The sequence below is a fragment of the Thalassophryne amazonica genome, chromosome 18 (genome assembly GCF_902500255.1).
Source record: "Thalassophryne amazonica chromosome 18, fThaAma1.1, whole genome shotgun sequence".
NCBI lineage: Eukaryota > Metazoa > Chordata > Actinopteri > Batrachoidiformes > Batrachoididae > Thalassophryne > Thalassophryne amazonica.
The window spans coordinates 54,496,086-54,640,264 of NC_047120.1; the positions used below are offsets into that span (position 1 = coordinate 54,496,086).

At 42.4% G+C, this 144,179-nt stretch overlaps 1 protein-coding gene across 1 annotated transcript; it reads left to right on the top strand.

Moving 5' to 3' along the window:
- The first annotated feature begins 12,234 nt into the window (after nt 1–12,234).
- ntn2 (netrin 2) lies at nt 12,235–111,304 on the top strand. The gene is made up of 7 exons (XM_034194336.1): nt 12,235–12,502; nt 30,636–31,834; nt 65,032–65,220; nt 82,019–82,168; nt 97,469–97,522; nt 108,580–108,654; nt 108,737–111,304. Exons 2-7 carry the CDS (start codon nt 30,781–30,783, stop codon nt 109,102–109,104), a joined length of 1,890 nt encoding a protein of 629 aa, XP_034050227.1. The 5' UTR covers nt 12,235–12,502; nt 30,636–30,780; the 3' UTR covers nt 109,105–111,304.
- The last annotated feature ends 32,875 nt before the right edge of the window (nt 111,305–144,179 follow it).

Sequence of the window (144,179 nt, forward strand, 5' to 3'; positions counted from 1 at the left end):
AAATTCTAAATATTCACTAAAGCAGCCCTGAGACGTTCTGGCAATTTGTTTAAGACACAATTCCAACAACACACCACCAATATTCTAATATCCAAACACAAGCCTGCCAACACAAATAGGGGAGACCAGGACAGATGATACACAGGACCAGTTGTATCATGTCATGTGATCACTGCAGCAAACAACCACGGAACCCCTGATCCCATTCACACTGCTTTCTGACACAGATTTGAAAGGAAATAAAAATAATATGACATTGTTTTTGTTTTATTTTTGCTAGCATTAGCAATCATAGACTTTTTTTTCACACACAGCTTATACAGAGTGTGCAATTCTGTCCCACCTGTGCTTTCTGTGTATATTATTTATATATCCTAGCATAAATACCCGTTGGTTAGAATACATAATGCAAAAGATAAAATAAATAAATAAATACAGTGACCATATTATTAGTCAGAGAATGAATTGTTTGGAAAAAGACTGCAAATATTGGCCATGGGCACTGTCTTTTTTTTTTTTTGCGGGAAAACAAGCAAGTTGAAGAAATGAAAACATCTTACATCAAAATACACATAACATTGAATTCAGTGATGTATTTTAATTATGTATTTATTGTGCAATACTTAATATGCAACAAAGTCCACTTATTTTAACACATTAGGAACATGGCCACTTTAAATGATAGCTCTTTTATTGAGTATTTTACTGCAAATGTTTTTAATAATATGGCTTGATGTGTGGCTAATTCTCTGAATGGATCATCTAATATTTGTGTGCACAGGTATTAGCACTGAGTGAAATTATCATGTGATGTCATTTTGGATGCTAATGGTGTTAGCATCTGTAGCAGCTTGATGAGTGAGGAACTAAGCGGGCCATCATTTTTAATGCCCACACCAAAGCAAAACTGTTGTGAAAACCACTGCTCAGGCACCATAAGATATAATTAACACAAAAACTGAGGTTAGCCTGTTAGCTGAGCTTATCTATAAGATGCGAATGGGGTTAGCATTTGTAGCAGCTATCTGTAGCTTGAGGATATTCGGTCCAGTTAATCCATGATTACTGAGGCTATAAATGGGTCATAATGTTTTTATGGCTACACCAAAGCAAAACTGTTATGAAAATAACCGCTCAGCCCCCCAAAATATGATTTAATAAATACCAGAACCAAGGTTAATCTGCTAGCTAAGCTTGCCAGTGTTCTAGCTTTGTTTGTGCTGTCTAGGTCATATACGGTGTCACCTACACTATACCTCTTTGCCCATATATAGGTTGGCCTCTCAACCATGTGCCACGTGTTTATCCATATATGAGTGTCCACAGCCATATATGAGCTGTGGACTGTTTTCAACAAGTCGTAACTTCTTTCTTTTATGCTTCGCTCACACAATTCCTCACAATTACCTGGAAAATAATTACAGCTTTCCATGTGATCAGATTTCCAGTGCTTTTTTTGCTGTGGCAATTTTAGTGAATCGCAGAAGTGGGAAGCTAATGAGGCTATTATGATGGCATTTTTTCCTTAGCAACTTTTTTTTTTGGTAGAACAATGGAGCCATTTTGTGGCTAAATGTGTGGGCTCTGAAGTTATAAAGAAAAAAAAAATATCAACGGTTACATACAAGCAACATGTGACAACTGTTCCCAACCTCCCCTACCACAGAAATGTATCTGAATATTTAAGCTCTACCAAGCTGACATATTAATTCGGTGGCCTGAGGGCTCAAAATCAGTCTCTGCAAACTTTTTCTCCCTTTAACTCCTTGCGGGTTCTCAGTACTGGTCCAGGATCAGTTTGAACCTTCAAATCACAGTGACTGTGGCCAGATGGAGTCATGATCAGTGGTCCACCTGTAACGTTTCTGCTTTGATTGATAAATTCTGTCAAATTAGATCAACGCTGCCATCTAGTGGTGTCATGAAGCTATCAGAGGATGTGTGACGTCCCTGTCAAAGTGATGTTTCCTTTGACTGTCGTTTGTTTTGCATCGATTAGCTGATGGTGAACCTGAAAATATTTAATTCTTCTCACTCGTACTGAAATTGTGTAACTCTACAGTGTGTGTCGTTTTTGGGAAACATCCTCTTCAAAACAGCTCCAAACTCACAAACACGTGCGTTTAAACTAAGTTTTATTCCTGCAGACGGCACATGCTGTGTCGCCGTGATTGGATCAAAGGGGCTGCAAACCACCACAAATCTGAAATTTGCATTTAATTGATTGCAGAATTGGAAGTATCTGGCCCCAATGTGCTCGACTCCAATCTCCAATGGAATTCCAGCGAATTGGGGTCGCGCCTGAAAGCTTTGGGTGGTACTGCTGTTGCTGTAATCGTCAAGAGGGAGCCAAATTCTGCCGCTCATGAACATCAAGGGCCCAATGAGAACCAGAACGTGAGCTTTCATGAGAGTGTTTCAGCTTTCTCCTTCTCGCTCCGTCATCAGAACACACATAGAGTTCAAATGGGAACTCCCAGGAGCTTCCAGCTGGCAGCACTTTGAGATAATGATGCTGGATTCCACACAAATGAAGGGTCTAAATACCACCAGAGATGTACCTGAGTGTGTGACATGCGTGTATGGGTACCGTTTCCTGTCGTCAAACTAGACGGTGACTGGTTTCGAATTCAAGCAGCAAACTTTAAAATAATCAGGACAACAATGGCCACTGTTGGAGTCTGGACACTGAGTTGAGGTCTAGAGGTGTCTTTGTCTAAAGAGCTTGAGAGGAGCCCACGAGGATGTGGGAATGATGGATGGATCACCTTTTTTTTCCACTTTGAGGTGCGGTGGGGCAGCTCAGGCGTGAGCGAGTGACTGTGTGACAGGATGTGTACAATAAGGACCCGAGAGGAGTCTGTGGAAAGACGGCAAAGAGACGGGGTTCCGCCGAGAAACAGGCTGCGCTGAGAGACGCTGTTTATTGTTCTTGCACTCTGAAGTGCCCTCGACCCCCTTTTATCCCCCCAAACCCCAACACTCACTCATCCTCGCTGGGCCACCTGCCAACAGTGACTGATTCTTAGTCGGTGGGTTTCCATGGCACCCCGAGTTTGGCACACTTAAAGTGATACTTCCACTGGTGAACTGAAGGACATTAGTGGTAGCCTTTGAAGTGGTGGGTGAAAGGTCTGAGAAGCAGCGCTGTGATCAAAGGGTCATAGGTTTGATTCTCTGACAAGACAGGAAAATGTGGTTGAAAAAAGACAGCACTTGTTCCACTCTCCACATCCACCACACCGTGGAACCGCCTTGGGTCCATGATGGCAACCAAACGGACACACAACCCATCTGTCCCCACATCTCAAAAGTCTGTCTGATGAAGCCAGATGAAGCATGGGCATTCTACTGGCCTATTCAAGCCACTGGGACACCTCTGTCCATGTCATGACTCCATAATGTGGAGACACCTGAATGTCTTAACACTTTCGCCACACACGCCCACACACTTCTGTCCAAGCTCAGGAAGCCACTAAAAGCCGAGCTCTTGGTCTTGATCGGGATAATCACAAATCAAAAATCTAATCAAAACAAATCAATTTTATTTATATAGCGCCAAATCACAACAAACAGTTGCCCCAAGGCGCTTTATATTGTAAGGCAAAAGCCATACAATAACTACAGAAAAACCCCAACGGTCAAAACGACCCCCTGTGAGCAAGCACTTGGTGACAGCGGGAAGGAAAACTCCAGCAGAACCAGGCCCAGGGAGGGGCAGTCTTCTGCTGGGACTGGTTGGGGCTGAGGGGAGAGAATCAGGAAAAAGACATGCTGTGGAAGAGAGCAGAGATCAATCACTAATGATTAAATGCAGAGTGGTGCATACAGAGCAAAAAGAGAAAGAAACACTCAGTGCATCATGGGAACCCCCCAGCAGTCTAAGTCTATAGCAGCATAACTAAGGGATGGTTCAGGGTCACCTGATCCAGCCCTAACTATAAGCTTTTTCAAAAAGGAAAGTTTTAAGCCTAATCTTAAAAGTAGAGAGGGTGTCTGTCTCCCTGATCTGAATTGGGAGCTGGTTCCACAGGAGAGGAGCGTGAAAGCTGAAGGCTCTGCCTCCCATTCTACTCTTACAAACCCTAGGAACTACAAGTAAGCCTGCAGTCTGAGAGCGAAGCGCTCTATTGGGGTGATATGATACTAAGAGGTCCCTAAGATAAGATGAGACCTGCTTATTCAAAACCTTATAAGTAAGAAGAAGAATTTTAAATTCTATTCTGGAATTAACAGGGAGCCAATGAAGAGAAGCCAATATGGGTGAAATATGCTTTCTCCTTCTAGTCTCCGTCAGTACTCTAGCTGCAGCATTTTGAATTAACTGAAGGCTTTTCAGGGAACTTTTAGGACAACCTGATAATAATGAATTACAATAGTCCAGCCTAGAGGAAATAAATGCATGAATTAGTTTTTCAGCATCACTCTGAGACAACACCTTTCTAATTTTAGAGATATGGCGCAAATGCAAAAAAGCAGTCCTACATATTTGCTTAATATGCACATTGAAGGACACATCCTGATCAAAAATGACTCCAAGATTTCTCATAGTATTACTGGAGGTCAGGGTAATGCCATCCAGAGTAAGGATCTGGTTAGACACCATGTTTCTAAGATTTGTGGGGCCAAGTACAATAACTTCAGTTTTATCTGAATTTAAAAGTAGGAGATTAGAGGTAATCCATGTCTTTATGTCTGAAAGACATTCCTGCAGTTTAACTAATTGGTGTGTGTCCTCTGGCTTCATGGATAGATAAAGCTGGGTATCATCTGCGTAACAATGAAAATTTAAGCAATGCTTTCTAATAATACTGCTTAAGGGAAGCATGTATAAAGTGAATAAAATCGGTCCTAGCACAGAACCTTGTGGAGCTCCATAATTAACCTTAGTCCGTGAAGAAGACTCCCCATTTACATGAACAAATTGTAATCTATTAGATAAATATGATTCAAACCACTGCAGCACAGTGCCTTTAATATCTATGGCATGCTTTAATCTCTGTAATAAAATTTTATGGTCAACAGTATCAAAAGTCCAAACAAATCCAGACACTACGATTATTCCTCACTTCTTCTTCTCAACTTCTGCAATCATGGCATCCATAAATTCTGCAAAGATCACAGCATCGAAAATGAAGTCAACATCAGGATAATAATCGGCACCCAAGCCGCTGATTCCCAAAAATCCTACCCAACACCCAGCACATGCAAGCACTGAAGACTATAAGAGGCATATCGCTTGTACTGTGAGCGAGCGTCCGCTAAGACATTTTGGCGATGTGGAACATTTCTCTGGGTGATTTATGATCCTCACCTGACTTAAGAACTTAATGAAAATGTATGCATTTAAAAAAAGAAGTGTCCTACCTTTCAATGTTCAAGAAAAACAATTTTATTTTTTCCCCCTAAATCTGCCACATGATTCGGATCCAATATGTATTTTAATGGCTTTATCCTTGGTCTGTGCTCCATCCTTCCACAACCTCCTTGGCTGAGGTAATGATGGTGATGGTTATCGCTCCGAATCAGTGAACAGGAACACAATCATTTGGAGAGTAGCTGGAAAAAACAAACACACAAACAGACAGATGATTGCAGGCTTTTACTTTGCATTCAAGTAAAGTCTAAATGAAATATTTATCTACTGGTACTGTACATCTCTACTCCAGTCACCTGACCCATTCCATTTTATTTTATTTATTTAACAGTGAATATAGTTTTGTCTATTTGACTCTTTTACTTCTTTAGAAGTCTTTTTCTTTTCTTTTTTACTATTTATGCAATGACACCAGATCAAATAAATTTGGCAATAAATTTGATTAAGTGGACTTCATTTATATAGCGCTTTTCCATCTGCATCAGACACTCAAAGCACTTTACAATAATGCCTCACATTCACCCCAATGTAAGGGTGCTGCCATACAAGGCGTTCACTACACACTGGGAGCAACTAGGGGATTAAGGACCTTGGCCAAGGGGCCCTTAGTGATTTAGTCAGGCTGGGATTTGAACCGAGGATCTTCTGGTCTCAAGCCCAACGCTTTAACCACTAGACCATCACCTCCCCTCGATTCTGATTCTATTGTAGGACATTATATTCAGATATTTTAGTCTACAGTGAGATGATCAGTGGGCCAAAGGGGCACTGATAATACACACTTCTCGATTAAAAGCAGAATTGAACCTACTGAACCTAGTGCTGTATTCAGTTTTAGTGATTGCTTTATTTGCCAGAAATATATATATATTTTTTATTATTTTATGAAAGAATGAAAAACAGTAAATGGGGCAACGGTACCACGATTTCCGAAAATCCATCAAACACACAAAACAGCTCCAAAATAATGCAAGCATCCTATTTTCTTAGTAAAACACCATCTGAAGAAATACAAAGTCAAGTGTTTCCTATTTTTAATATGTAAGTGCTGTACGTCATTAAGCAGTGCGGGACCTGGTTAGTACTTGGATGGGAGACCTCTTTGGAACACCAGTGGCCGTGTGTGTTTCTCCAGGTAAAACTGGAGTTGCGTCAGGAAGGGCATCCGGCGTAAAACTTGTGCCAAATACCAATGCAGATCTGGCTGTATCCGCTGTGGCGACCCCGAACAAAAAACGGGAGCAGCCAAATGGACAACAACAACAAGTGCTGTACATCACTGTATTTCACTACGGCACCAATTTGAGTCCTGGTTGTCTACCACCCTGGCAGACAGGCGGTCTGTCACAGACCTTTTTTTTTTTCTAGAACAGGACTGGCCACTTCAGATGAGCGGCAGAATGTCTTGAAAACAATTACTATGTTGAGTATGTGTGAGGTGAACTCCTGGATATCTACAACGATAAGCAACAGGTTTGCCGTCGTGACCCACAGCAGTCTGTATTCAATGTTCTTGAAATGGAGCAATATCTCCAATTGGTGGACATTTATCATTAATGCTGGTCCAATAGAATTTCACCAAGACCTGTAGTCTCATATGCCAATGACTGCATCGATATGTGTGCTGACTATGCTGGAACCTTTAAATTCAACAAACTCTCTCTGCTGAATGCGTCGACAGAGTGTCTTGTTGGGAAATCGGAGGCTGGTTCAGACTTGTTCTCTGGGATATCTCTGACCTCAGTGATTGATCTGGCAACATTACTGACTTGCTGTTGCTGTGTGTTTCTCTGGCATTCTGATCCATCACCTAAATGTTATCTGTTCAGTAATCCCACCATTATCAACAATGATTTTGATGTACTTGTTTAATAGCAACATTTTTGTCATGTTGTGTTGTACTCTTTGTTTTGTCTTGTTAGAATGACTGTGCTGCAGGTACCTCAGTGAGATAAGGAGGTGGGCTACAATATTTAGACTTGGGTTTGATGCCCAGCCACATTACATGTCTTTGTTCTTGGACAAGACACTTCAAATGCATTGCACCAGTCAGACTGCCATTCCAATGGGCACCAATGGACCTCAGGAGTTCTTGTTAGAATGGCCATAGCAGGTGGTCTCCCCACTGAGTCTGGTCTGCTTGACGTTTCTTCCTATAATCAAAAATAAATAAATATATGAGGGAGTTTTTCCTTACCACTGTTGTCAGTGTGCTTGTTCATGAAGTTGGAAAGACCTTAGCGCTATGAGGTTACATATGTTCTGATTTGGTGCTGTCGACTCCAGTTGTCACCTATAGGTCACTGGTTTAGAGTCCAAGTCTTACAACCATACAGTAAGTCTGGAAGCACCAGCACCCCAAAGACTTGAGCTTTCATTCTCCTAAAGGTATCAGCATCACCAAACGCTTCTGTCTGGCAACTTCATGACTCCATAAGATCTTCCCTGGTGTCTCTCGCCCTTGAAGTCCCAGAAATATAAGCATTACTGCCGAGATAAGTGAATCCCTCACCAAGTTCAAGACTTTCACCACATACAGGTGGTGACAGAGCCACTCAGATGCCTCACTCACTCAGCTTCAACCAGGGCAACCATTAATCCTGCAAAGGTCACAGTATCATCCTTGAAATTAAGGTCAGTAAATTTCCTGGACTTGGACTTTTGATCCCCATCTCTAACCCATTGTTTAACTGGACTGATCTTAAAGGCCCCTTCACACATAGTGCAAAGTTTGGTCAAATACAGCAAAACAGCGCGAAACAGTTTGAATTAGTGCACCATGAAACATCGCGCCGATGGACAGGCGGGCACGATTCTGGTGCAAGGGTTCGTGCACACGACGGTGTCTTTCCAGTAGGAACACAGTGTGAGGTGAACCACATCATGCCGCTGATGTGGAATAAATCAAAAATAAAAACCAGTTGGTACCTGTGGAACCACATCGCGCGGCTGATGTGGAATAAATAAAAAAATGCCATTTGGTACCTGTGGAACCACATCGCGCGGCTGATGTGGAATAAATAAAAAATAAATGCCAGCTGGTACCTGTGGAACCACATCGTGCCGCTGATGTGGAATAAATAAAAAATAAATGCCAGCAGGTACCTGTGGAACCACATTGTGCCACTGATGTGGAATAAATAAAGAACAAAAAACATACCACCCACAGGATTCATACCTGCACTTTACTGATTGCCAGCCCGAAACTTCACCACTGAGCTACCGTCACTGGCCTATAAACGGTGCAGGGAAAATGTCTGAAATCAACAAAGAGATGGATGTATTAAAAAAAAAAACATACACCATAAAAAACACAGCATTTTATATTGAATCCCTCTTATCAAGCGGACAATACAAATATGATCCGTCTGTTCCTCTGTAGATGACCCATGGTCACAGACATACTGTCATGAAATGACATTAATGAGAAGCAGTGTGCTCTTCTCATGTCACATCTGCTCACGCATGTCCAGCCGGCCCGCGCTCGTGTCCTGCCCAACATGCATGTCTTGTGGACGGCACGCCAGAACTGACACCGCATCATATGGAACAGAGCTCACGTGGGTGATGTGAAAGTCAGATCACCTGCTGCGTGTTCTGATCTGATGGTCCGTTTCAGCCTGGTGGCAGCCTGTCAGTGGGCTGCAATGATATATGTTTTTATTTATGTCCACGTGATGACAGCAAACAGACACACGCACATCACAGTGGGCAGTTGTTAGTCCATGTCTGTCCAAATAAAGTACGTGTTGTGCAACTGGGATGTCCAGAATGACAGATCTCCATGGCCGCTTCTGTGGGCAATCACACCACCTGTCAGTTCAGCGCACAGACCAAAGCCACACTCGTGGGGAACTTAGACAAATTTCACTGCCAGCACGACAGTGATTGTCTGCAGTCTGTTGTCGTGCCAAGAGTGTGAATGGCCACACATTTCCTAAGTGCCAAACGAGCGGTGTTAGATGTTCATGCGTGTCACCTGGAATTTAGCCGACACCTGCCACGAGAGAGATCAATGGGTTCGCACAGCGCACACTCTGTCTTTCAGCCGCTGGTGTGCAAAAATACTGTAGTTGTAGCAACAGGTGTACGAGGCGTTCGAGGCAGGGATGATTTTACATGTTTTGCACACGATTCCTGCTTCATGCTCGTGTGCACTTCGACCAAACTTTGCACTATGTGTGAGGGGGCCCTAAAACTAGTCACAGCTCTCGCTTTGACAACAGAGAGAGCGAGCCTGTTCCAGTGGTCTACCACTCGCCACGTGACGGATCTGGCATCATTGTTTACTAAATTTCTTCCAGTTTTTTGCATTCTTTGGTCTTTCTGGAGGAAACCATCAGCTCTGATGTGGCCTTCTTTGTTCACCATCATGTGCAGTTCTACCAAATCTCTGTTGTACAGAGAGTGTACAGGCTCAGTTCTTCCAGCCGCGTTCATAAAGTTGATCTCTGAGTTGTTTTACCATCTTTAGTTGCACATCTTTGTACCTTTTCCATGAGGGTGACAGTTTTCATCAGACACGTTTATTTACAAATAATTTCTTACTTTCTTCAAACACTGACATTTGCAGTCAAAAACAAGTTGCTTATAATAAGCGGATCTGGCAACACTGAACAAACCGTGAACTGAAGAAAGTTTTAATCGAGGACGGTGAAATCTACACTCCTCTCGCAAGAGGGCGCCCTTCGCCCACCAACCGTCAGGTGTTGGGGGTTTCCCTCCGGACAAGGGGAAGCATCTTTCCTTGGCGTCCAACAGTGGGGCTGCCAAAAAATGAAGCGAGGAAAAAGCTGCAGGCTGACATTTTCCGCAGGGTGTCCGCCGCAGGGAACCGAGCGCTGAACAAAAAATCCACCAGGCTGATCCAAGTGAGTCCAAAGGACCGACGAGGGTCTGGATCCCATCTGACAGCGAGTGAGTGTGCCGCCTGTTCAGGATTTGTCTGTAATCTGCCTCCTACTTGGAACGGAGATAATCTGCACAGATTAGTGGCTGCTCCTTTCCGTTCACAGAAATGCGTCAAAATGTGCAAAGTTTTTTTTTTCTTCCTGTGATAAAGTTTTGCAGTAACATCATGAAATTCCACAAGAAAGTGAATGAAGGCGAAAAAAAGCATTACAGAAGAAATATTAAAATATTACTGAAAATAAAGTAAAACGAGGTTTACTGATTTTAATTTTATTTTTTAATTATTTGATGTGCGTATTTTGCGCAGTTGTTCTCAGAATAAACTCGTTGACGAGGAGTGAAAAGAGAAACAAGACTTCTTTGGAAACCTTTCCCCTTTTAACCAACTAATTACTCTAATTTATCATTTAAATTTATACCTAGTTTTTAACATTTTTTCCTGTTTTAAGGCTGATTGAAATCAACTCATTTTTGCTCCTTATAGTGGAGCTGGCACGAGGTTTCCCTCTGGGTTTAAACTAATTAATTTGAAGTCTGTGTAATTTTTTTCCTGCCTCTTTTTGCATGCCTCGGCCTGATAATTAGAGGCGTGCGCGCACACGCACGGAGTCAAAACCGATCACTTTAAAAGTTTACATTACCAGGCGCTCTGGGGAGATGTTTAAAGGGATCGTGTGGTGGATTAGCGCACAGAGGTGCGGTTGTAGCTCCCGGTGTGGTACGGTGCCGTGCCGTGCCGTGCTGGGTTCATTCTCCACCCCAGGTTTGGTGCAGCACGCGTGAGGAATGTTGATCAGATTTCAGCACAGCCTGGAGTTGTTCTGGATTTAAGCGGCTGTGATGTTCGGATAATTACGCGTCGGTATGCACCTGCAATAATACGTGCGTACAAACAGATTGCGGCTTTGCAGGTTTTTATATGCAAATTTATACGTTTTAATATGCACATCAAAAAGTGGCCATATCCATATCTGATGAGTGACGCAGCGTGTTCTCATTATCTCGCATGAGTCGGCATGTGGAAATAATTGACGAAACACATCACAAACGGGTAAAAACGTCTTAAAAGTAACATTGCACTGGTATAAAAGGTATCCATCATGACTAAACTCATTTTGACTGTTTTAACTCTGTAAGTAAGCCTGTCTTTTTGTACTCCCGTGCGCTTTTACGCACAGTCTTCCCATGGACCTGCTTGGTTTCTGGCACATTCATTAGTGTTCTGGTGCAAAAATATATGTGTGAAAGAGAGAGACGTACGTCTCACCGACTGTATCTGCGCACATCACACGCACGGCAGCAAAAAAAAAAACAAAACAAAAAAACCCGGCGGCATTTCATTTATTTTTCATTAAAAAACAAATAAATAATGAACAACAATTGAAAACAGCAAATATTTTGGCCGCCTCGCCGCGCCCGTTGTCTAATTACTCCAGCATGTGTCGTGCTATTAGGATTAATACATTCTAACATTCTGCATCTGCCTCTTGTTTCTGCGTGGCCCGGAGCCCCGCTAAGGCCGTCTCCGTTTCAACAGGTTCAACGCTGTGTCTCATTACGACCTCCATATGGCCGCCTGTGAACTCAGCGAGCCACGGGGCATTTAGAACCGGCTGCGCGTAAAGCGGCGGAGGTATGTGCCGTAAAAGTTAGACCACAGGAAAAAATGTCTTCGCAAGTTTACGCGTTATTTTGGCTCTTTTACGCACCAAGTTAAAGGTTAAAGAAAGAGAGCAGGTTCTCTCTCTCTCTCTCTCTCTCTCTCTCTCTCTCTCTCTCTCTCTCTCTCTCTCTCTCTGTGTGTGTGTGTGTGTGTGTGTGTGTGTGTGTGTGTGTGTGTGTGTGTGTGTGTGTGTGTGTGTGTGTGTGTGTGTGTGTGTGTGTGTGTGTTGGGAAAATGTGGGTTTAACTGTAATGGGGAGTAGCCTACTCGGCGCTGGATGGATGTCCTATAGTGGGGTTTCACTTGCTCTCTGCAGCGGACACGGATGGGATGCAGTGCTCTCTCCCTCTATCTTTATCTCCCGCCTCTCTCTCTTTATGTCCTTCGTGTTATCGTCTTCTTCTATCTGGGGGCCAGTGTGAGGCCATTTTACGTTTTGGAAGGAAGTTTTCCGAAGGAGAGCACCCAAAGGCTAATTTATGTGGAACACACTCTCTCATGGGACTCCTTTTAAAAATTAAAGGCAGCGACACTCGCCTTTTGTCATTGGGGTAAGTTGAATTGTGTTTATGCCACATCCAGCGTGTTTTTTTTTCCATTTTACGCACGGCTTCTGTTCTTTTAAAAAGTAGTGAATGCCTTACAACACTTACTCTGACGCATTGTCTAGTATTACCTGACATTTATATTACACGAACGCAATGACAGTCATCACATGCGTTATTGAAGGAGATCACGTGACTGTCAGTTGGCATTTTGGCCGCAGAATCCCCGTTACGCGCTGCTTGATCTGACGCGGCGGACAGGTGTTAGCCTCCTCGGTGTACAACTGGCAACAAAAGCGCGATAAAAAAGTGAAAATTTAAAGCGGCAGGATATCCAGACCCAAAGCTTTCATTGCGCGCTGGACTCAGAGCCAAGCGCTTGTGCCAAAACAAGCAGCGGCAGCGCGCTACGCGGGTCCAGTCTTCCCTGGCAGTGTCAGCTCGCGCCAAGTCTTCCAATGCGTTTGTCACTTCTAATATTTTGCCTCGAAGCTGCCACGTGGATTCTGAACGACATTCGTGCACGCAAATTAGGATATTTTGTCTGAGCCGAAAGCTAAAGTTTTCATAACCGAAGGCGAGGATTCTGAGTTCTCCGAGAGGATTAAAGCGATCACGAGCTTCGTGGTGGAGAAGGTGTGACAGGAAACAATAGGTGATCTCAAAGAGAGCTCCGCCCTCTTTAAAATTGCCTGCGATCAAGCAGCAACAAGCCTGCGCACTCCCACGCGCACTGCTTACGCGTATGCGATGCGCTTTATTTCGCGCGCCCCTGTTGCACTCAGAAACAGTGTCAGACAATTGGCCTACTTCTCACTCTCAGAATGCAAAAAGCCAAAAGCTTTACGACTAATATTTGAGCTACAAAACGTCGTGAGCCATCAGCTGCTTGTTTTTACAAATTAATCATCATTATTTAATTGAATCACACCCTGACTCCATCAGTAACTCAGCCAGAGGAGGAACAGCCACGAAGGCACATGATCCAAAGCAACACCGTGCACGTTTAATCCCCGTGTGCGTGCGTGCGTGTGTGAGAGTGAGTGCAGGACATGGATGGAGAAAGTGTTTCCTTCTGCTTTGACGTGCAGGATTCCTCTGGGCTCTTGGCTTCATCCACCTGAGCGAGTAAAAGTCAACACGTCCAACATATTTTTCTTGTAAAGTTTCAACACTGACAGGGGAAAGAAATACCAGATCTGTCTGTCACGCCATTCTTTTCTGTTTTCTGGGTCCTTTCTTTTTCAAAAATGCATCTTTTTATCGGTTTGTCACAAAAATAAAGGTTGATGTCACTAATGCTGTGAAATCTGAGATTGATCAGCTGTTATGTTGTAGCTGTTTGTCAGCATTTTGATGACTTTTTACAACTAGAGGGGAACTCAGAGTAGACATTCCTCTGCCAAGGCCCAACAAGCCTGGAGTCTTGCATTTTTAATTAGAATTATTGCATGTTTGAACACCATTTCTTACAGCATTTTATGGGGTCCCCCCCCCCCATACACACACATTTCAATAGCTTTTCCCCACATTCTCTGTCCAGTCCAATTTAATAGCAACCCCAGTTCCCATCGCACCCATGAGCTACTGTCTGCACTCAACTGAGACATTCCACACTGCTTGCATATGTATTGTATTGGCCCAAATCTAATGGATGATTAATCAACCATTCAGTTAATCGCCAACTATTTCCACAATCAGTTAATTGTTTTGAGTATTTTTTTAAGTCCAAATTCTCCAATTTCAGCTTGCACTTGGGTCCAGTATGAAAGATGATTCTCTGTTTTTATTAAAAAAAAATTTTTTTCTGCAGGTATTGCTTTGCTGTTATTTGAGATATTGGTAATTCTGTTTGTGTTATACTAGATGTAAATCCACAAATTATATAGCTACTTAAAAATCTGTGTTTGCAGATTTTGGTGCAAACATTTTGGAAGGCAAAACCAGTGGATTTGAGTGTTTGAGTGTTACTGGTCACTGGTCACTCGATATGGGTTTTTGATGGCTGGTGCTGAGGGTGATTTTTGGAGAAGAGGAAGGCCGACAGCTGATATCTAATGCTGATTTGTTTGTTTAATGCACGTGATACAAGAAAACAATTGCATTCTTCTTTGAGGTCGTGTTACATCGAGCATTGGGATGTTTCTTGGTATTTCACAACACAAGCTCCCATGGTTTTAAGGCAACCATTTACCTGCAGACTGACAGAATGGGGAGTCCTAGCATTGTTTCAGAGAAGCCACACCCACAGGGTTTTTTTTTACAAACTCAACTGCAGGTGGCTAAAAAAAAGGCCTTCTGAGCACTGATATCAGCCAAGATGATTACATAAACCTGTATTTACTTGGCCTGATTAATGAACCGAATAACTTGTCTATCACTTATCACTATCCACCTGACGTGAGCGGAGGTGAACAGTGTGATTCCATGTGGAACTCCAAATGATGTCCTTCTCTTTCTGGATTAGCTTTATCACATACATACAGCTATTTATATTGAAGCGCGGAGATGGATGCAGTGTGATGATGTCCAACCTGTCAAACTCACACATTCCTGTTTTAGAGGTGGGACTGAAGTCAAAATGCTGTCGTATTCACTCGCATGTCTGCCTGTTTTCACTTTGAGGAAGAAACGGTGTGTCTGGGCGCCCGGTTAAAATTACCGTCGTTTATCATTGCAGCACTCGATGCCCCTTACTGACAGGAGAGGAAAGATGAGTGAGGATCTACATGCTTCCAGCACTCTGTTGTTGCTGCACATACTTTAATTCAGATCAACTGTTGCATGTGTGCACGGGGCTCGCTCGTGTGTATCAGGCTGCTTATCGCATTTGGATTCACTCAGCAAACGTCTGACGAACAGCAAACCAGGCTCCAAGCTGTCAGTTATGACTTGACAGGCAGTTTCCACAAAAGGAAACCATATTTTTTCCATTGGTGAGAGATTGTTTACCCGTTGATGACACGACTGGGTGCATGTGTGGCCTTGCTGATATTCTCGCAACCATATTTGCAAGCTGCGGTGCTCAGACCTACGCTCCCTGTTCAGGCATGTAAGTTGGAACACGGCAGGCATTGACTTGCTCTTAAATTCACTAGATTTTGACTTTCGAACATCACGACAGAGTTCCTTCAGTGCAAACGCAAAGATCGTGCGTTAAGTGAGAGGTGATGCTTGTAAAAGCAGTCGGAGCCACGTCATGAGTACATCAGGATCTTCATTAGGATGCAGACTTCAATTCAGCAAGGGGCGATCACTGGTGGAAGTGACAGTGTTGTTGTGAAGATTTTGTTGGATTGACTCTGTGAGTTATGACAGCAGACTCTGAGCAGTGAGAGCCGAACTGTGAAGAATTAGAGGAATTCCCCCAGAGTCGAGATGATTTTGGCGCTGGTGTCCGGGCGAGAGAGGAGGATTTTTGTAATTGAAGGTTAAGGAGATAGATGGTTGCACTAATGAATTCTAGAGATAAGCCTAGGCATGTACCTTCTAAAATACAGTGAATGAATCGATGGATGAGCCCATCGCTTTCAGAGTATTAACACAGTAACTCAGAAACAATCAATTGTATTGTCTTGTGACTCGTCACCAAATAATGGGGATAAACGCTTTCAAATCTGGCAAATTATAATGCACCAAATCAAGCCAAAAAACATCTTTGTTTTGGCTATGTCAATGATTCCCAAAGTGTGGGTCGCAGCCCTCTGCAGGAGCCATGAAAAATCATCAGGAAATGTTTGATTTTCAGTTTTGTAAGAAAGTTAAAAATTAACTAAATATTTGATTTGTTTTTAAAATGTAATTTTAAGTAATAAAACAAAGACATGGCATTTAAATTACATGTCACTGTTAGATAATATCTGTGCTAATAGTTTATTTTCTGTTAGCTATCAAGTATTTGTATTATTTGGAAGTTCTGAGAAATAGTTTATTTTCTGTTAGCTATCAAGTATTTGTATTATTTGGAAGTTCTGAGAAATATAGGTTAAGTTTCACTTCCATCATATGTCTAAGTTTCAGACACAGGGAGATCTCCCCCTGTTGGTGAGAACCAGTAACATTAGAAATGTGAGACTAAACCACACCCATGTTAACACCCACATTGTATAAAAGTGTTGTACAAGTTACTTCGTGTGCCTTCACAAGCTGGACACCGTCTGAGGGACACAGGCCTGGTTTGTAACGTGACCTTTAATAAACTCAAAATGAGAAATATAGTTGTTTGGTTTTTGGAAAGGGGCAGAATCTTGCATAAAAGAGCTGGGGGAAATAACATTGCCTTCACTTATCTGACCTAGTTCAGTGTAATATATATTTATGGAGATACTCTATCTTAGTGTTGTGATTAAACATATGCTGGATGATGGATTAGGAGCAGGTGTGGTTATCAGTGCGACAGACTGTTTTCACAGAGAAATGTACAACTGCAAGTAAACCATGTCTTTCTGACTGGTCAACAACAACTTCTAAAATTCAAATAATACAGTCATGAGTCCACACTAATGTTTTGGCTTTGATATTCTTATTCTTGATGTCATGTTTGTTTTCACTGAGCTTCCAGGGCAAGATTTTTTGAAAATTAATTTAAAGAAACCTACTGAAACACAATAAATAAATAAATATGTAAATGTTCACAGCACTGTACACATGAAAAGTTTTAAATATTAAAAACTGAAGTTTTTATTTATTTTTCTGGCTTTGAAGTTGCCCCCCCCAAAAAAAATCAAGATCGGAATTTGTCCAGCCTCGTATGTTCAAGTACTAAACACACTGAAAAAAGAAAACCTAAAGAAATTGCACCCATTGGTAATGGTCAAATGAATTAAGTTTGTCAAAACTAAGTTAGTTAAGGTTAACAGGCGAGGTCACCTAAATTCAGATAATTGATTATTGTAGAAATGCTAATTAGTGCTAACGGTTTTTAATATACAAGTTAAATGATACTACAACTTCGCTCAGTAGAAATGCTTGAGCACAGAGTGCTTGGATGGTCCGTTATTACAGTTAACCACAGACCAAGCCATATTATTTCAGATATTTGTAATAAAATGCTCAGCAGTGACAAACACTGTGAAGTCCACAGGGAGGCCACACATATGAGCTGTCACTCTAAGCAACCACACCCCTAATTATTGCTAATAGTATGGCTTAAAATAGCTCAAACACATGAGCCATATAATAATTTACCCCCACACAGTTGTCAGAAATAGGGAAACTCACTATAGAGACTGAAACTGTTGTTTGTTGTTGTTTTGAATAGTGTAAACATGTTTGTTTTTACTGTAAAACTGGATAGAGTAACACGGGGTTCTATGGGGAGTGACTTGCTTTAGGTCCAGCCTCAAGTGGCCATTCCAGGAACTGTAAGCTTTGGTACTTCCGCTTTGACTTAATTTTTCAGCACTGGAGGTTGTTGCTTGGTTTTTATGTGTTATCAAGTAGAAGACAAAGCAGACACGTATGTCCACACTCCTCAGGGAAGCTTCTGACCCCTGACCAGTCAAAGGACACCAAGTGTACTGCAACCCTGCCTTTCTGAGCGAGACTGAGAGGAGATCAGGATGAGGAGGAAAGGGTGGCGTCTGATGAGTCACGAGCTTTGGCATCTTTTGTAGTGTGCGAACAAGGACGCGCATCTACAAGCAAACACGTGTTTATCAGTCAACAGCGTGTGAGAGCGGCGTGTACCCAACCGTGTGAGAATTCCAAGCACTTAATAAAATGATTTGTGGTTTTTCTTTCCCCTCTGTGAGTTCAAAGCAGGTCCTTGGCTCTTGGCTGTGGGGTAGAGGTTGGTCTTGTGCAATGGGGAAAAAAAAACTGCTTTCCTGTGAGGGGGGCTTTTTGGGAAAACCGCGGCTTTGCCTACCGCAGCCAACCTTCAAAGAGCTTGGAGGAGTACTCACCTCTCCTCTCCTTAAATCCTTCCATCCCTCTAAACAAGATACTTCCTCTCACATCCACGAACACACCTCACCTGCCTCTCCCAGGGCATTGCCGGCCAATACTGCGGTCAGGTTTATGTTCAGGTCCGTGGCAAGCATCCATTCAAGGACCTCTCAGTCCACCTGGATACACTCACGGGTCTCTTAATTTAACAGTGATCATGACTGACTGCAGCTGGTAGTTTCTCAGCACCAACATAAAAGGGTTTGTTTGACAGCGGTCAATGGTTTGACCAACACACAGGAAAGTCCAAGGACCTCAGTGCCAATATGACAAAGAGGTTCATGGATATAAACAAATCAGGAGTTGGTCTTGTTATTGTTTGTTGATCCTCAATTGGGATTCTTTATACAGTGCAGAGCATTTGAAAAATACTGGAGTCTCCTAAGTGCCTTTTGACAAAAACAATAATAAATTTACTGTTTTATTACCGCCATCAAATATGGCCATCATGTATTGCGAAGACTTTGCGTCTGTCTGTCTGTGCTCAGCATAACTCCAGTCCTATTACTGCCAGAATCTTCAAATTCACAGGGAACATTCTTGGGTCACAGACCTTGGACAAGTTTAAAGATGGCTAACCTTGACCTATTTTAAGAGGCATTTTAGGAGGTTAAAATGTTAAATTTTAGAGGTTAAAATCTTGGAAAAATCCCTATCTTTAATATTGAATGAATTTGAACTAAATCATAACTCTCAAAAAAGCTCAATTTTCTTTCATATTTGAGTGTTATGTAGGATGGTAGACTATATCAACTGACAAACTTTGATCCAGATCTGATCCAGATTGTGGATTTTGTGGACATTTGAATTTATTGTTGAAAACCCCATTTAATGTACTTTTTACATTATATCTTAATCAAACATATCCCAATCACTCTCATATTTGAAAGTGAGGTGCAGACTGGCACTCACTATTACCTGACAAAGTGTGATCCAGATCTGATCCAGATTGTGGATTTTGTGGACATTTGAATCTAATATTGAAAATCCTATTTAATGTACATTTTACATTATATCTTACTCAAACATGCCCCAATCACACTCATATTTGAAAGTGAGGTGCAGACTGGCACTCACTATCACCTGACAAAGTCTGATCGAGATCTGATCTAGATTGTGGATTTTGTGGACATTTGAATTTAATATTGAAAAGCCATTTTAATATACATTTTACATTATATCTTAATCAAACATGCCCCAATCACTGTCATATTTGAAAGTGAGGTGCAGACTGGCACTCACTGTCACCTGACAAAGTTTGATCCAGATCTGATCCAGATTGTGGATTTTGTGGACATTTGAATTTAATATTGAATATTTAATATTATAAAGCCCATTTGTGTACATATGTCAATCAAAAGCGCTCCAGTCACTCTCATTTTTCTGTTATGGCTTTACCCACACCACCAAAATTGGATGGAGGTTACAATTTTATGCCAGTTTGTCTGTCTTCCAAGGACCGAGGGAAGAAGCATTACCATAACAACAATCAACTAATGTGTATATTAATTTGGTTAACCAGTAAACAAATTTGATCTTTTTCTTTCTCCAAATGGACAATTAATAATATTCAAAGTAATTCTTAGAGTGTTAGAAAATTTTGTTTGAGTTTAACTAAACAGAATTAGTGAAAATGACAGGAAAAAGTACATATTTCGACAAATTGTTTTCTATTTTATTCCTCCATGTATGCAGTTTTTTGTGAGTGGTGTGTTCTGCAACACAAAATGTGATTTTTGAAAATAAGACATCTGCTGATCTAACAAAAAAAAAGTCTTGACGATGATGAGACTTAATTTTCTCACAAATTAACCCTGTTTAACCCCGAGTCTCATGAGTCACTGTTGCCTCGATCATTCTGCCAGCTTATGTACTTTCCCCTCCCATTGAAAAGCTGCTTCCACCTCCCGTTTTCTCAGCAAACACGCTGATCTCACAGAACGCTCGACAACCAGAAAAAATACACCGCAACTTGTCTTATCAGCGTTTTTCCTCCTGCTGCTGGATAGTTCACGGTGGTATCTTAGGATCACATCCAGTTGGGATCTATGAGAACTATCTCACCTTATATTCCACCTTGTGCTGTCCGTGCCCCTGTTTTCGGTTCTGGATTGTGTTCTGTTAGGTTAAAGAGCCGCCGTTCGACTCGGGGTTCAGCTGATTGGGTTGGGTCACTGAAGCTGCTGCATTCCTCCGCTGGGTGTTCTTTCTTTCTCTGTGCTGAGTCTTTATGTCATACACAGACATCATCAACACTCCAACAAATACTTCACAATCTTTCAGCCCAACCCACCATGTGAATCAAAACCCACTTTAGAATTTTGTCTCAGCTCTAATCCCTGTCGTTGGTGGAAAAAAAAACAATTTGTTGTGTCAAGATGAGACTTTATGGGTCAGGACCTCCAACACACTGGTCTCTTGTGAGTCAGACTGCATCCTTTGAAAATGAAAGGATCCACTAGGCTCTCTGTTGGTCTGGTTCAGGTGACCCTTGCATGCCCTTGTCTCACTACAACTTGGGAACTTGTGATGATTGTTAGCCAATTGTTATGTTTGTTGAATAACAGAACTGTGTTTTTTCGTGCCATCCTCAGCAAATATATGTATATATATTGTTATTGTTATTAATTTCAATTTTTCAATTTATTTTCATTTATATAGCGCCAAATCACAATAAAGTTGCCTCAAAGGTGTTTCACACATGTAAGGTTTAACCTTACCAACCTCTAGAGCAAGAACACATACGACAATGGTAAGGGGAAAAACTCCCTCTGATGATATTGAGGAATAAACCTCAAGCAGACCAGACTCAAAGGGGTGACCCATTGCTTGGGCCATGCTATCAACACAATTTCCAATATGAATATACAGGAAATTTGGGGAAATTCTGTGAGTGGGAGTCCATGCTGGTGCACATATTATGTATTTTGCCATATCAATAAATCAATCAATCAACGGGAGTCAAACATACATAGAAAGTGTTGGACAAACTTAAAAAAATACAGTGGTCCCCAAACTTTTTCTGCCACCCTGATTCGCCCAAAACCGACACACACGTACGTGTTTTTTTGCTTCCAGTCTCCACTGGAATTTATTTTAAACATTGCAATTTATACAAAGCTACACCTTCTTATTGAACAAATAAAAATAAAAATAAATAAAGTGACAAATCACATGACATTGGAAGTTTAAAAAGTGATGTGTACTGTGTATCTGAATTAAAAAAAAAAAAGTATTTCTGACAAACATGTCCATGTTCTACTAGCAGTGTTTGAGCGTGGTCATGGTCAATTCAGTTTCAATTTATTTAGTTTATATAGTGCTAAATCACAACAAAGCTGCCTCAAGGTGTTTCACACAAGTAAGGTTTAACCTTACTAACCCCTAGAGCAAGAAAACAGGTGACAGTGGTAAGGAAAAACTCCCTTTGATGATTTGAGGAAGAAACCTCAAGCAGACCAGACTCAAAGGGGTGACCCTCTGCTTGGGCCATGCTACCAACACAATTTACAATATGAATTTACAGGAAATTTTGGGAAATTCTGGGAGTCCATGCTGGTGCACATATTGTGTATTTTGCCACATCAGTCAATCAATGAATCAATCAGCGGGAGTCAAACATACATAGAAAGTGTTGGACCTACTTAAAAAATACAGTGGTCCCCAAACTTTTTCTGCCACCCCGATTTGCCCAACACCGACACACACGTACATGTTTTTCTTTGCTTCCCATCTCCACTGAAATTTATTTTAAACATTGCAATTTATACAAAGCTACACCTTCTTAATGAATAAAACAAAATAATAAAGTGACAAATCACAGTGGCAGTGAAATTATTAAAAGTGATGTGCATTGTGTATCTGAATGAAAAAAAAAGTATTTCTGACAAACGTGTCTATGTTTTACTAGTAGTGTTCGAGTGTGGTCATGGTCCATTAAAATTCAGTTTCAATTTATATAGTTTATATCACACCAAATCACAACAAAGCTGCCTCAAGGCGCTTCACACAAGTAAGGTTTAACCTTACCAACCCCAAAAGAAAGCACACAGGCGACAGTGGTAAGGAAAAACTCCCTCTGGTGATACTGAGGAAGAAACTTCAAGCAGACCAGACTCAGAGAGGTGACATACAATGTGGGTCATCCACAAAGTGTCAGCAGTCGACATGCTGCTTTGTGCACCACGAGCAAACTATATTTGTTGACACCTCACTGGATAAAGCAAACAAGCCTTTAAATTGGACATAGTTATCAGGTTTCTGTTTTGTGATTTGCATGGAGTGGCCACTTTTCTCTTTTAATGCATCACACAAAAATCCTCTGAGCAGACATCAGTAGGTTTTAAAAATTTTGTCAGTGGCCCCCTCCCACCCCCACACCCCCTACTGACGATGTCAACTGTGAGAGCTGACCCCGTCCTTCCCTTAGCCCTCCAAGCCTGTCTCCCCTAGACCATCTCCTCCTCCTCCTCAATCCCTGATGAACACCAGTGAGAAGCGTAGCTCTACACCAACACACTTGGCAACATCATGAGACCTGTCATTCACGTTGGATCATCTGGACACGTATTTTACCTATAGGTGCATGCTATTAGAACAGAATCGAACCACGTGCATTCACAGTTTGGAGCCCACTATTTTTTTCAGCGTACAAATAATGCATCTTTCTGTAATGATAATGAGGATCATGATCGCCCTGTTGTTGGTCCATTAAGAAGTTCTAAGCAGCCACCAGGGATTACTGTAGGCTGGAGGGAAGCGGGGCACCACTTTCTGTCGTTCAACTGAGGCCACTCAGAAGACCTCCATTCACTGTGACCCCGAGTGGGGCCGCCACGCCGGCTCTTTAGAACAGTGTGAAAGCCTCCCACTCGGGATACAAAGTGGCTCAGCTGCCCCTCCGCTGTATTCGTCACCTCCCCCAGCGCCTGTCCTCTGCTCCCAATCCAAATAAAGCCTCTCAGCAACTCCTGTTTTCCTAATCTGTGAACTCTGACCGAGGTGCCCATGCTTGAAAGAGAGACAACTCAACATGGGATGATCTCCCGGTGACAGGGAGAAGCTGAAAAAACGTTCCCTGGAATGTCTCAGCTGGAAGTGCCAGACCACCCCTTCACTCTCCTGTTCCCGTATTTCTTTCACTTACTTCCTATTCCACACCCACATCTTTTTAATCTCGATTTTCCTTTTTGCTGTGCATCAGATACCTTCTCTAATTGGACCGTTGCCAGTTGATTGTTCGCCACTTAGTCCATTTCAATCACCCAAATGTACGATATCGTCTTTGTCAGCAGAACGCCGTATGCAAGGTGCTGGTGCCGTCGTGGTTTTCTCATTATTATTTTACACATACTGTAGGGCTTGTCTCACATTGCTACAAGTACCTTTAATCCTGAGAAGAATGCTGCAGTCATGAATTGGTAACGTGGCATGCATTTGTCGCTGTAATCCACACAGTCACAGGCTTAGAAATGGTTTAGTTGTCACATGAACAATTTGTGTTTTAGTGAATGGAATGTGTCTTGGAAAGTCTTTAAAGGTGTGATGTGTTGATTCCATAGAATGGATATATATATATATATATATATATATATATATATATATATATATATACTAGACCACCTGAATCCAATGAAAGACTCATTAGCAGACTTTTAATGAGCCTTTCATTGGATTCAGGTGTGTTGGAGCAGGGAGACAACTAAGAGTGTCAGGAGGGTGGCTCTCAAGGACTGAACTTGGCCACCCCTGTACTAGACAAACCCTCTGTGACAAACCCTCACTCATAGGTTTTCTATAGACTAGGTTTGAATATCAAATGGGGCGGAACTTTCGCCACCTTGGTGGTGCCTGACTCCGCGTAACTCCCAGCTAACCCATAAATGGGCAGGGTTGGGTAGGATTACTTTGAAATGTAATCCAAAAGTAATCAGATTACAAGTAATCCAAATGTATGTACATACACTCAACAAAAATATAAACGCAACACTTTTGGTTTTGCTCCCATTTTGTATGAGATTAGTGCACAGGTGTGCCTTAGACTGCCCATAATAAAAGGCCACTCTGAAAGGTGTAGTTTTATCACACATCACAATGCCACAGATGTCGCAAGATTTGAGGGAGTGTGCAATTGGCATGCTGACAGCAGGAATGTCAACCAGAGCTGTTGCTCGTGTATTGAATGTTCATTTCTCTACCATAAGCCGTCTCCAAAGGCATTTCAGAGAATTTGGCAGTACATCCAACCAGCCTCACAACTGCAGATCACGTGTAACCACACCAGCCCAGGACCTCCACATCCAGCATGTTCACCTCCAAGATCGTCTGAGACCAGCCACTCGGACAGCTGCTGAAACAATCGGTTTGCATAACCAAAGAATTTCTGCACAAACTGTCAGAAACCGTCTCAGGGAAGCTCATCTGCATGCTCGTCGTCCTCATCGGGGTCTCGACCTGACTCCAGTTCGTCGTTGTAACCGACTTGAGTGGGCAAATGCTCACATTCGCTGGCGTTTGGCACGTTGGAGAGGTGTTCTCTTCACGGATGAATCCCGGTTCACACTGTCCAGGGCAGATGGCAGACAGCGTGTGTGGCGTCGTGTGGGTGAGCGGTTTTCTGATGTCAATGTTGTGGATCGAGTGGCCCATGGTGGCGGTGGGGTTATGGTATGGGCAGGCGTCTGTTATGGACGAAGAACACAGGTGCATTTTATTGATGGCATTTTGAATGCACAGAGATACCGTGATGAGATCCTGAGGCCCATTGTTGTGCCATACATCCAAGAACATCACCTCATGTTGCAGCAGGATAATGCACGGCCCCATGTTGTAAGGATCTGTACACAATTCTTGGAAGCTGAAAATGTCCCAGTTCTTGCATGGCCGGCATACTCACCGGACATGTCACCCATTGAGCATGTTTGGGATGCTCTGGACCGGCGTATACGACAGCGTGTACCAGTTCCTGCCAATATCCAGCAACTTCGCACAGCCATTGAAAAGGAGTGGACCAACATTCCACAGGCCACAATTGACAACCTGATCAACTCTATGCGAAGGAGATGTGTTGCACTGCATGAGGCAAATGGTGGTCACACCAGATACTGACTGGTATTGTGGGCAGTCTAAGGCACACCTGTGCACTAATCATGGTGTCTAATCAGCATCTTGATATGGCACACCTGTGAGGTGGGATGGATTATCTCAGCAAAGGAGAAGTGCTCACTATCACAGATTTAGACTGGTTTGTGAACAATATTTGAGGGAAATGGTGATATTGTGTATGTGGAAAAAGTTTTAGATCTTTGAGTTCATCTCATACAAAATGGGAGCAAAACCAAAAGTGTTGCGTTTATATTTTTGTTGAGTGTAGTAGTCATGATTGAGGAAACTAGCTGTAGAAACGAAAAACCTTGTACAGTTTAACATGGGTGTCTATGGAGATTGACTTCCTTTTTGGCCATTTCATGAACTGCAAGATTTGGCACTTCCACATTGACTTCATGTTCGAGCGTGGGAGGTTGGCCCTTGGTTGATTCCAACATACAGTAAGCTGAAGCTGATGTCACTCAACACATTGACTGACATGTCTTTTGTTACACAGTATGAGTAAAGCTATTTAGTCATCCAACAAAAATGGGCTGTTGTTTATTTAAGTGTGGCAGATCATGTTTAGTTTCAAAGTTCTGACCTTTTTCATACCCCAGAGTATAGATTTAAGCTTGCAGGGGGATACTGGGGAGTGCAGTTATTTCCCAGTAGAATACAGTCAGAGACTATTGGCAAATTTTGGAGGGGGGATAGCATTGGTGTTCCAGTCATAAAACCAGTGTCATCCCTTTCCAAATGCAGCCACATGCCCTATTGGATCAATTATAATATTATATATATTATATATATTAATGTTTTACATTGTATATCCTCAGTAGTGGGCATGGTTCAGCTAATCAGCTAATTAGCAAAGCTAAGTTTTTCATTAATGGATTCTCTTTTCTGCTAACTTTGAAACTCACAGAATTAACAAAGTTTAGTCCCGCTAAGTTTAAGTTGGCTACGATTTTTAAAAATAAAGTTAGCTAATGTTCAGCTAAATGGTTTAGCAGTTTATTGTTATCGCCGCTAACTTTTGCACTGATGGTTTAGCAGTTACGAAAGCTAACTTTTTAACTCTTGTCTTTCAAATAAGAACCAACTTCAGAGTTTGCCTTCGTGGTAGAAAGAGACATGAGCCTACAGCTGTTGTTTCTTCGCCTTGTTACTGAAAGACAATATCTGCCCCCACTAAGGGGAAGTTGTGGCTTGTTAAACATTCTAGCAGTGTTGAAAGCAGAGACTTTCTAGCTAAAACAGATTTTTAGCAAATCAAAGGTCAGCCAGCTACACCACTGTGCTAACATCCCGGCAAAGCCTCGAGATCCAGGAGGATTTAGTGGAACTGGTTCACATTTTGACGTTTTATAGTGGCATAAAATAAGTATTACATTTTTAATAAAGGCCAGATTTTCATCAGAGTTTAGCTGTATCCAAGAGGACTGTCTGAGAAGACTGTTTAGCAACTCGTAGCATCCACTTGAGTAGGTGTACAGTGTGGGATTAAGCACCCATGTCACTGTTCTGTTTAAGATACACGTTCAGTTGCCAGACGCGCCTGACAGCACCAGACCCTGGAACAATCTCCCAGCAGGCCCAACAGCACTTGGTCCGGACCATATTTAGTCATCTAAACTTTGGACACAGATGAATACAGTCCACCACCTTATTCTGTCTATCCTTTCTTTCTCTCTCACTCTCATTTTTATGGCCTTTTCTTCAATTGCCTCCCTCCATCTTTGTCACTCCCTCTTTTTCTTCTACTGCTTCCATCTACCTCTCTTTGCTTAATCACCCTCTCATTTTTGCTTTATCACTCTGTTTCTTCCAAGATTAATATGTATATGTTGCGGACATGATGAGTGAAGCTCTTCAGCATCTTACCATGTCATTTAGGGCCTTCAGACGTTTTTTGAGTAAATGCTTTGGTGGAGCATGAGCATGGCTAAAACCTTTCAGGCCCGTCGGCCTTGTGATAGAATCACTACGATGACTGGTCCAAGATGGCGGCCGCATTTCTTGCGCCTCAGCAACCATTGCGGCATCTATTCCTCTTATGTCTGTGTTCATCTACCATCGGTTTGTGGCTTTTTCCCCACTGGGGAGATTTTTTTGTGCCATTTCCGGTTTGTGCCTTTGTCTACCATAGAGCGAGCCTCATGCTTAGCATTACTTAGGTTCACATCCCTATCAAATCTAAAGTTTGAGCATTTTTCTCTCTAGCTTCTATTTGCCATGTGCCTTTTCTGTCTCTGGGTTTCCACACTCTCTGTTTTTCTTATTAAACATGCTGATGAAGCTCATCCCGGATGCTAATGAGTTGCTAATTCTATCAGTTGTCTCCCCGCTCCCTCCCCAGTGATTGTTTTGCCCGCCAGCTACACCACAGTCAGCCTTTGATGGAGTGCCTTGGCTGATGAACCCATGTCTCCGTGTCCACTTTGACCTCATCGTCCTCAGACATTTGCCATTGATCAATGTCCTCATCTGTCCCCGGCAACTTCCACTGTGACCCATACATGTGTGAGGATACTCACGGAAAAGGAAATTTCAGCAATGTGAACCTAGTCTGACTTGCACGGCATTGTTCAGTTTATACATTGTCATTTTGATAAGCCACTAATTTTGTAATGTATTTGAGTTTGGCATCATAACCAATGTGCCAGATATTGACTACTTGTCATAACCCTGAGCATTGCATACCAGTGGGGAAAGGTAGCGATGTAGGCATTTGAGGCACAGGTTAATGGGTTAATGGTGAGAGAAAAGTGTCTCTTTGGAGGGTCTGGTTGTACTTGTGATACTGACAGGAGGTTGACTGTATGAGCGCGTCATCATACTGCATCTCACATGCAACCATCACACAATGCTTGAGTGTATGTTGCCTCTGTTAATGAAGGTATACATAATACTCCCTGATAGTGCTTGATAACAACACTGCAGTTGCCCATAAAATCCATGAATGGAGCTGCAAATGTGTATTGGCACTTGTCTACAAGTCAAGTACTTTCATGTCTATCCACTGGCATCATACCTACTCCCTTGTCACTTAGGTGTGGTGCACTGATGCCAAGAGGTGTGATGATTTAAGCTTAGCCTTTACCATAGCCATCACTCTAAAGTTACCTAACCGATCCTTGACAATAAGCCCCACCTAAACCTTACCCTCCCTTCAACCTAGCAAAAACTGTTCAACTTTTAGACCTCAGCACCTGATTAAGACCCAATCAAAGCTGCACCAGCTGTGGTACAACCCCAACACAATCAAATATTCCTTGTCTGAGTGCATCCTTTTATCTACAAGAAGGGCATCTTACCCCCATTGAAGGGGTATCTTACCCTCCTTTGAAGGGGCATCTTACCCCATTGAAGGGGCATCTTACTCTCCATTGAAGGGGCATCTTACCCCCCATTAAAGGGGCATCTTACCCCCCATTGAAGCGGTATCTTACCCTCCTTTGAAAGGGCATCTTACCCTCCTTTGAAGGGGCATCTTACCCCCCAATGAAGGCGTATCTTACCCTCCACTGAAGGGGCATCTTACCCCCCATTGAAGGGATAACTTACCTTACCCTCCATTGAAGGGGCATCTTACCCCTCATTGTACTTTCTCCAAGAAGGAAAAATAAGAACAAAGAGTGATACAAGCTTTGAAGCCCATTATTGCGTATCCACGAATTATGTAGCGTGAGGTGGATGAGACTCTACCACTCTACCAGATAGTCTGACACAGGATACTTTTGTGTTTCATGGAGGCTGTATCAGAACTGAGCATTAAGGACATTTATTTCCCTTCCACTTGTACCTCCACTCCCTCATTGTTTTATTGCTGTGTATAATTCTCGTCACACACTTTGCCTTTAACACCCAGTCTGGTTGTGTGGATAGGCCAAATGGCCGGGGTAAGCACTTGAGCACTGTAGAGTGGCCCTATTTATCAGGCATTTGGGCTCTTTTTTTTTCTTCTTTATTGAGAGTTGGTAGCTTAGGCCGCCACACACCAGAAAAGAAGGAAACTTTTGTTTATCAGACTCTCTTTAAATCCCGTGTCTGCCTTCCCAGCTTGAACAAAGTGGATAGAGAGCTGGTCTTTTGCTTGAGAAGGACGAAGCAGGATGCTGTAGTAGGTGCAAGAAGAGGGCAAGTGAGCGTAGGAGGATGTGGGTGTGATTCATTGTAATTTTTTAAAAAGGGTTGCGATGCCTTCTTTACCCCTCCGCTCTCCGTCCTGAAACAGGGCTCCTTTAGATTTGGCACCAAGGGAAGTGAAAAGGGATTAGGCAGCTAAAAGCCCTCAGACCATATGCATCTCTTTTGTCTCTTTCTTTGGCCCTCAGCTTTCTCTCTTTCTGCACCTTCAATATTCTTTTTGGGACCAAGAGGCCCCTTTTTCAGCTGTATGAATGATGTCCAGGTACCTATCTTGACCCAGAGATTTCAAAAGGGGCTTGAATAGAGTCTCGTCGCCTCTGCTTCTGCTAATGCTGACTATAATCCTCAAATCGCTATCATGTTTGGTGAATTTTCCAGTTCGCTGACTGAACATAATTTCTGCCTACTCTGGGGTCAGCGTTGCGACTTGATATTGTAGAGTCACAATGGTTGCTTTCCTGTCAAATCCCTGCAAATTCCTTGTATATAAAACAGTTTCCTTTTTATTAAGAGACTGGAACACTCACTTTTGGTCAGGGTCACATACGGTCCACCGCTTCGCGACGTCACTGCAGATTATAAAGTGACTTCTGCCATACTGCTGAAGCATGTCCAAGATGGTTCGGCCCGTTTTGACCTGAATGGATGTATTGAATGAGAGGCTAGCATTGAAATTCAGGAAGCAGTCACTTGCAGCCACTAATGTCTCTCTTTAAATGGTCACATCCTTTCTCATGGGCCCCCTTTCTAACTGATTTATGTCTTGACCGGCTTTTAGTTAATGAAAACATCCATTAAAATTGCACCAGCTCGTTTACTGTTCTCTAACAGGGTGTTTATTTTTAAAAAGGATTTTTTTAACGAAGTAAAATGTAATATATCCTTTTTTGGCCAAAATGTGTCTATGTTCATGACCTTGATCTTTTTTATTCCTGTCTCTCTGTTACAGGAAAAACACCTGTAAGCCAGAAGAAAAGGGTCACTGAGCTCAGAGTCTTTTTCCACTGATACCCATATTGAGACATTGTACCCACACCTACAGGCATACACACATACTCCCATTAACGAACCTAGAGACTGGCCCTCGGAGCAGAATGAGGGAATCCTGGAGGTGCCTGCTGGGCCTGTGCCTCCTGGCATGCTCAGCTTCCATTCACAGTGCCACCAATCCCTTTGCTGGGCAGCAGACTCCTCTAGACCCTTGTTACGATGACACAGGAGCTGCCCGCCGCTGTATACCCGAGTTTATCAATGCTGCCTTTGGCAAGGAAGTGGCAGTGTCCAGCGTCTGTGGTCGACCACCATCCCGTTCCTGCAGTGTGGTGGAGAGAGGTGAAGACCGGCCTTCTGTGCGCACGTGCCAAATCTGCGATGCCGCTGACCCTCGGCGCACCCACCCTGCTTCCTACCTCACCGACCTCAACTCGGCCCACAATCTGACCTGCTGGCAGTCAGAGAATCTGAACACCTCTCCGTACAATGTGACTCTCACCCTTTCACTGGGTAAGAAGTTTGAGATCACCTATGTCAGTTTACAGTTCTGTTCACCTCGACCGGAATCGCTGGCGATATACAAGAGCATGGACTATGGGAAGACCTGGACGCCCTACCAGTTTTACTCCTCACAGTGCCGGCGTATGTACAATCGCCCCAACAAAGCAGCCATAAACAAGCAAAACGAGCAGGAGGCCCTGTGCACAGATGGTCACAATGACCTCTACCCCCTTTCCGGAGGGCTCATTGCTTTCAGCACCCTGGATGGACGGCCATCAGGAAAAGATTTTGACAACAGTCCTGTCCTCCAGGACTGGGTGACTGTCACTGACATTCGTGTGGTTTTTAGCCGGCCACAGCTACCCAGGGAACTGGGACTAGGGACACCTGGAAGCAACAGTGGGGGTAGAGATGATGACCCCATGGCAGTGACATCAACACTGCCAACTTATTTCTACGCAGTAGGAGACTTCCAGGTGGGAGGGAGGTGTAAGTGTAATGGACATGCCTCACGCTGTCTGAAAGATAAAGAAGGTAAACTGGTATGCGACTGCAAACACAACACAGAAGGACCCGAGTGTGACCGCTGCAAACCCTTTCACTATGATCGACCATGGCAGAGGGCCAACGCTCGTGAAGCCAATGAGTGTCTGCGTAAGTGTTTCCTTTTATCTATCAGTTTTTATGTGCTTTAAGCTTGTTTCTGTTGATGTACTGTAATGCATAAATAGCAATTCAAGTAATTTTATTTATATAGCACCAGCTCACAACCACACTGCCTCAGTGTGCTTAACATGAGTAAAGTCGAACCTTTCCAATCCTCTTGAGCAAGCACACAGGTGACAGCGGTAAGGAAAAGCTCCCTCTGGTGATAATGAGGAAGAAACCTAAAGCAGACCATGCTCAGAGGGGTGAACTGCTGCTTACGTCATTGTAACAGGTACAAGGTTTTTACACAATTTACAAGAATTTCTTTAGAAACAGAAAACAGAAAAAAAAACAGAAGAACAACAGCAGAGTCTTAAATTGAAATTAAAAAGCAGGGTCTTTAGTCTCTGTGCCTCCAGGTCGTGAATAGGTAGGTCTCAAATAGGTAGGCCTTCCTGAGGTCAGTCCGATGCCCTAGGGCACAGGGCCAGCATCCATTAAAGTGCTTCCTAGTGCCTCAGACAGAGAGAAAAACAGCAGAATCAGTCGTCTGGAAATAACTGCACCAAAGGCATTAATTCATCAGCAGTAAATCAACAGGGAAGAAAGATTCCTAAGGTGGTTGCCGGCAGCTAGCCCTGTCCTTCACTAGCCTACCCAGAATTTAGATGTAGTGAAATCTGTTCCGCTGCTAATAATATGAATTTAAAGGAGAGGAAACATAATTCTATGCTACACTGGTATGCTAGTCATACAAGAGGGAGAATAGATGCGACTTTAGTTTGCACTCAAATATCCAGCCCAGTGTCACGTTTTTTTTTCGTGCTGCCGTCACGAAATGAGTCAAATTTTCGTGATTTTTTTGAAAATAGTAAATAAATGGACTGCATTTGTATAGTGCTTTTCCATCTGCATCCAACACTCAAAGCATTTTACAAATAATGCCTCACATTCATCCCGATGTCACTGTGCTGCCATACAAGGCGCTCACTACACACCAGGAGCAATAATAAGATAATAAGACAATAAGACAATAATAAGACCTTGCCCGGGCCCTTAGTGATTTTCCAGTCAGGCTGGGATTTGAATTGAGGATCTTCTGGTCTCAAGTCCAATGCCTTAACCACTAGACCATCACCTCCATCATTGTTTTTTTGCTGTGTATAATTCTTACCTCACTATTACTAACCCTACTCCCACCCCCAACCCTGACCTTAACCACCCCCCCACCCCCCACCCCGCTTCACTTTTAATTTTGTGCAGCCATCACGGAATGAATTAGAATTAATTTGTGCTGCCGTGACGAAAATGAGGCGCTTTTCAGACACAATATCACAAACCAACAGATTAATGTATATTTCATGCTGCTGAATCACAACTTGCTGTGAGACCAGGTTGGAATATCCGGCCCACTTACTGTCAAGACATCTAAAACAAAAATGAACAGATTTCAGTAAAAATGGTTGGAAAACAGCTCTTGGAACAAGGAAGAGTTGTTTGGATACAAGGCAGATGCAGTACTTGTGTGGGCCGCTGAAGAGGAGGTACTGCTGGCCCACCACCACCAGATGGCGCCCTGCTTGAAGTGCGGGCTTCAAGCACGAGAGGGCATCATAGCAACCGGGAGTGACAGCTGTTACTCATCATCAGCACCAGCTGTCACTCATCCACATCACCACCACCATAATGGCTGGACTGCAATTCCACCTCCCCGCCGAGAAATCAGCAACCTTGGAGGTAATTTCTCTGCTGAATTTAAACTGACTAATAGTCTGAACTTCTTTGCAGCCGTTTTCCTGTGGGTGTTGCCTTATCTGTGGGATTGGCATTTGGTGTGATCAGCGACGGCTTCGCTTCACACCCCAACCAGATAAGTGGTTAGACAGGAGCTGCACGAGTGTGTGATTGGAGGTGGAGGTGCTCCCTCCTTACAGAACACAGACTGTGGGATTGCCGAGTGTGCGTACTCACACTCACCTGTGCTGTTTCTGTTCAACGTTCCAAGCGTTGGTTAATGACGTCTTGCAGGACTTCCTGCATTGGTTTGTCTTCGTATATCTAGACGATATACTCATCTTTTCTCCGGATCCTGAGACCCATCTAGCATGTACGTCAGGTCCTACAGCAGTTGTTGGAGAACCGGCTGTTTGTGAAGGGCGAGAAGTGCGAGTTCCACCGCACTTCTTTGTCCTTCCTGGGGTTCATAATCTCCTCCAACTCCGTCGCCCCTGATCCGGCCAAGGTTGCGGCGGTGAGAGATTGGCCCCAACCAACAAACCGTAGGAAACTGCAACAGTTCATCGGTTTTGCAAATTTCTATCGGAGGTTCATCAAGGACTACAGTCAGGTAGTTAGCCCCCTGACAGCCCTGACCTCCACAAAAGTCCCCTTCACCTGGTCGGATCAGTGCGAAGCCGCGTTTAGGGAGTTGAAACGCCGGTTCTCGACTGCACCAGTTCTGGTGCAGCCCGATCCCAATCGCCAGTTTGTAGTTGAAGTGGACACCTCTGACTCAGGGATAGGAGCCGTGCTATCCCAGAGCGGGGAGTCCGACAAGGTTCTCCATCCATGTGCCTACTTTTCCCGCAGGTTGACCCCGACCGAAAGGAACTATGACGTCGGCAACAGGGAACTTCTTGCGGTGAAGGAGGCTCTTGAGGAGTGGAGACACCTGTTGGAGGGAGCATCGGAACCTGGAGTACATTCGGACCGCCAAGCGTCTGAACCCCAGGCAAGCCCGCTGGTCACTGTTCTTCGGGCGTTTTGACTTTCGGATCACCTACCGCCCCAGGACGAAAAACCAACGATCTGACGCCCTGCCCCGGGTGCATGAAGAGGAGGTCAAGACCAAGCTGTCAGACCCGACGGAAACCATCATCCCCGAGTCCACTGTCGTGGCCACCCTCACCTGGGACGTGGAGAAGACCGTCCGGGAGGCCCTGACACGGAGCCCGGACCCGGGGACAGGTCCGAAGGACAAATTGTACGTCCCACCAGAGGCCAGGGCTGCAGTCCTAGACTTCTGTCACGGTTCCAAGCTCTCCTGTCATCCAGGAGTGCGAAGGACCGTGGCAGTGGTCCGGCAGCGCTTGTGGTGGGCGTCTATGGAAGCCGACGTCCGGGAGTATGTCCATGCCTGCACCACCTGTGCCAGGGGCAAAGCCGACCACCACAAGGCCCAAGGCCTCCTCCAGCCTCTGCCCGTGCCTCATCGCCCCTGGTCTCACATCGGCCTGGACTTTGTCACGGGCCTCCCGCCGTCCCAGGGCATGACTACCATCCTCACGATAGTGGACCGGTTCTCCAAGGCGGCCCACTTCGTGGTCCTCACGAAGCTCCCGACGGCCCAGGAGACTGCAGACCTCCTGGTCCACCATGTCGTGCGTCTGCATGGGATTCCATCGGACATTGTCTCGGATCGTGGTCCTCAGTTTTCCTCCCAGGTCTGGAGGAGCTTCTGCAGGGAACTGGGGTCCACCATAAGTCTCTCGTCCGGGTACCATCCACAGACGAACGGGCAGGCAGAGCGGACGAATCAGGAACTGGAGCAGGCCCTCCGCTGCGTGACCTCCGCGCACCCGGCGGCCTGGAGTGACCATCTGGCCTGGATCGAGTACGCTCATAATAGCCAAGTATCGTCTGCTACCGGCCTCTCCCCGTTTGAGGTGTGTTTGGGGTACCAGCCCCCATTGTTCCCGCTAGTGGAGGGAGAGGTCGGGGTGCCCTCGGTCCAGGCCCATCTGAGGAGGTGCCGTCGGGTGTGGCGTACCACCCGCTCTGCCCTGCTCAAAGCCCGGACGAGGGCCAAGAACCATGCAGACCGCCGGCGTGCCCCAGCCCCTACGTATCAGCCTGGGCAGGAGGTTTGGCTTTCCACGAAAGACATTCCCCTGCAAGTGGAATCCCCGAAGTTAAAGGACAGATACATTGGACCTTTCACCATACTCAAAATCCTCAGTCCAGCCGCAGCTTCACTGCGGATACATCCGGTTTTCCATGTGTCACGTATCAAGCCTCACCACGTTTCACCCCTCTGTACCCCCGGACCGGCGCCGCCTCCTGCCCGGATCATCGACGGGGAGCCGGCTTGGACCGTGCGCCGGCTCCTGGACGTCTGTCGGAAGGTCCGGGGGTTCCAGTATTTGGTGGACTGGGAGGGGTATGGACCCGAAGAACGCTCCTGGGTGAAGAGGAGCTTCATCCTGGACCTGGCCCTCCTGGCCGACTTCTACCGGCGGCACCCGGACAAGCCTGGTTAGACAGGAGCTGCACGAGTGTGTGATTGGAGGTGGAGGTGCTCCCTCCTTACAGAACACAGACTGTGGGATTACCGAGTGTGCGTACTCACACTCACCTGTGCTGTTTCTGTTCTCTGCCAGCAATACCAGGTCTGACAGCTGGAGACTGTGACCACCTGGGGACCCAGGACTTGGCGGCTCCGGTGTTCTTCAGATCTGTTGGCGGTGAGGGCCGTGTGGGATCTGGCTCGGTTCTGGACGGGCGTCTCCTATCCTCAAGCCTGCCCACACGTCACCCAACGTGTAATTGACTATAGTCCCAAACTGATTGTTGTCTGTATTCCGTTGTGCACAATTTACAACATTAAATTGTTACTGTTTGGCTTATCCATTGCCCGTTCTTTTATGCCCCCTGTTGTGGGTCCGTGTTCCTACACTTTCACAACAGTGCTATTTTTTTTCATTGATTCAAGTCCAACCTTGCCCCATTCTCCAAGTACTGGTACATCTGGAGCTGCTTCAGGAAGGGCATCTGGCATTAAAGTTGTGCCAAACCAACATCTAGGTCTGCTGTGGTGATTCCAAGGAAAATGGGAGTAACCAAAACAAAAACAATGAAATATTTACAAAAAGTCTCATATTTGATTTTTGCAAGAATAGAAATGTTTGGACATTTCAAATGAGATTTTCTGCTGGCTCACAACTCAAGAAAAAAAATGCACTAAACACTAGATTTAAAAAAAAAATCAAAGTTGTATTGTGTCTAAACTTTTGCATTGCATGAGATATCTAATTTAACATGATCTCTGCAAAATTTAAGATTGCTTTATAAATTTATAAGAAACTGATTTTGTTTTACAAAATGGCCAATTTCACTATTACAAACATTAACGAAAAGTATTCAGAGTCCACAGGTGCAGTGTTGCCAAAGTTACTTTGAAAGTTACCTTATTAGTTACATTTTACAGTTACTTTATACATAGTAATGTAACTTGGTTACTCTTAAGATTGATAACTCAAAAAAGTAACTATTAGTTACTTTGATGATTACTCAATCTTAAGAGTAAGTAGAGTAAGACCAAGTTAGATTGACTTTTTTAGTTACATTACTCATTAGTTACAAGTTGTTGGCAACTGCTAATAAAGTAACTTAAAGCTGCTAATGAAGTAACTGTATAAAGTAACTAAAAAAGTAACTTTTCAGAGTAACTGTGGCAACACTGATCTCGAAGACATCACAGCTTCTCGATTCTTCCTCTTGGTGAGATTTCAGTTTCCAGGAGAAATGTAGAGCAGTCAGTGGGATAAGAAGTTTGGCAACCAATATTTAAACATTTCAATCCCCAGCCACGGTGCCTGTCTGTGTCCTTCAACAAGTCCAGCCAGCTGTTGTTCTTGTGTGGGGAAGTAACCTGCATCCCTTGATTGTCCTGTCCAAGTGGGGGAAGAAAGACTGTTCCTACCGCAGGAACTCATAGGGCATTTTAGGGAGTCCAACACCATTGCTTGTGTCTCTACTGCAGGGACCGCCCCTGAAACACAAATTTCGGGGCCTTTTTTTCAAGGGAGAGATAAGTCCCTGCTCCAGGGTAGGTACTTATGAGTGGCCCTGAAACACTATTGGGGTCGGAGTTCAATGCCAATATGCTGTTAACTCACGCAGAAGTAGAGGACATTCCACAGAGCCATTAGCAATGTATAATTTTCCAAATAGGCAATCGCAATAAAGAGAAAAGCACCACCTATCTTGGGTCCCTCCATCATATTTGGAGGTGTGCTCAGAATTTATAGTGTAGCTAAAACTATATATATTTGAGACATCGGGGAAGTAGGTTTGAATGGTGGAAACAGATCTCTAGACCAGGTGTATCCAGCTCTAGTCCTTTAGGGCTGGTGTCCTGCAACTTCTAGATGTGTCCCTGGTCTAACACACCTGAATGAAATAGCTGAATGACCTCCTCAGTATGCAGTCAAGTTCTCCAGAGTGCTGCTAATGACCTCATTAATTGACTCAGGTGTGTTGAAGCAGAGGCACATCTCAACGTTGCAGGACTGCCCTTGAGGACTGGACATGGAGACCCCTGCTTTAGACCCTCATCCAGTAAGCGAAGTGCACATCTCGGGTTGCGCAGTGTATTATGGGTATGCTAAATTTTTCGCCTACCAATCCACATTCAAAGATGGAGGAACGCAGTGAGGAGTGCTATGATTTGGACCATGTCAGCTGCTGGAAAGTTGACGATTTAAAGCGTTTTTGTAAGCTCCGCGGATTGCCTGTTACAATCAGGACTGCGTACGGCAGTAGAGAGAAACGGAAAGAAGAGCTGGCTCCCCTCGAGTGTGCTACATTGGTATAGAAACTACAGTTGGTGCCGACAAAGGAGGAAGAGAGAGCTGCTGTCGAAAATGACCAGTCCTTGTTGATAGTTGGAGACAAACAAATTTCTGACGCCTTGAAGGCAACTGACGGGTGGTTAGATGAAGTCCAGGGTCTGAAACTGTGGATATTATGGAATATTTGCTAAGCAGGGATGAGAAATCGCGACTCCACTGGCTTTGAAATAACTACAGGGAAGGTGGATCTCACATGTAACCTCTTTGGTGTCATGTTTGTTTTGATAAGATGACAGACATACAATAATATGTACATGCATGCAGTTTGTTTATAGAACATGTCAATATTACAATATTACGCGCCACGTCATTCATGGCGTGATATTACAGTCATAAGCCGATGCACGAAAACGACGCCAACAACTACATTATTATTCGCAGGTTCAGGATATTGACAAAATAAATGTGTGCAAGAAACTTACAATTTTAGTCCGTCTTTTATGTCCGTCTGGATCTTTCTTTTCTGTGGGGAAATTGTATAGAATGAATAGAGGTTTGCAACCACATTTCTTCTTCTTTCCGTCTTTGGGTGGACTCGTCGGAGCCTTGCAATCGTGTGTTTTCAGCCACCTTTCAAGCCTATAAATTCCGTTCGAGCATTTGAAAACAGCACAGTGCACACCTGTCATTATTGTATGCATCGCTTAAGCCTTAAAGCCTTTGAAACAATCCCTGTAAGTCTTAACTTTCACAGTCTGCTAACGCTACCGTATACGAAATTCAATGGTAGCCGTGTGTGTTTGGTGATTGGAACCAGCACCACCAAAATACGGCGGAGGAACCTTTTGGGCATAGCTTCACTCGGGCATGCAACACTCTGTTCTTGTGTTCTTGGTCACACTGTGTTCACAGTAAATAAACCAAATTAAACACTACAGTTGTGGAGGCATGCAAACCCTGAGAGTCAGTGACCTCTGCTGATCAGCCTCAAACTGTCAGAGGCTAATTAACAGGGTTGCCAGAACATACCGGATTAATTTGTGTTTGTCCAGGTGAGGCAGCATTGAGCTGGCAGCCCCACCCTTACGGTTTGCTTCCCATCAGCCTTCTTTTCTTGACTGCTCATTTCCAGGAAACTGCTGCTACTGCTCTCAACATAATCATGTTTTCTGGACTCGTCTATGAAAAAGTCTTTTTAAAAAGGAAGTCTAAACAGCGGATGACAAAAGCTCGAGTCAATGGCAAGCGGCTCCAGCAAAGTCATCCAAGAATGCTATTTGGCAGCGTTTGCTTTTGACCTCAAGACGTGCTCGGAAAAAAGTCATTTTGACACACTCTGGAGGTTTGCCAACTAAAATTACAGCTATTTTTGTAACTATAACAGATTACCTTTATGCAAGATTTGGGTTGTTCTCAAAGAGTAGGAGCAGAGCTCTTGGCTGTGATATTTAGCCCACATGTTCATTACATGGCTGTGCAAACATTTTAAAAACAAGCCCCGTTAGTCATGTTTTCAGCAGAAATGTGGCCTCTAATAGCTGGAAGTTTCTTTTGTGGTAATTCTCTAAACAGATGTAGGTGCCACCTCATTCAGGTCAGTTTTGCTTGTCTCAAAAAAATAATTGTTAATGTTGGAAAATAAAACCATATTACACATTACTGTCCTCTTTTTAACCTTTTCCCATAATGAAATAAAATTGCAGGCAAGGAGAGAAAAAACACAGGAGTAGAACTTTGAAAAACAGTGTATATTTTTCTAACATGTTGTAATTGCTCAGTGAGTAGGCCTGAGATCACATTTAGTAGTGAACAGTGCCAGATCTGTTTAAGGGGGGACAGAGACTGACAGAGCCAAAGGAGGAACACACACTAGCCAACAAATTTGCTCAATCTCAACTCTGAACTCCTTCATGCAAAGATGACCTTTTCCTGTTTTCTCAGCTCTCCTTGACACTCCTCATGCCAAGCTCAGAGATACAGACGTGCAATCACCTAGACCTCGTCTGCAATATCCTGCTAATCCCCCCGTGTTCCAGCTCATTTCCGAAATGTTACACCCGCTTCCCATAGGTCTCTTCTCAGTGGGATTGCTATATCATTTTTATCCATGATTCCTGGACTAAAGATCTCTCCACACTGGCCAACCCAGATGACTTAATCATGGGGTTGTTACAAGGCAGTTAAATCCAATTGCATGTTGCATGCTATACCTGATCACATATCCGGACACACCAAACCAGCTCCAAAAGCCTCTTTACAGCTTATTCCAGTAGAATCGCTTCCAAAATAGCCTCAAAGTAGCAGGAGAGTCTTTAAAAGGTCTCTCCGGTGTATGTTAAAGGCTAATCTTTAAATGCCCCCACCCCTTTATTGATTCCTTCAGCTTGCTTTTCCTTGGGGATGACGTACAAAAACCAAGACGGACCTTGCTGTGAGCCCTGAGGCACGTCACCGTCTGTAAAGGTGTAAGAATTTAGACAGCGAAGTGTGCAAGAGTGGCATGTTAACAGAGAGGAGGCATCCCGTAGGTGTCATCAGACACTTCCACTAGGCAGACGGGGGTTGGGTAATGACCTGAGTGGACTGGGTCATGATCCTTTGTGGGATGATGACAAGGTTAAGCTGACAGGGAGATGATTTGTGCATAATTAGGAATTCAGAGTGGTATTTCAGACCTTGCCTCAAAGCCTTGTCATTTCCACTAAAATAAAACCCTGATTTTGATTATTTATATAATACTGGGTTCTAAGGTTTTTAAGCTGATAACTCTCGCTTTCCACCCGTTAGCAGTGACATGAACACTGTCCCCTACAGACGTGTTTTTTTGCGGGCCTTTTTAAATGTTTGACATGTGTTGCACAAAGATTACACTCTGGGCTCTTGGCAAAGTCATACTGTCTCCAAACGTAAACCATGCTCGCACCCGCCCATCTGCTGTCTCCGTCACAATGAATCCTGCCTGAAGACATCGGTTTACAAATCTCCGCTCTGGTAGTCTGAGAGAAAACAGCCTCGTAAAGGAGCCCGTCTGTTTGTATTGAGGGAGACATGGTGGAAAAAACTGATTTATCAGCCCACACTTCAAGCCACAGGGTAGAATAAGGAAACAGACGGATAAGGGCTATATGGTTACTGGTAGTTACGGCCTTTTGGCTTTTTTTGCTGGTGCGGCCGATGCCATAATGTAAATAACCTATGTTGACTTAAAACGTGAGACGGTATACCATGCGTTAATAGAGGCTGCCAAACTCTTCGTGTAAGATGAAGAGGGCTCTTGTAGAGTCAGCAACAGTGTGACATCCAGAGTAGATGATAATTTATGGTGGTGTAGCAGCTCTCTCTCTCTTGACTGCTTCGCCAACCATCTCGGCTGTTGTTTGGCCGTTCTAATCTCGGGCCTTTCCACTTTGTCATTTGGCCTACAGGAGTATTGCTCCAAAGTGCTATGAGCCTTGGGCCAGACACCATCCATCGCAAATGGACCCATCAGGCCAGATCCGTTCTCAGTGTCGCAGCAGGCGTGAAATACACAGGTCATGTCAAAACTGTTTTTGCAGTGGGCCGATTTGTTAGAAATGCAGGTGAACTGCAGTCGACGGCAAATGCTGGTGTTCCTGCTCTGGCACGGCGTTTGGCTGTGGCACTGAATAATTTGAACAGTAAATTACAGAACATATGTGACCCAATAGGGAGTAAGTGATACAGCATTCTACCTTGGAAAAAGGAGTCGTGTTTGCTTTTAAATTAAATCAGTTATTTGACTCCGGAAATTCCTACAAATCAGTTACTACGTTAAAAAATGTTATTAGATCATGTCTGCCACACTAATGAAGCTTTAGAGCAAGAGGATGGTGAAACACCACAAAAGATTATTTTTTCTTTTCTAGGGGAGAAACTTGCGGTTTTTGGTCAGCTCAATCCCCCCCCCATCGCTCCCCCCCCCAACTATTTTGCAGAATTAGGGTGACACTGACAGATGGGTTTCCTCGGAGTGTGATCCAGCAGAGGTGTACATGTGTGTCGGAGGACGAGTTCAGCCAGGAATACATACTGAGTAACCAAGCTTGGAATGAGGCTTCAGATCTGTACCGTACTACGGAAACTCTGCCGACCACAGAAGCTGAACTCTCTCTCCGTTTCACTGCTTTTCCCCTCTCTGACATGTGGCAGATGCTTATTTGATGCTGATTAGAATTTCAAAATAGCTCTTTCACGGCATTTTCCACCTCCTCTCCACATCTCCCAGCAAGGGCAAGCAGAGGTCAGGCCTACCTTCAAGTCGGAGACCAGATTTGTTCAGGCATTTTTTGTTAGGTCCAGTGATTGAGAAATGACCTCATCCTTAGACACAAAACTAAGGGTCCATTTTGGAGGTTGGACCATTTGGGTAACAGTAGCAGCCCCACATTTGAACCTTGACCAGATTCTTTCATGATCTTTGTTTTTATCAGTAGAGCAGTCAGTCTATCGAAATACATACAATTGATTCATTATAGAACAGTGACAACACTAGAGGTTTGTTTTTGGTTTGGGAGGTGGGGGTATGAATTCTGTTGTTCAACAAAATAATTTGCCATCAATGGCCAAATATGCATTTTAATATAAATTTCAACAGAATACTACATGTGCACATTTTGACCAGTCTAAGGCACATCTGTGCAGTAATCATGCTGTTTGATCAGCATCTTGATATACCACAGCAGCCAGGAGGCTAGATTATCTTGGCAAAACTTTAGTGCTCTCTAACACAGATTTGAACAAATTTGTGAGAAAACGTTTTAAAAAAAATAAGTCCTTTGTGTGCACAGAAGAATTAATATAGCTTTTGCTTCAACTCTTAGAAAAATTAGAAATTGGAAAATAAAGTATATATGTGTCCAACCCAGTCTCACGGATTGTCGTGATTCAGCAGCGCATAATATACATTAATCTATTGGTTCGTCATATTGTCACGAAAAGTGCAAAATTTTCATCATGGGAGCACAAATTCATTCTAATTCATTCCATGGTTAGTAATAGAGTAAAAAAACAACCCCGTCACAAAAATCTGAATCATTTCGTGACAGGAGGACGAAAAAAAAAAAAACGTGAGACTGGGCTGATGTGTCTTAGGTTACGCTCAACAAGCAGTGGTGGCCTTGGTGGCCATCAGACCTAGTCTTAGAAAATTAAAAAGAAAAAAACAAACAAACCTCATGATAAGATGATAACAGTGTTCTATGCAACAAGCCCAGATGTACATACGAGGTCTGTCCAAAAAGTATCGGACCTTTTTATTTTTTGCAAATCCATATGGATTTGAATCACGTGTGATTGCATCAGCCAAGCTTGAACCTTCGTGCGCACGCGTGAGTTTTTTCACACCTGTCGGTTGCGTCATTCACCTGTGAGCAGGCTTTGTGTGAGCAGTGGTCCACCCCTCTCGTCGGATTTTTATTGCGAATAAATGTCTGAATGATTTGGAGAATTGTTGCATCAATTTTTTCCAGAAACTGAGAGAGATCTCCAGCTGGACACCATTCGGAAAATTCAGATGGCTTTCAGGGACGATTTTATGGGGATTACACAGATTAAGGAGTGCTCCAGCCGGTTTAAAGACCGCCCACAGCTGCTGAGAGCGCGCTGCGCTCCGAGCGCCGATCGACAGGCTCAAACCCCGCTGAAACAACCAGATCATTTCCAACGTGAAGGCTTTGTTGATCCGGGATGTCGTCTGACTTTCACAAAAAGGCAGAAGGCGTGGATATCAGCACTTTTTCGGCACATTCTACTGTTACAGGAGTTTTTTTTCATGGAAAGAGAAGCGGAGGATTGCCCCACCGTGCCGCTCATGGCGCGGGACAAAACCACCTCCGTGTTGGTCTCACAGGACGGCTTTCAGACGGCTTCCGGTTGCTTTTCAGTCGTGTGAATATCCGAGAAATTGAGCATGAGCTGGACATGCCCCAACATGTCCTGTGAGGCTTCATCACGGTGTTGCTTTGCGCCATGCCGCTCCGTCCTGACGCGCGGAATTCCTCCGCACGTCTGTCTCAATGTGCCAAAAAAGTGCTGATGTCCACATCTTCCGCAATTCCTGTGCTAGTCAGATGACATACCGGATCAAGACAGCGTCCAGTTTAGAAATGAACGGCACATTCCACTGTTACATGAGTTTTTGTCATGGAAAGAGGAGCGGAGGATTTCCGCGTGTCGCGGCGGAGCCGCATGGCACAAAGCAATGTCGTGATGAAGCCTCACAGGACATGTTGGGGCATGTCCAGCTCATGCTCAATTTCTCGGATATTCACATGACTGAAAAGCAACCGGAAGCCATCTGAAAGCCGTCCTGTGAGACCAACACGGAGATGGTTTTGTCCCGCGCCATGAGCGGCACGGTGGGGCAATCCTCCGCTTCTCTTTCCATGAAAAAAACTCCTGTAACAGTAGAATGTGCCAAAAAAGTGCTGATGTCCATGCCTTCTGCCTTTTTGTGAAAGTCAGACGACGTCCCGGATCAACAAAGACTTCACGTTGGAAATGATCTGGTTGTTTCAACGGGGTTTGAGCCTGTCGATCGGCGCTCGGAGCGCGGCGCTCTCAGCAGCTGTGGGCGGTCTTTAAACCGTCTGGAACACTCCTTAATCTATGTAATCCCCATAAAATCGTCCCTGAAAGCCATCTGAATTTTCCGAATGGTGTCCACCTGGAGGTCTCTCACAGTTTCTGGAAAAAAATTGATGCAGCAAAGCTCCAAATCATTCAGACATTTATTCGCAATAAAAATCCGACGAGGGGGGTGGACCGCTGCTCACACAAAGCCTGCTCACCGGTCGAATGACGCAACCGACAGGCGTGAAAAAACTCACGCATGCGCATGAAGGTTCAAGCTTGGCTGATGCAATCACACGTGATTCAAATCCATATGGTTTTTGAAAAAATAAAAAGGTCCGTTACTTTTTGGACAGACCTCGTAGTAGATGGCAGACAGCCTACATGTAGCTTCAGCCACACCTGCTCCTAATTTCCATCATCCCCTAGTCAATCAGCAGATGGCAGACACGTCTATGGGATATTACATAAGCCAAGCAAAGTTATTTTTTGGATTGATGTGGTACATCAACATTAAACCATGTCAAATCAGTTTATTTTGATTATGCACCCTTTTAACCTGGTGAGTTACATGGTGTTAACAAACTGCAGGTGATGCACTTCGCCATTCACTCACTGCATCTTACAGGGTACATGCCGAGGCAAAGGCTAGGACAAAAATGATATGTAAGGAGCATGAATTAAAGCAATATGATCTGCAAATCCCCACGTATCATTTACATGACTAGTAAAAGTGTTCAGCTAGATGTATGCTGTACAGTTGGACTGAACATTTCAACAGGTGTAGAAAGCAGAGCTAACTCAGTGGCGGGAGTAAGGTTGGGCTATAAACCCCTGAGTCTGCTATGGTCAAAGACAACCCAACAAAAATGGTCGGAATCACCGTTTTCAAAGTGTGGGAGAGTGAGCCCCTCTCAGAGAACAAATGAATAGCTGCCCCCCTTCCCCCCACACACACAACACACATACACACAATTTTAACATCTTTGTGTGTTTCTTTTTATTCTTTTACACATTAAACACATTTTAAATATATTTGTGTTTTTAAGGAACTGTCTATGCATTTACACATTTTACAGCCTTTGTAAACATTTATACATATTTTTAAAGAACTTTCTATTCTTTCACACATTTTACACCCTTTGAAAAGGGTGTCATATTTTAAACATCTTTTTTTTAACACTTAAGCATCTCTGTGTGTTTTTAAACGTCTTTGACATAACAAACACATTTTAATATAAATAATATTAATTAAACGTTTATACATATTTAGTCTCTCATCTAGCCTCACCTCTTGTTTAGTGTGAGCAATGAGTCTGGGTCTTTGATGCGCACAGGCGGCTGATGCCGGTGACACCCACTGAACGGTACCCCTAAAAATCCCCCCCAATGACGCAGTTCACGGATTAACATGTCGTTTCTGCTTCAAACTGCACTCCAGTCATCATCTATCTCAGCGACAGATATCTGAAGCTTTTGCACAACAATCATTGCCACATAAATTCGGCATTATTTCACCATAAAAGGCGGCAGAAGCGATCAGAGCGCTGAATGAGCTGCTTCCTGATGCGTTCACTGCGCATCGGACATTTCAACGTGTCACAGAATTTTACCTCGTTTCTGCCTAAAACTGACTTTAGAATGATTTAAAAGGTTTTACCTTTATCATCTGATTGTTAATAATCCCATTAGTCCATTAGATTGCTGTGGGTGAAGAGACTCCATCTCATATGTGCTGCTGTGGTCCAAAATGACGCATGCGCAGATGCAAAAGGTGGACCGATTTTTAGGGGCAGATCATTCGGTCTGATACACCTGGATGCATTGTGGAGAGGAGCAAATGAAGATCGTCCTCTACTTTCTTCTTTGTTTGGTTGCCCCAAACTCTGTTTTCTCGCTGGTAGATTTACACACTAAAAATTTATCCATTTTGCTCCTGGCATGTTAGCTAACAATATTTTTTTTTTGTTGGTTAACACTGTTTACAATTATTTTTTGCACTTCCCCCCGAAGAACTCTGGCACCCCCCACGAGGAGCACGTCTCACAGTTTGAAAACCACTGGTCTAAAAACATTTAAACACGGTAAATTTCAATACTGCCACCTGTCCCTACAGAGCAACATAATATGAAATTCAGTGCAATGCCAAATATGGACTGGCGTGGATGAAAAAAGTCATTGATATTCCATCATGTATGTGCCATATTCCAACGTTCCCTAATTGACTTAAAGACTCTCCCGTCCTCGCCCCTCCCTCCTCAGCCGCCTGTCGCTGGAGGCTAACGGTGACCCAACACTTCAATTAGTTATAGCGTGACACACAAATGACTATGTGTGCACGTATGTTTAGGGAAAGGTGGGGTTGGGGGCAGCGAGAGAAAGTGGATTTGAAAAACAAACCCGTGCTTTCCAATAATTACACGGCTACAGAATGTTGTATCAACAGTTCCGTGAAACGAAGCTTCAGCAGTGAGCGGGGTGAAAGTCTGAGTTTACGGCAAACCAAGGCGACAAGCATGAGGTGTCACTTATTTTCTGTTTGTTCAGGTCTGTTCATATGTATTTGGACATCTATCACAGCACATTAGAGCTGAAAGTAAATAATGAACATGAACTCGTTACACAGAATGGAGCTTTAATTTGGGGTAATTTCATCCAAATCAGGTTTTCATGGACATACGCGCGTTATTATTCATACATTATTGCATTGACAGATCATCACATGGGAGGTGTTGACTTGATTTCAAGTATGACATATCACTTGGAGTTGAGGTAAATTATTCAGTAAGAAATAACAAAGCTTGAAGAATACCAGTGAGGGAACAACCAAGACACCTACAACTACTCTGAAAGCATTAAATGCTTCAGTGGCTGTGACTGGAGACTCTGCACATGCAGGATTTTTTTTTTTTTGCTGTTACTTCACCAGTCCCAGGTTTATGGTAAATTGGCTCAGAAAAAGCAGGCTAAAAGGAAAATATTAAATCAAAGGTAGAGTTTGCCAGACAGCGCGTGCAAAACTGTCGCCAAGATTTCGTAAGTCTGTATATCCACTCTCTAATCGCAGCAAATTAAATTTAAAAGTCCTCTAAAGTTGTCATGGGTGGCTTGGCAGCTTTCAGTTTCAATTTATTTAGTTTATATAGCACCAAATCACAACAAAGCTGCCTCAAGGCGCTTCACACAAGTAAGTAACCCCTAGAGCGAGCACACAGGCGACAGTGGTAAGGAAAAACTCCCTCTGATGATTTGAGGAAGAAACCTCGAGCAGACCAGACTCAGAGGGGGTGACCCTCTGCTTAGGCCGTTCTAACAGTAACAAGGTTTTTGCAAAGTTTTACAGAGCTGAAGAAACACAAAACAGGAAATCAATACTTTCCAGTTAAGTTTAGTTTGTGCATGTCAGTTAAGCTTTGACATTCATTCTTGGAAGATTTAGCATACTGTATGAGCCACACTCTTCTCACTGATTGATTTTAAGGCTTGAAATAATCTTTGAACTTTTCTCTGCTGTCATCAATGACAAAATGAGTGTGTTACACACACTTGGCTGAGAAACAGTTCAGCAGCCAATTGTCCAGAAGGGGACGACGTATAGAAAGGACTCAAATTATATTACCATTTTCCTGATTTATAGCTATAATTACCCTCAAATTGATTGACATTCTGAAGTACAAACTCAAAATTCATTATGTGCTTCCAACTCTGGTATGTTGTGAGAAAACAATGTCAATGTCCAAATGCATATATAGAAGTATAACTGTAGATTCATGGGAGCCCCAAGAAGTTGCCAGCCAATGCACTGCTACTGTGAGCACTGTGCAGAGCTGCGGCAGAAACATGGAGTTTTTCCCAGTGAGAATTGGTGTACATCAGGGATGTGTTCTAGATGCTACACTGTTCAGTTCTTGCATGGGCTGGGTGTCAGGTAGGGTTGTGAAAACCAGCACCTTTGGTACCTTTGAAGGTTTACTGACCATGAATTTGCAGACAGTCCTATGATCTTTGCAGGATGTATGGATCACCAAATTGTCACACTTGAGAAGCTGTGCGAGGAATCAGGGTTCTGTGGTGTGAAGGATGTGCTAAAGCATAGCACCAGTGCATGCTCCCAGATCTGACCTTTGCATGTTTTGAAGGACATGAAAGACCAGTGACTACCTTATTCTGACTGTAAAAACATATTTTAGTAGATGTGATTGGTTTACGCTGACAGTATTGGAGTTTTGAGCCCCAGCCAGCCCATAAAAGGTTTAATTTGTCCAACATGGAATTGATGCTTGTCTCATTCAAGCTGTTAAGATTCTCTGGTAAGCAAAGAATATGTGTAAAACAATGTGAAAGACCATTAAAGCGTCAGATATCGGCAGTAATATTAGATGGGTTAAAATGCTGGATCAGGGGAAATAACTGAGGCATCACCTTCCTTGCCTTTCCACATATGTAGAAGCCACATGTACTCTAATAGTGCGATGTGGTGATTCATGCTGTTGCCAAAGCAAACTGTTGGAGCTGTAGCATGCCCACCCTGCCTGCCAGGCTGACAGCCTTTCCAGGTTCCCTTCAGTGCTTTCCCACAGATGGTTGCAATCAGCTCCCAAGGTGCCCATCACTGTGGGCAGTTGCTTCCTTTCTGTCTTGTGAAAGGTGATGATTACGAATACAAGGTGGAAATTGTTTCCTTGTTTTGTTTAATAAATGAACAGTGATGGCCACCAAATCTAGGCTTTGGAAGTGAAATAAACTGACAAACAGGCTCATTTAAAGATACATGCAACATCAACCAAACCTGCTCCTAATTTCAATCATACATGTGATAATAAGATTATTTCCTGTAACAAGCTCAGACATGTTCAGCAGTCCAACTAGATGTAACTTCTATGACCCCTATTGCAAATTCCCATCATCCATTGAAAATGCAACAACCATCCAGCAGGTGGCAGTGTTCATCATATAACAGACACTCACTTCTTACTTTGACCGGTTGGTCATCGGGGTACAAGGAAGTCAGAGATGTTTTTCTTAGACAGGTGAATGAAGTTGGTAACAGACTTGTCATTCCGAAACTCTCAGTTCGTCAATTCGTAGCTTCTTCTAGTGGCTATTGGATCTGGATGCACTTGGGTAGCCCTGTAAAATGGTCTTGGAGAGTGTGTTGCTTCAGAGCACATGATCAAATCAGCAGGATTTCCTCCATTTGACTATTAGTCAGGTTCACATTGTTAAGGTACTAGCTTTCATTAAAATTGTAAGATTTGCAAAAGTATACATTTTGGAAAAATGGCAGCAATAGCCAATCAGGAAATGGACGATTCCATTTTCTTGGAAGCCACCATGGTGGCCATCTTGCATTTATACTAATCTCCACAAAATTATAATAAAATTACTTAACAAATATACTATGAGGTGTACAGGCGTTCATATTGTCCTGCTAATGATCTTATCACTCAATAACAAACTGTTGTGTTTTTTGTTGTTCTTTGGATGATATCTGTAGCAGCTGGGGGAAGCTGGTGGTCTCCTTGAGGGGGGCTCCACTCCCGTATACAGTGCATCTGGAAAGTATTCACAGCTCTTCACTTTTTCCACATTTTATGTTTCAGCCTTATTCTAAAATGGATTAAAGACATTTTTTCTTTAAAAATTCCACACACAATACCCCATAATGACAATTTGAAAGAGTTTTTTTTTAGCTTTTTGCAAATTTATTTAAAAAAAAACCCTAAGAAATAACGCATACGTAAGTATTCACAGCCTTTGCCAATGAAGCTCAAAACTTTCTACTGATCATTCTAATTGGAGTCCACCTGGGGTAAATTCAGTTGATTGGACATGATTTGGAAAGGCACATACCTGTCTACATACATCAAGGTCCAATTGTTGACACTGCATGTCAGAGCACAAACCAAGCATGAAGTCAAAGGAATTGTCTGTAGACCTCCAAGACAGGATTGTCTGGAGGCATAAATCTGGGGAAGGGTACAGAAACATGTCTGCTGCTTTGAAAGTCCCAGGGAGCACAGTTGCCTCTATCATCCATAAATGGAAGAAGTTCAGATCCACCTGGGCTCTTCCTAGAGCTGGCCACCCATCTAAAACTGAGCGATTGGGGAAGAAGGGCCTTAGTGAGGGAAGTGACCAAGAAAACGATGGTCACTCTATCAGAGCTCTAGCATTCCTCTGTGGAGAGGGGAGAACCTTCCAGAAGGAAAACCATCTCTGCAACAATCCACCAATCATGCCTGTAGGGTAGAGTGGTCAGACGGAAGCCACTCCTTAGTAAAAGGAACACGGCAGCCTACCTGGTGTTTGGCAAAAAGCACCTGAAGGACTCTCAGACCATGAGAAACAAAATTCTCTGGTCTAATGAGACAAATATTGAATTCTTTGGTGTGAATACCAGGCGTCATGTTTGGAGGAAACCAGGCACCATCCCTACAGTGAAGCATGGTGGTGGCAGCATAATGCTGTGGGGATGTTTTTCAGCAGCAGGAACTAGTCAGGATTGAGGGAAAGATGAATGCAGTAATGGGCAGATACATCCTGGATGAAAACCTGCTCCAGAGAGCTATTGACCTCACACTGGGGCAACGGTTCATCTTTCAGCATGACAATGACCCTAAACACACAGCCAAGATATCAAAGGACTGGCTTCAGGACAACTCTGTGAATGTCCTTGAGTGGCCCAGCCAGAGCCCAGACCTGAATCCGATTGAACATCTCTAGAGAGATCTGAAAATGACTGTGCACCGACGCTCCCCATCCAACCTGATGGAGCTTGAGAGATGCTGCCAAGAGGAATGGGCAAAACTGCCCAAAGATAAGTGCACCAAGCTTGTGGCATCCTATTCAAGAAGACTTTAGGCTGTAATTGCTGCCAAAGGTGCAACAACAAAGTATTGAGCAAATGGTGTGAATACTTACCTTCATGTGTTTCCTTAGTTGTTGTTTTTTTTTTTTATAAATTTACAAAAGTTTCAAAAAAAAACTTTTTATGTTGTCATTATGGGGTGTTGGGAGTATAATTTTGAGGGAAAAATTATTTACTCCATTTTGGAATAAGGCTGTAACATAAATGTGCAAAAAGTAAAGCGCTGTGAATACTTTCCAAACGCACTGCAGATATTGATAAACTCACTCTAAAATTATGAGTGGGTAATTCTGAATACTATATTTAATTTCTGCTAATGAACACCCTAAATCTGACATTCTGTAGCTTTAAAACTATGCAATACGTAATCTGTTTATCCACTTTATTTGCCCTTTTAATTTGGTGAGTTACAAGATGATAGTATTTATTGTTTTTGTTACCACATTAGTACTCTGGAGCTTTTGAATTCATTCACTCTCAGGAAATAAATTAAAAAAAGGTGCACATGCATTAATACATCTGAACAAATTACTAAAACATTGCCACAATATCCATTTCTACTCTCCAGTTTCACACGAAGTCGTGCTGATTAACTCCCTGGAATCTTTTCTTCGCTATGCAAATTTTTTGACAGAAGCAAAATTAGCCTCTTGAGCTTGTCACCGGTTTTGTTGTGTTTTGGTAACAGTTGGCCTCTTTTTTATGCTTTTGTAGGCCTGCCTGATGTTTTGCTTGAGTAAATGAGTGTTTTTTGGCCTTCACTTTGCTGTTGGTGGCAGCAATTTTCTGAAGCCATTAACAGAAAAAATACACGTCTGTCTGCTAGCATTGAGGGCACAGCTATCGCTAGCTTTGCTCAACAAGAGATACGAGCCCTTCAGGACTGAGCGCTTGTTACTTAAATAAACAACATAGACAGTGTTACTCAAGAACAGACTTTTACCAAATCTGATGAAAATGTCGGGTCCAATGTTGAAGATAAACTTTATATTTTAGGAAAAAGAGGTAAGGTTTTTGTGTTCTTTTTTTTTTACTTTGCATGATGGGACATGGTGCCAGATATGACCCCCCATCCAAATGCTGACCAAAGGTGTAATTAAATATGGGAAAGGTGTTGCATAAACAAAGGCTGATTGATGAACACTGGTACCTGCAGAATTAGAAGATTTCCACTGTTTAAAATACGACCGGCCACTTTATTAGGTACACCTATTCAATTGCTTGTGAACACAAATAACTAATCAGCCAATCACACGGCAGCGACTCAATGCATTTGGGCATCTAGACGTGGTGAAGACGACTTGCTGAAGACTTTGAACATGGCATGGTTGTTGGTGCCAGTCGGGGTGGTCTCAGTACTTCAGAAACTGCTGATCTCCTGGGATTTTCTTGCACAGCCATCTCTAGGGTTTACAAAGACTGGTCCAAAAAGAGAAGATATCCATTGAGTGGCAGTTGTATGGATGAAAATACCTTGTTGATGTCAGAGGTCGGAGGAGAATGGGCAGACTGGTTTAATCCGCCCTTTTCAGATTTCAAATCCAGCAAAACCTCGGAGAGGTCACTGCTCTGTGAGATCTCATTAACATTGAGAACTGCATTGAGACGCTCTGATCACGCTGCACTTTAACTGCTTCACACGGACAACAGCATTAACATCGCAACATAAAACTATTTTTATATTGTGCCTAAAACTCTCATGAATATATTCTCTAGGTTTATAGATGTTGTTATTGCATTTGTTTTATGTAAACGTGAGAATCACAGGCTGTCTCTCCGTTATTTTCAGTGGGAGCTGCTGTGAGCTCTGCTCGCTTCCTGATCATGTCGTTCTGGGGGAAAGTGAAGTTTGCTCTTTAACGTCTTGATTATTGTTCTTTACAACACTGTTTGTCCTCTTTGTTCCACACTAATATATATGAAATTCGGTTTGCGTTTATTAAATTCCACACAGATTAAACGTAGCAGACACAAATTATTTGTTATAATTGTTTTAGCAGGTTTTCAGGGTATCATGCAGCAGTCTCTTATTAACATGATGAAAAGCATAAAATACATTTTTGTAGTATAATATTCAATTACAATTGTCATCATGTGGATTATCTATGTTGTTTTGACTGCAGCGACTCTCTGGTGCGCAAGGGATTATGGGATACATGAAAACCCTGGATGGGCGACTGCATGTGAATATGGACCATCTCCAAGGAATTTTTCCAACACCTTGTAAATCTATGCCACAAAGAATTAAGGAAGTTCTGAAGAGGAAAAGACGGTCCAAATAGAGGGCTGCATTGGGATTGGGTCCCGCGAGACCCAACACAAATGTTGTGGGAGCGGCCAGTCAGAACTTTGCTGCGGGTGGGAGCGGGCGGCTAAAAATAGACACTGTGAGAATAGAAGCGACAAGATGACTCAGTCAACAAAGGAGAATAGTGTAAAGTATGTGTGTCCACACGCTACTTTCATCTTAAATAATTTAACAGGAGCAGTGAACATTCCAGGAGTGAACAGAGAGAGACATAAACACAGCACAGAGAGTCTGTCTCTCTGTGTCACAGCGCAGTGAATTACTGCATGCCCTTAGATATGCTGTAACTGCACTGTTACATGAAACAAACAGTCTTTCAACTTAAAACAACCAAATAGTAACACTATTTCTGATCAGTGTGTCAAAAGACATACAGGCCAGGGATTCATCAAAACAAACAATCCTATGAATTTCTTTATTAATAGCCTAAATGACATGTTTTCTCCCATGGGATGGGAGAATACACAAAATCAATGCATCTCTATTATTGCACTCAGCGTTTTGTAGGTGCAGGCAGGACTGGACACACCCATTGCAGGAGCAGGGCGGGACTGTAACACGTGTTGCACATGCGGGTGTGAATGGTCAGAATTTTAGCAGGAGCAGATGAAGAATATAGTTCTCCGCAGGGCCCTAGATCCAAACTGGTATGAGCTAGGTGTACCTAATAAAGTGCCCGTGAGTGCATAAATTGCGCATTAAAAGCAATCAGTGTTTAACTTCCCAGATTGCTGAAGTATGCAGGAAAAAGCCCATATTTTTTTTTTTTAATTTTCCAGTGAAGGTTTGCCTTCAACATGCGACCAAATCCAGCATGCAAAGGCCCCCAACACCACCTGAATCTAGATCCGCCACTGTTAACGATAATTAAAATGAAACAAAGTGAAAGCTCCATATTTTATTTGAAATAAGAAAATAATGCAATGCATCTTTGGTGTCTTCACTGTTTTCATTATTTTACTTTTCAAACTTAATATTTTATTGTTCAACTCATCAAATGATCCCTTTTAAACTGGATTAAGATTAAGATTATAAGATAAACTTCATTGATCTCACAGAGGACAAATTCACGTTACGTCAGCTCTTAAAAACAGAAGATGGGTACAAGTAGAGGAAAATGTTCATCAAACAGCGGATCAATAATCACCTGCATTCATGGTCAGAATTGATGGGCAAACACAAAATATTTGATTTGTTTCTGTATATCTGCCACATTGGAGAATTTACACGGTGTGTTCCAGCTGTCACTTTCTATTTAGAAACCAGTCCAGACATTACATGCGTCCTCTGGAGGGAACCTCATGGTTGTGTGTGAGAAGAGTCATGGCAAAAGTACTTTTTTCAAACTTAAATGATGATTTGACTTGCAAACCAGTGGCCTCTGGGTCCTTCTGCCTCTGTGCAGACCCCCTGAGACAGAGAGAGAGTGAACAAAGCTGTGGACTAAACTCTCCACTGACCCTCCAACCTGGTAACCCTCCAAATTAATCTCATTAAATCTCCCCCCTGGTCAGAGAGAAAAAGAATGGAAAAGGTGGAAGAGATGGATGAGAAATCAGTTTTGGGGCTGGGGCTGTGATGGGGGGATCCACTGGCCGTATGTGGGACTAGATGGGATCTCCTGAAAGTAAGAGGGAGGGTGAGAGCGCAGTGAAGGGGACTCTGAGCTTAAAAGGACTCCCAAGAGCCTGCTCTTAAGCCCACGGCGTGAGGCTAACCGCAGAAACCAGTGGAGGCAGAGGAGCGCTGAGACGTGATGTCAATGCCAGAAATGAAAGATGCATGTGGGCAACAGAAAGGGCAAGTCACTATGATACAAGGGGGTAGAACTTCTAGAACGGCTGGAGCTGCAGGTTCCTTAAAGCCGTTACCTGGGAGTTCTTAAATGTGTGTCTACCTTTACCAAGTCACCTGTTTAATACTTATTCCTACTTGGCTTTTCTGTGTGTGCACATGTGTGTGTGTGTTCTTTGTTACTTGATCCTTGTTGTTTTATGTGTGGTTACTACTCACGCTGTACCCTGCTTTGGCTCTAATGAGGAGCTAATTAACTGGGTTTTCCCCTTATGCCCTGAGCAGGTGGCCAGAGCAGCCAGGCAGAGCTCGGTCCAAACACACACACACATACACACACACGATGGCCAGAAGCCCATATAGCATAGTCTGTTTAGCCAGGCTGAGAGCACTCAAGGGGGTGTTACAGCAGGTCTGTGTGGCGGCTTGGGCCAAGAGGGGAAAGGTGGGAGAGCACTCCTCCAGTTTTCAAGGATCACTTTTAGCCATGGGATTATGGTTTTGCACAGGCATCCAAAATCAATTGGCTGTGCTTACCAGCTTGGCTTTGATGGACCTGAAGGAAAAGTGAGGTTGTTATCCGTGACATATGGAACAGCGATCTCGTTCACTAACTCAATTGCACAATGCTTGTTGAGCACATTCTCTGCATGTCAGCATTGTACAGACGGAGAAAAGTCAGATTTTCTGCAAGCAGATATCATCTTGAATGCTTAATTTGTATTTGGAGCCAATATTTGTTAAGAGATGTCACTCACTGCAGTCGTAGGCTGAGGGCATTTTCACGCTTAAAAGACAAGAAGAAGGTCTGAATCAAGGTTCATGTTTGTGTGCATTTGGTCTGATTAGTTTGGTTTGGTTGGAGTGGTACTAAAGAAATGCAGTCAACCACAAGCTGACGAGGTGAAATAAGTGATTTTATTTTACCAAAAGAGAAGAATCAGAGTCTAAAAGTTAGGGATCTGTCCAAACAGTCCAAAGTATCAGGCATGAGGCTGGGCACAGCCGGTGTCCCAGACTGAACAGTCCCCCTAAAAATTTGTCCCCCATATTGACGCGGTTCACAGATTAACACCTCGTTTCTGCTTCAAACTGCACACCAGTCATCATATGTTTCAGTGACAGATATCTGAAGCCTTTGTACAACAATCATTTCCACATAAATTCAGCATTATTTCATCATAAAAGGCGGTGGAAGCAATCAGCGCACCACGGCTAGATGAGCTGCTAGCTGATGTGTTCACGGCACGTCGGACATTTCAAAGCGTCACGGAATTTCGCTTAAAATGGCCTTGTTTCTGCTTAAAACTCACTTTAGAATGATATAAGAGGTTTTACCTTTATCATCTGATGGTTAATAATCCCATTAATCCATTTGATTGCTTTGGGTGAAAGAGACTCCATCTCAGACGTGCTGCTGTGGTCCGAAACGATGCATGCGCAGATGCAAAAGGTGGGGCAGACCGTTCGGTCTGTGACACCTGCACAGGAGGTGTATCAAAGAACTAGCGATGAGTGGTTGAATGAGCCGGACTTTTAAACTGCACTGGAGTAGATGTTTGATTGCATGTGCGAGTGGCACACAGGTCAGCCACTCCCAGCCTAAGACTACATACGGTACTATACAGTACTTCTGTATGAACACAAACAGAAAAAAATTCCGTTTCAATGGAGAAAAATAAACAGCGAATTCCTTTTGTTAGAATGCCCTATTACTGATATCACTATTACAGTATATTAACCTTTACTGCCTGCCACAGCAACAAGCAAAAACCAAGTCATTTTATCTTTAATGAGGAGAAAAGACGGGCAGCAGAGCAGACAGTCACCCAGTTTTAATCAGGTAAATTAATTTAATTATTGTATGTTTCTTTTCTTTTTGTCTACTGGTTAATGATTAACTATAACCTGCTGCGCTGCTGGTAACTGGTCTGAAAGTTCAGTCTATCCAAAAATGTTTTCACACTGTAAACAAACCAAACCATGGCTCAGGTTTCAGACCTGCTATTTTTCTTATGACCAAACTGAAAAGTCTGAAGGTCTGGACCAAACAAGGTATGTCTGAAAGCACCCCAAGACAACAGGCAGGACTCCCAAAGAGTGGGAGAGGGGATCAGAGGTTCTGATTTCTTACCAGCAAATTCTGGTATTCATCAGGGATGTGTTCTGGTTCCTACACTGTTTAGTGTTGCATGCACTTGATATTGAGTAGGGCTGTGGAGTCCACCAGCATTAGGTGCCTTTGTGAATGAGGAAAGGTTTACTGACCTTGACTTTGTGAGATGCTGTGATTTTTAGTTATTTATTTTTGCTGAATCAAAGGATTCCCTGATTGTAGCACTTGAGAAGCTAAGTGAGGAGTCAAAGAGTCTGGGATTACGATTGTCCTGGATCAAAAATAAAATCCAGGGGACTTCCTGAACTCAGGCCTCAGATATGTATCTGTTTGTGGTGACAATGTCCATCTTGTTCAGAGGTTTTGTTATCTCAGCAGTGCTATTTCAGATAGGTTCACAATCATACAGTGACAGGAAGCACCAGGACTCTGAAGACTTGGATCTTTTCTTCCTGCAAAGATAATGGCATCACCAAACATCTCTGTCCAGCAACTTTCATCAAAACGGAGTGACCGGGCAAGAACGAGACTCACGCGGCAAGCCCCCAAGACACCCTTGGCAACTCTAAAGGAGTTACAGGTGTCTGTGGCTGTGATTGGAAAAACTGCACATTAGTGGAGCAGATAAGTTTGATTTTTGGCCAGAATTGTTCACTTGGTGATACAAGCATCAGATTTGGCTCCGATCAGAGGCCTCCAGTTGGATTTAATATTAACAGCGTTAACATTAGTGCTAACAGCGTTAGCACTTTTAGCAGCTGTCGGTAGCTTCACCCGTTAGCTCCACTAAATGCATGATTACTGGATTACTCATAACTTTTAATGCCCACAACAAAATAAACTGTTAGAAGAACCACTGCGCAAAAATATGATTTATTTGATTACCCGAAGATGGACATTCTTGCTTCTTCTTCTTTCAAGTTTATTGCTGAATTGCAACCCAACGCGGTGTATTACTGCCACCTATTGCAGCGGAGGTGTTTGTGAACCAAGACTTTGTTCAAAAAGTGATGCATTTTTCATCCAAAAAATATGTTTGTGAACAGATTTGCTCGTAAAGAGAGCCGTTCGAAAACCGAGGTTCCACTGTATGTGAAATTTCAGTTCAAGTTTGCCAGAAGCCACATGGGAGATTCCCACCAGATCCCACCACACAATAATGACATTATTCTCCGTTACACAAAGCGTGGCTGCCATTAAAGCCTTTTCCAGCCATCCTTTTTACATATGCTAAATCATTTAATGGCTAAAAAGTGGAACTTTCTAATAGTTCTCCACGCTTTAACGGATCCCCTCTTACCCCAAGACTTTGTTGGCTGATCTTATTGCAAAGCAGTAAATCGAGATGCCGTAAGAGGGCCGCTAGTACTTTAGCTTGGGGGGGAGAGAAAATGTGATCTGCTGCTTTCATGTCCCGCTACAAGGTGTTAATGGACACAAGTGCTCACAGCTGTGTGCACGTTTGAGACGCTTGATCGTAATCACAGACCGCAAGCTCATTCTCTTCCAGCCCATTCAGCCACTCACATGTGGCCTGGTGTGTTTTTTTTGTCACGCTCCTCAGACAAAAAAAAAGGTCTTGCATGCCCAAGAATGACTGTTTGTTTGGTGCAAGTTTGTATCGTCGCTAATTAAAACAAAGACAAACTGCAGATAAATGGCTTTAAACTCACTCCCTGAAGCCTCATTCACTTTCTCTCCTGCCATGTGTATCTCCTTTGAACCGTTCTCAAGGGTCAAAGGTCAGACTAAGTGCTGGAGTCGACAGTCCATGAGAGCACCATAAAGAATAATTATACAAAATGTAGCTGCTTTAATTGGAGATTTCTACACATTACAATGTTTCATTAACTGCAGAATTCCATACAAATTGTGCCGTGGAATGGCCAGAAGGAATTGGGAAACAGTCTGGGAATGTGCTCCCCCTTTTTTCCAGGGTCTGCAATGAGGGAAAACTGGGCCTCTTTTGCAACTTGGTGCCAGGCCCTTTTTTTTTTAATGTAAAAACGCTTGATACCGTTGTGCTCTCGTTACTCGACGTTCACCCTGAAGTGAGCCAGCGGGCTGTTTAAATTTTTAGCAGTTACCAAACCTTGATATCTGATATCGTGCAGCCGACTTAACTTCATCCAGCTGAAGGAATGACCTTGGTTGCAGGAGGCAAATGATAAAGTGATCATGATAAAATGATGCATAACTGTGTTGCACATTCCATTTTAGGTATCAGACACTTTGTAAGTAAGTCCCTTCGGCTGCTCCCTTGTTTGCACTCGGGGTCGCCACAGCAAATCCAAGGTGGATCTGCATGTTGAATAGGGACATGTTTTACACCGGATGCCCTTCCTGATGCAACTCCACATTACATGGAGAAATGTGGCAGGGGTTGGATTTGAACCCGTAACCTTCTGCACTGAAACCAAGCGCATTAACCACTTGGCCACCACCGCTATATATCAGATATGTTTGCCATTGTATTTTTTACAATAATAATATCATTGCACAGAGAAACTTATTTCTTTTTGCTATATATGACAATAAACACTATGAATCTTGAATCTTGAATTTCAGAAAACAGAAAAGTTCAGTGAGCAGCGGCTTTTTGCCATTTAACCCTTTATGACTTGTGGATGGCTTTGACCAAAATCCATCTATGACACCAACCCAAACGCAGATGGAGTAATTTACTTTGTTCCAATTTACAGAAAACCGTTTAAACATTCAGCAACATGAGTTGAAGTTTAGACATTCTCAGGTTCAACATTGATTTAAAAAGAGTAAAATGATAAAATACTTAAATTAATCACCTTAAATTATTAAATTACAACAGAATTTTTTATTCTTTTTATGTGTTTACTAGCGTGTTGCTTGTGGGGATCCACGGGCTATAGATTGAGTACTGTTTATAAAATAGGTTGCTGACATTTTTCAAAGGTGGTGATAAATTGTGCAAAGTTTCTATAATGAGTTGGAATGGGGTGTGAGTCCAGAATGTTGTTAGAACCTTAGACTTTAGACCTCAACAGTTTTTAGAAGAAGAACTCAACCCTTTTATTTCCTGTTGTGTAATTTTTTTTATATTAATTTACTGGCTTAATGTATTTGTAAATTGTATAGTTCTTGTTATCATATACACACTGTTATTATTGTTATTATTATTATTATTTTGTCATTTGATTTTTAAATGGGCCACAATGGAAATAAGTGTTTTTTTCACTTTCTTGTGCAGCCATGTATTTTTAATCTATTTACAATTATATTATGAACTTACTAAATACAATTACTCACTCACACTTTACATATATAGATGATTTACCACCCCCTGCTGGACTGGTGTGTGAGTCCAGAAATTTTTGGTTATCAGCGTCCATTGTTTAGTGTTGTTAGCTAATATCTGCAGTTTCTCCAAAAATATGAGTCTTATCAGCGTTCCGTTCTGACGGTGTTCATCTTTGACCCAAAATACATAAGCATACTAAACGGCACATGGCAGCTTTCCACAGTTTGTCCATGATCAAAGTTGCACACACCCACCCACAGCTTTTTGTCTTTTCTGCATTCTGCCACAAGCAGGTGCTTTTATTTTTACACACCCACAAACAGAGATGGTAGCGGAAGACATCAAACGAGGTAGTTTTCACTCATGGTGACGGTAACATGACACTTTACTAAACTGACTAAACCAACTGAACTACAGAAACACAATGTATCAATAACACTAACAACACTGTTAAACTATCATGAACCACAATAACAACATTGAAAGCCCCAAACCGCGAACTCCCATGGTGTATTGCAACACAACGTCCATTGTTCATTGTTGTTAGCTAATATCGCTAATTTCTCCAAAAAATAATAGCCCTATCAACTTTCCGTTTTCACAGCGCTCATCTTTGACCCAAAATACATAAGCATACCAAACGGCAAAAGTCAGTTCTCCCCAGTTTCTCTGTGATCGAAGCCAGACACACACATGCACGCACGCATACACACACACACACACACACGCACACAGGGGCCACTTGGCTAATATGATACAGATTTTTTTTTTCTGCATGTGACAGATTGTTCAAAATGTTTATCTCAGGAACACATCAAACCAGCTCCGATGATTATTTTTTGTGATGTTGCAAAATTCTTCATCTTGAACTATAGAAAGAATTTGAATTATTGAACAAACTAAATGAATTAATTAATTAATTGTCCCTGCTTTGGCACATGTTAGGGATGGGTGGTTCTGTGCCTTTTTTTTTTTTTTTTGCATAAATACCACAAAACTCAAATCACTTCCTCAATCATCTTAAAATGCTTACTCCAATGAAGTGTCATGGGGGGCTGGAGCCTATCCCAGCAGTCCCAGTGTGTGAGGCACCCGTCAAATTAAAACAACCACATATTGTAAATATATAAAATAAGCCTTGTTTGTCATCAGCTCTTACTTTTTTGGTTTTTGTTTTCATTCTGGACAGCTGTTTGTCTCACCACGTGTCCTGTTTAGTGCCGTCCATTTGTGATTGTTCAAAGGTGTATGGTTATGCTCTCTTTTTTCATTTTAAGGGGTATTTTCACCATCTCTGAAAATTTTGAAGTATCGCTTTAAGACAATCAGCACACCATTCTTGATTCTGATTCTTACTGTTTCCATTTCCTTCCAAAATGGCAACAAAACAGTTTCAATAAAAATATATTCATACTTTTAAACAGTAACTGAACATTCACAAATAGTATTTAGTTACTCAGCCTCTGTGGTTATGATGTGGATAAACTTTGAATTGTGCAGCTTTTATCTGTTGTATCGCCAGTTTTACCGTTTCATGGTGGAGTGCAACAGAGAAGGATTTTCATCAAAGACGACATGAAATTTCCACTACATACAAGAGACTCGATACTCTATTTGATCTGTTTTCTTGTGTGGAAAAACAGTTTGCTCTGCTACTATGGGTGTCTTGGTGGCTTCCCTCACCCGCTTGTATCACCATCCTTCTTTAATAGATTTGAGATGTTTATATTCTTAATGATTGGTATAAATAAAGTCCAAAGCATGTCCAAAGCAAATGTGCATGTTTCCTTCCCCTGACATGTCTGAACAAAACTGGCTGAAAACAGATGATTTGTATTTAAACACAACGATGGAGGCACAATACAAGTGGCTGTAATTTTGAAATATTTAAAAAAGATATTTTTGTTGAACCCCTTGACCTAAACCTGAAAATCTACAAGTACATCTGGACTGTTTCATTCCATCTCCACTGTTTTGGTGTACAGAAAAAAAAAGATAAAATTGTAAAACTGCCCAAATACTTTTGGATCTGGTGGAATATCAGATTTTTTTTTCTGATTTACACACATAAGTTCATTAGTCGGTCTGTCTTTACTTACCCTTGTGTCTTATTCTAAATCCAAACATTCCCTGCCAGTGAAATCGGTTTTCTTAAACACACTCCCAGAAGATTTGACATAATGAATATCACCTTGTGTTGTGATTTCCTAATAATCTCCTTTGCTGTAAATGTTGACAATTTTTGGCCAAACAGCTCAGGCATTATTTACGTTCTCTTTTTTGAAATTTTACAGTCAAAAACTTTTGAAGTGTTACTCTGCTCGGCGGCGGGCGCCTTTGAAGCGATGGCCAAAGTCTAGGGGTCTCGCAGCTGATTCTGATTTCATCAGAGGAAGGTTTGGCTCCAAGACTCCCCAAACTCCAAAAGCCGACATGTGGAGGCTGAGCACGGAATTAATCATCAATAAATGTAGGAGATGTTTAATGGCGTAATCAATAATCAGACTGAAGGGGATCATCATCTCATGTGGTGCATATATCCCGACTCGCCTCATTTAGAAGACAGCGAGCTTTAAGTCTGCTCCTTTAGCTGAGCTGGTCCTGCCTTTATAATAGATCTTTACTCATCAGTGATTCATGAAATAATGTCTCTCTTTCTCTCTCCATGGTGATTAATAAGAAACGAGCCGAAAGAAGCCGAATTCATTAATTATGAAATGAAGAAAATGAGCCCTGCAAATATTGTATGTGAGTGATGAGCTGTGGACTGGCAGCCGAGCACGAAGCCGCGGACTAAATTATGAACCACTCGCCAATACACAACCTGACAGTGAAAAAAATAAATAAAAATGAAATCTCACAGGGGCGGATCTAGCATCAAGTGAAGGTGGGCTGGGGGTGAAGTAGCAAAACCCAGTCTCCCAATTGGATGTTTTGTTTTTTGTTTTGTTTTTTGTTGTTTTTATTTCCTGCTAACATGGCAACAGAACTGATGCTTGTGGCAGATTCTACTTATATTGTTGGAAAATTTACAGTGCAACAGCAAACTTCACGAAAAAAAAGTTGATAGCTTCTTCTCCACAGTAATCAGACTGCCAATCCAGAACATCAGAATGCAAATTTGCTTTTATTTACAGTATTTTAGTTTTTCTTTTCTTTTCTACTGCCTTTTAATTGTGTTTTTATGACCTATATTTGGTCATGGGCCCATATTTATTTATTCTAGTATTTAATATTATTTATCATTTATATGCTGCACTAAATGTTTTATTCTGCCCGGGGTATGCGAAACATTTCATTTTTAAGATGTGCATAAAAATGACAAAGAAAATCTGAATCTGATCTGCATACTAAGGCAATCTGGAAAGCTAAATATTGACTGTCTAGTAATCGATTTTAACATATAATCTTATTTTAAACACTGGAAATCTTCTCATTCTGCATGCAGCAATGTTAATCAGTCAGCCTTTGGTTATGTAAGATCTTTCCCATATTTTATCACACCCTCCGACAGCAGCTGGGGGGGGGCATGACCCTCAACCCCCCCTCCCCCACCACCACCACCCACACACTAGATCCGCCAGTGGTTCATACACCATGTGAACACTGCACACCTCCTTCTTGCCTCCAGGTTGAATTAAAGAGAATCACTTGTCCTTTCTTCCTTTTTACAGCGTGCAACTGCAACCTCCACGCCCGCCGTTGCCGCTTCAACATGGAACTATACAAACTGTCTGGCAGGAAGAGCGGAGGAGTGTGCATGAACTGTCGCCACAACACTGCCGGCCGCCATTGCCACTACTGCAAAGAGGGTTTCTACAGAGACATGGCGAGACCCATCACTCACCGCCGGGCCTGCAAAGGTAACAAGCTGGAAGCTTTCTGATTTTTGCCTCCGTGTGGTAACCCTGAGTTGAAACTTCTTGAAGGGAGCAGGTGTGTTCCAGATCTCAGATCCATTTTTCCTTGTGTTTTGTTGATGATGTGTGATACTTTCCTTGTAATTTCTCAGAGTGTCAACTGCAGCCTTGAAAAATGACTTTAGTATTGGGATTGGGCCTTAGTCTATCAAAGTGAAACTTTGTAATCAAGGTCAGCTCATTGAGACCTCAGACAAGTTCAGTGTTGGGCACATTTCAAGTCTAATTGTGGGCACCAGGGGGCAGAGTCTGTGAAGGCGTGTGTACAAGTTATCTTGGGAAAAAGACTTTGTGTATTAAAGTGAAACATGTTACATAAGTCACCTCATGAAGACCTCATAAAAGTTTGATGCTGGTGTGTTTCAGTTGTAATTGCAGCCACCAGGGGGCAGAGTCTTTGAAGCCTTGTGTATGCGATATCTTGAAAAAGACTTAGTGTATCAAAGTGAAACTTGTTACACAAGTTCACCTCATGAAGGCTTTGGACCACTTCAACACTGGCTGTGTTTGGATTGTAAATGTGACCACCAGGGGTTTTAATGTCTGAAACTTAATGCACAAGATTTTCTGCATTAAGGGGCATTATGGGGAGGTGATGGTCTAGTGGTTAAAGCTTTGGGTTTGAGACCAGAGGATCCTCGGTTCAAATCCCAGCCTGACCGGAAAATCACTAAGGGCCCTAGTTGCTCCCCGTGTGTAGTGAGTACCTTGTAATGCGGGTTGAATGTGAGGCATTATTGTAAAGCTCTTTGAGCGTCTGATGCAGATGGAAAAGCGCTTTATAAATGCAGTCCATTTACCATTAAGGTGAAATTTTGTACACACCTCACAAAAACGTCAGACAAGACTGATTCTAATTGTGACCAATAGGTGGCAAAGTCTCTGAAGCCTTGCTTTTGTGACAATGTGCTTTGTGGCTCATGATTAAAACCTGCTAATGTAGAATATACCTTGCTAGACCTTGCACAAATTCATTTGGGCTGGATGATGCACATTTGACTAAAAATACATAAATGTCTTTTGAGTTGTGGCCCGATAGAAGAAAATCAGGTGCTTTGTCTACACCTGATCCCATCAGAACTCAGAAGTGAAGCACAGGTCCTGATTGGTATTTGGCTGGGAGACCAGTGTGTGTTTCTGTGTAAAACTGGAGTTTTGTCAGGAAGGGCACTCTGCACACATCTGTGTCAAATCCCAGTACAGATCTGTGCTGGATCTACTGGCAACAATGTTATAAGAAATCAGGTTGCATTTAATCACATTGTTAAAAAACACTGTATCACTGAGTGACTCATGTCTTTATGTTGTCATGTACAGGAGAGCACCTGTACCCATTGTTGTTGGTTTATATTGTTAATTTGATAAAATTAGATTTTTCTTTAATCATTCTAATGTGTTTTTGATTAACTGATCTGCTGCTAATTGGTTCCATGTGTACTTAATCAATCCATTGCTCATTGATAAGGTTTGTCTGTTGCTCACACACATAGGTTACCCAGAATTCATTGCTCCTTTTGCAGTGAGGAAAGTCAAAACACAGAGCTTTTTCACCTTTGCACCTTAAAAAAGTGTTGATTTTAACAAAAGAAATATTCATATTTTAGACTTTAGTTTGACTTTTTTTGTTCTCTGTGTGAGTTCTTCTCTACAACTTTGATTTATCTTGAAAATGAAGTTTGAAACTTAATAATTGATTAGTTTCTTTCATGAAATAAAAGCAAAATATCACCAGTTTTGGTAAAATATGAATGTTTAGATTATTTCAAATTAATTTTTAAAGGAAAAAACATTACATTCCTGATGAAATTTTAGGCAACCTTTTGGATTGTATGACTTTTTTCTTCTTTTCCTGGAAAATATTTCCTGAATGCAAAGTTAGACATCAATCAATTACACCACAGCTAAAGACATTTAATTTATAGTAAAACTGATGTGAAAAATAAAATAACGTACTGTTAAATTATTGAATATTAAAGTTGCACTGAAAGAACATTTAGTGCATCTCCAACTTTGGTGACATTCCAAAATAAATTTTTACGCTGCACTTGTATTTGCACTAATTTGACCGGATGCCTGAAAGTGGGTGGGATTTAGCAACCATAGGGACATAGTAGTTTTGACTCTGAAATTTTTGACAATTTTCATGAACTAAAATGTTTAAAATGTTTCAAACTGCCCTACTTGACAGGATTTTCTTTCTTGCTCATATATAATCATAAATCAGAACATTTTTTGAGAAAATATATGAATATGACATGATTGAAAACATGCACAGAAGTAAAATAAAATACAGTTGTATGCAAAAGTTTGGGCACCCCTGATGATTTCCATGATTTTACTTTATAAATCATTGGTTGTCTGGATCAGAAATTTCAGTTAAATATATTATATTGCAGACGAACACACTATTTGAGAAGTGAAATGAAGTTTCTAGTATTTACAGACAGTGTGCAATAATTATTTAAACAAAATTGGGCAGGTGCATAAATTTGGGAACTTTATTGATTTGAATACATTTAGCACTAATTACTGGAACACAAAATTGGTTTGGTAAGCTCATTGACCCTTGACCTCCTTACACAGGTGAATCCAATCATGAGAAAGGGTATTTAAAATGGCCATTTGCAAAGGTTTCCCATCTTTGCATCTCTTCTAATGAGTGGAAACATGGGAGCCTCTAAACAACTCTCAAATGACTTGAAAACAAAGACTGTTCAACATCATGGTTTAGAGCAGGGGTGGCCAAGTTCGGTCCTCAAGAGCCACATTCCTGACACTCTTAGTTGTCTCCCTGCTCCAACACACCTGAATCCAATGAAAGACTCGTTAGCAGACTTTTAATGAGCCTTTCATTGGATTCAGGTGTGTTGGAGCAGGGAGACAACTAAGAGTGTCAGGAATGTGGCTCTCGAGGACCGAACTTGGCCACCCCTGGTTTAGAGGAAGGATACAAAAAGCTATCTCAGTGATTACAGCTGTCAGTTTCCACTGTGAGGAACATAGTGAGGAAATGGAAGACCGCAGGCACAGTACTAGTTAAGACCTGAAGTGGCAGGCCAAGAAAAATCTCAGATAAGCTGAAGCGAAAGATGGTGAGAACAGTCATAGTCAACCCACAGACCTGCTCCAAAGACCTACAACATGATCTTGCTGCAGATAGTGTCTCTGTACATCGTTCAACTATACAGCGCACTTTGCACAAGGAGATGCTGCATGATGCTGTAATGCAGAGGAAGCCTTTTCTGCATACACCCCACAAACAGAGTCACTTGAGGTATGCTAAAGCACATTTGGACAAGCCAGTTTCATTTTGGAATAAGGTGTTGTGGACTGATGAAACTAAAATTGAGCTATCTGGACATAACAAGGGGCAGAAAAAGAACACAGCATTCCAAGAAAAACACTTGCTACCTACAGTAAAATTTGGGGGTGGTTCCTTCATGCTGCATGGCTGTGTGGCCAGTGCACGTACTGGAATCTTGTTAAAGTTAAGGGTCACATGGATTCCAGTCAATATCAGCAGATTCTTGAGAACATTGTCCAAGAATTATTGACAAGTTGAAGTTGTGCCGGAGCTGGATCTTTCAACAAGACAACGACCCTAAACACTGCTCAAAATCTACTAAGGCATTCATGCAGAGGAACAAATACAATGTTCTGGAATGGCCATCTCAGTCCCCAGACCTGAATATTATTGAATATCTGTGGTGTGATTTTAAGTGGGCTGTCCATACTCGGAAACCAACAGCCAAGATGTTAAGAAGAATGGTCCAAAATACCTTCAACCAGAATCCAGACTCTCACTGGAAGCTATAGGAAGCATTTAGAAGCTGTTATTTCTGCAAAAGGAGGATAAGATAAGATAAAGTTTACTGATCTCACAGAGGAGAAATTCACGTTACATCAGCTCTTAAGTTCTTCTGTTCATCGAACAGCGTGTGCAAGGATAAGCAATAATAATACTTGTAACAGTACAAGACATAAGAAATGAAGTAGAAATAGAATATATATATGTATATATATATATATATATATATATATATATATACACACACACACACACTGGTGGGCACACTTCCAATAATCCGATAACAGATAATTATTGAAGATAATGTTTTCATTATCGGATTATCTTTTTAGATAACTTTAAAAACCATTATCGAACTAATTATCTTCCGATTCTCGTCCGATAACTTTTAGACCAATAACGTAGTAAACCAAGCTGAACAACAGCAAACATTTTTAAAATTTAAAGTCAGTTGAGACCTACCTGTTGAAAGTTTCGTAAGAGATGTATAGTTCAACCCTCTGCAAACAGAAGCGAGCTAGTCTTAGGAGAAACCACTCTACTCTCTGCAGGCAAAGAAAAACTGGTCACCAAAAAAAAAAAAGTCATTTCCTTTAAGACCATACTGATACGCTGGCAATATCACCCTAACCCTAACCCAAATTTTGGACATTTAAAATTACTGTCATGCCTGAAGTTTTATAAAGTGAAAACATCAGATATATGTTTTAGTTTTAAAGTAATGTGCTAATTTTTAAGGTTTTGTGAGTACATGCTGTGCCCAGCAGTGCATTATGGGTAATCTCAGTACGTTCATGGCAGGACAAATGCATTTCAGACACTCTGTTCAGGCTCCACGGACAGCAGCATTAAACTCTAGTGCCTAAAACTCTCGTGAATATATTCTCTGGGTTTATAGACGTTATTGTATTTGCGTTTGTTAAATTCCATGCATCTTAAATGTAGCAGACACGGATTATCTGGAATTTTGTTTTGGCAAGTTTTCAAGGCCTCTACTGCCATCTACTGGCCAGTAGTGTTCATGGCAGTATTCGCCCTAAGTACTAAGCATCTGGGCACCAGTAGATGGCAGTGTTCTATTTATTTGGACCAAGGTTATATCAGATGGTTGTCAAATCAACCTTTTGGCTTTGCAAATGGCTTTTTGTTTTTTGTTTTTTTTGTTTGTTTTTTATAAATTAAGTTTAAAAACAAAACAACAACAACAGCAAAAAACATTACAAGGCAGCTCTGTGGTATTTGCACAGGCACAGTGCGAGCGGTTGGATGCTTGTAGCTCTTCAGGAGCAGGATACACTCACGACGGCCGACCAGAATAATATCAAACAGGTTTGATTTTCATTCGACCATAGGATCGGCGATCACGAGGTGGTCGTCAGATGTTGAACGCAGCTTGTTACTCCATGTGCACTACACGATGCAGGATGTGCGATTAACCTGAAACTGGGTCCAAAGATTTCTCACACAAATGAAAATTCATCTGAAAAAGGGCCAAAACACGCACAGTGTAAAGCTAACCTTTGGGTGATTCTTTAACTACGGGCACTATTTGTTGTGGCTGGCGTGCCTGGCTGGCTTTTGTGTCTTTTGTTTCTGTCTTTTGGTTTTCCTTCCATTTGGGACTGAGTGACTGTGTAGCTGAGTTTATCAGGACCTCACCCTGATCACCTGAGGCTGATCACCTGCGGCTCGACAGGACTCACAGCTGTGGTGCATCTACATGGATTGGAACATGGTGGCATTTAAGACTGGAGTACACAGTGTGTATTTGCCAGAGACTCGACCTTGTGACCAGACGGGTGAGATCGTCGTCTCAAGAGCCATCTCATCATCAGTGGATGCAGAGAACGTCCAGGTTTGATGCATGGTCTGTGAAAGAGGAGGGGGTGAGGTCTCACGCTCGTCAGCACACTTCCTGAGGTACGTTAGATTTTGTGACTAACATTTATACAGTCAGTAAATGTGGTGTCCCTCACACCTTATTGTATTGAGCTGTTATGTTGGTCGTTTTAATTAGCTTCCACTGCAGTGAGTTTGTGAACAGGGTGTTCCATGCCTGCAGGGTGGGAAGCTGATTAGTAATTAAGCCAGGAAGTGTTTGCTGTTTGTACACCTTTGAGCGTTCTCTCTGTGTGTTGAGTGTGGACTCACAAGATGATTTCTTCATTCACAGACTCGGTTTGTCGCGGCCACCTGGGGGGTGTCGGCGGGGTCCTTGGGTCCGAACTGGTTCTGGCTCCGGACCGTTAGCGCTGCTGGGAGCGCACCGCAATCCACCACACCAGACCGCGCACTTTTATATTTATCACATCACTGTTATGTTTATTAAACTCTGTTATCCTTTGTACCGTGCTCTGCTTATTTTATATTGGGTCCTTCAAACGCTGGTCGGTTCTCCGGGCTGCGTCCGACACATAACACTATTGGCCTTGTAAATGTAATTTCCACCACACCATTGCCTTACAATATAAAGCACCTTGGGGCAACTGTTTGTTGTGATTTGGCGCTATATACATGTGCTCTGATGTCACTGTTTATCTCCATAGAAACTACCCAAACAATCTTTCATACAAACTGTTTAAAGGGACATTACAGTGTTGTGGTGGAAATTACGGCAATAGTGTGGGACAACTGCATTTTGTTTAAAAAAAATCACAACAGTTGTATGACATTGAATGCCCAATTATGTTTTGATTATTTTACTGATATTTTATTCAGAAACATTTTAAAACATTAGAAAAAAACATTTCTTTACTATTCATTTTTATCATTGAAGATCAAAAGTCTGGGTGTGGGACAAGCACAAAACGGCAATATTTGCATATAATGATGCTGAAAAAAGGTGAAAAAGTCAGCATAGACTACTAGAACAAATTTCTTAACACACTTTCATTGTAAAGATAACTATAAAAGTGTGAAATTTCCCCTTTTTTCTGTTTTTCATTCAATATCATCAAAGGACATAATAAGTGCCCGTAGTCTAAGAATCACCCATTTATGTGTCAACACAATATTGAGTGCACATTTTACAACATCATAAAACGTGCACACGGTGCACATTCTCCACATGCAAAACATTTTGCAATGACACTTCCAGGGCTCCATAAAAATGCCTGTTTTTACAAATAAAAAATGGAATATTTACAAAAGCACATTTATCTGTAAACACCAACACACGACACACATCACATTAGCGTGTTGGTTTACATAATGAATGACTGAACCAATCAGTGTTTAGCAGAGGCACTTTTACCCAGAATCCTTTGCGATCTGTCCGTGTTTGTTACAAAACCTCAGAATTAGTGCATTATTCAACATTTAAAGATATATGTTATATTTTAATTTTGTACAAATGACAGAATTGACATTAATGGAGTTATTCTATCAGTATTCACACAAAACCATAAGTCAGGATGCCTTTATTTTTCAAGACCTCCGCCTGACCGGAGCATTGTGATTAGTAGAGAGCTGGCTTAGTGATTGTTCTCAGGGTGTAGCTTCCACAAGGGGGCAGTATGTTCAAACATAGAAGTGCTGACTCAGTGTTTCTGTCTTTTGTCGCTTTTTATGCTTCCAAAAGCAATCATGGTGTTTAAACTCAAATTCAGCTTGTTAGTAGTTGCAAATGTACCAGAGACAATACTGGAATTTATCGGTTATCTGTAACTTCCGATACATTTTTGGGTGGTTCATCGGTTTATCTTTATCAAAGATAACTTTTCAGTTATCTGATTATCTGTTATCGAAGTTAATTTTTTGGTTATCTGTGCCCACCACTGTATACTGCTGCATGTCTGACTCGCAAAAGTGTAGTTGAGAGAAATTAATTGATATGATGCCTGAAGCTTTTTTTGGTTGCTTCACTGAAAGTTTCAGTGAACCACATAGTACACAGTGAGACCAGATGATCCAGGCACTTCTCATGGGAAAATGTGTGTTCCCCTTTATTGTTAATATTCGTCAGGCTGATATTATGCTGGAAGCACTTGTCATTTTGATGGACTTCATGCAACAATATTTGTTTGCTGTATTGTTGCTCAGCAAAATACTGAAATGATGAGCAGAGGCACGTTTCTTTTTTTTTTTTTCTGTGCATCCTAATGAATGCAGAATTTGGAACCTCAGCTCTGGCGAGAGCTGGCAACGCCATTAGCCATGAAGATCTTATGAATGAAATTTCATGGCAGCAATCTCCTGCTGGCTTCAACTTAGTTTTCCTTATACATCTGACCCGAACTGTAACTTTACACCAAGAGGTCTGAAATGGCATGACATTCTTCCACGGCTGCCCGTGTTAGTTGCGGCTGAGATGTTGAACTGTTCATCATGCTATAGCAAAATCTCCAATGTGTGTTGGCAATATGCCTGAAAACGTAAGTGAGTTGACCTTTTACTGCATTGAAACTCTGATTGTGACAGAAGACAAGTTGTAAACTGCATGCAATTCACAGCGCTTCACTTTTTCCACATTTTGTTACGTTGCACCCTTATTCCAAAATGGATCAAATTAAATTTTTTTTTCAAAATTCTACACACAATACCCCATAATGACAATGTAATTTTTTTACATTTTTGGAAACTTTATATATATACGAGGTCTGTTAGAAAAGTATCGGACCTTTTTATTTTTTGCAAAAACCTGATGGATTTGAATCACGTGTGCTTGCATGAGCAAACCTTGAACCTTCGTGCGCATGCATAAACTTTTTCACGCCTGTCGATTGCATCATTTTCTGGTAAGCAGCCTTTTTGTGAGGACATGTGTAGTGTGCTCGGCGGATTTTCATTTCAAGGAAAATGACAGAACGACTGGAGCAGCGCTGCATCAAATTTTTCCAGAAACTGGGCCTCTGTGAAATGTTTCTGTCTCTTTTTTTCTTTTAAAAGCACCATCTCTGGTACATTCACTCACATGCAAAAATCCATTTTATCCTCATGACAACCTAACAATCAGCTGGTAAATGTTGCAAAACAGTCTGATCTTGAAGTCTAGGGACATAGGGATTAAGTCTGGGACACAAGTCTGCTGGAATTCACCTGAACCCTTTGTGAACCTACAAGTCTGTGATCAGACTTCATAACCAGAGTACTTCAATAGATACTACAGTTCTACAGAAGTCTCCAGCATCTCTGCATGAGAGCATGATTGATCTCATAAGCATCACCAGTGTTGGAGTACCATGTTAAGTTGCGTCCCTCAAGACATTGCAACCAGAATCCAGCAACTCAACTATTTAGAGGAACCATAAGCATTTTTACCATGGTTGCCAGAAATGTGGGGACAGATGTAGTCCTTGTAACCACACCCGTTGATGCCTAAAATCATCCATGACCAGAAGAGTTTCACTTCTCGGGTGATTGACAGTCACTGAGTGAGACTGTAAGTGGAAAGTCTCTCTCACTGAAATATCACTTAACACAGTCAACAGTTAAGACACCCAAAATGTGCCAAAGTCAGAACCTCATAATATACTGTGCATCCAGAAAGTTTTCACAGTGCTTCAAATTTTCCACATTTTGTTATGATACAGTCTTATTCCAAAATGGAGTAAATTAATTTTTTTCCTGAAAATTGTACTCACAACACCCCATAATGACAACATGAAAAAAGTATTTTTTGTTTTTTGCAAATGTATTAAAAGCAAAACAATACAAAATCACATGAGGACCTGGTAGGAGGACCTAGAAGACCTGCTACCACCAACTATATAGTTGAGTGTACTGCACAGTTACTGGCTTGCATATTAAGTATGCACCAGCTGCTTTATAATGTATTATTTGATAAAGATAGCAGGGACTCAACTTGTTGCATAGTACATATGCCAATATATAAATTTGACTTTTCTTTCTCTTTGTCTCTAGTTTTCCTTCTCAGTTCTGATTTTTGCTTGCCTTCATGTACAGTATCGGTGTCTACGTGTCACTGTCACACAAAGGTCAGAGGTGGACCGTAGCTAAAAGGGGCAAGTGTCAAATCTCAAATGTAGTTATGAGAATAAAATACAGGTGTTTTCTAAGGGGGGGGGGGGGGGGGTGGCAGGACTGAATGGGGAGGGCTGGTGGCAGTGCGGCATCTGTGAGCAGGAATAGACCGTGCCTGTTTCTAATCAGACCAGCTTTGTAGATGGGTGGCTATTCACAATAAGGCGTATTCACCAGCCACCCCACTCCCGCCTCCAGCATCACCACCACTTACCTCCCACATGCACTCTGTCCCAGCCGTCCTTGTTTAGTACTAAGTACTCAATTCAAAGTGAACTCTGTGGGACTCCGGCTCACCAGTTCACACAACCTTTACAGTGTGACAAACATTAAAACAGTCAGTCAAATTCACAGAGCCTGGCAGTAGAACATGAGGTCTTCTGAATCTAAAGGTTTTATGTGAATCCAAGTGCTTATTTACAGCTGGTTTCTGTTGACCACAAGGTGCATTGACAAAAATGAGACCGTAGTCAACGTGAAAGCATATAGGCCAACAAAAATGGATATTATCTGGTTGAAAACCCATTAAACTGGGATAGAAGAATTTGAAACTGGTGTATCCATGGTGTAATACAGTTAAAAACCACTTAAAGTGGTCATACTCTGCAAAATCTGTTTCGGATTCCAACTGTGCCTGAGCTGTAGCAGCAAATGAATGTTATGAAGAAAATTCATTTTTTTCATCATAACCTCACAGAACTGTAGTTGTGGAAACCATTGTTCTAACTAAAGGCCAGATTTTACTACTAGAACTTGCACAGGCGTCATGGCATTCCATCAAAAACTGCGTTCTTTTTGGTCTATCAGCCAAAAGCAATGCCAGCTGACCTGCAGCAATGTTGGAGTGGAAACCTGCTCTTATGGCGCAAGGAACAGAACCTTAACATCGTCTCCAGATGTGGTAACTGTCACAAACTGGAAACTGCAAGCAATGGGCGGTACCTTGAGTACTTTAGCACACAGGAACCCTAATCTATGCAAACACGAGCCAAAGGACTACAAATCCCAGTGTGGTGCCTGTCACATCTGCGGTCCTACAGGCTTGAAAAGTCATCAACATCTGAGGACATTTTTACTGCTTCTTAACTGGTCCAAGCCCCTGCACATAAAACTTCAGAAAAACAGTTTGAGGTGGGGTGCCGTGGGTGGAGATTGACACGCCCCCACCCCAGTTATCCCCATCCTGCTTCTTCCAGCAAACTCAGATCTGATCTGTGGGTTCTGACCACATGAACCACATGGACAAAGGCAACAAATCCTGCTGTCTTAACAGCCCAAAATGTTTATAGGATACGTCAGAATGTGTAAAGTGTTTTATCCACACTAATATGGTCTTCTTTTTAAGCATTTTTGAGCTCTCTGGGCTGTTTTTATTTATTGTGATGGAGCAGACTGTTAGAACTGATTTAAGAGAACTGAGATTTATAGTAAATCAAGAACTTTGGGGTAGGAGTTGTACTTCCAACCAATAAACCAAGGGGTTTGATTCCAGGTGTGTGTTTCAGACTACCTGTCTGTGTTCTTAAATCTGCATTGTCCCAGTCCACTATGGTTCTTCCTTGGATCCTAGATGGCATTCATCCAGGCAGATAACCAGTCCATCCTCATGTCTTGAAAGTAGCCACTGCATACTTCAGTTTTGTCAAAATTGAAATGGAAGCCTAGAAATGACTGAACCCAAGAACAGACTGGCTTTCTACCCCTAGACAAAGTCTGGACTTTATTTCTTCCATTCTGATTGCCCTCTATGGAATCTGGGAACAACCAGATCCTTACTCTGGATGGCATTACCCTGACCTCTAGTAATACTGTGAGAAATCTTGGAGTCATTTTTGATCAGGATATGTCATTCAAAGCACATATTAAACAAATATGTAAGACTGCTTTTTTGCATTTACGCAATATCTCTAAAATTAGAAAGGTCTTGTCTCAGAGTGATGCTGAAAAACTAATTCATGCATTTATTTCCTCTAGGCTGGACTATTGTAATTCATTATTATCAGGTTGTCCTAAAAGTTCCCTGAAAAGCCTTCAGTTAATTCAAAATGCTGCAGCTAGAGTACTGACGGGACTAGAAGGAGAGAGCATATCTCACCCATATTGGCCTCTCTTCATTGGCTTCCTGTTAATTCTAGAATAGAATTTAAAATTCTTCTTCTTACTTATAAGGTTTTGAATAATCAGGTCCCTTCTTATCTTAGGGACCTCATAGTACCATATCACCCCAATAGAGCGCTTCGCTCTCAGACTGCAGGCTTACTTGTAGTTCCTAGGGTTTGTAAGAGTAGAATGGGAGGCAGAGTCTTCAGCTTTCAGGCTCCTCTCCTGTGGAACCAGCTCCCAATTCGGATTAGGGAGACAGACACCCTCTCTACTTTTAAGATTATGCTTAAAACTTTCCTTTTTGCTAAAGCTTATAGTTAGGGCTGGATCAGGTGACCCTGAACCATCCCTTAGTTATGCTGCTATAGACTTAGACTGCTGGGGGGTTCCCATGATGCACTGAGTGTTTCTTTCTCTTTTTGCTCTGTATGCACCACTCTGCATTTAATCATTAGTGATTGATCTCTGCTCCCCTCCACAGCATGTCTTTTTCCTGGTTCTCTCCCTCAGCCCCAACCAGTCCCAGCAGAAGACTGCCCCTCCCTGAGCCTGGTTCTGCTGGAGGTTTCTTCCTGTTAAAAGGGAGATTTCCTTCCCACTGTCGCCAAGTGCTTGCTCACAGGGGGTCGTTTTGACCATTGGGGTTTTTACGTAATTATTGTATGGCCTTGCCTTACAATATAAAGCGCCTTGGGGCAACTGTTTGTTGTGATTTGGCGCTATATAAATAAAATTGATTGAATTGATTGAACCAGTGGAATTGGAGTTGGTGGTGTCAGAGAGGAGGATGTTGAGGAAACTGCGCAGCATCCAGGACAACACCTCACTGATGTCCTGTCAGAGCACCTTCAGCCATAGACTAAGATCAACAAGGTGCACCACAGAATGCCACATTCTGTGGCAATCAGACTGTATAATTCCTCCCCCTTCTGCAGGATGAATGCATAACGAATAGAGTTATTCAGCTACTCAGTTATGTGCAATATTCGTGAACATCTTGTGAAAATGTCTTCAGTCATTTCGCATAAATTTGTTGTACCTATTGAATTAAAAAAAAGGAAAAAATGTTCACTGTTTACTGTTCGGTACTTTGGCAAAATAATTTCATTCGGATAATAAATTTTATCTTATCTTATTGTGGGCCTGACAGCCTGAACATGACAACTGCTACTACTTTTTCTTCGAACGAATGTGACAACCTCTGATGGCACAGAGTGTAGTGAAAATGACATGGCTCAAAATATAACCAAAGGTAAAAGCTTTACACTTTTGTGTGTTTTCAACATTGACATTTCTTGGCCGTCCCTCAACGGATCAGACTGAAATTTGGCGTAGTGAGCTTGTATAGACTCTGCCACTGAATACTTCAATTTTGGCAAGACTGGACTAGAAGACCAGAAATTACTGAGGCCGAGACAATAGTGACTTCCTACCTCCTTGATGGATCAACATTTTGCACGAGTGCACTTTGAAGCCTCATGAAATCTCAAAAAAATTGAACTTTTCAATGCTATAATTTAAATTTTTGCAAAAAACAAATATTTTAACTTCTGCTGCCGATATTGTGGCATTTCAAATAATAATATAAAGGCTTAACTTTTATCTTTGTGACATGCTGACTGTGATGCAACATCAGAGGCACAGACAGACAGTGGTGGGCAAAGTTAAATGCTAAATTTAGTTCTGCTAACTTTCAGGTTGCTGACATTTTTTTGCTGGTAAAATGAGTACATTTTAACAGTCATACATGTTCCTGTCTGTTGTGTGTCTGCAGCAGTCAGGTCGGTGTTCTGTCGAGATGAGCTGCCGTTGCGTAAATTGGACATTTAGTGTGTCTGCTTTAAAGACAGCGTGTACATGCAAATCTTTACTTTTTTAAAGTGAAAAGACACTTATTGCTGTATATATTGCTGTAAAGACAAAACTTAGGTGGGTTTTCTTTGGTAGGGAAGCTCAACGCGACGGGTGAGGGGTAACTCCGTTAACGGTTTATAAATATATAATATAGCTATAAACTGTGACTTCTAATGCTGTGATTTGCTGCTTTTGACAAAGATGATGTCAGTGTTTGGGGTTTTATTTTTTATTCGTTTTGTGTTTGTGATCGTGGGAATGAATTTACCCAGCAGCCCCTGCAGCGCTTAAACTCAAAACTGGTGCCGACAGTGTAATCCGATGTGGCCGCAACCGAGTCAATATTAAAAGTTAGTGGTTAGCATTAGCGGTAACTTACGCTAATTTTTTTAGCGGTTTATTGGTTTAGTGTCATAAAACTTAACTTTTCAGTTAGCGGATCAGTGGTTATTGAAGCTAACTTTTCAGTTAGGTGTGCCCACCGCTGCAGATAGGTTTGTCTGTCTTTAAATTCTGAGCTCTATTTCAGTGTTAGCGCACCAATCAACTGGGTTTCATTAGCACATCTAAAAGCACAAACTCCGTGAGTACCAGAAATGGCAAGTGGTGCATGCAACGTATAATAACACCTGGAAAAATGGGCAGGAGGTCTGGCTCTGGCTAATGAATGGGGGTTTGCAGCATAAGTGTGCATGTTAGTTACAAGCTTGACAGAGCGACTGGAGTCACAGGAGACAGACTTGACTTCTGACGTTTGACCCCACCGTATTAGTCATACCCCGCTATGTGCAGATCCCTTTCAGCTTAGTCACAATCTCTCTCACCCAGTGTCATCAAAGCGTGAATTTCCCAGTGGAACCTGCCCGAGTTAAATCGTCTGGATTTTGCACAGACGCTGAAACATCAGATTTACAACTTCAACCACCCTGGAGTAATTTTGGCACTTGTGCACTCCACCGCCTTCCTGGAAGAGGTCAACATATTTCTGGAGATCTGAGCTTTAGTTAATCCCACCCCAGACACAACGATCATTCTGGGGTCAGGTTTGGCCATTTAAACCCTCTCTTCACCCCGCCAACAGGTGCCACGGTCCTCTGGTATTTTTTTAGTTGTTGAAGGAGAAAAATATGTCCGGCACAAATAAACACATTCACAGTTCCGCCAAGTGTTGGGTTGAAACTGTGGCATGTTAGCAGCTGTCTTTTGCTGGAAACACCTACAGCATACTGTTGGGTTACTGGGTTTTTCCCCCACAGTGTCATTTTGGCCATTCTTGTCTTTTCTTGATAATACTGCACAATTAGAGCTATCACATTGCAGCTTAGTCACTCTAAAGTTTGGTTTAGCAGTTTTGCACTAGCCTGTGCCTGTTTTCTTGAATTAAAATAAAACTGTAGGAGGGAATGCAAACATTCCTGTTGCATTTCAGGCCTGTTTGTTTTGTATGTTTTGTATTTTTTGTGAAGATTCTAGTTGCTATGTGACTGGTGTCTTACATTTATTATACAAACTAGCAATAGTACCCATAGACATGAAAACATTAAAGAGATTTGACTCCAGTTATCTTGACCTTCACCCAAATGATTGACCTCTGGCTGATCTTGCCAAGGCAGTTGTGGAATTCAGTAAAGTGTGTAGCACATGTGGGCCAAATGGGTTCAAAACCAAATTCGTTGAACGTTGGCAAAATTAACTATTAAAGGCAACTTCAGGGTCAGCCTTCATTGACATACCAAGTTTTAAAAGTCAGCAAAACAAACAAACAAAAAAACAAAAAACCCTGGATCCCAGGATTGACCTTTGGCAAATTTGACCAAATTTGGAATTGCTAACCACAATTTGGTGCAAATTGGAGTGAAAATTGTAATTTTCACTTTTGACCCTAATGTCCTTGACCTTTGCCAAAATAAACTCTTCAAGACCAATTCTGGAGTTGAATGTCATAAACATCAAGTTTGGAAATAATGATGACAATGACCTTGAACTTTTGCCAAAATAAAACCCTTAAGGGCAGTTTGGTGGAAACTGGCACAGGCCAATCACCTTAGAGTAGCAATGGAATTAGCCATAGTTTGGCTGATTGAGTCCATCACATGATGTGATTTGGCTGTCGTAGAGCGCTGTGCTTCCAGTATGTTGCTTTCTATCCGTTTGCCTCTCTCGCTCATCCTGTAACGTACTAAAACTCTATTAATGGGCTTCAGACAAACATCAGGTCTTAAAGGCACATATTGTAGAGCTCCTCTGCCTACAATCAGCAAAGCTCATAAAACTGCTGTCAGAGCAACGTGACCGGAACATCGCTTGATGCTGTTTGCAGGGCATCCACTGAATTTTTGGAAAGTGAGGAAAGAGCCTTGCATCTATCACCAGACATTATTTAAGAGAGTGGAAACAATCAGAGGGGACAACAGAGCTTTTCTGGTTCGTTTAGTTACATCTACGTTGCCCACGATTGTGGTCTTTCCTTTTCTGTCTTAGTCCTTTAGACTGTGTATATGGTGGACAAACTCTCTGTGACGTCAGCCGTAGGCTTTCTGAAGAGCAGGTTTGAAGCTCAAACAGGGCATTCTGAATTGACCTAACTCCTGACCAATCTATAAATGGTAAAGAGGTGGAACACGGCAGGACCGGCATGATCTGGACAGGTCAAATGAAGCCTGATCACACCCCCATCTCAGTTATCAAGCAAGCTAAGGCTAACAGGCTAACTTTGTTTTGGGTGTTTGATCGGCACATAATTTTGTGGACTGGGTGGTGGTTGTCTTATGGAATGCTTGGTTGTGGGTATTAAAATCTATGACCGCCATATTGCCTCAGTAACCATGGCACCATCAGTGTAGCTAACATCACCAAGCTATCAATACCTGTGAATTAATGCAAACACTACTAACATACAAATGAAATAGTATCTAATATCTCTCTCTTCATGTCTCTGTGTTTTGCTTTCTTGCTGTCATCACAATCCTTCCATCCCCCGTCACACCTCCTCAGCCTGTGACTGCCATCCTGTGGGTGCAGCAGGCAAGACGTGCAACCAGACCACAGGACAATGCCCCTGCAAGGACGGTGTCACCGGCATCACCTGCAACCGCTGTGCCAAAGGCTACCAACAGAGCCGATCACCTGTAGCCCCTTGCATCAGTGAGTCATCGTGCATGAACACAACAGTTCGGTATATGCCTTATAAAGTATTATACCCCTATGCCACAGAGAGCAGTTCCTTCCCGTTTCATCCCGAATAGCAAATCGAGGCATGTTTAGAAGCATCTTGAGCCATCATTTGTCAATCTTTAACAAACTTGGTAGTTACGGCCAACGTTGGCACCAGTTTTGAAATCAGGGTGAAATATTTGAGCTGTTTAAAAATTTTATCCCGATTCGCAAAATTGTCATCATTACGTCACTTACGGGTGTTCGTAATCTTAACACCTTAAATCATCTTCAGACATCTTTAAACGGGATAGTCCTAGTGAGTACAGCTTGAAACTTGTTCGATTGTGGTAGATCTGGGTAAAAATTTGAAGCAAAATCAACATTTGTTGCGGCTCTGGATGAGAATGCTTTACTTTACGTTAGTTTTCAAGCAGGTTGCCAGGTATGCGCTTTATAAGCCAAACTGATAGGATGCATGCCGGAGTAAAGCCACCTTGACACTTGCATGAATTTTGGCTCCACAATGGCGTGCAATTCCTTGTGTCAATGTGTGTCATCAGATGATATGCTTGAAGAGCCACCTTAACACGTGCACAAATTTGATGCCTGCACCGGCACGCGATCTTCCATGCCAATGAGTAAACTTGTCATAAAGTGTTGTATACAGGGCCTGTGCGCAATGATACGCATCGACATGCAGTGTTTGTGAATAGGTTGTGCAATGTTCACGGCTAGTTCACGCAAGTGGCATGAAATTTATGCGTGCCAGAAAGTTTGAACATTTTAACATTTTCTTTGCGCACTGGCACACATAACAGTTCACGGACAGTTTACAGCGACTTTATGCATTGGCATGCTAAATTGCGTGCCAGCGCGGGGATCAAATTTGTGAACGTGTGAAGGCAGCTTAAGTCCTTTCCTCCCGTTTTTGTACTTTTTCTGGATTGTGGGGGATCGTAATAGAACGGTGTCCCATGGATTAGGATCGTTAGATTATTTTCAACTAGTCAAGAAGTTTACTCAACATCAAATTGAGCCAAATCTCTTGGCACAGATGGACCCAAAACATGTCTACCCTCATTTAATGTGGGACGGCCTCATCCTGTTGACTGGACTCATTGTCTGGGAGGTTTAGGATGGGTTTGCCTGACAGAGACAGAAAAAAACATGAGAAGCAAGAGCAACTTGGAGTGACTGGCACAGTAGTTGAAAAAGTGGTGGTTTCTTCTTCTGCTACCATTTGTGCATGAAATTTGGACTTGCACTACACTGCCACCTACAGGTCACAAGGTATTGAAGTGAGGGCATGCACTGTGGAATATCTGGTTTGAAAGAGTAAGTTACAGGTCAGGTCTGACTTTAGAACACTGCTGCCGCACATTGCCCACACTACAGAACCCTCCTTGGGTCCTGGATGCCAACCACACGGTCTGTGTGTCACAGTGAAACACGGGCATCCTCTTGGCCTTTTCCAGCTGTTGTTGTCTTAACATTGAGGCACCTGCATGCTGGATCACGCTGTCGATGGAATACAGCATTCACAACCACCCGTTCATTAGTGTATAAATTTGCATACAATGAGCCTTTCATACTTATACGGGACTGGTCACCATCATGGAGGCCACCCTGTTGATACAGTAGCCCAGACTGAAAAAAAAAAACACAGGTTGTCGCTCCCCTTAATCGCTGTCTGTTGGCTGCTTGTGCAGGTTAACAAGTTTGGGAACCCTCATTTTTTGTGAAATGAAGGATTACACATATTGCTTATCATAAAATAAGACAAAAGAGCATGAATCACCATCGCCAAAAAAAAGCTAAAAAATGAAGGCGAATCAAAATCATGACTGGCATGACATAATGCAATATGCAACCTCACCACTAGATGACACTAAATTCTACACACTGTCACTTTACTGACAGCAGAATATTTAAACAAGTTTCCCCAAAAAAGAACCTTTTGGAATGTTCTTAAATTTGACTGGCCTGGACTGCAGAGGGACATAATTGTTTGGCTATGACTGGTTTCGATGAGAGGTTATATGAAGGGCAGAGTTATGGCTAAACATGATTGTAAATTTTTGCAAGTTTAACAGGCACAATGAAGCAAAAGTTTAAAGAGTCAAAGATGTATTTCATGCACCGGACTCAGATTGCTATAATGTGCCGGATGTACACACATTTAGGTTTTTCAGCTTTAATTTTCTGCTTTATTTGTGCTGTAATGTGTCTTTGCCACAATTAAAGTGCTGTAGAAACTTGATTTACTACTAATAATACTTGTTAAGGTGGTGTAACTCTCACCATCCAGGCCACAGCCGCTGTCACATAATCATTTATCCATTAGGGAACGTATAATGTAGCAAAACACATATTTACAGCAGCAAACACCCAAACCATGTAGATTATGGAGTATAATTGAAAGCAGACTTGCCTGGAGCCTAAAGTCAGTGTGGTCTTCTCAGCATCAAAACCCGTCTGTTCTACACTGTATATATACGTTGCATGTGTTTTGCGGATTTGTATGGTCACTGAAAATGCACTGAACATTTATTCTCAAAAAACACATGCACAAGCAAGGATTTAGATATTTGTTGCACACTGCAGTATGACAAAAAAAGGTGAGGTTGACAATGAGTTTCAGAATGTTGAAGCTGCTGCAGCTGTATGTTACAATGTGGTATTGAGGTCTAGCGGTTTTGTGTGCACACACCTTAGTCGCTGTAGGTTTCATGTCGGCTACGTCAGTTTTTTAATTTCCTGTGCCAGGCAGGTTATTTGCCAGTGGCCCGGCACATGCATGCATGTGTAATAGAGGGCAACTCGCCACCACGTCATGGTGCATGCTACGGGCGCATATTGCACACTTGCCAAGGCAGCCAATACCAACACTGCCCAGTTCCACACTGAGTGTTGTCACACTGTGCCACGTGATTCCACGCACCAGATGGCGAAGGGGCGAGTAGGACAGAACAACTGTTGTCATGGATGGCAGATCCTGTTTGTGTGAGTACCACTAAAACATCCACAGAGAATAAAAGTGTACCTCTTTAGGCAAGGAGTTCTTGTGGTGGCCATCTTATTACCCTCCACTGAGGCTCCCGGTCCCCTACAAGGACAACAAGGCCATTAAGCAGCCAATTAGTATGACGGCAGGAAGCCTCATCTGAATGCCGCTTTCATCTGTCTTCACAAATTGTGGCCACGAGGGCAGAGGGGCTCCAAGTGGCTTCTAGCAGCTGCTCCCGCCTTCAGAAATATCAGCGCCCTTCTTTGTTTTTGTTGGCGGGGTGTCCATAATTTCAAGGAGACAACTGCTTTCTAGGAATCCCCCTCCCGCCTCCCCTCCAACACACTCCTAAAAAGCTTGATTCAAACCCACAAATCTCCAAATCCAATCAAAAACAGAAAACGGATCCTCCGGGTGGACACACCAGCGATCCAGTAACTCTTTCCTCGGTGAAAGCAGAAGGCCTGTTGTTAGCATTAGCATTTGTATTGGACAGATGCATACAATTAGAAGAGAAGCCCTGGAGGAATTCCAGGAGGGACTTTATAGTGAAGCCAGCAGGCACCGTGAGGGAGGGCTGCATCTGTCCCAAGACAAGATGACCAAAACTGCCATCTGTGCATCTGTCTATATACATGCACGCACAGAGATGATGCAGCCGTATTAACCTAATCTGTTTGAGGAGTGAAACACTAGCGTAGCACTGCTTCCCCTTCCATTCCGTCCTAATCACAAAGAATTAATTAATTTTGCCGATGTTATGAGTCAGGAGATGTTTGGCTTCAGCAACCAAACATCTTTGGCTGATTTATTCACGGTTTTAGAGTATCCCAGAATCCTTTGCGTGCTGGGGAGGGAGGCTTGATAATGGCTCAGCTTAATGTTAACTTTAACATTGAAAACGCCATAGGCATGCTAACACATTAGCATCGGTCCTGTTTTTAAGTGATAAAATACGTATATCAACTGTTTCAGAAGACCATAACAGGTCGGTTTTGTTGGGAAGGTGTCGTAGCACGGACCCACAACAGGGGGCGCAAATGAACGGACAATGAGTAAGCCAAAAGGTAACAATTTAATGTTGTGATATTACACAACGAAACGTGTCTTAATGTTCACAGTCAATAAACACCAGGTGACGTGTGGGCAGGCTCGAAGATAGAAGACGCCCGACGAGAGAGAAGCCGCGTCCCACACGGCCTCCACCACCAACGGCCTGAAGAACACCGGAGTCGCCAAGTCCCGAGTCCCCAGGTGGCCTCTGTCTTCGGCTGTCGACCCTGGTACTGCTGGCAGAAAACAGAAAGATAATGTGTGAGTGTGAGTCCGCACACTCAGTAATTAACAGTCCAGACACCGTTAGGAGGGAGCACCTCCACCTCCAAATCACACACACTCGTGCAGCTCCTGATCAACCACTTGTCTGGGACGGGGTGCGAGGTGAAGCCGTCACTGTCACACCAAAACGCCAATCCTCCAGACAAGGAAACACTTCAGGAAAACGGCTGCAACAGAAGTTCAGTTGGTTACACAATGTGTCAGTCAGCAGAGAAATTACCTTAGTACTGGTAGTCGATTTCTCGGCGGGGAGGTGGAGTTGCAGTCCGGCTTATATGGTGGTGTAGATGAGTGACAGCTGGAGTAATGAGTGACAGCTGTCACCTCCTCTGGGTCTGGCGCCCTCTTGTGCTTGGAGCCCGCACTCCAAGCAGGGCGCCCTCTGGTGGTAGTGGGCCAGCAGTACCTCCTCTTCAGCGGCCCACACAACAGGACCCCCCCCTCAACGGGCGCCTCCTGGCGCCCGACCAGGCTTGTCCGGGTGTCGTCTGTAGAAATCGGCCAGGAGGGCCGGGTCCAGGATGAAGCTCCTCTTCACCCAGGAGCGTTCCTCAGGTCCATACCCCTCCCAGTCCACCAGATATTGGAACCCCCGGCCCTTACGACGGACGTCCAGGAGCCTGCAGACCGTCCAAGCAGGCTCCCCGTCGATGAGCCGGGCAGGAGGCGGCGTAGGGCCAGGTGCACAGAGGGGCGAGGTGTGGTGTGGCTTGATACGGGACACGTGGAAAACAGGGTGGACCCGCAGTGAAGCCGGGAGTCGGAGCTTCACTGCGGCCGGGTTGATGATCTTGAGGATGGGGAATGGGCCGATGTATCTGTCCTTTAATTTGGGTGAGTCCACACAGAGGGGGATGTCCTTTGTTGACAGCCACACCTCCTGCCCGGGCTGGTATGTGGGGGCCGGGGAACGTCGGCGGTCCGCATGGGTTTTGGCCCTCGTCCGGGCCTTTAATAGGGCAGAGCGGGCGGTCCGCCACACCCGGCGGCACCTCCTGAGGTGGGCCTGGACCGAGGGCACACCGACCTCTCCCTCCACCAGCGGGAACAATGGGGGCTGGAACCCCAAACATGCCTCAAAAGGGGAGAGGCCGGTAGCAGACGAGATTTGGCTGTTATGGGCATACTCGATCCAGGCCAGATGGTGACTCCAGGCCGCCGGGTGCGCGGAGGTGACGCAGCGAAGGGCCTGTTCCAACTCCTGGTTAGCCCGCTCTGCCTGGCCGTTGGTCTGGGGGTGGTACCCGGACGAGAGACTCACGGTGGCCCCCAGCTCCTTACAGAAACTCTTCCACACCTGTGAAGAGAACTGGGGACCACGATCTGAAACGATGTCCGATGGTATCCCATGCAGCCGCATGACGTGGTGGACCAGGAGGTCAGCCGTCTCCTGGGCCGTCGGGAGCTTCGGGAGGGCCACGAAGTGGGCCGCCTTGGAGAACCGGTCCACTATCGTGAGAATCACGGTGTTGCCCTGGGACGGCGGGAGGCCCGTGATGAAGTCCAGGCCGATGTGAGACCAGGGGCGATGAGGCACTGGCAGGGGTTGGAGGAGTCCCGTCGTCCTCCGATGGTCTGCCTTGCCCCTGGCGCAGATGGTACAGGCCTGGACGTAGTCCCGGACGTCGGTTTCCAGGGACGCCCACCAGAAGTGCTGCTGGACTACTGCCACGGTCCTACGCACTCCGGGATGACAGGAGAGCTTGGACCCGTGACAGAAGTCCAATACGGCAGCTCTTGCCTCTGGTGGGACGTACAGTCTGTTCTTGGGGCCAGTCCCCGGGTCCGGGCTCCTTGTCAGGGCCTCCCGGACGGTCTTCTCCACGTCCCAGGTGAGGGTGGCCACGACAGTGGACTCGGGGATGATGGTCTCGGTGGGGTTCGACAGCCCCGCTTTGGCTTCTTCTTCGTGCACCCGGGACAATGCATCTGGTTTTTGGTTCTTGGTCCCGGGGCGATACGTGATCTGGAAGTCAAAGCGCCCGAAGAACAGAGACCAGCGGGCTTGCCTGGGGTTCAGCCGCTTGGCGGTCCGGATGTACTCCAGGTTCCGATGGTCCGTGAAAACCGTGAAGGGCAACGATGCCCCCTCCAGCAGGTGTCTCCACTCTTCAAGAGCCTCCTTCACCGCAAGAAGTTCCCGATTGCCGACGTCATAGTTCCGTTCAGCTGGGGTCAACCTGCGGGAATAAAAGGCACAAGGATGGAGGACTTTATCAGCCTCCACGCTCTGGGACAGCACGGCTCCTATCCCTGAGTCAGAGGCGTCCACTTCTACTATGTACTGGCGATCAGGATCAGGCTGCACCAGAACTGGTGCAGTCGAGAACCGACGTTTCAACTCCTGGAACGCGGCTTCGCACCGATCCGACCAGGCGAAGGGGACCTTGGTGGAGGTCAGGGCAGTCAGGGGGCTAACTACCTGACTGTAACCTTTAATGAACCTCCTGTAGAAATTTGCAAAGCCTAGGAACTGCTGTAGTTTCCTGCGGCTTATCGGTTGGGGCCAATCTCTCACCGCCGCAACCTTAGCCGGATCAGGGGCGACGGAGTTGGAGGAGATGATGAACCCCAGGAAGGACAAAGAAGTGCGGTGGAACTCGCACTTCTCGCCCTTCACAAACAGCCGGTTCTCCAACAACCGCTGTAGGACCTGACGTACATGCTGGACATGGGTCTCAGGGTCCGGGGAAAAGATGAGTATATCGTCCAGATATACGAAGACGAACCGATGCAGGAAGTCCCGCAAGACGTCATTTACCAAAGCTTGGAACGTTGCGGGGGCATTAGTGAGGCCGAACGGCATGACCAGGTACTCAAAATGACCTAACGGGGTGTTGAATGCCGTCTTCCATTCGTCTCCCTTCCGGACCCGAACCAGGTGGTACGCGTTTCTAAGATCCAATTTTGTGAAAATTTGGGCTCCATGCAGGGGCGTGAACACTGAATCCAACAGAGGTAACGGGTATCGGTTGCGAACCGTGATCTCGTTCAGCCCTCTGTAATCAATGCATGGACGGAGTCCGCCGTCTTTCTTGCCCACAAAAAAGAAACCAGCACCCATCGGGGAGGTGGAGTTCCGGATCAGCCCGGCAGCTAAGGAGTCCCGGATGTAGGTCTCCATTGATTCGCGTTCCGGACGTGAGAGGTTGTACAACCTACTGGACGGGTACTCGCCCGGGACCAAATCGATGGCACAATCATACGGTCGGTGCGGGGGAAGAGTGAGTGCCAGATCTTTGCTGAAAACGTCAGCAAGATCGTGGTACTCCCTTGGCACCGCCGATAGATTGGGGGGAACTTTGACCTCCTCATTAGCCGTGGTGCCGGGAGGAACCGAGGATCCTAAGCACTCCCGGTGGCAGGTTTCGCTCCACTGCGTCACAACCCCAGACGGCCAATCAATCCGGGGATTGTGCTTCACCATCCATGGAAAGCCCAAAATCACTCGGGAGGTAGAAGGTGTTACATGGAACACTATCTCCTCCCTGTGATTCCCAGACACAACCAAAGTCACTGGTTGTGTCTGATGTGTGATTAATGGAAGCAGGGTGCCATCTAGTGCTCGCACCTGCAATGGTGCCGGCAGAGCCACCAGAGGGAGCCCTACTTCCTTTACCCATCTGCTGTCCAGCAGATTCCCTTCAGACCCTGTGTCTATCAGTGCTGGGGCATGAAGGGTTAAATCCCCACAAAGGATTGTTACTGGGATTCGTGCAGATTTGCGGGGTTTTCCCGCGTGCGTGTTATGACCCACCCTTAGCCCAGTTTCTAAGGACGGGCGTTGTAGATTCACCGTTTTAGGGCAGTCCTTCTGCATGTGCTCGCAAGAGCCGCAGACAAAACACTCCCCGCGGGCCAGCCTCCTTTGTCTGATTTTTGATCTTAATTTGGCCCTGCTCGTGTCCCTAGCCTCCTCAGCAGGGGGAGCCGTAGCCACACGGAGCTCTCTGGCAGTGAAGCGTGGGGACGACGTCACCTTGTCGGAACCGGAAGGGGGAGGGACGGCTCGTGCCCGGTCACGCCCCCCGGCCTGCTCCCGATGATGCTCGTTTAAACGGTTGTCTAAACGTATAACCAAATCGATCAGCCCGTCGAATTCCCGCGGTTCATCCTTGGCCAGTAGGTGCTCCTTAAGGACCGGGGACAGTCCATTTACAAAGGCGGCGCGGAGCGCAACGTTATTCCAGCCGGACCTCGCTGCCGCGATGCGGAAGTCGACTGCATACTCGGCTGCGCTACGGCGCCCCTGTCTCATCGACAGCAGCACGTTCGAAGCGGTCTCGCCTCTGTTGGGATGATCAAACACTTGTTTGAATTCCCGTACGAACCCAGTATAAGACGTTAGGAGCCGTGAATTCTGCTCCCAAAGCGCCGTAGCCCATGCGCGTGCCTTTCCTCGAAGCAAATTAATAACATAAGCCACCCGGCTAGCGTCTGATGCGTACATGACGGGGCGCTGTGAAAAGACGAGCGAACACTGCATGAGGAAGTCCGCGCACGTCTCGACACAGCCCCCGTACGGTTCCGGAGGGCTTATGTATGCTTCAGGGGACGGTGGGGGGGTTCGTTGAACGACCAGTGGAACGTCTAATACGGGCCCAGGACCAGCCAGAGGAGTGGCTGCAGCAGCGCCCTGATCGCGCGCTTCCACCCTGGCGGTGAGAGCCTCCACCCTCCGATTAAGGAGGACACTCTGCTCGGTCACAAATACTAACCGGGCCTTGAAGGCAGTTAAGATCTGCTGCAGCTCACTCAACCCGCCTCCCGCTGACGCCTGCGCTCCTGACTCTTCCATTGGCCGTTCAAGCTGGAGTTGACGCCCCTCGGAGTCCATGACGATGGCCGAGAAATCCTGTTGGGAAGGTGTCGTAGCACGGACCCACAACAGGGGGCGCAAATGAACGGACAATGAGTAAGCCAAAAGGTAACAATTTAATGTTGTGATATTACACAACGAAACGTGTCTTAATGTTCACAGTCAATAAACACCAGGTGACGTGTGGGCAGGCTCGAAGATAGAAGACGCCCGACGAGAGAGAAGCCGCGTCCCACACGGCCTCCACCACCAACGGCCTGAAGAACACCGGAGCCGCCAAGTCCCGAGTCCCCAGGTGGCCTCTGTCTTCGGCTGTCGACCCTGGTACTGCTGGCAGAAAACAGAAAGATAATGTGTGAGTGTGAGTCCGCACACTCAGTAATTAACAGTCCAGACACCGTTAGGAGGGAGCACCTCCACCTCCAAATCACACACACTCGTGCAGCTCCTGATCAACCACTTGTCTGGGACGGGGTGCGAGGTGAAGCCGTCACTGTCACACCAAAACGCCAATCCTCCAGACAAGGAAACACTTCAGGAAAACGGCTGCAACAGAAGTTCAGTTGGTTACACAATGTGTCAGTCAGCAGAGAAATTACCTTAGTACTGGTAGTCGATTTCTCAGCGGGGAGGTGGAGTTGCAGTCCGGCTTATATGGTGGTGTAGATGAGTGACAGCTGGAGTAATGAGTGACAGCTGTCACCTCCTCTGGGTCTGGCGCCCTCTTGTGCTTGGAGCCCGCACTCCAAGCAGGGCGCCCTCTGGTGGTAGTGGGCCAGCAGTACCTCCTCTTCAGCGGCCCACACAACAGGTTTAACATAAAAAGGTAAATATTACTTACAGACATATGCTCTTTAGGGTTTAGCGGGGAAAAATTAAGATAAAGCGAAATAAAACCATGAACCAATGAAGCATCAGATCGAAGATCGAAACACTGCTTCATTGGTTCAAGGTTCAAAGCAAAGCCGCGCTGCAGAAATGGTTGATTATACAGACCGGCTGTAGGGTCTGTAATCAATGTAGAGAAATGATCATTTTCCTGACAAACACCCCCAAAAACAACGGGCACTCTGAAGGACCAATAAGGGAATTGTTAAGCAAAAATGCTACTGATGTCGATGGATCGACTCATTTCTTAAGGATACCAAAAAAGAACCGGTTCCCGACACACAACCCTAACAACAACACACGTTTTTGTTTTTTATATAAAACTCACATTAAAGACTCACGATTATCTTAAACACCTAAATACATATTTTAGTTGAACTCACCTCCATAACGATGCAATGTTGCAAACAAGTTGCTTGTCCACCCCACCACCCACAAACGCTTGTTTACACTGACAACGAAATCTCTGCCTCCCCAGCAAGAATGTGATTACGCATAAGATTTGTAAAGGCATCAATAGTGGGGCATCTACAAAACATAAAAGGGACACCAACTGTATTTACTTTTTGCATTCCTTGGGTTGCTATGCAGATGGTGCATATTTCTCAAGATCTCCTCATATTTGGCTAAAAGTAGAGTCACCTTGGATGTCATAAATCGAGACTAGGATTGACGTCACACCTGAGGTAACTCCAGGTTCCTGAGGTAACCCAGTGGTGGGCACAGCTAACCGTAAAGTTAGCTTTGATAACCATTAAACCACTAACTGAAAAGTTAACTTTTATAATGCTAAGCCACTAAAAAATTTAGCGGAAATTATCGCTAACTGCTAACTTTTAGTATTGACTCGGTACACTGTCAGCTGCCGATCAGCCCGTTTTAAGTTTAATTGCCGCAGGGGCTGCTGGGTAAATTCAAAGGCGATCACAAACACAAAATGAACACACAAAAAATGAAACCCAAAACACTGTCATCATCTTTATCAAAAGCAGTAAATCACAGTATTAGAAGTCACAGTTTATCTCTATATTCTATATTTATAAACTGTTAACGGAGCTGTGGCTCACTCATGTTGCATTTACAAACACAAAACAAATGTACAAAAATAAACAAATAAAAATACTGACTTTTGAGCTGCTTGCATACCATTTTTGTCCACAGTGTAACTTCTTGTCTTCTTACCAGCGCTTGCGTGCTTTGACCTGTGAACAGCAAGTGTTACCTAGCTCTGTGCGTTCATAAACAGGAACTAACATGTATGATTTTAGGGCTTACAAATGTTTTTGACCATTAAAATTTACTCACTATACCAGCAAAAAAAAAAAAAAAAAAAAAATGTTAGTGGCTTGAAAGTTAGCGGAACTAAATTTAGCGAAAGCTAATCAGTCCACTGATGGTTGCTGCGCTGCGAGATCTCAGTAACATTGAGAACTGCATTGAGACGCTCTGATCACGCTTCACTTTAACCGCTGCACACGGACAACACAATTAACATCGCAACATAAAACTATTTTTATATTGTGCCTAAAACTCTCGTGAATATATTCTCTGGGTTTGTACACGTTATTGCGTTTGTTTTATGTAAACGTGAGAATCACAGTCTGTCTCTCCATTATTTTCAGTGGGAGCTGCTGTGAGCTACACTCGCTTCCTGATCATGTCGTTCTGGAGGAAAGTGAAGTTTGCTCTTTAACGTCTTGATTATTGTTCTTTACAACACTGTTTGTCCTCTTTGTTCCAGACTAATATATATAATATGTCTGAAATTCGGTTTGCGCTTATTAAATTCCACGCAGATTAAATATAGCAGACACGGACTATTTGTTATAATTGTTTTAGCAGGGTATCATGCATGCAGTCTCTTATTAACGTGATGAAAAGCATAAAAAATTCCATTTTTGTAGTATAATATTCATTTACAATTGTCATCGTGTGGATGACACGACTCTCTGGCATGCAAGGGATTATGGGATACGTGAAAACCCCGAATGTGTCAAACATTTTTTTGGATGTCAGTCTTGGAATATATTCCAGATTACCTCTAATACTGAATTGCTGATTTCCTGGAACATTTATCTTTGTGCTCACCAAGCTTCATTGAAATCCTTCATTAATTTTGTTCCTTTCTGTTATTCTGCTGACAAGCAAACAGACAAATGGACAAACACTAGTAAAAATGTTGCTTCCTTGGTGCAGGTAACAAACTGTGTGCCTCCAAGATTTTGGAGTATGGAGAGCTACATAAATACGCTGTCCAAAAAAGAAACCTTCTAGAAGAGGACAGATGCTGCTGAAGTAACATGAGTGTCTTTGCTGCTTGGGTTATAGCAAGATGTAGCTCGTCATTGTTGGCAACATCTGCCAGGTTAGCAAATATCAGTATTAGCAGAACGACTTGATGAATACATTAGATGGTATTTCATTCATAAAATACCGTGGCAGTATGGTCACACACAGGAGTAGGACATTACTGTGTCTAAGACTTATTATCCAACAGAATCTTAGATAATTACTGGCTATAAGATGCAAACATTTTGCTTAATCCTCGGCTTTTGCAGAGCAGAACAAACTGCAACATGGCCTCACCAGAGTTTCTGGACCTCTGATTTAACCCACTCCAACTTCTTTTCTTGCACTTGCACAATGGTCTATGTACAACGTAATACATCAACGGAAGTATTTTCCTTCATTGACCTTTCTGTTGGTGACCCTTATCTACCATTTCAGTTCTGTCTTGTAATAAGTTTTGCATTAAAGCTGTATGGCCTTTCAAATTTCACAAAACTTACGAATTTAGTTTCTTCCAAAATTCAAGCATTTGTAACAGGTTTTTAATAAAAAGAACATATTTATCTGGGAATATTTCCATAGTGAATATTGTCTTTTCCTTCTAACACCAACATCCAACAGAAGCACCCGAGTACATGCATGAGATTTTGAGAATACCTTTGACCTGACCCACTTGCTTCATGCATGTTCCCGGGGAGTGCACATTGTGCACATGTCTTGTAAATCACTTTGGAGGTGTTATCCGGTTACAAAAACATCATTTTTAGATTTAGTAGTGCTTATTTCTTGCTAACATTTGCAACATATATAGGAAACATATTATACTCAACAAAAATATAAACGCAACACTTTTGGTTTTGCTCCCATTTTGTATGAGATGAACTCAAAGATCTAAAACTTTTTCCACATACACAGTATCACCATTTCCCTCAAATATTGTTCACAAACCAGTCTAAATCTGTGATAGTGAGCACTTCTCCTTTGCTGAGATAATCCATCCCACCTCACAGGTGTGCCATATCAAGATGCTGATTAGACACCATGATTAGTGCACAGGTGTGCCTTAGACTGCCCACAATAAAAGGCCACTCTGAAAGGTGCAGTTTTATCACACAGCACAATGCCACAGATGTCGCAAGATTTGAGGGAGCGTGCAATTGGCATGCTGACAGCAGGAATGTCAACCAGAGCTGTTGCTCGTGTATTGAATGTTCATTTCTCTACCATAAGCCGTCTCCAAAGGCGTTTCAGAGAATTTGGCAGTACATCCAACCAGCCTCACAACCGCAGACCACGTGTAACCACACCAGCCCAGGACCTCCACATCCAGCATGTTCACCTCCAAGATCGTCTGAGACCAGCCACTCGGACAGCTGCTGAAACAATCGGTTTGCATAACCAAAGAATTTCTGCACAAACTGTCAGAAACCATCTCAGGGAAGCTCATCTGCATGCTCGACGTCCTCATCGGGATCTCGACCTGACTCCAGTTCGTCGTCGTAACCGACTTGAGTGGGCAAATGCTCACATTTGCTGGCGTTTGGCACGTTGGAGAGGTGTTCTCTTCACGGATGAATCCCGGTTCACACTGTTCAGGGCAGATGGCAGACAGCGTGTGTGGCGTCGTGTGGGTGAGCAGTTTTCTGATGTCAATGTTGTGGATCGAGTGGCCCATGGTGGTGGTGGGGTTATGGTATGGGCAGGCGTCTGTTATGGACGAAGAACACAGGTGCATTTTATTGATGGCATTTTGAATGTACAGAGATACCGTGACGAGATCCTGAGGCCCATTGTTGTGCCATACATCCAAGAACATCACCTCATGTTGCAGCAGGATAATGCACGGCCCCATGTTGCAAGGATCTGTACACAATTCTTGGAAGCTGAAAATGTCCCAGTTCTTGCATGGCCGGCATACTCACCGGACATGTCACCCATTGAGCATGTTTGGGATGCTCTGGATCCCAAACATACGACAGCGTGTACCAGTTCCTGCCAATATCCAGCAACTTCACACAGCCATTGAAGAGGAGTGGACCAACATTCCACAGGCCACAATTGACAACCTGATCAACTCTATGCGAAGGAGATGTGTTGCACTGCATGAGGCAAATGGTGGTCACACCAGATACTGACTGGTATCCCCCCCAATAAAACAAAACTGCACCTTTCAGAGTGGCCTTTTATTGTGGACAGTCTAAGGCACAACTGTGCACTAATCATGGTGTCTAATCAGCATCTTGATATGGCACACCTGTGAGGTGGGATGGATTATCTCAGCAAAGGAGAAGTGCTTACTATCACAGCTTTAGACTGGTTTGTGAACAATATTTGAGGGAAATGGTGATATTGTGTATGTGGAAAACGTTTTAGATCTTTGAGTTCATCTCATACAAAATGGGAGCAAAACCAAAAGTGTTGCGTTTATATTTTTGTTGAGTGTACATTTATACAGAAATAAACTGTTTCTAAGTGTTTTCCAGCATCTTGACTTACTTTGTTCGAGTAAGCAGCCAGCTGATGTCACGGTGCCTTTTGTTACGCCGATTAGCAGTCACAGTGTCCTTCCTAGCAACCTTGTGAAGCTCGGGGGAATCCCCACATGATCACTGATGTCACTACTAAATGTAGGTCGTTGCATATCATTGCTTGAATTTCTACCCATCAGGGGTCAAAATTCTGAACTGTTTCCAGACAGCACGAATTTTAATTATATGGACAATATAACATTATGAATGCCTTATTTAAATGCTAAGGAATAAAATTATAGTTGTGCCAAAGAATTTTTTTTTAGGACTTAAAATCTTTAAAAACCCAAAGACCGTACAGCTTTAAAGACAATCCTGTTTTCAGTCATACGCCGCTGTTTGCCCAGATACTAAATCAATTCACCATACGTGAAAAGTGTGGATATGCAGTTAACCAATAAAATTTGTACTTCTTGCAGAAATCCCAGTGGTCAGCCCCACAGCTGTGGTGAGCAGCACAGAGGAACCAGCAGGTTAGTATATGCTCTCTGCACCACTGCTTTATGAGAGGAACAAAAACATATCTTTTAATATTTTTGGACTTGACTTTTAAGGTGTGGAATAAATATTAATGGAGGGTGGGTCTCCTCTTTTGATGTTCTGCAAAAAGAACGAGTGCTCTGGGGCCAGCAGAATGTTTCCATTGTCTTGAAAACCTGTGTCCTTGGCGTGGTTTCCCTACCGCTAGCCTCAAGTTAGTGAGGCGTCGCGCTACCTTAAAGCCAAGGCTAGCAGATAGGCAGCAGAGGTGATTAGTTACACTGCGGCTGCAAGATATGTTGAAGTGGAGAGTTTTGAGGCATGAAAAGAACATTGGCAGTCGACTGAGGGAGTAATTTTTTTTCTTCCTCTTGTGTAGCGTTCCAGTTTAGGCTCTGGTCAATTAGAATACCTTTATTTCTCGTTTTGCTGCTATTGGATTTAAAGTGCCGCGTTGATATGGAAATATCAACTCATTAGTACGTTTATGGCATATATCAACACTGGTCTGCTAATCATACCCTGCACTCTGCACCTACTTTAGTACAATGTTCAGAGTTTGTAGAATTATTTATTTAGCTGAATTAGCCCAGTAATTACAAGGTAAAATGCACTTTTGCCTTCATAACTCCAAGTGGTTAAATACAGTTTGAAGAAATGGAACGTGTTTCATCCAATCACAAAGTCCAAAAACATAATTTAGAATCCTTAAAGGTAAGAAATGTGGCATTAAATTTGATGAGCATGTTGCCCATGGGGATCCATGGACTCTAGATTGGGTAGTGTTTATAAAATAGGTAGCTGACATTTTTCAAGGGTGGTAATAAATTGTCCAAAGTTTCTATCATGATTTGGCATGGTGTGTGAATCCAGAATGTTTTTAGAACCTTAGACCTCAACAGTTTTTTGAAGAAGAACTCAACCCTTTTATTTCCTGTTAATTACATCATTTGTTTAAATGTTAATTTACTGTTTTAATGTATTTATAAATTATTTTGGTTCTTGTTATCATATGCACATTATTATTATTATTATTATTATTATTATTGTTGTTGTTGTTGTTATTATTATTATCATTATCAGTATTATTATTTTATTTTTACTTCTATTTTGTCATTTAATTTATTTATTAATTTATTTAACGTATTTATAATTATAGTATGTACTTACATACATTGAACTTGCTAAATAAAAAACACGCACACAGACACGCACTCACGCTTTTAATATATATAGATGATTTACTGCCCCCTGCTGGATTGGCATGTGTGTCCAGAATGTAAATATCAATGTCCATTGTTCAGTGTTGTTAGCTAATATATGTAGCATGTTTAAAAATACTTGTATTAATCCTATCAACATTCCATTTTGGCGCCATTCATCCTTGACCCAAAATACATAGGCATAGTTTGTGCGTGGTCGAAGTTGCACAAACGCATACACGCACAGCTTTTTGTCTTTTCTGCAATCTGTAAGCAGGTGCTCTTAATTTGACAAACAGAGATGGTGGCAGAAGACATTAAAACAACTACACATTCACTTCTGGTCCCAACATGACACTTAAGACACTCATGATAACAGCAACATAACATTTAACTAAACTGCCTAAACCAACTGAACAAGAAAAACACAATGAATCAGTAACACTACCAACACTGATAAACTAACATGAAACACAATTACAACTTTTAAAACCTCAAATCCCAGAACTCCCATGGTGCATTGCAGCACAATGTCCATTGTTTACTGGTTTGCTAAAATCGCTAAATTCTCAAAAAATATTTGTCCTATCAACTTTCTGTTTTCGCAGCTTTCATCCTTGGTCCAAAATACATAATCATACAAAATGGCAAATGTCAGCTCTCGCTGATTTTACTGTGATTGAAGCCATACACACGCATGTACCCAGAAGCCAGTTGGCTATTATAATAGAGAAGAAACTGACAGGGCATGTAACAATTCTCTTCAGCACATTCTCAGTCTGGATTATCTATTTGTGACATTTTGTCAGAGGTTATGGCATCAGTATAGGAAATGGGTAATGTGCACTTCCACATCAGTCCAGGGAAATACTCTGAAATGGATGATTTAGCAGTGTGGTGTACTGGGCACAGAGGAGCACACCTTGCACAGTGAAGGCAGGTGCAACAAAGGATGGAATCAGGCCAAAAGGGAGAAAGTGGTCAAGTGTCTGCACATGTTTGGAAACGGTTAGGGTTGGGGTATAGCACATGGGGGAGGACAGTAAATGTAGCCAGCTTTGAACATATTAACCTCAACTTTATAATGCAGCAAAACTACCCAGTGATGTCAGATTAAAGGAAATTCCAAGTGATGTGTCCTTTTTGCCACTCAGTTTAGCAAATAGAAACCACCGCATACAGGATTATTACCACATCATTATGGAGACATATCAGTCAAAACGTACTTCACCCTCCATGGATATGCCTCTTTGCATTTTGTACAGACAAGGTTAATCCCTTGAATGTGGTTATGTGATATTTAAAGTGCCCATGTCCCAAACAGTGGCAGGTGCGCTGCTAGTGGAGGTATCAGCAAGTGCTTGCACTTGCAATTGTATTTGAGCAGTGGTTTAAATGTAGTGGTGTAGCTTAGCTAAAATTTCCATAAAAATTCTTCATTTTGTGATAAAAGCATGGAAACTGGCACACATATTCTAAATTAACTAATGTTTATTTTCAAATATGGAGACATCCTGGAGGTGACCTCTAATGAGCTACAGGGGTCATTAAAGAATTACACAGGGGTCAAATTTTAAATGCTCCAATCATGTTGAAAACTATACCACATTATTTGACTGACCATAATGATTCCAAAAAGGTATAGTTTGGACTATCTATGACTGAATTCCATGGAGTTATGAGGTAAAAACAACAAAAATGGTGACAAAGGTCAGTTTCGGTTTGTACAGAGGTCAAAAGTTAAAGTTGCTTCAATTTTGGTAAAAAATTATGCAAATTATTGGGTGAGCATTTTAAAAAGGAATAGTTTGCACCATCTGTCATGCTTAGTTATCATGTTACTGCGTAACATATGTCATATGTCATTTTTTTGCATTTACGCAATATCTCTAAAATCAGAAAGGTCTTGTCTCAGAGTGATGCTGAAAAACTAATTCATGCATTTATTTCCTCTAGGCTGGACTATTGTAATTCATTATTATCAGGTTGTCCTAAAAGTTCCCTAAAAAGCCTTCAGTTAATTCAAAATGCTGCAGCTAGAGTACTGACGGGGACTAGAAGGAGAGAGCATATCTCACCCATATTGGCCTCTCTTCATTGGCTTCCTGTTAATTCTAGAATAGAATTTAAAATTCTTCTTCTTACTTATAAGGTTTTGAATAATCAGGTCCCATCTTATCTTAGGGACCTCGTAGTACCATATCACCCCAATAGAGCGCTTCGCTCTCAGACTGCAGGCTTACTTGTAGTTCCTAGGGTTTGTAAGAGTAGAATGGGAGGCAGAGCCTTCAGCTTTCAGGCTCCTCTCCTGTGGAACCAGCTCCCAATTCAGATCAGGAAGACAGACACCCTCTCTACTTTTAAGATTAGGCTTAAAACTTTCCTTTTTGCTAAAGCTTATAGTTAGGGCTGGATCAGGTGACCCTGAACCATCCCTTAGTTATGCTGCTATAGACGTAGACTGCTGGGGGGTTCCCATGTTGCACTGTTTCTTTCTCTTTTTGCTCTGTATGCACCACTCTGCATTTAATCATTAGTGATCGATCTCTGCTCCCCTCCACAGCATGTCTTTTTCCTGGTTCTTTCCCTCAGCCCCAACCAGTCTCAGCAGAAGGCTGCCCCTCCCTGAGCCTGGTTCTGCTGGAGGTTTCTTCCTGTTAAAAGGGAGTTTTTCCTTCCCACTGTAGCCAAGTGCTTGCTCACAGGGGGTCGTTTTGACCGTTGGGGTTTTACATAATTATTGTATGGCCTTGCCTTACAATATAAAGCGCCTTGGGGCAACTGTTTGTTGTGATTTGGCGCTATATAAAAAAATTGATTGATTGATTGATTGATTGATTGATATGTCATAGAATCCAATGGACATCGACCTTGTTTGACCTTTACTTTGGAGACCAAGCATTCAACACAGTAAAACTATTCCATGTATTAATCCTTTGATTTCAACCAATAATTTGCATCATGTTTTACCAAAATTGGAGAAACTTGTACAAACTGTAACTGATCTTTGTCACCATTTTTGCCGTTTGTACTCCATAACTCCAGAACATTCAGTTATAGATAGTCCAAACTATACCTTTTTGGAATCCTTATGATCAGACAAATAATGTGGTATAGTTTATAACATGATTAGAGCATTGTTAAATTTTGACCCCTGTGCAATTCTTTATTGGCCCCTGTAGCTCATTAGAGGTCAGCTCCAGGATGGCTCCATATCTGAAAATAAGCATTTGTTAATTTAGAATATGTGCGCCAAATTCCATGCTTCTATCACAAAATGAACAATTGTTGTGTTATGCCGCCCCACTAATATCGGAAAACCATGGTTCCATTCATAATACTGTTTGAGTGCATCATTGCTTGTTGTGTGGGTGATTGTGCATCATGGCGTGTGGGCGCGGCACTGTTTGACAGGTGTAAAGTGCCACAGATGCATTTACATTCCCAGTCAGACACCTTTTTCTCTACTCTTAGTACTACGTGGATGGATATCTTTGTTGTTAAGCAATCTCCATCTACCTGATTTTGAGATGCAACAGGGCTTTTTTTTTTTTCCTCAAATAACTTCTTCCCTTCTTGTCACACTGCTAGAACCTCCTTTGAAAAAATTCGAAACCTGCAGAACCCATTCCCCTTTTGTATTTTCTACTGCCCTGGGAAAATGTTGCACTTTTTAAGAGTTGTTGATCGCCAGTTCCTCTCGGGGACTATCAGACCTAAACTACCATACAGCGAGCTTCACCATTAGAAACCTAAAGACCCAAAGCGTTTTTTGTGTTAGGGGCGTTGGATGCAATTTGTCCTTGTCACGGCACAGTGAAAGGAGTTTGGGAGAACGAGGGCATGGAGAACCCTGGAGGCAATTGTGCTTGTTTTCAGTAGGTTGGTCTTCTGGGTCAGTGGGCGACTCAGCGGGAGGTTTTCCAGGTGAATAGCCAGCAGTAAGTGTCTCTTCATGGGAAACCAAACATTGTCCCAGAGCCAGCGTTTCACCACTGATACCTCTGTGCCAGCCACTGTATACCGCACACTCCCACACAGCGGCGGGGATCTAATGAAATCCATACAGCGCTCAAACAAATACAGGCCTGTCACAGTTGTGGGCACACTTATATGATAATGATCTCCAGGGGAACCACACGCTCACTTGCAATGATGAAGACTTTTAGCAAGCGTTGCGTTTTCACATTTATTTCAAGTGAATGATGCGTGTGTACAGTAGTGCGTACACAAATGCATAAATCCATTCACACACAAACCTCCGAGCCTCCACTTCCACCGTCATCCTCTCTCTTTCTCTCTCTCTCTCTCTACTTTTCCCTTCTCTCTCTGGCTAATAAAAACTCCAGCACTCTGATATACAGCCAGGCCTCCTGGACATTTTTATGGGCTCCTTGGTCCCTTGTTCCTTCCTCTGCCTGCTCTCCTTCCATTGCTCCCTCCATCCTCCCCACCAAAAAAAAAAAAAAAAAAGCCGATGCAATATCCGTACTGTCATACAACCCCGAAAATGTCATTTCTCTATGTTTCAACCATTAAAAAACACACACGTTCATTCAGTTTTCTTTGGAGAGCAGCACAACTGAATGGTTTTTCTTTTGTCGGCAGTGTGAGGCTCCGCCGCAGATACTAGTTCACTTACAAGCATGTGGTTTTTCACTTTCATGCCCCGACATTCAAAGCAAAATTCATGGTCAGCGTTTCATGTTTGCTCAAAGCCTGACAAGAATCGTGAAGGAAAATAACCTTAACGCCTTACTCTGGATTTCCAGTTCATCAGCGTTCATTATTGCTTTCTAACCTTCTGCCATTTGAGGTTTCGCAATTGAAACAACTGGATCCAAAACGTTCCGGTTCATTAAAACCAGTTAAATCCGTCCACATTAGAGCCTTGCTAATGATCGGCAGCGTCGCCTTCTTCATTAGCAGCGGCTTCAGTAGCAGACGTTGCACCAATGCGTTCTCAACCAGAGGCGTCAAAATGTGAGGCTTTGTTAGAGCCCCTTGGCGCCAGTATGTCGCCATAACGACGGGTCTTGCTGAAATACGCTGTGCATGTTCTCATTCAACATTAATATGTTTTGGACAAATTTTCTACTCCAAAAAATAAAAAATATGGACAGAAAATCCATAAAATGTATGGAATATAATACCATAATATCTATTCATTTCTAGTCATAAAAGCAGAGTAGGTAGCTCAGTGGGATAAGGAGTTTGGCATCCAATATGTAGACCTGGGTTCACAGTGTCTATTTATGTCCTTGGATCAGATTCTACATTGTCCCAGTCCACCAGCTGTACATGACAGTAAGTCATGTGTAGGACCTCTTAGTCATAAATTAAAGTAATGGTGCAAAAAAAAGCTATACTTTTAAAATTTGCAGTTGATATGCTACATTAGAATGAAAAATGTAGCATGTCCTTTTTGTTTTGTGTTAAGTGTAATGCGTCCACACATCTGGATAAATCTGTGTAATTCTGTGAACTACAGCCTAAAAATTATGCTTATAAAACACACTACATCCAAACCAAAAGTGAGACCGGTCCAAGAGGGCAGTCAAGAGGAAATCGACTATTGACTTATCATCCAAAATATCCACTTCAGCTGTCACCATCAAAATTGCTACATCTCATCACTGGAAGCTCCACCTATGAATGGTCAGCGGAGGTCATCTGGCCGGTGTGTGTGGTCTAAGTCATCACTGTTTGCAGCCAAGGCCTATTCTCATCCGCCCAACTGCGACCAGGCTTCCAATGCGCTCTGTCTTTTCTCAAGGCGCCAAAAAACATGTCAGAGCAAACACTTTTACTCTTCTGGTATGTTTCACATCTCTTCCAGAACCGATTGTTGCAGCACCTTCATGTGCAATTTGTTAGACGTATTTTAGCGCACAAACAGGAATGAAGCCTAACATCACGTCATGTAACACCACTTTGTTTTGAAGCATTTCAATCATATTGGAGAATATATTTAAAATTCTAATGCTTGTATTAACGATGTTGATTTGATGTCATCAGCAACATGAAAAGTTACATTTAAAGAAAAAAACACAACTTTTTTATCCAAAAATCGGTAACTGTATTACTAGAAATGCTTGTACAGTGACCCCCAAAGGCCATTGGGCCATTTAGCTGATATTATTTTTTATATGTATATGTCACGGAGATGAACAAGCGAAGGTCTTCAGCATGTCACCATGTCCTTTAGGTCCTTCAGATTTTATTTTCAGTAAATGTGTCTGGGCAGCATGAGCATGGCTAATAACATTCATGCAATTTACACACTAAATAGTCACTGACTGACCTCATGAGCTGTCAAGGTGCGCGCTGCCTCTCACTTTAGCGTTCCTGGATTCAATGTCAACTCAACATTTAGCATTTCCTGTTTCAGTATCGACTATGTACTGAATTCCCGTGAGATCTCCTCTCATCTTTCTCCCTCTTTTTAAAAAAAAAATAATTTCATTGTCTTTTTTAAAAAAATTGAGACAAACAAAGTTACACAAAAATTTTATAGAGGATAAACATAGCAGTGCAAAAACAGCATAATGAAAAACAGGTTAATATCTGCTGTAGCTCCGGGAATGTTCAACATTTGACATTTCCAGTTTCACTCTGGACTTAAAATTTGCCACTTCCTTTTTGGGACTTTGTGTACCATGAGCGAGCTCGCACTGCTTGTGCAACGCTTCACTCATATTATCTTTAAATAATAGCTCCTTTATAATAAGAGCTCCTCTGGCCAAAGGTTCTTTTAAAAAATCTTTTATACCAAATGCCGTCGCCATAATGAACTCAAAAAAGTGACCACTCCACAAATAAAACCTGAACTGCTTTACTTCTGTTTTATTTGATTTTATTAGAGCTTATTTTACGTTTTATTTATTTTACTAGGCCTTACTTTGCTTCTTCTTTTACTTTTATGTATTTTATGTATATTATCTTTTGTTTTATTTGTGTGTTTGTATGACTATGTTTGTATTTTACGAGGTCTATTAGAAAAGTATCCGACCTTATTATTTTTTTCAAAAACCATATGGATTTGAATCACGTGTGATTGCGTCAGACAAGCTTGAACCCTCGTGCGCATGCGTGAGTTTTTCCACGCCTGTCGGTTGCGTCATTCGCCTGTGAGCAGGCTTTGAGTGAGGAGTGGTCCAGCCCCTCGTCGGATTTTCATTGCCAGGAAATGGCGGAATGATTTGGGCATTTTTTCCATCAGAATTTTTTCAGAAACTGTTAGAGACTGGCAGCTGGAAACCATTAGAAAAATTGATCTGGCTTTCGGTGAAAATGTTACGGGCTTGGTAGAGAATAAGGAGTGTTACTGTCGCTTTAAGGACGGCCCCCAGCGGCTGTGGGGCGCGCCGTGCTCCGAAGCCGCCATCGACGGGCTGAACGACCATTTCATTTCTAAACGGATGGCTGTCTGGATCCGTGACCATCGTGTGCCATTTCTCTGGTTATCACAAGAGCTGGACATCAAGCATTTTCCGTCAGATTTCACTTTTAACAAGAGATTTTGTCATGGAAAGCCGAGCGGAGGCTTCGCGCTTCATGATGGATTCACTACTGGAGTGAGACAAAACCACCTCTGTTTTGGTCTCACAGGATGGCTTTGAGATGTTCAGACAGCTGTCGGTGGTTTTTCCATCAAGTGATTATCCGAGAAATTGTGGATGTGCCTGGACATGCCAGAACATGTCCTGTGAGGCTTCATCACGGTGTTGCTGTGCGCCATGCGGCACCGCTGCGACGCGCGGAATTCCTCCGCACATCTGTCTCAATGTGCCGAAAAAGTGCTGATGTCCACGTCTTTTCACAATTCCTGTGCTAGTCAGACAACATCCCGGATAAAACACAACGTCCAGTTTGGAAATGAACGGCACATTCCACTGTTACAGGAGTTTTTGTCATGGAAAGAGGAGCGGAGGCTTCGCGTGTCGCGGCGGTGCCGCATGGCGCACAGCAACGCCGTGATGAAGCCTCACGGGACATGTTCTGGCATGTCCAGGCACATCCACAATTTCTCGGATAATCACTCGAGGGAAAAACCACCGACAGCTGTCTGAACGCCATCTCAAAGCCGTCCTGTGAGACCAAAACGGAGGTGGTTTTGTCTCGCTCCAGTAGCGAATCCATCGTGACGCGCGAAGCCTCCGCTCGGCTTTCCATGATAAAATCTCTTGTTAAAAGTGAAATCTGCCAGAAAATGGTTGATGTCCAGCTCTTGTGATAACCAGAGAAATGGCACACGATGGTCACGGATCCAGACAGCCATCCGTTTAGAAATGAAATGGTCGTTCAGCCTGTCGATGGCAGCTTCAGAGTACGGCATGCCCCACAGCCGCTGGGGGCTGTCCTTAAAGCGACAGTAACACTCCTTATTCTCTACCAAGCCCGTAACATTTTCACCGAAAGCCAGATCAGTTTTCTAATGGTTTCCAGCTGCCAGTCTCTAACAGTTTCTGATGGAAAAAAGCCCAAATCATTCCGCCATTTCCTGACAATGAAAATCCGATGAGGGGGTGGACCACTCCTCACTCAAAGCCTGCTCACAGGCGAATGACGCAACCGACAGGCGTGGAAAAACTCACGCATGCGCACGAGGGTTCAAGCTTGTCTGACGCAATCACACGTGATTCAAATCCATATGGTTTTTGAAAAAAATAATAAGTTTGGATACTTTTCTAATAGACCTCGTAGTGTTGGCTTTTTTGTGCTGGTGAGCCGAAGACAATTTTCCACATCGGTGGACAATAAAGAACTATTCTATTCTTTTCTATAGTGATTTTAAAATCATTTAGTGAGCATATTTGCATATTTGTGCATATTTGTTCTGAAAGAGTTGCATTTGCTATTTTGTCACTTCCCATAATGCAACTTGACACAACACCACAGAGTGTCCATATGAAATCATTGGAAGCGTTTGAGTTTGTGTTTCTCTTTATGTGGAGTCATATATTTAACTACTATGCTACTATGCTATGCTACTATGCTACTATGACAAGATCTTTCAGGAATATGACTATCCTAAGACCACCAAAGCTTAGAGAACGTTGCAACTGTCAGTGTCTTTTGTTCAGTACATTTTTGCTTGAATACTCAAGGAAAGAACACAAATAACACAAATTAACTGAAGCACACAGGATGGTGCCAAACTGGAACTCATCCAACAATTTAATGATACATTGCATTATGGGTAATGACAAAATAAATAGAGTAAATAGAGAACATAGACTTGGTGTGCAAATTAGCACTTATAAGAGAACATAAACCTGAAACCATTGTGCTTTTGTTATGTTTTGTTTTCTACTCATTTTCAACTATATTTCTTCAGTATTTTGGTGATTGACTAATGCTGTGCTTGAGATTTATATTAGTTTTCTGAAATGGGCACATTTGGTCCTGTAGCTACTATGTTGTTGTCAATATCAAGCTAATCATGCACAAATATAGTACAACGTGAAGTTAGTTAATAAAATAACTGTTTGGATAGCAGTCTGATTTTATTTGATTGAAGAAATATAGTAAAAGAATACATTAAATACTCGTGAATGAGACTAATAGGCTCATTTCCATGCCAGCTACATGCTAACCAGCTTGGAAGCAAACTATAGCAACTAGGCCTATGGACTGGACCATAAGCTAGCTAGGTAATGTCACATATGGCCAGATGAATTTACAACTATGTGAAGGTGGTGCATCTGCACTTTCTAGTTGTGACTTATATGTTGACTCACGTCGGTCACTGAAATTCCAATGGACCATTCTGAGTGTCTTTTAAAAAAAATTTCATTGTGTCACAGTTTTGCATGATTCAGTGTTTGTTGTCCATGTTTTTGTAGATTGTGAGTCCTACTGTAAACCAGTGAAGGGAAATCTGAAGATTAATATGAAAAAATACTGCAAGAAGGATTACGGTAAGACAACAGAACTATCAACTGCAATAAACCTCATTGCACTGCACTGCAATTGACCTCATTGTGTTTGGTTGATCAACAGCGGTCCAGGTGAACGTGTTGGATATGGAGACAGTTGGGGACTGGGCCAAGTTTTCCGTAAACCTGGTGTCTGTGTACAAGAGCCGTGGCGAGCCTTTAAAGCGCGGCAACAACATCCTGTGGGTACACATGAAGGATCTAGCCTGCAAATGTCCCAAGATCCAAATGAGCAAACGCTTCCTGGTGATGGGCGGCAGCGAGGCTGGAACCGGCCCGGGTGTTACAGGTGGAGCTGGCAGTCCGGGAGCAGAACGTGTGGGCCTGCTGGCTGATAAGAACAGCCTGGTGATCCAGTGGAGAGACATTTGGACGAGACGCCTGAAGAAGTTCCAACGCAAAGAGAAGAAGGGGAAGTGCAGCAAAGCGTGATGGGAAAGCAAGTGCCCCTTCACCAGCCTTCCCGACCACCTGACCCAGTGATCTCCTCTTGTGACTTCAGATGTCTGGCAGGAAGGAACACCTTGTCTTTCCCTCCCCTCTGATTCTTTTGACTTCCCCCATGAGGGGGCAGCTGCACATTACAAAGACTGCATGTACCCCCCCCCCCCATTTTAAGGACCACCTTTTGTGTATATTGTATAATTATTTTCCTTTATAATTCTGCAGGTTTTGTCAGTGTAATGACACTTGTCCTTGTGTCCAATTGGTTTGCCTTAAAAAGGGACCATAAAAAAAAGGTGTGAAGTGTAGACAAAAGAAGACACCGATCCCTCCCTCGACAACGACAGCGGAAATGTCCGCTCTTCCTCTTTCACCCCGTTGACCTCCCCAGCCTCCTCCTCCTCCTTTTTCCACATGAGACTACCAGTGCTCATACTTACCCGTGACTCTGAGGATTTTAGAATTTTGTCGCCAGCTCGGAGACATTTCAGCACCACGCAGCTTCCCGACTGACTGTCAAAACAAACTCGGCGGGACGCGGATTAGCACAAACTGGGCTGCATCACTTTTGACTGGTCATTAAAAATCAGGCCTGCTTGTCTCCACCGTCTACGCAATCCACTGTTGAACTCAAAAGGCTCTATCCCCGCGAGGAATCAAGGGCTCCCTTTGCAGGGACATTTTCCACTGCAAACCTCACCACCGTCACCTCCGCTGCTCCTGCTGCCACAGGACAACCCGCAGAGAACAAACTGCCCAGCGTAAGCTCTTGTATGTGCAAATCCAGGACGCCACTGCTCGGTTAAAAGTCTTCGAGTGGCTACCTGTTACCCTCAAACCACATCCCGTCCAAACGTATCTCTATATTAGCCTTGAAGCACAACAAACCCCTGTTGGCACGTGTGAGACACATTCCAGGCTTTGCGTCTTTACCAAGTCCTTTTCACGACAGGTTTAAAATGTCATGCATCATCATCATCATGACTCATTGCGTGTCACTTTTTATGGAAGAAAGATTAAGGAGAGTGGACAACTGGCTGGAATATCAGAACAATATCAATATTTCCAAAAAAGACTTTGTTTCTATGTGGATAATCTCTTCCACTGGGTGGAGAGCCAATGGAAGCCACAGAAATGGCCGCTTGTCATGTCTGAACACTTTTGCAGCGTGCCTAGCGACCGGCAGGCTTTTGTTTGCCAAATGCGAGAGATTGAAACAAGATTTTTTTTTTCTTTGATGCAGTAAACAGAAAACAAAGCTACGTAAACATGATCGTTTTCTGTGATATATTTTGACGAAAATGAAGGAGGCTGGAAAGTTTTTAGTGCTCGCTGATTGTATTATGATGTGAGAATATCACCTTTCAGGCCTCATGTGATTTGTTGTGTTTGCATGTTTGCGGTTTTTTGCTTGGCCATTGTTATTTTTCTTTTCTTTTTCTTTTTTCTCCCTTTGCTAAGCAAAATGGTGCAGTGAGCAGAGCAAGAACTAAACCAAGATGAGCATCAAGATCCAAAGGAAAACTTCCCAAGTCATCTAACCCCCCCACTACCACCCTCCACTGCTCCCCGAGCCGAACGCAGCCTCTGTCATCCTTTGCCAAATAAGCAAAGTTGTTTTTTAAATTCAATTAAAAGACGATGGAAGTCGGGACCAACAAAAACCACAGAGACCCGTCTGGTTACTCTCGAGCTTTTTATCTGCCCCTTTGCTGTTATTTTATTTTGTAAAGCACATTAGAGTGTATTTGAATAGAGGAGAAGATAAACATGGCCTTTCGAGGGGTACGTAGCGCCGCAGCGAGAGTGCCGACAGGCATGTCATGCTAGCTGGTGGTTACGCTCCTTTGGCTGCAGCGGCATGTTTGGTTTGTCATTCTGCCAAAAGTGTCTCTCCTCCACTGTCTGTCAGCCGCCACCCTCCCTTCTTAACCCATTTTGCATGTTGTGTTTTCAGTGTCTTAGAGAAGTGACAGCACAAAACGAGGATGCCAAGAGTCCTCAGTGGAGCACTGTTTTCACTTCCGAGAATGTACGACAAACTGTGAACGGCGCACGCGCATGTTCTAATTGCGGCTGTTAATAAATCAACATCAGCATGTTTTTTGACGTGACCTGTCATTGGGGTGAGGCGTCATTTAAGGTTATGCTTATGTGTGTAAGGGGTGGGCCCTAGAATCTGTTTTGTCCAGAGCAAATCGGGGGGTAGCCTGGTGGGGTGGGGGGGTTTAAGATTGTGTGGGGTGTCCAACTGTCCACTGCACGTCAGCATCTTGGTGTTTCAGAGCGCCGAAAATTGTTATGAGGCAAATTGTTTGTTTTGCATTTTGAGTATTTCAATACATTTCTGACGCTGTTTTAGTTTCAAATTGGAAAAAAAAAATTGGAAATATTTCCAAACCAATTGCTTAATTAATTGCAATTGCAAAGTGTTTTCTGAACAGATGTCACTGTGTTCATGTTTTTAGCATTTCAAGCCATCAAGTCATCATGTTTCATTTTTACCCGATGGCCAAAATATGGCCATTGGGTACTGCGGAGACTTTGTGTCCGTCTGTCTATCTGTGCTCAGTATAAGTCCATTCCTATTACTGCCAGGGTCTTCAAATTCCAGCCCAGTCTCACTTTTTTTTTCATATCCCTGTCACAAAAAACGCAACATTTTCGTGACGTTTTTTTTTTCATTTTGCTATTTATAACCCTTCTCTTAACATTAACCATATCCATAGTGTAAGTGTGTCCCCTCCCCTAAACCAAACCATAATCCCACCATACCCCCCGTTGTCCCACATTTTGTGCCTCTGTCACAAAATGAAATTGTGCCCCCCTCATGAAAAGCACTCCGTTTTTGTGACACAATTTTTATATTTTGCTATTTATAATCCTCCCCCTTCTCTTAATGCTAACCATATCCATAGTGTAAGTGTGTCCCCTCCCCTAAACCAAACCATAATCCCCCCATACCCACTGTCACCCCACATTTTGTGCCTTTGTCACGAAAAGAAATCGTGCCCCCCTCATGAAAAGCGCTCCGTTTTTGTGCCACTGTCACGAACCCATAGATTAATGTAGTTTTCATAATGTCACCACAAACTGCCGTGAGACTGAGTTGTCAAATTCATAGGGAACATTCTTGGGACACAGACCTTGGACAAGTTCAAAGATGGGTAACCTTGACCTATTTTAAGAGGTCAAAAAGTCACATTCTCTTTCCTATTTTTATGCTCATACGGCCGAGGGTATATTAGCATTGCATTATATTTTACTTTTGAAAAACTTCAAAACACCAAATCCTTTGGTCCCATTTATTGTTTTGAGCTGTTTTGAATTCCTTTTGAATTCCTTTCTGAAGCGATTGTTTTGTTTCTAAAGAAAGGACACCGCCCTCCAAATGGCGCCATCATAATATTTCAAGCATTTTATTACAGCGTGATGTATTCTGAAGCAGTTGTTTCATTTAAATTTTTGAACATTTTGGAACACCGAACCATTTTCTACAGTAACTGGTTCATTTACTGTTTTGAAGAATTCAAAACAGTAAATTATTTTCTGAAGCAATTGCTTCATTTAGCATTTCAAACCATCAAGTCATCTTCTGAAGCCGCTGTTTCATTTTGTGCTTTTGAATAATTTCAAAATATTGAATCCCTTGGTTCCTGTACAACTCCAGGCTGTTTTGAAACAATTAATTACTTAAAGAAGCCATTGTTTCTGTGTAGGCTCTCAGTTGTCCAGGTGGTTTCCATAGTAGAGAAGCTTGAATCTTCGACTGGACTGGATTTGAAGCGAAACGTCCTCGCGTCAAGCAACCCAGTCCAGTCGAAGATTCAGGCTTCTCTACTAAAGAAGCCATTGTTTCATTTTTGAAGAAAGGACTCCACACCCTTAGATACCACCATCGTAATGTTTTAAGTATTTTAAAACAGCATGAAGTCTTATGAAGCAGTTATTAGAATATTAAACACGTCAACACTGAATCATTTTCAACAGGAATTGATACACGTAATCTGCACGTCTTTGGATGTGGGAAGAAGCCGGAGCACCCGGAGGAAACCCACCCAAACACTGGGAGAACATGCAAATTCCAGACAGAAAGGATGAGATGGGAAGCGATCCCAGGACCTTCTTGCTGTGAGGCAGCAGTGCTAACCACAAAGCCACCATCCAATTTCAAACATTTCAGAACAGTAAATTATTTTCTGACTGTGCTCCCAGTCCACGCAAATGAAGAGTGACGCTTTAATTTCTAACAGTTTTTAGATAGTTTGTAGTCCTTTTTTTCCTCCTCGGCCCCCACCCTAAACATTGGAATAAAGATAAGAAGCTGGAGTGAGCCAGATGTTGTTCGGGCCTGGAAATACAGTCTCTTGTGAAAGCTATTTAAATGCACCTCACAGGGAGAGCCGTACTATTGTTTTACGTTCACAAGCCCACCGGCTTGGCAGTGGAACTGAGGCTGCGACTTCTTTCTTTTTGGTTTATTTCCCCCTGTGCAGCATTTACAATCTTGCAGGTGTTTGTGTGGGTCTAATTAACAATACCCGGGCAAACAAATCACATGCACATGAAGTGAAAGTGACGAGTAGCTGCACGGTTTGTTTCTTCCACCAATCAACAAAGGAGGGCGGAGTTAAAGCAATCACCCCCAACTGTCTAACTGTGGTCAAAATAAAAAAAAATTAAAATGATGGAGATTGGTGAAAGAAAGTTTCTCAAATTTTTTTCCTTTGATTTTTCTTGAACATAGAACATGCTTTATGATGTCATAATGCTCTATAGGGATGGGACTCAAGAACTGATTCCAAATTCTTCACTTCTGTATTCTGTCCTTCAGATGTCATCAGTGTTGCCATGATGCCAAAATCACATCCTGGCGTTATGACATCAGACAGGACGGCATGATGCCAGACTCTGTATCTAGCAACAAGGAAAATGGCCGCCCTAACAGTGAAAACACATGTACATATTTTTCTGCACAGAAAATTGATCAGGAATTGATAATGGAGTCTATAAAGAATCAGGCCAATAATCATCAGAATTGATGAAGACATCAACATAGATAAAATCTCATCAGTTCCTTTTCCTATTCTATACATGACCTGCTGCCAAACTGGCTGTTCAGCTCAGGCAGCGGTATGCGCGCTTTGATTGCCTTCTACTTCTTTCCGTTTCACTTCCATCTATGCATTTGTCTTGTTTGATAAGTCGGGACACTTTCCCCCCCATTGTAAATATGTACTGAACTGCCTCTGCCATTTATGTTGTATTTTGTAAGGCGTGGGATGACTCATGTGTGTGGATGTACAAACCAGATGATGTTATATGGATGTAGAAACCAGAAACATATGCTTTTATGATCACGACCAGAAAATGTGGTCCAGATATTACGGAGAATGTATTCCTTTGGTTTCACGTTGTTTCAAGAGGGCAGCCACCCAACTGTAAAAGACTTTAAGGAGAATTGAGTAAAATGTGACACTGGCTGGCTGACCTTCTCTCCCTATCGAGGTCTTCAGATGCAAATAAACCGACACTTTCTGTTCTATTTATGGGCTGAATGTCCATTTACATGTCGCTTCACTTATGATATCAAAGTCTTCCTTGTACATTTTTGTCTGAAGCAATGAACCACTGACTTTTTAATCTAAATGAGAAAAAAAATAAATTATTAGTTAATGAGCTGTGTGTTTGATCATCTGTCTCGTTAATAGCGACCATTCGCCGTTGTCATTCATGTGTGGTGTGGTTCCACTCAGTCCATAGGGAGGGTCAAGGGTTTAACGTAGGGGAGACTACTCCAGCAAGAGTAAATAAACAGTCCAGCGCACAAATATCGACTTCACCTCTGTGGAAACCCAACTCCAGAGCCAGAACCCAGTCAAAAGCGGAAAACGCCAAAACTTTCCTACCTACAGTATATTCTCAACTCTCCGCCCTCTAATCAGACGGGCTAACCTCATCCATCCACCTCAAGGTAAATTACAGGAAAGCAACCATTTATCATATTTCTCTCCAGGCATAGACATCATGGCCTTGAGAATAGATGTTGCTGAGATAGTCTGGACCTGCACAGGCAATGACACACCCATGCATCCAGCACATCCATCCAAGACATCTTGGCCTCTCATCAGCTTCCCATTTCTGGCCTTCCCCCATTGGATTAAAACAAGCTATAATGGCCTACACCCAAACAGTCAGGTCCAATCCAGATTTATGATCCTAAGAGAGATGCAGCTATGAGAATTGTGCAAAAAAAAAAAAAAAAACCTGGATGATTCTTTCTCCAGTAATTAGGAAGCACAAACCTTTTTCCAACAGGCTAAATTTGACCATTTGTGACAAAAACTGGCTGCACTGTTTTGTTTTTTAGATTTCCACTTGCATCTTGGAATTTAATCTATTCGAGCCAATGTGTGAGTGAAGTGCCCCCAAGATAAACTCTGATTGGCTGCGGATGACCTTCTCTAGCCCCCACTCAAGAAAACCATCGCCCCCACTCAGTGTGTGCTGACAAGACCACTGTTAAGACCCTGCTGGATCATCTGTCTTGTTTGGGCACACATTCCTACCAGATGACTGAAAAGTAGCCCACTGTGCAGCTATGATGGTTCAAACTGGAACATGGATGGACAATGTGCATTTGGATGAGCAATGCCCTCCACTGATTGTTTACTTAGAACATTTGTGGTTTTTTTTCAATGTATTGATTTATTTTATTTTTTGTGAATCATTAACAACTTTCATATTATGTGCATTTCGCACCAGTTCCTATAGAAAACTATTTAAGGACCAATACCCACTTAAAGACAGCTAGTGGAAACACTGGGTACTGCAGGGTTCAAACCTGTGACCTTTTTAGTCCTCTCCAGATCTCCTATCTACATGTCAAGGAAACCCAACCTTACTGCATATTTCCACAGAATCAGTGTTAGCAGCACCATCAGTGGTAAGATGATTTCATCACAGCATCCGTTCATAGCGAGTCTGCAGGGATCCATGATCCTTTGCGTACATAGGAGGCTTCCAGTTCAACTCACCGTTGTTAACAATGAAAATGCTGTCACTGCTTGTCACGCAAGAGGGGGAAAAAAAGCAAACCAGCATCAAATGCAGTTACCAACGGCATTCAAACACAAGTTAAGGTTTATATAGATTTTTTTAAATCAAATGCCGCAGCGAATCACACCCAGATTACGTGCCATTGATATTCCTATTCCAGAAGGTCCTTATTTCCCAATAGCTGTGAGAAAACAACGAATCTCCGTGCCACACTATGTTACCGCGGCACCGGAACCACCCATGCACGCAAAGGATCATGGGACCCTGAAGTCAAGAATGGTAATTTGGCAGCAAATGTTTAACTTAAAAGAACAGCCCCCTTCAATGATTTATTTTTACCATTTAAGTCATGAAAACTTTTTCTTTGGGACAACAATAATTTACAATCTTATATGGGCAAAATCATGAAAATTCACTCTTTGACAAATTTGCACAACTAGAAATTTTAGAACATATACTCAACAAAAATATAAACGCAACACTTTTGGTTTTGCTCCCATTTTGTATGAGATGAACTAAGATCTAAAACTTTTTCCACATACACAATATCACCATTTCCCTCAAATATTGTTCACAAACCAGTCTAAATCTGTGATAGTGAGCACTTCTCCTTTGCTGAGATAATCCATCCCACCTCACAGGTGTGCCATATCAAGATGCTGATTAGACACCATGATTAGTGCACAGGTGTGCCTTAGACTGCCCACAATAAAAGGCCACTCTGAAAGGTGCAGTTTTGTTTTATTGGGGGGGATACCAGTCAGTATCTGGTGTGACCACCATTTGCCTCATGCAGTGCAACACATCTTCGCATCATCCGTGAAGAGAACACCTCTCCAACGTGCCAAACGCCAGCGAATGTGAGCATTTGCCCACTCAAGTCGGTTACAACGAAGAACTGGAGTCAGGTCGAGACCCCGATGAGGACGACGAGCATGCAGATGAGCTTCCCTGAGACGGTTTCTGACAGTTTGTGCAGAAATTCTTTGGTTATGCAAACCGATTGTTCCAGCAGCTGTCCGAGTGGCTGGTCTCAGACGATCTTGGAGGTGAACATGCTGGATGTGGAGGTCCTGGGCTGGTGTGGTTACACGTGGTCTGCGGTTGTGAGGCTGGTTGGATGTACTGCCAAATTCTCTGAAACGCCTTTGGAGACGGCTTATGGTAGAGAAATGAACATTCAATACACGAGCAACAGCTCTGGTTGACATTCCTGCTGTCAGCATGCCAATTGCACGCTCCCTCAAATCTTGCGACATCTGTGGCATTGTGCTGTGTGATAAAACTGCACCTTTCAGAGTGGCCTTTTATTGTGGGCAGTCTAAGGCACACCTGTGCACTAATCATGGTGTCTAATCAGCATCTTGATATGGCACACCTGTGAGGTGGGATGGATTATCTCAGCAAAGGAGAAGTGCTCACTATCACAGATTTAGACTGGTTTGTGAACAATATTTGAGGGAAATGGTGATATTGTGTATGTGGAAAAAGTTTTAGATCTTTGAGTTCATCTCATACAAAATGAGAGCAAAACCAAAAGTGTTGCATTTATATTTTTGTTCAGTCATTAATTTTTTTAAAACATTCTTTTATTACAAATTTAAATATTCTCTGTTTTATTCTACATGTCTTTGAATGGTAAAGACAAATTTAGCAGCAGAAGAAAATTTTACAATAAAATGTGGTGTGGGCTCCCTGGTTCTAAACAGAGTATATACTGTGCAATGTACCTTTATAAATGTTGGTCTTAGACATCAACATCAACCATCTTTGATGGACAGGCTAACAAAAAACACTCTAAATAGTTAGCTAGCTTCAGTTAGATTCAACAGTACACAGCATAGCCTAGCTTGTTAATAGTGGCATTACCAAAGACGATAAAGTAAAATATAACTTACATCAATCAACATACGTATGTATGACATTTAAAATATACATATTGCTATGTCACACAGTCTTATGTGGTACATTATTATCCAGAATTCCATTTGGTTGTGATAGCTTTGGGAACAAAAATTTTAAGGTGGAACTCCAATTCCAAATCGTTAAAACAAAGGTTCTGCTTGGAACTCTGTGGTCTAAATGTCTATTGATGCCTTTACGGTGTCAAATCTTGCGCGTAATCACGTTCTCGTTCTGAGGAGGCTGAGATTTCGTTGTCAGTATAAACAAACATTTGCGGCAACTTGTTTGCAACATTGCATCGTTATGGATATGAGTTCAACCAAAATATGTATTTAGGTGTTTAAATAAGATAATTGTGAGTCTTTAATGTGAGCTTTAGCTTTAGCTTAAGGTTGTGTGTCGGGAACCAGTTCTTTTCGGGTATCCTTAGGAAATGATTCGATCCATCAACATCAATAGCCTTTTTGCTTAACGATTCCCTTATTGATCCTTCAGAGTGGCCGTTGTTTTTGGGGGTGTTTGTCAGGAAAATGATCATTTCTCTACATTGATTACAGACCCTGCAGCGGGTCTGTAATCAAGCATTTCTGCAGCGCGGCTTTGCTTTGAACATTGAACTACCGAAGCAGTGCTTCGATCTATTGTATCTTTGGTTCTTTGTTTTATTTCGCTTTATGTTAAGTTTTCCTCCCTAAAACCCTAAAGAGCATATGTCTGTGAGTAATATTGTCCTTTTTTATGTTAAACTGACCTGTTATGGTCTTCTGAAACAGTCGATAGATGTATTTTATAACTTAAAAAACGGGACAGATGCTAACGCATTAGCATGTCTATGGCATTTTCAATGTTAAGTTAGCATTAAGCTGAGACATTATCAAGCCTCCCTCCCCAGCGCGCAAAAGATTCTGGGATACTCCAAAACCGTCAATGGGTGATGTGCATCATGATTACGATGTTGTTTTAGGGCTCTTCTAGGTTCCCAACCTGGGATGCAAGCCCCGCCCTGAGGGAGATGCCAAAGCGGGGGCGCAATCTTTACGTCAACTCTGAGGTTGCCAAAATCAGAAGTGCACATGTTGCAAAGTAAAAGAGTTGGGAAGCACTGTTCTACACCGTTTGAGGGTGTTGCTAATGGCTGCTTAGCCTGATAGAGAATTATCTTCTTCGCTTGTTACAACAGAGTAAAAACGTATTTGAGAAACCACTTTTCACTAAGGTCTGGAACTGAAATGATCCCAGAGGAACCCGCTGGAAAAGAGCAAAGCGAGCTGGTCCAAATCCTGTCCATTCTTCCTCTATATCCTTTTAACACAAACTCAAACACGCACCACCCAGTGGCAGGCGAGAGGGCTTATGAACTGTGCTTTCATAAGTTGCCAAAGTGGCTTCATTGGTTTTAAATGGAACCTCATTACTGCTGCGCTTCAAAGCACGACCAGAGCATTTTCCAGTACGGGGTCTCGGCGTACATGTGAGCCGGTCTGATTCCGAACTCATTTCCACTGTCTAATTCTTTTTTAACTTTCGCCAAATATCCAAATTTCCATTCTAATAATTACGACTCATTTCCCTTTTTCGATTGCACATCTGACTGTATGTGTATCAGTGCGTGTAGGTCACCGGGTATTAACCTCCTGAAAACCACAAAAAATGTGGCGAGAAATCTGTGCAGACCAATGCCATAAATATTCAGCGCTGTCGGTCTGATCTCTTTCTGTTGTGTGTCTTTCCTTTGAGTGAAACCAGCTGTCGACTGACAAGACGGCACTCTCTCTGGAAGTGGCAAGATGCGTGACAGCGGCCACACCTTTATCCTTTCCATCTTCCCATTCATAAACAACAAAAACAAAAAATAGGTATTTTTTTTGTTGTTATGAAGGGAACAGCTTCCTATTGCTTTCCTATTTTACCTATTTGACCTTTTAGTGACTGTCATCAATTGAACATGATGCTAAATTTTAGCTAGCTTACGGCGAGTTGTCATGCACCATCTAATGTTATAAAATTCTACCATATTATGAACTTTAAAAATACATAACTTATTAGATTAGGTAACTTATGGGCATTTATGAATCAGCAGTGGATATTACTGATCTAACACTTTTTTCTTCTGTTTTTTATTGTTAGTGGCAGCTTTAGCAACATTAGCATTTAGGTGACTCAAAAATGAGCACATAAAGCATGCTAGTGACTTCTCTATGGACCTGTAAACTTGTGTGTCAGTGACCACACCTTCATCCTTTTCATTCAAAAAAAATAAATAAATAAATAAAATAAAATAAAAATCAAGCCTGAATCCAAATATGAACCAACCAATATACACTCACCGGCCACTTTATTCAGTTTATGCTAACACAAATAGCTAATTAGCCAATCCCATGTCAGCAACTCAATGCACTTAGGTATCTAGACATGGTGAAGATGACTTGCTAAAGTTCAAACCGAGCACCAGAATGGAAGAAAGGGGAATTTAAGTGACTCTGAACGTGGACTGAGATTTTCACACAGCCAGGGTTTAGAGAGAATGGTCCAAAAAAGAAAAGATATCCAGCAAACGGCAGTTGTGTGGATAGACATGCCTTGTTGAAGTCAGAAGTCAGAGGAGAATGTGTGGACTCATTGAATGGGCAACTTCATGATGCCATCATGTCAATATACATCAACATCTCTGAGGAATGTTTCTAATACCTTGTTGAATCAATCCCATGAAGAATTAAGGTAGTTCTGAAGGCAAAAGGCAATTCAACCAGATACTAGCAAGGTGTACCGATTACAGTGGCAAGTAAGTGTATATACTACCCAACTGTGAGTGTACTATGTACTAGAAGTAAGCAAGCAAGTAGTAGAGACACAATTTGGATATACTACGCCACCGCCATTTTAGATGTTCTGGATATTTACTGCAGAGGTGTATGTGCATACCCATGTATATGAATTTAAAATGTCTCTTTTGCACTGACAGATGCTTTTTAAATGGCTCCTGATGTGTTGTACAATTCCACAGCTGCTTGATGCCTCTGCCATTTTCATGCATGTCTACTATCTTCTCTGAAATTTGTGGGAAGTTCTTCTTTAGATACTAGGCTTTTGAAGGCACAGTATAGCTCAGTATAGTCTATTTTCCACTACAGAGGTAATAGGTCACCTGGGTACCGTTCAACTAGTACTAAATGTATATTGAGTATTTGCATACCCTACGGCAGGGGTGCCCAAGTTTGGTCCTTGAGATCTACCTTCCTGACACTCTTAGTTGTCTCCCTGTTCCAATACACCTGAATCCAATGAAAGACTCGTTTAATGAGCCTTTCACTGGACCGAACTTGGGCACCCCTGCCCTATGGATTGTGGCATACTGCTTTTTGCCTACTGTAGGCTAGTATTCAGCCGCAGCCAAACACATTTCATTCCTTAGGGGAGGTGATGGTCTAGTGGTTAAGCGTTGGGCTTGAGACCAGAGGATCCTGGGTTCAAATCCCAGCCTGACCGGAAAATCACTAAGGGCCCTTGGGCAAGGTCCTTAATCCCCTAGTTGCTCCCGGTGTGTAGTGAGCGCATTGCTGCTGAACACATACTGTGTTTTGAAGGACACGCACATGTACATGTGTGTGTTTGCTGTCCTCATGCAGAAATACAAAAAACATATAATGCTTTTGTGATGGGCTCATTGGCACATTGACAGGCTGCCCCGGGTGATACGGAGTGTCAGATCATAACACACAGCGAGCGATCTGAATGTCACGTCACCCATGTGAGCTCTGTTCCACATGATGCGGTGTCTGTCCTGTGGCACGCCTTCTACAAGACATGCGTGTTGGGCCGGACACACACGCGGGGCCGGGTGGACATGGCGGATTAGTAGATCTGGACATAAGAGCACACTGCTCCGTTCATGTCATTTCATGACTGTACATCTGTGACCATGGGTCATCTACAGAGGAACAGGTGATTCATACTTGTATTGTCCACTTGATAAGAGGGATTCAATAAAATGCAGTGTTTTTTTTTTGTTTTTTTAAATACGTCCATCTCCTTGTTGATTTCAGGCATTTTTCTGCACCTTTTACAGGTCAGTGATGGCAGTGGAGTGGTAAAGTTTCTGGCTGGCAATCAGTGCTTTTGTAAATTGCAGGTTCGAATCCCATGGGTGGCATGTTGTTTTTCACAGCAGTTGCGCGATGTGGTTACACATGTTCCAGCTGCTCGCACTGTGTTCCTGTTGCGACGGTTTTGTGCACGCCTGTGCACGACACCGTTGCATGCACAAAACCATCGCAGCAGGATCGTGCATGCCTGCCCGTCGGCTGGATGTTTTCGTGGTTCACTCATACGAGCTGTTCTGCTGTCATTCGCCCTGATTTGTACTTATTCGTACTATGTGTGAAGGGGAAAAGGGAATACCTTCATCTTGTTTATCCCTCATTTTATGTTTTAGTGACTATCATCAATTACTAATACAATGCTAATTTACAGCTAGCTTATGGCAGTGGATAGCATCAAATGTTATAATATTCTACCCTATTAAAGTGTAAACTGTTTTTGAAAATAAATTGATACAACTTAGAGATATTTAGAAATCAATACTAGGTGTTATTGATGTAACTTTTTTTTTTCTTTTTTCTTCTGGCTAGCAGCTAGTCTAGTAACATTAGCATGTAGCTGCTCAAAAATGAGTACCCAAAACTTTCGTGTGAGCTCTTTATTGGAACTGTCAACATGCATGGCAGTGACCACTTCGTCCTCCTTTCTATCTTTCTGTTCAAGAACAACAAAAAGAGAGTAATTCCTCAAATCGTCGTCTTCTTTCCACCCATTTGACCCTTTCACCCGCATACGGGGACAGTCACACCAGTGATGTGTAGGACGTCGTGGGGAACCAGTGTTCCACAAAACGGGGATTCATTCAGTGTTCCTTTTCTAAATTGGAGAAACAAACCTTATTGGGTCAGTGAGTGATTGAAAATAAGTGAGGAATTGAGGGTAATTTAAAACCGGTGTGGTCCCTGATAGCAGCATTGTGCAGCAAAGGCCTGCACCTAATCCGCCCCTCAGCTTTGTGTTTGATTGGGTACTGTTGAAAATGGGGATGAATCTGCCTCTTCAAAGCCTGTAACATAAGAGGAATGAGTGTGCACGTGTGTGCACAAAAGAGGATTGTATGTCGATGGATAAATAGAAATTAGAAATTCTGCATGAAACCGGCATGTGTTATCTCCCTCATTAAGGCACATTTAAAAGTGTTGTTTGAACATGATGATCCTGCCTGAGTAATTAATGTCTGCATAAGTACTTTGGTTATTAATGTATAAAAACATTTTCAGGATGTCTGTGTTGTGTTTGGCCAAGACTGCTCCATCTGATCATGCAGAACGACTTCAATGTCAAGCTTGGGGAAGACATTTTGGTTTGGAATAAAAAGGGAATGTACAAATCAGGCTCTTGGCTTGACTTTGGCAACTCATGGAAAGTCTTAAATTATTCCCCTCACACACTTTAAAAGATGGACTAGTTGACAGATATTTATTACACCAGGTGCCAGTTGTCAAACTAATCACCTACAGAGTAGATATACTACATCATGGCAGAGTAACTGTCAAAAATGTGTGTCATCTCATGTACGGTACATCCAGAAAGTATTCACTGCGCTGCACTTTTTCCACATTTTTTTTTAATGTTACAGCCTTATTCTAAAATGGATGAAATTCATATTTTTCCTCAAAATTCTACACACAATACCCCATAATGACAATATGAAAAAGCTTTTTTTTGTTTTTTTTGTTTGTTTGTTTTTTCAAATTTCATAAAAAAAAATAAAATAAATAAAAATAAAAGAAATCACATGTACATAAGTATTTGCCAATAGGGAAATATTAACAATGTCTGGATTATTGGTCTTGCTAGTACCACTCCCCCCTATAACTATCACACTCCAAAGTGCAGTATAATGTGCGCACACAGGTTTTGCACTGCTGCCCTGGTGCCTTTCATATTTTATTAGTTTAACCCTTTATTCCTTATGTTGATTAGTTCCACTTTGACAGCACATCTGCAGCACCAATTTTTCAACTCACTCCAATTTCAACGCACCAACCAAATCAAATTTGGGTTGCCGGATTCATTATTTTAATAATCTAGTGAATCAGATCATTTAATTGGCTCTTTGGGATAACGGCTCAAGTATTTCTTGCACTGGAAAGCTCCTCTTTAGATTTGGGCCTTTGGTCAGCTTGACACTTGAGTTTGTACTGTACCACACTGCATTATGCTAGACCCATGCACATCAGACTTCATCTGTTGACGTTTAGCACACGCTTCCCCACCTCTGCACTGATCTCCGGTCAACATTAACTGCCCTAATTTGTCTGCCAAAGCCCGCTCTGATTGCTACCATGTGACATTATGTGAAAGGTGAGGGATCCCTACGTATCTGTGAAGAAGCACAGAAAGACAGAGCAGGGGGAGATGATAGAAGCAAGGGCAAGCAGGGTTAAGAACAAAATAAAAGAGAGGGAGAGGAAAAGAAAGTGATTAGAAAATGGCAGGAAGAATGGAGATTTAAGGGACAGCATAGAGACAAGATGGGACGAAAGCTTTACAGTGGCCTTGGTTCAAATCCCAGCATGATCGGAAAGTCACTAAGGGCCTTTGGGCAAGGTCCTTAAGCCCCTAGTTGCTCCCGGTGTGTAGTGAGCGCCTTGTATGGCAGCAGCCGTCATCCAAGGGTGAATGTGAGGCATTATTGTAAAGTGTTTTGAGCATCTGATGCCGATGGAAAAGCGCTACTGTATATAAATACAGTCCATTTACCATTTATACAAATAAATTGAATTGACTATCAGAGCCAAGACTAAAATCAATAGCTTAAAGTCAAGCAAATTATTTGCTGACTGATGGTGCATCTAGTGGACAGTTTGGAAGTCCTGCTGTTTTCAGAATACGTATTGAAGAGTCTCCTGCCTTGGTAAGTGGACTGACATTGCAGTGGACTCTGTCTTACCGACTTACCAATGCAGCCAGATTATCTGTGCTTCTGAAATAATTACTCTTATGTGGATGCTTAGTTGCAACTTTTTTCTGTAATTTTCCATCGCAGGTTACTTCCTCAGTCCAGACCGGTTGCTATTTACAGGGTCTGTATAGGATTTAATTCTTCTTCTTGACTTCTTGGCTACTCCATGATCTGTCAAATGTCTTTTTTTGTTGCGTTTGTATTCCTGTAGCAGATGGTCACCCCCACTGGGTCCAGTCTGCTTGAGGTTTTTTCCTGTAATCAAGAAATGCTGAAGGAGTTTTTCCTTTCCATTGTCACCAGTATGGTTGCTCATGGTTTGGGGAAAGGTACTGTTTAGACATCATAAAAAGAGTATCAGTTTTCTTACATTAAACTTTGACCAGGGTTGAATTTAGTAACAGACCTATGAGGCCTGTGAAGTGTGATTCGAACCACAGCTACTTTATGTACATGGTTGTGTTGTGAGTTGTTGATGCTTTTGGATAAACCTGACAGTCACGACCCAAAGCATTCATGATCTCTACACACTTTATTAGTATTTAAAACGGCTTCAAATATACTGTCTCAACTGAAATAATGAACGCACAATGGTTCATTGTATCAATGGAACATACATTTCCTGTATGTTCATTTTGTGAATATGTTTTGTAGCATGGCCCAAGCAGAGGGTCACCCCTTTGAGTCTGGTCTGCTTGAGGTTTCTTCCTCAGAGGGAGTTTTTCCTGACCACTGTTGCTCTGGGGGTTAGTAAGGTCAGACCTTACTTGTGTGAAGCACCTCATATATATATATATATATATATATATATATATATATATATATATATATATATATATATATATATATATCAGTCAAGCTTGAGAGGTGGGCAAGTGGGTTTATCCAAGAGGATATTTTGAGGGGGAATGCTTCCTTAAGGAACAGAGACACACCCTCGCTCTCCCACTTTTTCCCCAGTGGACATTCTGGACAACCAGAGCCTTGTGTTTGCCAGGCAAAGCAGGAATCAGTCCCTAGGTTCAACATCACAGGCACCTGTGAAAATATCAGCAACATACCACATATCAGACCAAATAAACTCTGATGACAGATGCCACTCGACAGCCACGTCCATGGGCCAGTAAAACACCTTTCTAGCATGATGGTTGAGGTGAACGCTATCTGGGTTTCATGTGTGAACTAGTGTCTGTACTGAAAATGTGGCTACTGTATAAATGAATAATGACTGTAAAGTTGTGTAAGGACCTGACAGTATGGCCCATCGATTGCCAAAATGGCCAACCAAAAAAACAAACGGATTTTGTATATTTTACATAATACATCCATTGGGTGTATATGGTAGAAATTGACCACAAAATAAGAAAGTCATCACTGTTAAATTTAGTAACCTACTCTCAGGTTGGCACTACATGTGCCAACTAAGACCAGGACTACCCAATTCCCTTGCATGTTTTTATGTCTACCTACTCTACTCACACCTAATTATTTAACTATGGTGTTTCTCAGCTCCACATTGGTTGAGCACACCTGTTGGAGTTAAATACCTGTGGATGAAGCAGAGAGAATGAAAAAAACATGCAGGGCAGGTGCCCTCCAAGAACCGATTTGGGCAGCCCTTGGCTAGATGCAACAAATTCTGTTTTTTGTACTGTGCACCTTAATTATTTAAATGTGGCTGAACAGAAGATAAATCTAGGAGTTAATCCATGAATTTACGTTGTAACCCTTTGGTACCCAGTGAGAAGCTCTGACATTTGAAAGGGGCTCAGAGGAGCACTCCTGTTCCATTGTGTTACAAGGAGATACGTAGGTGAGTTGGTTCAAGGTTAGGATGCGTCCTGAATATTTGCATCTGCAAATTTTCCGGGTTTGGCCAAACAAGACCTCAAGGGAGTGGTGGACCTGGAACATACTGCTGGGATTACGCATTCTGTCTCGCCCGAGAATGCCTTTGATTTCCCCTGGAGTTGTGTAACATGTTGTATGGGATACAGGTGACCACATCAACCTTAATCTGAGCTACAGTTGCCTACATAAATATTATTTATGTTAATTTCAAATTGTATAATTTTGGAGGTCATTTTTCACAGTGGTAATGCTAATTCTGAGTATCTTGGAATATTTATTCGAGCAGGTAGATCAATGGATTACTAGTATATGAAAATTCAGTAAGGTATGTCTTCTATAATATAGTCCAATTCTAAAGTAGAACTCTACTAGTGTATACTAAGGTATATCTAAATATCTAAAAACAGAAGAGTAGAGTAGAGTAGAGCCACTTTGGTGCCTGGTCTTGAGAACCAGGGATGTATTAGATTTCTGGGACTTGTTACTTGTGCGTCTTCTTGTACAAGAAGCCTCACTGTCCCAGTCCACCCGGGTGTAAATGGGTACCAGTGTAGGCTGGGGAAACATCTTGTGTCAGACTGGCATCCCATCCAGGAGGAGTTGTAGACTCATCTGCTTCATGCTATGGAACCTCAGGATAGGCACCAGCACCAGTAGGCTTCAGGGATTATACCGGGCTTACTACCTGGAATATGACAGTTATTTGGCCCCAGGAGTAAAGTAAAACAACCTGTATAAAGTGGTGCAAATTTGTTTAATTAAGTTGCATGGGGGAGGATTCAAGTTTCAACTGGTTAATACGACCACTAAACTTTTAGTAACTGGATACTTAGCTGCATCTTCTCTGTCTTGAATGTTTGATAGTAATGTTGATAGTAATGGTCACTCCCCTGAGTCTGGTCTGCTTGAGGTTTCTACCTGTAATCAAAAAATGCCTGAGGGAGTTTGTCCCTTACCACTGTTGCCAATGTGCTTGCCCAGGGGGTGGGTAAAGTTAAATCTTCCCTTTGCAAAGCACCTTGATGCAACTTGTGATGTGATCTGTTGTTCTAGAAATAAATGGACTTGTATTGAAGGACAGGTTGCTGTTGAACCTACATTTCATATTTGATAAAGTGCAAGAGTATGATCCTTGCCACATAACGCAAGAACAGCAGAATTTCTGTCATGGATATTTTGGCGGGAGGCAGGAGGTGAAAAGCGAGCGGCCCCTCAGGTGCCAGGATGCCACAACAAGTCATGGTTATTATTTGGAGGCTGGGGTGACTAGAGGGCTATTAGGGAAAGTGGAGTAGGGTAGTCGTACCGCACAAAAAGCGTGCATAATAACAACCAGGTGCCAATGTTTTGTAAACTCACCAGAATGCTCCAGACTCAAGATACCCCCGATTACAAAAATAAGATCAAGCAACTAAATTACTAGTGAGGAAAACAATGCAAATGAACGGATGTTTTATATTACACTTTCTTTTACATTTCAAACGTCAGTGATTTGCAGCATGACAAGAAAAAGACAAACTTGCATGTTTAATGTCACAAACTCTTATTTCTTCAGTATTTACACTTTCAAACAGCTGCTACTTCGGTTAAGATTCAATAAATTACAGGATGCATTTTCAAAACTCCCTGAAGACCTGCTGGTTTATGGTGTGAACAGCAGTATCACGTTACACCTCTTAAGATCATTAGAGGGTGTTGAGCACAATGTAGCTAACACCAGCGCTACAATAACCGCCGTGGTTATGGCTTTTCAGCAGGTTAGCACAGCCTACTGTGGCGTTTGGTCGACACAGGTGCTTTGAAGTAAATTAAGGCTGGCTCACAGACTGTAGACTTTAAATCAGAAATATATAGACCCGAATATTTAGATAATCTGAAGTGCATTAGTCAGTGTAGCATTTGAGAAATAAAATACTGTGTGCAATTTTTTACTGTGTGGATCAGTTCAATTCTGAGATTATTTGAAAGAAAAGGGAGAATTTCTTCTTTTGTATATTATTTCACACTTTTAACTCTGTTGATGCGGCAGGATTTGTGTTGGCCCATCCAATGTCTCTTAATGGTGACACATTATACCTTATTTGTAGTCTTTCTGCCGCCTGATTCTGGTTTTTCCTCTTCCAGAAGCGGGAGTGGGTTTTCGATAGAATGGACCAAGCAGAGGGTCACCCCTTTGAGTCTGGTCTGCTTGAGGTTTCTTCCTCAAATCATCAGAGGGAGTTTTTTCCTTAACACTGTGTCGCCTGTGTGCTTGCTCTAGGGGTTGGTAAGGTTAGACCTTACTTGTGTGAAGTGCCTTGAGGCAGATTTGTTGTGATTTGGTGCTATATAAATGAAATAGATTAAAATGAATTGAAATTGAATGTGCAGATAGACTGTGCTTCAAGGAATTCTTTTCTGCTGCTTTTCCATGTCCATGTCGATGTGGCAGCAGACCAAACAGCTCTATCCTCAGCCAAGTCCTCTCACCCTTTCTAGGGGATCTTGATGCATTCCTAAAGCAGCTGGGAAATATAATCTCTCCAGCATGTCCTGGGTCTTCACACAACCAAGGGGCATCCTCACCAGCTACCTGAACCACCTCGGCTAGATCCTTTTGATGCGATGAAGCAGTGGCTCTACTCAGAGTCCCTCCTGGATATTTGAGCTTCTCACCCTGTACCTGGTTATAAGGCCATTTACCAGACAGCGGAATGCCATTTCTGCCACTTATATGAACAGCTCTTTCTTTCAGTCATTACCCATTGGGTATCTTCAAAATTCAAAGGATTCCCACAACAATGACACCCTTACTAGTTGACAGTACCAGGGGTGCTGTGCAACCTACAGGTAGAGTCTCTACCTTTATCCTGGAGAACATTAAATCCATCAACACTGTGTTCTGGCACCTACTTTGGTCAATGCTTGCATGGACTGAAGTTCAGAAAGACTCTTGATGTAATCCCAAGACAGGGGCCCATTGGTCAGACATGAAAGGATCTCTGACTCTCACTCTTTTATTGTGATCCATTCAAATCAGTGGATGACCTGTTTGGAGTTCTATGGAAGCAACTTTCAGAGTCGGTGTGTCAAAGCTTGGGAGTCTCCAAGACCAATGTCCATCAACAAACCCCTGACCTCCACATTAGCATTCATATCTCCAGGTCCTCAGTCTATGAGGTTTAAAAAAATAAAAGTGTTTAAGGAGTCAGGAAGTTGATACACGGGCATGTTTAGCAGGACAGTATCTTTGCAGTGTGATAAAGATCCAAGTCTTTGGAGCCCCGGTGATTCTGTTCTCACATTACATTTTTGATATCTAGACACTTAATGGTGACCTAAGACATCAACTGCATGTGTGCTAGGTCTTCCCAGAGAGTCCTTGGGTACTACAGGAACAAGGCAGTAATGTGGCCAATCATATTGTTGGCCAAGGAGGATCAGGTGCGACATTACACCCATGTGTCACAATCTCCTGTGCGTGATCCAGCGAATAGGACTTCCTGAGGACCTACTTCCTCTTTGTCTTGGCTGGTCCAGTCATCAGTCAGTGTGTCGGTTTTCACTCTAGTAGCCATCCACTTTTTACCTGGTACATACCTAAGCAGTGGAGGTTCTACACAAAATTACTCCCCGGGCCAGACGTCCAACCCCCCCCCCACACACACACACAAACAGCGTTAATAAATGAAATACTTTTGACTGCGTTGAATGTCCAGTCCCCAAAGCAAAGGTCAAACAAGGTCAACATCCATTGGACTCCATGACATGCGACATATGCATGTTACCCCGCAACATGACAACCAAGCATGACACAAGGTGCAAACTACTCCCTTTTAAAACCCTATTAACCAATCATTTTCATCACTTTTTAGCAAAATTAGAGCAACTTTAACTTTTGACCCCTGTACAAACTGAAATTGACCCCCGTCACCATCCCTGATGCTTCTACGCCACAACTCCAGAACATCCGGTCACAGACAGTCCAAACTACAAATCCCCCCCCCCCCCCGGAATCCCCGTGAGCAGACAAACAATGCGATACACTTTTCAACATGATCGGAGCATCCCCAAACCAATTAAAAATCTAGGCCTTGGTTCTTGGTAGTAAGATTAATGAATGATTCCCAGATCGTGGACCAGTCAAATTCACATTTCTTTAATCTGTCTGATAGTTTGGGTTAATCCCACCACCCCCAAAATATCAGCAGGTAGTCTTATCATAATTGTCCCACTACCTACATTTACATTTTTGAAAACTACATGCACATTCTCATTTTTCTCATTCTTGCAAACTACCTCCATCTGGTTTTAATTAAGGGGCCATGTGGTTTGTCCTGCAATACTGTCCCATTACCACACCTCCGAAAGATGGAAAGCAACACAAGTGTGTGCTCAATTTTCTACCTGATAGATAATCTCTTCCCAAGGAGAACAGTGGCTGATGAATGCCAAGACAGACAGACAGTGAATAACTGTCCAGTGTACCTTCTTTCTAATTCTTTTGGCATGTTGTACCATTGCGCAAGCTGCTGTGGCTATCTCCCAGCTTTCTCCCACCCGAGTGCACTGTCAAGCTACAGATGTTACGGACCTCCGCCTATACTGACTACTCCATCTCAAAGCCCCATGCATACCTGTGGCCAAGTGGAGCTGCAGCCGTACAAACATACAGAGAACCTTGCATTCCGAGACACCTCGTGCCTGCGCGCCTGCTTAGCGTCAGCTGCCGAATGTTGACGATGTTGTAGCAATGTTAGCTTAACGTTGAAGTGATATTAACAGTGATGAAATCACAGCTGCCCTTAGCAAAAAGAAGTTTATTCAAGTGTACTATGACTATACTCATTTTTTACTAAAATTGAGGAAGTATACCTGAAGGTGACTTCTTATAAACTATATTTTATATACTTAAAAATAGTATAGTGAAGTATACTTGGCTTATACTGAAAAGTATAAACAAAAGTCTAAGTCTAAGTACATTAATACTAAGACTTACAGTTACTTTAATACTAAAACTTATACTTTAGTATACTTTTATGTATTTCTACCACAAAGTACTAACACTTATTATGCACTTGGAGCAAGATATACTAAGTCAAGCCATTGACTCATGTAACTGAAAAGAAGTCATAAAAGTACACTTTTTTCTATGTAGTTATTTATTTTTGGTTCCAAAGGTTCGCACTTTTCTTTTATCTTTTTTGACAAGGAAGGACTTTAGTTCTCAGTTGAAGACGCTATGTTTACATGTTTACAAATAAGGACTTGATCTTGGAGAGACCATTATGTTTACATTTTACATGCACTTTTTCCTTTAATTTTCTCCACAAAGGAAGGACTTAATTTCATAGGTCTTTGTTTTTGAAATGTTTGAAAATGATCAAACTTGTTTTCTACATTCTGATTTTTTAAATGCATCACACTCTTGTGTACATACAGTTTGAGTAAACTTTAAGAATACTTTAAGGAGTATATTTTCAGTATATAAATAGTAAGCTACAAGTAATATGCCAAGCAAAATAAAGTACAAAAAGTAAAATAGTGAAATAACCAATGTGTATAACAGTATACTTTAAGTATACGATGTTGTTATCTATCGTCCTCCTGGTCGTTACTGTGAGTTTCTCTGTGAATTTTCAGACCTTTTGTCTGACTTAGTGCTTAGCTCAGATAAGATAATTATAGTGGGCGATTTTAACATCCACACAGATGCTGAGAATGACAGCCTCAACACGGCATTTAATCTATTATTAGACTCAACTGGCTTTGCTCAAAATGTAAATGAGTCCACCCACCACTTTAATCATATCTTAGATCTTGTTCTGACTTATGGTATGGAAATTGAAGACTTAACAGTATTCCCTGAAAACTCCCTTCTGTCTGATCATTTCTTAATAACATTTACATTTACTCTGATGGACTACCCAGCAGTGAGGAATAAGTTTCATTACACTAGAAGTCTTTCAGAAAGCGCTGTAACTAGGTTTAAGGATATGATTCCTTCTTTATGTTCTCTAATGCCATATACCAACACAGTGCAGAGTAGCTACCTAAACTCTGTAAGTGAGATAGAGTATCTCGTCAATAGTTTTACATCCTCATTGAAGACAACTTTGGATGCTGTAGCTCCTCTGAAAAAGAGAGCTTTAAATCAGAAGTGCCTGACTCCGTGGTATAACTCACAAACTCGCAGCTTAAAGCAGATAACCCGTAAGTTGGAGAGGAAATGGCGTCTCACTAATTTAGAAGATCTTCACTTAGCCTGGAAAAAGAGTCTGTTGCTCTATAAAAAAAAGCCCTCCGTAAAGCTAGGACATCTTACTACTCATCACTAATTGAAGAAAATAAGAACAACCCCAGGTTTCTTTTCAGCACTGTAGCCAGGCTGACAAAGAGTCAGAGCTCTATTGAGCCGAGTATCCCTTTAACTTTAACTAGTAATGACTTCATGACTTTCTTTGCTAATAAAATTTTAACTATTAGAGAAAAAATTACTCATAACCATCCCAAAGACGTATCGTTATCTTTGGCTGCTTTCAGTGATGCCGGTATTTGGTTAGACTCTTTCTCTCAGATTGTTCTGTCTGAGTTATTTTCATTAGTTACTTCATCCAAACCATCAACATGTCTATTAGACCCCATTCCTACCAGGCTCTCAAGGAAGCCCTACCATTATTTAATGCTTTGATCTTAAATATGATCAATCTATCTTTATTAGTTGGCTATGTACCACAGGCTTTTAAGGTAATTAAACCATTACTTAAAAAGCCATCACTTGACCCAGCTATCTTAGCTAATTATAGGCCAATCTCCAACCTTCCTTTTCTCTCAAAAATTCTTGAAAGGGTAGTTGTAAAACAGCTAACTGATCATCTGCAGAGGAATGGTCTATTTGAAGAGTTTCAGTCAGGTTTTAGAATTCATCATAGTACAGAAACAGCATTAGTGAAGGTTACAAATGATCTTCTTATGGCCTCAGACAGTGGACTCATCTCTGTGCTTGTTCTGTTAGACCTCAGTGCTGCTTTTGATACTGTTGACCATAAAATTTTATTACAGAGATTAGAGCATGCCATAGGTATTAAAGGCACTGCGCTGCGGTGGTTTGAATCATATTTATCTAATAGATTACAATTTGTTCATGTAAATGGGGAATCTTCTTCACAGACTAAGGTTAATTATGGAGTTCCACAAGGTTCTGTGCTAGGACCAATTTTATTCACTTTATACATGCTTCCCTTAGGCAGTATTATTAGACGGTATTGCTTAAATTTTCATTGTTACGCAGATGATACCCAGCTTTATCTATCCATGAAGCCAGAGGACACACACCAATTAGCTAAACTGCAGGATTGTCTTACAGACATAAAGACATGGATGACCTCTAAGTTCCTGCTTTTAAACTCAGATAAAACTGAAGTTATTGTACTTGGCCCCACAAATCTTAGAAACATGGTGTCTAACCAGATCCTTACTCTGGATGGCATTACCCTGAACTCTAGTAATACTGTGAGAAATCTTGGAGTCATTTTTGATCAGGATATGTCATTCAAAGCGCATATTAAACAAATATGTAGGACTGCTTTTTTGCATTTACGCAATATCTCTAAAATTAGAAAGGTCTTGTCTCAGAGTGATGCTGAAAAACTATGCATTTATTTCCTCTAGGCTGGACCATTGTAATTCATCATTATCAGGTTGTCCTAAAAGTTCCCTGAAAAGCCTTCAGTTAATTCAAAATGCTGCAGCTAGAGTACTAATGGGGACTAGGAGGAGAGAGCATATCTCACCCATATTGGCCTCACTTCATTGGCTTCCTGTTAATTCTAGAATAGAATTTAAAATTCTTCTTCTTACTTATAAGGTTTTGAATAATCAGGTCCCATCTTATCTTAGGGACCTCATAGTACCATATAACCCCAATAGAGTGCTTCGCTCTCAGACTGCAGGCTTACTTGTAGTTCCTAGGGTTTGTAAGAGTAGAATGGGAGGCAGAGCCTTCAGCTTTCAGGCTCCTCTCCTGTGGAACCAGCTCCCAATTCAGATCAGGGAGACAAACACCCTCTCTACTTTTAAGATTAGACTTAAAACTTTCCTTTTGCTAAAGCTTATAGTTCAGGTGACCCTGAACCATCCCTTAGTTATGCTGCTATAGACTTAGACTGCTGGGGGGTTCCCATGATGCACTGAGTGTTTCTTTCTCTTTTTGCTCTGTATGCACCACTCTGCATTTAATCATTAGTGATTGATCTCTGCTCCCCTCCACAGCATGTCTTTTTCCTGGTTCTCTCCCTCAGCCCCAACCAGTTCCCAGCAGAAGACTGCCCCTCCCTGAGCCTGGTTCTGCTGGAGGTTTCTTCCTGTTAAAAGGGAGTTTTTCCTTCCCACTGTCGCCAAGTGCTTGCTCACAGGGGGTCGTTTTGACCTTTGGGGTTTTTACGTAATTATTGTATGGCCTTGCCTTACAATATAAAGCGCCTTGGGGCAACTGTTTGTTGTGATTTGGCGCTATATAAATAAAATTGATTGATTGATACAATAATAAACTAAAAATAGGGACTCAAAGTATACAACTAGTACAATGGCAGTATATCGATAAGTGTACTTGTGGTATACTTTAAGCATAGGAGAGGGATATATCAAGTACATTGATAAGTGTACGTGTGGTATAATTTAAGCATACAAGAGGGATATACCAAGTACATTGATAGTATGTATATAGATGAGTGTACTTGTATAGTTTAAAGTGTACTTTTGCAAACTTAAAATGATCTTTAAAATATACTTTTAGAAACTTGAAATGTTCCAGTGTAGTATGAAAAAGTATTAAATTTGTGTACTTTCTAGTATACTAACAGTACACGCTCTGTAGTATACTTGTTATACTTATACTGAAGCATACGTAATAAAATTAACTTTAATTATACTACTTTTTGCTAAGGGTGCAACCCCAGTCAGGAGAGAGTCAGACATCCCTCCAGCCATGTGCACGGATGTACTGGCAAAACATGAAACGTGCTGTATTGACTAGCGTGCCACACACCGTAGACCTCAGTATTAATTATTTGAGATGTAACTTGAGCTATTGGGAGTCTAATGTTAGCTTGTGTGTTTTCAATTGGGGGTAAAACTAAGTTATGGGTACAGTTAGCTTTAGGACTGGTTTATGCTTTCCACGGACACAAATGTTGGTATCTCTGAAACACACCATTTGGGCAATCAAGACTCTTTAAACATTGAAGTTATATGTCGACCACATGAGCTCTCTGACAGTTGGCATAACTTGTTTCACTCCGGCGTCTAGCCACACTGTCGCGTTTGCTCGGTATGCAACCAAGCAAGTGACTCTCAGACACACCAGCTGCACCCGTGAGAAGCATGAAACCGACGGGATTAGCAAGGCTGAGAACTCAATTACAGAGACAATACTGTTGATTGAAAGCTAAATTTCCTGATTGTGGTTTTACTGATGTGTCCAGCATAACATCTTAGCATATTCACAAAGTCAAGACAGGCAGGATATTAAAAGATCTATCAAAATAGCCATCAAAAGTGCTAGCTTAGCAGGCTGGACTTTTCATAATCAAGCTTGGCTGTGGCTATTTAATGGAATGAATGACTGCATGAATGAATGAATACAACCCCTGGCAAAAATTATGGAATCACCGGCCTCGGAGGATGTTCATTCAGTTGTTTAATTTTGTAGAAAAAAAAGCAGATCACAGACATGACACAAAACTAAAGTCATTTCAAATGGCAACTTTCTGGCTTTAAGAAACACTATAAGAAATCAGGAAAAATAATTGTGGCAGTCAGTAACGGTTACTTTTTTAGACCAAGCAGAGGGAAAAAAATATGGAATCACTCAATTCTGAGGAAAAAATTATGGAATCATGAAAAACAAAAGAACGCTCCAACACATCACTAGTATTTTGTTGCACCACCTCTGGCTTTTATAACAGCTTGCAGTCTCTGAGGCATGGACTTAATGAGTGACAAACAGTACTCTTCATCAATCTGGCTCCAACTTTCTCTGATTGCTGTTGCCAGATCAGCTTTGCAGGTTGGAGCCTTGTCATGGACCATTTTCTTCAACTTCCACCAACGATTTTCAATTGGATTAAGATCCGGACTATTTGCAGGCCATGACATTGACGCTATGTGTCTTTTTGCAAGGAATGTTTTCACAGTTTTTGCTCTATGGCAAGATGCATTATCATCTTGAAAAATGATTTCATCATCCCCAAACATCCTTTCAATTGATGGGATAAGAAAAGTGTCCAAAATATCAACATAAACTTGTGCATTTATTGATGATGTAATGGCAGCCATCTCCCCAGTGCCTTTACCTGACATGCAGCCCCATATCATCAATGACTGTGGAAATTTACATGTTCTCTTCAGGCAGTCATCTTTATAAATCTCATTGGAACGGCACCAAACAAAAGTTCCAGCATCATCACCTTGCCCAATGCAGATTCGAGATTCATCACTGAATATGACTTTCATCCAGTCATCCACAGTCCACGATTGCTTTTCCTTAGCCCATTGTAACCTTGTTTTTTTCTGTTTAGGTGTTAATGATGGCTTTTGTTTAGCTTTTCTGTATGTAAATCCCATTTCCTTTAGGCGGTTTCTTACAGTTCGGTCACAGACGTTGACTCTAGTTTCCTCCCAGTCGCTCCTCATTTGTTTTGTTGTGCATTTTCGATTTTTGAGACATATTGCTTTAAGTTTTCTGTCTTGACGCTTTGATGTCTTCCTTGGTCTACCAGTATGTTTGCCTTTAACAGCCTTCCCATGTTGTTTGTATTTGGTCCAGAGTTTAGACACAGCTGACTGTGAACAACCAACATCTTTTGCAACATTGCGTGATGATTTACCCTCTTTTAAGAGTTTGATAATCCTCTCCTTTGTTTCAATTGACATCTTTCGTGTTGGAGCCATGATTCATGTCAGTCCACTTGGTGCAACAGCTCTCCAAGGTGTGATCACTCTTTTTTAGATGCAGACTAACGAGCAGATCTGATTTGATGCAGGTGTTAGTTTTGGGGATGAAAATTTACAGGGTGATTCCATAATTTATTCCTCAGAATTGAGTGAGTCCATATTTTTTTCCTCTGCTTGGTCTAAAAAAGTAACCGTTACTGACTGCCACAATCTTTTTTCCTGATTTCTTATAGTGTTTCTTAAAGCCAGAAAGTTGCCATTTGAAATGACTTTAGTTTTGTGTCATGTCTGTGATCTGCTTTTTTTCTACAAAATTAAACAACTGAATGAACATCCTCTGAGGCCGGTGATTCCATAATTTTTGCCAGGGGTTGTATATTTCAACATCATATCTGAGTCAAAATATGCATATTTTGACTCAGATATGATGTTGAACTATATTGGCAACATGACCCCTGTAGCTGTTTGTAGCCTTGCTAAAGCAATGGTCATTTTTGTTTGTTCATCTGTCCTCGCCATTATCTTTAAAACACAAACAGCAATTTCAATCAAACTTGGTGGATAAACTCATTAGACCGTCCTCTTGCAGTGCAAGTTATGTCAAGTTCATATGTCAAAGGTCAATGCCAAATAAGAGGTCGTTGTTTAATACATGGGACATGTTCAGAAACCAAAGAGCTATTTCAATCAAACTTGGTGGATACACTAAGTGGACCATTCTTTCACATCGCGGGTTATGTCAAGGTCGTAGGTCAAAGAAGAGGCCATTGTCTGTAATACATGAAAATATCTTCAAAAAAGTGTATTTTCAATCAGACTTGATGGGAAAACTCAGTTGGCCATCCCTCACAACACAGGTCATATCAAGGTCTTAGGTCAAGGTCAGATCAGAGGTTTTTATGTAAAATCATTAATGACCATATTGTATCACAGAAATCGGATGAGATATTGAAATCTGTTTTTCAGCATAGACTTCTGCTCTCCTAGTTATAATAAATTTATAAAACATCTGTCAATCATGTTACTTGATATCATCAAGCAAAATCAAAATAAAAAATGGCATATTAAAAAAAATCATTAAAAAAACTAATGAAAGATGTCATAAAATACCCATTTGCAGATATGTATGTACTCCCATGTATCTGCTTAGGGCTCTCAGACATATGCTATGCATTTAAGCTTAAATGTCTCATTAGTCGAATATTAAACTGATACTAGTCTATCAGTGTAGAAAATAGTTGTAGTATTTAATATCACACTATTGTTATTGTTATTAGCTGGTGGCAGTGAGGCACTGCAGTCATCCAGATGCTGTGTCAACACTGACTATAGCTCATTCAGTAAAACAGGATATCCACTTGTCCAAAAGGATGAGATTGTTTGAACACCACTTGTGAATGAGTGCTAAAAGTGTTGCAAGCCCAGAGTGGAAAGTGTCATGTTCACATGTGCTTGAAAAAGATACCGAACCTCCAAAACTGCTTGACCTTTAGGCATACTGCTGTGATTAACCACACACCAACATGGAAAAGAATATGTAAAGAAGAATAATGTATTCTATTATTTCAACAGACTTGATCTGATTATTTTGAATCTTGAATCTTACATACAGACATGCATGCATGTAAGTGTGCATGTGCCTATTTCAGGTGCATCTCTGAAGGGACTTTATAGGATTCATAAAATGGGACCTGCACCTGAAATAGGCACATGCACACTTACACGCATGCATGCATACTTACACACACACATGCATGCATGCATGCATGCATGCACACTTACATGCATGCATGCATGCACACGTACACACATACATATTTACACACACATGCATGCATGTGTGTGCACGTGCCTATTTCAGGTGCAGGTCCCATTTTATGCATCCTGTAAAGTCCCTTCAGAGATGCACACACCTGAGCCGCCTCATAAAGCTTCTCGTTGGAACAATCTGTGCAGTTGTCCAGTGATTTTATAGCTTTGCAGCTCTTACACTTTCACCTGCTGGCCACATGCACTCACCCTGTGACCTTAATGCTCAGGGTTCCTCCTTCCACTGATGTGTGGTGCAAGATTAATGTGTCAAAGTAGCACGATGAGCCACTTCAGAATTTCTCATACATTTTCACTATTAAATACTTTGCTGCAGCTCCACCCATCTTGGACATCTGCCCTCCTCTCACTTCTACACGTAACATCAACACTATGATTCACACGTGCATACCTAGCAGCTATGGATATGAATAGCTGGCTAATGTTAATGTCAGTGACCAGCAGGGTGGATGGTGAGCTGTCCCATTGGGAGCTGTGCCAGTTTTCTTTTCATTACTCTACCTGGAGGCTGAACCCCCACTATCACAATAACCTTTATTTTTATCAACATGTCCAGACGGAAGCGGCATTCCAGGGAATTAGGCTCAATTTCACTTTGGCCTCCAGTGTTTTGAGGGAATACCTCTCCCACAAGTGCCCCCACATTGCCCCATTGTTTTATTTATTATATGGACCCTCCTGATAACTGAATGCCAAATCCTTCATGATACTGTATTTTGTTGTTCCCTCTGAAAAATGAAAATAAAAATAAATCCATTTGTTTAGGATTTTGTAAGTTTTAGTTTAAGCAGGTGTTGTGAAGTCAGTTCATCCAATCAGTTTACAGTAACTCACGTTTCTAATTTTATATGTTCATAATTTTATAAGTAAAAACATGGCATATCTATGGATCAGGTGTTGGGCAATAACATCATGAATAGTTAATTTACAGTCAGCTAGCTCTGACATCAACAAGGCCTATTACCAAATAACCCCAAATCAACTAGCCCTCTAACCAAGTGGCTCAATACCAACTAGCTCCATTACCAAGTAGACCCTTCACAGGCTAACCCCATTACAAAGTAGCACAATAACCAGGTAGCAATAAGTCCATTATCAGCTTGCCCTACAGTAACTAGTCCCATTAGTTGTGTGTGCACACATATCACGGACAGCAACAACTGCAAAGTCACCTGGATTTAAACAGATAGGAACATTTTGAAGCTTCCATGCCAGAGATAATATAAACATTGTGCAAAATGTTTCAGTTAAGTAAATTATTGACCTTGTGGTTAATATTGAAAACTGACCTGACTGCGCCAGACATCAGGTTACAAGGATTTATTCTTTATTTGTTAGGAAATCAGACATTTTACTGAAATGGGTGGTCTGACAAACTTAATATTTGGCTGAGTTTGTGCAAACGCTCACCCCCACTTGAAGCAGAATTCCGCGCGGAATGCCCAGGGCACACAGACATGTGAAGGGAATATATATATCCTCAACCACAAAGGCTCTTTGTTGTGATTATTTGGAATATTTATTAGATCAAACAAAACAGACCAAGTCAGACATTTTTACTGTGCGGTATGGCACATTAGTCACTATAAACCTAGAAACAGAAATACTAATTCACACATTATACATTTTTTATTTAAGTAATACTGAACAATGTTTAGCTACATGGAGTCTGCAGGCTGCGGGGTGCGAGGGGGGAGGTTCTGAACGTAGGCGTGTCTCAAGTAGATGCGGAGTAATCAGACACGCCAGTCTAGAGGTCCCTTCCATAATTTGCATCCAGCTAGCAAGCGAGCAATAAGGAGTACTGTCGCTGACATGAAATACCGCAAAATATGACAACAATGTGCAAAGATTGCAAAGCTGTTGTGCCAAGAGGTGGAAGCTCCGTCACAACCTATAATACAGCAAACATACCCTGACTGACTCCAAATATGAGTAAGTTAAGCACTTTTATTTATTTTTTGGTGGTTGTGGCATTTTGGAAATGCAGAAATGTGCTCAGTCTTTAAAACGGTATGTGTACGCAGGCGGGTGTGCCATCTGGTGTTCAAGAGATGAAACGTCAGCCACTGACCCAACAATAAATAAAAGTACTTAATTCTTTCACCAAAACATCAAATCTAGGCTTGCATCTTTAGATGTACCTTCTTTGTATCTGAACTTTCTTTTTAAGAAAATCCTCCTCTATATCACCTCATCATGAAGCTGTATAACTGGGATACAAAATATCCTCATATAAAATTAACAATAATGATCATTTTAATATTAAAGGAAACGGAGCTCTGGTATCGAAATAGTATCAGTAGTGGCAGATATCCAAATTCAGGTATCGGGATTGGATTGAAAGTGAAAAAATGTGTATCGGTGCATCCCTAAGTGAACCCCACTGATCTTCCACCACTTCCACATTGGGACTCTGTCAGTTCCTTCCACTCCCTCCCATAATTTTCTGTATTATTTCCAAACAATCGCTTTTCTGTTCTATCAACCAGTCCATCGAACAGACGCTGCTCTTTGCAAATATTTGTCTACACCAAGTACTGCGTAACCCTTCACCACCGTGTTCTTCAGATTGTTCAGGGAGATTCAACTCAGACTTTCCATTTCCCACCTACTGGCTTGTCTCCACCATCTCCAGCATCTTGGCTCCAGAGCGATCCTGTACTATTTTCCATCATCTTCACTGAGCTGCAGTTCATGAAGATGATGCAGGCTAATGGACTCCAATAAGCAGACTTTTACTGATGCTATCGCAATAAATATTCTTAATTTCCAGTGGGAGTTGTCTTATTGAAATATTTGCCTGACACGGTAAAAATAAAATAAAATTCTTGTTTTTAAACTAAAGTGAACAATGGGAGAGAATATTTCCACTAACTGTGCACGAGTGTGTTCATGTTGGACACTCAGTTATTTACTTGCTGTTGTTAAGCATCTTATAATGGTGTTCTACTGTCTGTTTCCATGAAGATTAACAACATTTCAAATCCATTAAGTGAGCACAGCAAACAATGAACTTGCACCTTCTGGGTCCAAACATGAGCAACAATATTAACATCACCGCTGGCCTGAACTGCCCTGTTTAGTTACCAGTTGAGCCTCTCTCACTCTGAGGATATAAACTGGGACAATCACACCAGGGTACTTTAAACTGAAGAGGCCACTTAGAATTGGGGTTAGCTACCTTGACAAAGTCCAGAAAGTTTATTTAAAAATAAGCATCTTGACATTGGACACATTTGTTACCCCAACATTTTGGCATCAGAGCCTGGTTTCATAAAGCGGTCTAATTTTTTAGTTGACTAAGCTTAGTTGACTATGGTTAGTCACCCAACATTAGCCGTCTAATCTCCGTTTCACATCAACAGCTAAACTTGTAGATTAATTGCCTAACGTGAGTCCACGATTTTCACGGGCATAGTGGCCTTGTGAGTGCCGTTGCCAAGAAACTCCAATGTGCGAGAGTTTTCTTTACTTCTAGGTTGGGTGTCTGCTACAACCATGGCTGGAACTGAGCCCTGAGGATAGGCGCTCCTGTCCTCGGCATCCGTAAACATCTCGAATGGATTTTTCCGGTCCTGGAACACCTGCTACCACCACAAGGCTCTCCTTCCTCCCTGCTCCATCAAGTGGTGGTACATGATATCTGCCATTTTAATGGTAAGACACTGAAGTTTTGTCGACTAACATAAGATTAGCCTCCTCCGTAACAGGCTAAAAACTTTAGTCGGCTAACACTAAAATTTTGCCCAGTAAGCGCTTTGTGCAACTGCTAACGTCAAAAGATTAGTCAGCTAGTTTAGTCGACTAAACAAGATTAGACCACTTTATGAAACCAGGGCCAGGTCTGTGAGCAACCACCCAGGCTGACCAACAGTGCATCCCTACGTCCTAAAAGCAGTCATCATCTACCTGCCGCAAGCAAGCGATACGTAGGCATGTCCTTGACCTTGTGCAGTTGCTAGGTTGAGAAATGAGTTGTGCTTATGGAAACTCACTACATAGTACCATATGTTTTGCTCCCTCACATTAAAATTAGTACTAGTGCACATCATCTGGGTCTCCCGAACATATGCTTATTTGACAGAGAAGGACCCTATCATACACCCAGTACAAATGTATTGCTAGTTTCTGAACAACGCATTTATCATTTTCCTGGACAACATTCTGTTTGTGTAAGTACCAAATGGACTTTGTGATTCTGTGTTTGCCCTTGAGTGTGTTTGTCTTTAAAATTAGCAGTGGTAAGACATGGCCCTGGTGTGTTGCTATGATGGGCAGCAGAAAGCATTTCCAACATGGACCAAGAAAACCCTGATACAAAGTCCATTGGAGAGGTGTTTTTTCAGTACAGTGCAATAGCCAGATTCTACCCATATAGGTGGGTTCATAATGCGCATGCTAGTGCAAGTGCATTAGCACGCAACCTCTTCTTCATCAGTCAAATAAAAATAAAACAATGTAAAACAAAATTTCAACA

Excerpts from the sequence above, each read along its gene's own strand:
- ntn2 (XM_034194336.1), top strand. The coding sequence starts at position 30,781 with ATGAGGGAATCCTGGAGGTGCCTGCTGGGCCTGTGCCTCCTGGCATGC. Across the intron at positions 31,835-65,031 it reads TGAAGCCAATGAGTGTCTGC|CGTGCAACTGCAACCTCCAC; the intron begins GTAAGTGTTTCC and ends TCCTTTTTACAG. Across the intron at positions 97,523-108,579 it reads CAGCACAGAGGAACCAGCAG|ATTGTGAGTCCTACTGTAAA; the intron begins GTTAGTATATGC and ends ATGTTTTTGTAG.